Genomic DNA, 144,179 nt, shown 5'->3' with positions numbered 1-144,179 from the left:
CCCAACAACCGAGCCCCCAACCCGGGACGGTGACGGCAAGGCCCCACCACCCCTGACGACATTACATAAAAAAATTAATTATTGGAGTCCAACTGTCTTCAAAATCGATGAAATGATTTTTCTTACAGGCAGACATCCTCTCCATGGAAACATAATCCCAGAGTAGATTTTTGAACAGATTTATGTTTAAATTCTCTTTTGACTTCCAGTTCAGAAGGATTGTTTTCTTAGCAACGGTTAGTACTGTGAGAAGCATGCAAGATTTATTCGTGTCCATATTAGTGTTAGTGAGGTCCCCAAGCAGGCAGAGTGAGGGGGAGGGTGGGATGGGATGCCCTAGGTGTGTCGATAAGTCTTCACAAATCCTTTGCCAGAATTCGTTGACCGGTGTGCAATACCAGAAAGCATGCAGGTAATTATCTGGTGCATCCTTTTTACAAGTTAGGCATATGTCAGTATCTCTGATACCCATCTGGAACATCCTCTGCCCTGTGTAGTGTGTTCTGTGTAAAATTTTGTACTGTAATAGCTGCAGGTTGGAGTTCCGATTCATTCGAAAGGTATTCAAGCAAATTTGCCTCCAGAAGTTAGTGTCTGGATTGATGAGTAAATCCCTTTCCCTTTCTACACTTTGGTAGTTGACGAACGATACACCAAGGCCCCTGTCTTCTATGGCTGCCCAATCCATAATGCACCAGACTCCCACTACGCCCCCTGCAGTTGGTGGGCCGTAGGAGGAAGGGGAAGTTATTGATCTAGCTATCAATTTAATACCCTCACCTATGCCGAAGAGCTCTGAGTAGTGACCTGAAAGAATGAGATTGTGAATACAAACAGCAGAAATGAGTTTCCTTCGCTTGGTGTCTGGACTCTGCCTTAGAGATAAGGTGAGGAGCTTGGACATCCAGGGGGGCTCAAAATACAGCCACTGCTCCCCTGCATCGAAAGGAGCCAGCTGAGGTGGCTAGGATGCCTCCCTACGAGGTGATCCCAGGGCAGACCCAGGACTCACTGGAGAGATTATATCACTTAGCTGACCTGGGAACGCCTTGGTCTCCCCCTGGAGGAGCTGGAGGAGGTGGCTGGGGAGAGGGAGGTCTGGGCAGCTGTGCTTAGAATGCTGCCCCCACAACTCAAGCTCAAGTTCTTTCTTTGTTAGAAGTTGCTGTGTAGCTCCTACTCTAGTTGTACCCATGGGGATTCATTGGAAGCTGAGCCTAGCTGCTCTTATGCATAGTTGACTTCCTGACAGGACATATGTTTGCAATGTGCTGTTTTCCTAAATGCAAATAGATGAGTGACAGAAAATGGATGGATGGATGGATGGATGGAAGAACCACCTCTAACAGACATTTCAGATAAACCCCACATGAAAAACCCACATAAGCTATGGGTCAGTGCTGCAGTGGTTAACACTCACACCATTGGAGAGCAGGGATCGAGTTTTTGCACTGGCTCTCTGTGTGGAGTTTGGATGTCCTTCCCGTCATGGGGTCCCCTATGGAATTTCTGGGTTTCCCCCTCAGTACAAAAACAGCCCATCATATTTTCAGATTGTTTCCAGTAGTGTGGAATCAGGCCAGGCCAGCAGATTTCCATTTCCATGCTACTCACTTATTTCAGGCAACTGCTTCAGTTGGCAAAGTGCTTGAATCAGTCTGTTTTGAGGAGTGCAAAAGAAGAAAATTTTCATTATAATAATTTAGAAAAATGGTTTTTATTTGGATTTTCTTTATTATGACCAGGTGGTGGTACCCTGAGTAATTTGTATCTAATATCTAGGCCTTATCTGTTCTGGTAACCTAATATATGACATTATTTTATTGAAAAACAGGACTAGTTAAACTATTCTTAACTCTTTCATGCAATGATTATAAACGACAACAGAAGCTGTCCTAGGGGTCAGTTCTGATTTCCTACATTTCTGATTTTTTGGGTCTCTCTGTCATGTAAGCTGTGTTGTTTTGGTTAATTTCATTGATCAGCATTATCCAATTAGGGAGTTACGCTCTGGACCCACGGTGACCCTGAATAGGTCAAGTGGTTATAGAAAATGGATGGATGGATGTATTAGGTAGTACTTATTGCGGGTGGCTCAGTGTGTAATGCTGTTGGCAAACACCAGCTTTGTGTGAATGGAGGTAGTATTTTGTCTCTGCATTGAGCTGGTTTCTTCCCACAGTTCAAAAACATGAAACTAGTAAAAATAGTATCTCTTAATTACCCATATGCTTGAAGGATGTGTACCCTGTCATAGACTGGATATAACACTTTCCAATGTAGTTTTTCTTTTTAAAAATTCCTCTTTGGCTGGCACATTATTTCAGTTCTCTTTGACGACTAATATGTAACTGTCTGCTGCACACGGTGAAATCTGAGATCTAAGTAAAGACCACCTTGAGATCCCACTTGACTCGCTCTCCTATTTCACTTGGGCAGCAGCACATTTTCCTTTCGTAGAAGGTTGATAGGGTTTCTAAACAGGATTAGACCGGATTTATTGTCTCCATGTTTCTTTTGAGATCAGTGCATCCAAAGAACGATGCATAGTTATGCAATAATGCAGACAATAAAATACAAGGTGAGGAGTTTTCGTATAAGACGTGAATATAAGCTTCCATTACTAAACATATAATATGTCCCTTTTCCTACCAGAGTATCTATTAAGGAAAATTGCCTTGTATATTGCCCAATATCTGCTGCCTGTAAGCTTTCAGAAAGGTCTATAACGATGACCACATGACGGAATCTGGCAGAGCTACCAACACCCCTGTAGCATAATTGCTGAGATCTGACACGTCGTGTTAGGATCAGAGCTCCTTGTGCTGAGCTCGCTCGGAGCTCAGTGCATTCCTCCATCCTGCTCGTGTCCCTGCCAGCCATTATCAAAGTAGACATCCATCATCCTGTCCCCAAGGACCATGGAAAACATGTGTTTTGCTTTATTATGGGAACCTCAAACTGGGACTTAATTGGGCTGTTTGGATTTTGACTCCTGGGATGCCCTGCAGCACAGATAATGATGACACTGAAGGTGATGGTAACTATATCTGCTACTACTTTGTTAAACTATGACACTATTATTTTAAAACTGTTATCTTCACATCTGTGGAAAGCATTTACACAGCCAGCCACGTCTTCTAATGTACAAGACCCAGATGGATTTATTATCTTCCTCCAGTATATTACACAGGAAGCACATGGGCATAGAACTTATAAACCTCAAGTTCAGAACTGTCAACTTTTCTTCAACAAATCATAGATAAAGGGCATTTCTATAAAGAGCAGGATCACAATTGGTGTGCCTAACAACCGACACAAGGCTGTGGAGACTTTGTCCTTACCGTGTCCTTCTTTATATTAACCCAGTAAGGCATTTTACACCTGGACAATATCTTGGTTTTATTTCACATTCAGATTCCATAAGAAAACCTACATACAATACCATTCAAAAACAACACTATTAACTACACTGAAGCTCTGAGCTGTCGGCAAGTGGTTGTTTAGTAATACTTTCCATTATGTGTTTATATCATCAATTTCGTGGGCAGAGACAGTGGCCTGTCACAGGATCCCACGTGAGAAACACCAGACATGTTTAGATCTGGCAGATATGAAGTACTGAGAATACTTCCCATGTGAACCACTTGGCTTTTCCAGCTAATGCTATGAAGTAATGGAGTGCTATAAATAGAGACATGAATTTGTATCTCACCCAGTATCCCACCCAGTTTCAGGAGAAATGCCGTATACTGCACAATATAAAAGAAATATTCTAAATTTGCCTGTGGTTTTTCACTTCTAGCTATATATGAAGTACATTAGGAAACTTTGCTTGAGAAGTTGTTGATGGTCATTTCTGTTTAGGCAGAGAATGACAGAAGTTGCAAGAAAAGCAATGAAGCGGTGTACGTTTTAATAATTTAGCTATCTATCAGTAATCTTGCTTAGTTTTCTTTGCATTTTCAAGCACATTTGCATTAACATATTTGCATTGACATTAACATATTTGCATTAACAGTAACATATTTACATTGTGAGCGTATGGCCATTTTTTAGACAAACCTGATTATTAACACAAACATTTTGCTTCTCCTAACAAAAAATGAAGAGGATGAAGACATTCAGTTACGGTTAGACTAATGGCGGCCGTATACTCAAACAATGTCTGGACAAAATGACGCCAAACATCAGCTAGACCAATCTTTTGCATGTGTTAAATTATGCCACCATCATATTCCTTCTATGTCACGCCACAACCCTAGAGGGCGCAAATGTTTTCAGTGCAGCAGACCCATGCACAGAGTGCAAATAAGTGCATTGTTAGTAAAGGAAATAACAGCTGTTTTACAATGGAAGTTACTGTTGGTTTAATACCAGCAGCAGCACGGACAGGGAGGCCAGAAACTTTTACACAACACTCATGGTTACATGCACACATATTTCACACCAAATATGAGACTTTTCTGACATTTACTATGAACTATTTCTATTTAACTACTAACCAATATTAATTATTAATTTACTAATCAATAAAAATTATTAATCCCTATGGGGAAATTCTCTCTCTGCCTTCCCCAGCTTGCTCTCTGTAGGTGAGAGCAAGCTGGCTGTGAGGGCAGCCACCCATCACAGTGACTGGGGAGCTGGGGGAGTTGGGGCCTTGCTCAAGGACCTACAGATGTGGCTGGGTTTGAACTGAACAGAAATACACATATTAATTTACACTGTTTACAGCTATGCACAGTGCAGTGCAAAGCATGCTGGTAACTGCATAATTAATCCTAATGACCAGCACTATTGTGTTACATTTATGTCAGTCAATCATTACATTTATGTCGCTTTGGGGACCCTGCACAGGTGATGTGCCGAAACAGTGATCACTGCAATGATTACACATCATATGACATTGTATTGCCAAAATACAATGTCATATGATAAATTGATTCCATTGATTTCGTCTGAAGTATATACCCAACTTAGGCAAGACATGATTTAAGAGGTGATTTCTGAAACAGCACCACCTCCTGGGATATTCATGCACTGTAGTGTCATTACAGGGAGTGAAGTGATAAACAAAAGACATCCATTCAGTTGTAGTTCTGAGGGCACAAACCACTTGTTAAAGAGAAAGGAGAATGTCCACATATCCATAGAACAGGAGCACTACAAGTGCAAAGGTAACACACTGAATGGTGTTAAAATAGTTAAAGGAGGTCTTACTCATGATCAGGCAGATGTGCTTAATATAGTAACCGCTGAGTAAATATTTTATCCTGCTTGTGAACTGAAACCAGTTTTTTTCAGATGTGGTCTAATAAATAAAAATATATCAATATTAAAAAGATCAGGAGTGACTGTTTAAAGAGATGGTCTTTCCATACATCCATCCATCCATTAACTACCACTTGTCCGGGGTTCGGGTCACGGGGGTAGCAGCTTCAGGAGAGATACCCAGACCTCCCTCTCCCCAGCTACCTCTACTAGCTCCTCGGGGAGGATGCCAAGGCGTTCCCAGGCCAGCCAAGAGATATAATCCCTCCAATGTGTCCTGGGTCTGCCCCGGGGCCTCCTCCCTGTAGGACATGCACGGAAAACCTCTCCGGGTAGCCACCCAGGAGGCATCCACACCAGATGTCCAAACCACCTCAACTGGCTCCTTTCGACGTGGAGAAGCAGCAGTTCTACTCTGAGACCCTCCCTGATATGTCACCCTTGTCACCCTATCCCTAAGGGAGAGCCCAGATACCCTGTTAAGAAACCTCATTTCGGCCGCCTGTATCCTCGATCTCATTCTTTCGGTCATTACTCATAGCTCATGACCATAGGTGAGGGTAGGGACGAAGATGGGCCAATAGATCGAAAGCTTGGCTTTCCGGCTCAGTTCTTTCTTAGCCATGACAAACCGGTTAAGCGCCTGCAAAATTGTAGACGCCGCTCCGATTCGTCTGTCCAGCTCCCGATCTGGCCTACCCTCACTCGTGAACAAGACCCCGAGATACAGTAAAACCAGTCTAAGTCGACACTGGCGGGACCAGCTTAAAAGTGACGACTTAGAGAACTGACGAGATACACCTAAGTCAACACTTTGGCAACTTATGTCTATCTCGCTGTTTTGTCGACTAGTAAATATAACTCGCCGTTTTGCCGACATAAAGTCAACACATCGGCAACTTATGTCTATCTCGCCGTTTTGCCGACTAGTAAATATAACACCATACCTCTACTCATCACGGCCTCGGCATCCAGGGAGCGACTAGTGCGATAGGTGGGGATTCCCCGTTTCTACATCGCCGTGGTGACAAACAGGCGGTGTGAAGCAGGCGGCGGGAATGCAGCGATTGGGGTGTCGACTTACAGGTAGGAAAATCCATTCATTTGTGTTGTTCGGGATTTAGGTGACAACTAAAGAAATTTGACGACTTACAAGCGGCAATTTACACAAGGAATTTTAAAGGAAACATCATTAGGGAAAATCGGGACTTTTGCTTGAGCGTCGACTTGTGCACATTGACGAGTTAAAAGCCGGCGACTTAGACCAGTTTTACTGTACTTGAACTCCTCCACTTGAGGCAGTACCTCTTCCCTGACCTGAAGAGGGCAGTCCACCCGTTGCTGGCTGAGAACCATGGTATCGGACTTGGAGGTGCTAATCCTCATCCCTGCTGCTTCGCACTCGGTTGCGAACCGCCCCAGAGCACACTGGAGATCCCCAGCAGATGAAGCCAACAGGACGACATCGTCCGCAAAAAGCAGCGAGGCAATCCTGAGGCCACCAAACTAGACACCCTCAACACCCTGGCTGCACCTAGAAATCTTGTCCAGAAATATTATAAACAGGACCGATGACAAAGGTCAGCCCTGGTGGAGCCCAACCTGCACTGGGAACACGTCCGACTTATTACCGGCAATGCGGACCAAGCTTCTGCCCCGTTCATACAGGGACCGAATCGCCCACAACAGTGGACCCCGGACCCCATACTCCTGAAGCACCCCCCACAGTGCACCTCGGGGAACCTGGTCGTAAGCCTTTTCCAAATCCACAAAACACATGTAGACTGGATAGGCAAACTCCCAGGCCCCCTCCAGTACCCTTGCAAGGGTATAAAGCTGGTCCAGTGTTCCATGGCCAGGACGAAAACCGCATTGTTCCTCCTGAATCCGAGATTCGAATATCGATCTCAACCTCCTCTCCAGTACCCCGGAATAGACTTTCACAGGAAGGCTGAGAAGTGTGATCCCCCTGTAGTTGGAACACACTCTCCAGCCCCCCTTCTTAAATAAGGGGACCACCACCCCGGTCTGCCAATCCAGTGGCACTATCCCTGATCTCCGCGCGCTGTTGAGAAGGAGTGTCAGCCACGACAGCCCGACAACATCCAGAGCCTTTAGGTACTCTGGGCGAATATCGTCCATCCCTAGGGCTCGGCCACCACATAGCTCTTTCACCACCATGGCCACCTCAGCCCCAGTGATGGGCAAGCCCCCCCCAGCACCCTCGGGCTCTGTGCCCTCAGATGTCTCAAAGGCAGTGTGCGTAGATGTATCTGAGGCAGGGTTGAGGAGGTCCTCAAAGTATTCCTTCCACCTCCGGGTGATGTCCCCAGGTGAGGTCAACAGCACCCCCTCCCCACTATAAATAGTAGGAACCAGGAGCTGCTTCCCCCTCTTGATATTCCGGATGGTTTGCCAGAACCTTTTTGAGGCCAACTGAAAGTCACTTTCCATGGCCTCACTGAACTCCTCCCATGCCTGGGTTTTTGCTTCTGCGACTGCCCGAGCCTCGTTCTGCCTGACCTGCTGGTACCCGTCAGCTGCATCCGGAGACCCCCGGGCTAATTATTCCTGGCAAGCCCCCTTACTCAGCTTGACAGCCCCCCTCACCTCTGGTGTCCACCATCGGGTACAAGGGTTACCGCCACAACTGGCACCGACCACCCTGCAGCCACAGCTCCGTACGGCCGCTTCCACAATGGAGGTCCGGAACAGTGTCCATTCAGACTCAATGTCCCCAACCTCCCCCAGTATGCAGTTGGAATTCTGCCGGAGGTGCAAGTTAAAGCTCTGGCGAACAGGAGCCTCTGCCAGATGTTCCCAGCATACCACTAAGGGAATCCAAAAAGGCCGGGTACTCTGAACCTTCATTCGACACATAAGCGCAAATGACAGTCAGAGACCTATCCCCGACTTGAAGGCGCAGGGAGATAGCCCTCTCGTTCATCGGGGTAAACTCCGTTGTTAATGCACCGAGCTGTGGGGCCACCAGTAGCCCCACCCCAGCCCAGCGTCGCTCACCTGCCACAACTCCAGAAGGAGCAGGGTGGTGCTTAAGGTCGGCGTGGATCTTCTATTGCTGTGCTTGGGCCCGCAGTGATGGTGAACCCATGTCCAGACACCTTTACACTTTGTATACCATTATTTGATCACCAGAACGTTGCTAGGCAGTAAGTCCCATGGGAACAAGGGAGGCTGAAATCATAGCAGACACTGAAAAAGGGTAAGTTGCGTGTCATGAATACCTCAGGAGTTTTGAGCATATTCCGCCCAGGGAAGATACTGAGGCCACTCTGTGGGGCGGCTCTGGCACAGCAACCGCAGGGCTTTGGTTAGCTTCTGATTGCTTCTCTGCCGTGCCATTCGACTGGGGATGATAGCTAGATAGAGACTCAATAAAACATTCAATTTCGAACAGAAGGGTCGGAACACACACAAGACAAATTTACGTCCCTGATAAGAGACAATGTCTTCTGGGGTGCCATAAAATTGTAAATCACAAGTCACTAAAAGTTCCGCCAGTTCTCTGGCTGTAGGGAGTTTAGGAAGGGGGACCAGTCTTTGTGAAATGGTCCATGATGGTGAGTACAACTGTGTTCCCCAGGGAAGATGGAAGATTGGTAATAAAATCAAGTGCTATATGTGATCAGGAATGTGAGGGCATAGTCAAGGGTTGGAGTAGGACAGATGGGAGTTGAGTGGAGGACTTGAGTTGGGTACATTCGGGGCAGGAGGCTACTTACTCCTCAATGTCTTTCCTCCAACCAGGCCACCAGTAATGATGAGAAATCAGCTGCACATTGGTGGAGGAGCCTGAGTGACTAGTACCACGAGAGATGTGATCCCACTGGATGGTGGCAGACCTGAACCTGATTGCTGCTAATTAGTGGGGGCCCACAGAGCGGGATTCAAGGCAAGGCCCAGAGGGTCCTACTCCAAGTCCTCCGGCTGGGAGTCATCAGGATTGACCCAACCTGGGCAGGCTGCAGGCATGAAGTTGGGAGTCAGCCAGGCTGCAGCCGGAGAGTCAGGTGTTGGCCGGACTGTAGCTGGAGAGTCAGGAAGGGAGTGAAGCTGGATCCGACGGGACATCAGGAGACAAGGCCAGATCTGATGGAACACCTGGCAGCGAGTGGGGCAAAGCATGGACACCTGGAGGTGAGCGGGGCAAATCCCGGACACCTGGAGGCAGTGGGGTTGAGCCAGGACACCTGGAGGCGAGTGGGGCTGAGCCAGGACACCTGGTGGTGAGAGGGGCTGAGCCGGGACATGTGGAGGCAAACAGGACAAAGCCGGGACAACTGGAGCACCGGCAAAGTGGCCCTCTCTGCGCCAGGAGCCTGGAACATAGGCAAAGCAGGCTCTACTGGCTTGGGCGCGGCAGCAGCCTCTCCAAAGCACGGCATGGCAGCGGCCTTTCTGGGACTGGGTGTGGCACCAGCCTCTCTGGTGCTGGGCACGGCTTTTGTTGCAGTGAGAACTGGTGCAAAGTTTCTCGGAGCCAGCGGTGCCTTCGCGCTTAGTAAGTCCCCTCACCTCCATCAGAAGGTGCTGAACCTTCAACACTTCCTGGGGACCCCACGCTAGGGAGGAAAAACAAGGGTCAGGGGGCAGGACAGAAGTTCCTATTTGGAAATTTCAGCTGGATTCAGAAGTTGAAATTCCGACTCAGAATTCAAGATAGAAACGCCCTTTATCAACAGAAGTGAAAGCTGTAGTTATGTACTGTTTATTAGTACTTATGTCTTATTTGTGTTTCATCAAATCGATCGTACGCACAGTACTGTCCAAGTGATATCTGTGGACATGTTGCTGTGGTCTCTGTATGTGCATGATATTGCGTAATGCGTTATCAACTGATATTGTTGACAATAGCTTACAATGACCCTGGCTAGAACTGGGCCCTGTTCCTGAAAGCAGTCAGATATAAGGTAGTCTGAGCTCAATGTAAGTGAATGAAGATAAAGGCCATTTAAACTGGGGTGCCTAAAATCCGACAAGATATCTGGTTAAGCAAGAAATCCTGCTTGTTAGGATAGGTCCCTGGTATTGCTAAATGACTTTCTAACTTCTTGTATTGGGATTTGTTGTTAACTTGGGTGTGTTCTGGATTCATCAAAATAAAAGTATACAAAGAAAAGTTCAAGTACTGATTAGAACTAGGTCTAGCAATTTCAACCTATGGTGTTTCCACAGGAGCTCACCATGGCGTTTAGTAGTTCTAAAAAATGCTTTTAGATATTTAAATTAGTTCATTCACTGATTCTCTATATGATCACTAAATATTGCAAGTGCAGTTATATTCTATTGAGTGTTATTTTTGTTGCTGTGCAACACTGACATAATCCTGGGGGTGTTACAATCTTTACCTTAAGAAACTTAAATCTGATATTTTACATAATAAACATTTTCCCCTTCTATGTGGTGCCAAATGCAACCAGGAAAATGGGCAACCACTTTATGTATTGTATTATGCATACCATACAGAACAGATAAGACACCAAACTCATTGAATTATGGCAGAAAACAGGATGCAATTTTAGATCTTTCTTTAAATGTGCAGAATTTAAAGTGAAGGCCAGTTTTTTAAACACAGGTTTTATTTCGTTACCAATATATGGAATGAGGCTGGCATTATCTTTGAATAAATTTTCTTTAAAAAGTACTAGATGACCTATGCTTTAAGGCATCAAATGACCCAAAGGCCTACTTAGAGTTTGTGTTTGTGACATAAATAGAAGGCGACTTTGATCTTAAACCGTTTTAAAACTTTTCCAATAATATATACTAGAATGTGTTAGTCATTGTTCTCAGACTTTTGGTCATACAATCAAAGGTATACAGTATAGGATTTTAAAATCCAAGTAACCTTGACAGGATAAGAAGCATTTATTCTCCTATAATATTAACCTAAAAAGTCTTCAAATTGTGCTAGTCTGGGGATCAGTATGGTACAAGTGTATGTTCAGTGAGTTTTCCACATAGTGTATTTAATAGTTTTTAAATATGTAAATTAGTGGCAGAAAGGCTCTACAAGCATTTCCAACACAGGTATGGCTGAGGGCTCAGTCTAGCACAAGAAAATGTCAGTATGACAGAAGGTTGTTCTTTTGTTCAAACAGAATGTGTTCAGAGACTTATTTGCTTTTGTCACCAGCTATGCCTAAATACCTTAATCCATGACACTTTTCACTGAACATTCAATGAAAGGATTTCTGCAATCCTAAGAATCGGTGCCATACCAAGGTGTTTTCCCATCTCTGTTCACACATGGATGGCATAAAGGGGTGCATTTCACTGAGTTGCTGTTATAGAGGTCAGCAAGGCTGAGAGTCAGGGCAGAAGTGGATTGAGACTGACAGCTTGTTGACTTTCTGGGATGCATACATTTATTTACCAACCAAAATCCTGCCAATGGGTATCCAATGGGGAGGGTCACCCTGAATGTCAGAAAGCAAACAAAGGCTAATATTGGTTCATATATGTCTGTGACATGTACCACACATCGAGTCAAATTAGATACATTTTCTTCAAATATGCATGTTAAACTACTTCTATGCTAATTGCTTGTAGGATATGGAACTGTTCCTGTCTGACACTGCAGGTCTTACTAATGCCATCCAGTAGCTTCTCATACGCGTTTGTGCTAAATTAATATTCTGACTTGTTCTGTTTTTGGAAGTAGCAGAAGAACCCTTAAAGGCATGAAGGAGAATAAGTATACTAAGATGAAGAGAGATCTTAAAAAGTAGACAGGTGTCATTGTGCTGGTAGAAGCAGAGAGCACATATTACCCTTGACTCCTCAAGGTTAATGTCTTCTCTTTGGGGTAAATCACCTTGTTATAGTCTTTTTACTGGCACATTCAGGTTTTATTTCACCCTGCGACATCCATCCTGCCCAGCTGTAGGGCTTCATAGGCAAACTCAAGATGAGCTAGCAGCTTCCTTCTTGTGGACCTTGGATCATCTACAGTAACTGCTCATCATGGGCAGATTCATATGATTTTGAGTTACAACTTAAGTTAAATTATGTTTGATTAATTGGAAAGAAAACATTTATGCTGATCTTGGTGTGACAAGCTACATACTTGATTAATTTTGTTAAAATAAAAACTTATTTATATGAAACCACTGCAGGTACCAAAAACTACTAGTGAAAGTCTTAGTTTTTCCATTAATAACTTAATAATAAAAACAACGACTTTTTAAAAAACATCTTGTTTTCCTAAATAATAACTCCTGACAACTCACAAAGCAAAACTATTTATCCGTCCACGTTGTGGGGGGGGGGGGGGTGTAGTCAATCCCAGGCAGCACAGGGCATAAGGCTGGTGTTACACCCGGAGACAGCAGATTGAAAAGGGGATACAGTTCATTGATCTTCTAGTAAACCAATACCAACCTGCAAAAGGATAACCCTCTCTACAAAAGACAAATCCGGAAGTGCAGTGACAGCTGAAAATTGAACAAAAAGAGCAGCAGGAGTGGAAGAGATTTAGAGTGCAGTAAATGGATCCAGATGCAGAAGGGAAGGAAGCAGAATCAGGTGGTATGCTAGGTGGAGGAAGAATATTGTGATTGACAGATAAGTCCAAAAATGTCAAATTCAAAACATAATGCAGAAATCATTGTTGGGTCATATAAGGTCAAGAAAATTCCCATCTGTCTGAACAAGACATGCAAAGACAAAATAGCGGACCCATGGAAGCCAAATAAAAAACTAAGGGAAGGGGATACCAAAAAACCTGCAGAAGTGAACAATGAAGCTAGGCTGGAAAGGATCACAGTTTATGAGCAAATTTACAAGGTAACCAATCAGCAAACTCAATTAAAGTGTCTAGATGTTTCTGCCTCCTTTTTGCAGAACCAGGCTACAGTTACACCTTGGAATGGGCCTCTGGGTCAAGCCTTGGCCCAATGCAGCACAACGGCTGGCCATGGAACAACTGTCCATCTGACACAAGGTACAAAAATATATGCACACAGACAGTTAGCCTAACTGCATGTCTTTGGGCTGCAGGAGGGAACGTGCATGATCATGCAAACTCACCAGGCAGAGCCGAGGTGGGACCTGAACTCCATTTTTGGAGGTATGAAGCAACAGTGATACATACTGAATTTCAAGTTTAAAGTATTATTTGGTACATATACACTGTTCTGTCGTTCAGTGAAATGCCTCTCCATCTGTTTCCTGGATTGTGCTTGATGAAATATGTTATACAAAGAGATAAGCAAATCAGATTAACAAGATAAGTATGAATAAGAATAAAACTAATAAAATAAGAATAAATTAACAAGGTTAAATTACTGTAAAATAGACAAAAATAGAGAGCAGCATAACAACAACTGAAAAACTAAAAAAGATGTGCAAAGACAGGGGGCTGGTAAATGTGTGTAAAGTAAAGTGACCGGTTAGCGATGGAAGCCCTTGTTTAGAATACGAATGGCCTGAGGAAAGGCACTTCTACTTAGCGTTAGGTTTGGGTCTTGGCACCTCCCTGATTGCAGCAGTGAGAAGAGGCAGTGGTTGGGGTGGGCGGGGTCTTTAATTATTTTCACTGCTCTGTCCTTGCACTGCTTCCCGTGGGTGTTCTGCCGGTTCAGGAGGTCACACTCGATAGTGTGTTTAGCTGAACACACCACCCTTTGCAGGGCTGTGCTGTCCTGTTTGGTGTGGCTCCCAAACCAGCAGGATGCTCTCAATGGTATAGGAGTAGAATGCCTTCAGGATCTTGGGAGCTAGCCTGATATACTTAACAAGGCTGTTGGTTTGTGTTGTTCATGTCAGGTCCTCCATAATGTGGACACTCAGGTATTTGAAACTGGACACCCTCTTCACAGGTGCCCAGTTGATTGTGAGGGAGTTTTAGTGCCTCTCCTTTTTCCCCCTGAAGTCTACAATCATTTTGTCTTTTTTAATGGGTGCTAGTGGTCTGAAAATGGATGGATGGAATATAGTTTGAAGATTAATATTAATATTAAAGTCTATATTTATAAGAATATATTTAGGCAAAATCTGGTTTGTATGACTGGTGCTTTTTGTTAATGTGCCTTTGTTAATCTGTAGGTGAGGGAAGAGGTGATTGAAGGAGCAGGAACTGTGATCTTCATAACAACACTGAAAACCCCATAAATTGTTTATCAGGTAAGATCTATTTTCAGGATTATTGTATGTTTTATAACCAAGAGAAAGATAAAACCCAGTTCCTTTCAATGGTGCCCTTCATATAGCTTTGGAAAAAATTAAGAGACCACAGCAAGATTTTCAGTTTCACTCATTTCTCAATTTATGGGTATGTGCCTGTGCAAAATAGACATTCTTTTGCAAACTCCAGCCTGCCTCTCCCTGTTTCTCATTGGCTTCTTTATGGGACTTCAGTGCTGCTTCTAGGCTCCTGTTAACTGCACTTCACACCACTTAATGCTTCCCATTTTTTTGAAGGTCAGTTGAGGTCATCATCTGATTTATGAGGCATTGTTAGATAAGTTAATGGTCATCTCTGGCATTCGAAAGCTGCTTCTACCCTTTACCTGGCTGGTTTTTGGTTACTGCCAGTGTCTCTTGCTTCACCTTGTTCTTGTGTACTGCTGTCTTAGAAATTTTGAGCCTGGAAGCAGCCGGTCGTACAGCATAGCCTTCTGCCAGCAGAACCAGGATTAAATCAAGATTTAAAAATGCAGATTCTTAAAAATATAGAGTGGCCTCTTAATTTTTTCCAGAACTGTATATGCACATTAAAAAAAACAGACAAATAAGGTCATTACTGGCTTTTTATATATAAAAATGAATATGGTTCACCTCCCCCGGGAATTCACTTTAAACTAGGTTACAGCTTGTGTGGTCTCTTATTTTTACTGCCAGAAAAACTAGCACAGCCTCTAATTTACAATGGTCATCTGCCTAGAAATTTTCATAACAAAAATAATCATTCAAAACGTGCAAATTAATTACATATAAATGTCTGGCGCTGATCTTCATCTTAAACCAAAAGATTTGACTACTCCATAATTAATCTTTGCCCAAAAGAGTATTGAGCATTAAATACTACTAGTACCATTTTTAAATTAGCCAAAACATTAAGGGCAAAAGAGCTTTTCCACCATAGAAAGGCCTGGAATAGGTATTGTCCTTCCTGAAGGAGTCACCAGTACCCTTGCAATAGCTTTGCCAGGGAGGCTGAGAAGTAAATCCCTTTATTGTTAGAACTAACCCTCTGCCCCCCATTCCCAGAGGTACTTTACCTGCCTTTCATGCAGCACCTATGAGTAAGGTTGGGTAACATTTGGCTTTTTTCAGATGCCTGTGCTTATGCCTTACCTTTAAAATGGTGCCTGAACTAGTACTAGAAAAAAAAGCACAAAATGAAGGTGGGTAACTTTAAGTAATTACTTTTTTTTTTTTATTTCTAAGGCAAATTTGACAGATGGGCCTATATTAACATAACACCTTAAATCTATCCATTTTCTTTAGCCACTTATCCTATTCAGGGTCACGGGGGGTCTGGAATCTATGGGTGCAAGGCAGGGAACAACCCAGGATGGGGTGCCAACCCATCACAGGGCACATTGACACATGCACATCTACAGGCAATTTGCAAACTCCTATTTACTTCAGCGTGTTTTTAGACTGGGAGGAAACCCCACCATGATACAGGGAGAACATGCAATCGCCACACACATGGAGCCATGGCAGAGACACAAACCCTGATCCTAGAGGTGTGAGGCAACAGTACTAACCAATGTACCACTGTGCCCCCCAACACCTTGAAAATATAAATATAAAATGTTAACAAATTCGCATAATAAATAAAACCTAACCCAACTACAATATTTTAACACTAAATAACTTAATACCTTAAATATATAAATAAATACAAAACACTTAACAAATTTACATAACAACCTCCTGGTGTCAGAATCCTTTTTCTGAGTTTTGTTAAATTTGTTGACTGACACATATTATTTTGTTTTGAAAGATTATTATTATATTGTTATTATTATTACTGTTGCTGTTTTTATATGGTGATTATGAATGGGGCCCAATTGTTTTGTACAGTATAATGATTATTTATTTGTTATGCTTTGCTCTTATCTTAACAGAAAGTTCTGGACCTTTTCTTCTATCAGTAATTCATTTGGAAATACAGATCCAAAATATATTTCTTGTCATTTGTAATTCATTTTATTATATACACAATTATGTCTTATGTAGTTGGAAGTATATGTCTCTGCTAGAGCTACTATAATTAGTTTTATGATATAATGAGCAAATTACCAAAATTGTGTTTTCTTTGCTTCTCTGCTGTAGGGAAATATAATTTCGAAACAATGTGCTGTGAAGTAAGAGTGCCGTACGGAAGACTTGTTGGTCCAATGCATCCCACAGATGGCTGACATGCACCTGGCCATCCACATGAACACAGGAAAAGGGATTTATCAGCCTAGATGACCTTCCATTGCTCCAATGTCCCGTTCTGATGCTTCCATGCCCATTGTAAGTGCTTTTGGTGGTGGACAGGAGTTAGCATGGGCACTCTGACCAGCCTGCGGATAAGCAGCCCCATACAAAGAAGGGCTTGATGCACTCTATGTTGCGACACATTACTTCTGTAACCATCATCAAAATTACCTGCCATATATGCCCCTGTGTAAGTTCAAACCTACATTCACATCCCACACTAAAAAGTCTTAGTTGCCTAACACCTTGATGGCGGATATGGCTTTTCCCTCCTCAGATAACTCTGAGTAGGTAATCACCACAGCTGGCCATGAACACCACATAACCCTTACAGTTTCAATGATGCTCTGACCCAGTTGTCTGGCCATAATGATTTGGCCCTTGTCAGATCTTTACCCCTGGCCATTTCTTCTACAATCAACATATCTGTCTAATATACACCAGACCTAAAATGGCATTGTTTTTATAAGATAGTCAACATGATTTGCTTCACATAGGGTAGACATAATATTTTGGCTCACAGGTGTGGGGGTGTGCACATACATACAGATATATGTAATGTTTTATTGATCCTTGTGGGTAAATGATCTTTTTGCCTACCCCATGACACACATGTAGGTGAGAGCAAGCAGCAGTGCTGCCCGTGGAGCTGGGGGTCTTGCTCAAGAGCCCCCAGCCTTGTGACTATTCAGCTAAAGCTGGGCTTGAACTGGCAACTTTCCAATCACAGAAAATCCCTTCATGGTACTACTTTAGAACTACACTCTTAAGACACTCCCACATCCATTCTCAGGCACATCATCTTATACATGCTATCCAAATGGAGTCATATTATTATGTGTTATAATTTTCATGTGTCTGGTGCAGAGTCCTGCACGGGTCCACTTTTGGAGACTTGCACCCGCACAGTACAGCACCACACCCGCCCAGGCCCGTTAACATTCAGCCTGTTACCCGCCCGTACCCGTGATAAATTACACACAATTATTTTTTCTATGCACCTCTCAACGTGACAAGCGCTAGGCCTACATGAATTTTGAATTGAAACGAAAAAGTCCGTTTAACACAAAATCAAATCAGATAGATCTAAGCTATCCATACTGTGACGAGCGTGAAAGAGAGAACATGACGACACGCTTCAGCAAGGATTCAGACGTGTATATGAATGTTTGTCGAGGCGGTTATCCAATGGTGCGTTCGTTTTTCTCTCGTAGCTTAGAAATTCCGAGTTGAGTGACATCACATCCGACAATCTCCCGTTTGAGCTACCACGTCTCGAAACTAACATGGCTGCCTCCATGAACACGCTGCTGTGTGTCGTTGCTTTATATTTTAGCAGATTTGGAGTGAGATTATTTTTTCCAAGAGACAAACAAACAAGAAACACGAACTAATCAAACTACATTAAAAGCTTTACAAAATATTTTAGCACATTCATAGCAATATTCTTTTTTTGAGAGACAAACAAACTACAAACAAACCAAAGACACTAACAAGTCCGGTAAAAATCTGATATTGCATGATAGGATACTGTTTACGGTCATGATATGGTATTCTCTAAATCGAACACGTGCAGTTACATTTATAACTATTAATACATTTAACAAAATAAACATTTTTAAAGATTTATAAAATAGAATTACTGTTGAGTGTGTAAGCGGCCATGTTGAAATTACGTCACAGGGGCAACTCGGACAACAAAATCTTGTCCGACATCAACATCATAAAAGAGGCGTGTTTCTGACGGGAAGTGACGTTTTTCGTGATGTTTCGTGATGTTAGGAGTTCCGACTTGGAGAGAATTAATCGAAAGCACCATAAGGTACCCCCAACATACTGAACACACTGTGATAATGAGAGTTTGTACATGATAGTCTAATACATAGATATTTTCACTTATATGTTATTTTTGCAGGCTACAATACTGTTTTGATTGACCTGCTACCCGCCCGTAAAATTCCAGAACATTAAAATCCGCCCGTTTCAGCAACTATCTGCGGGTACCCGACCCGGTGTAGGACTCTGGTCTGGTGTGGTGCACAATGCGCTACAGATTTTGCCACTGTGTAATTTACTATCTTGCCAAGCATGTATCATGAGTCTGTGGTTCAGTGAAAATTACTCACCATCACACTGTCACTGTTACATCCTGGGCTTGTTTCTGAGTCCTGGCAAAGGATTTCCAGGTCCCTGAGTTTGGCAAAAAGGAGTTAGGTAGGTGGCACAAGTGGGCTTGTTTCATTACACTGGCTTGGTAAAGATTGAATTGAAGTATGGCTTCAACAGCTATTTTCCGTGGCTGTAATTGTGTAAAAATGGTGAGTTGCCAGCCTAATGCTGGATGACACACCTCTTAGGATGAACATATATATGCTCCAAAAAAAAAAGCTATACTTTTGTGCTAGTTACCTGTTTCCTACAGGGCATAAAGTATTGTGGATGTTTTAGAAAACCAATGTCTTGTGTCCTCAGAGACAATATTCGCTAGTTTTGCTTGCCGGAAAGCACTTTTGCCTTACATATGTTATTAAATTATTCTGGGATGCTGAAGAGAATGAGACAATGAAATAAAAAAGTATCTGCCTGAAAGTCATTTAGGCAGTAACATTTATATGGTCTCTATAACTGGATTAGATTCCAGAAGCACATCTCACTGCCTTAGGAGCTGGCTTCTCTGTGCTGCTTAACTGATGTTCCACCCTCCCTTCAGTTTTCTTAAGAGACTTAAAAATCTGATTAGACCCGAAACATTGTGACTGGAGGATGAATTACGGTATTGTTTTAAACTAGATTCAGCCTTCATTTACTTAATTTGCTGAAGGGATTCTTTTTGTTTAAGGCCGCACTGGGCACATATCTGCCTTTTGGCACACAAACAGTGACATGAGTCCAAAGTTGCACCCTTATTGTACATACTGTGGGCGTAGTATTAATACTTCAAAGGCTCACTGTTTAAAGTTTTAAAATACTCGTTTTGTGGTGAAGCACTTTCACCATAAAGGCCGGCAATAAAAGATGCCACAATGTGAGACTGCAAACAAAAAAAAAATGCATCTGCAAACAAGGTGTTCAACAGCACTGCAGTAAGGTAGAGCCCTGGTACGTTGTACCCAAACACAGGGGTGCATAATCTGCCAACCCATTGTGCTGGCTACCACTGATCTCTGTTCAATGTCAACACACACCTCACTGCACACTCTGTAGTTCCAGATTACCTTTTTTTTGGTAATTGCTGTCAGTTTAAGAACAAATGCTACTTGGGCAACTCATTAAGCGGCCCTTGAGATGCCTGTAAAATTCTCTGGCATGAGGAGCTGTATGGTACTGAGCCAATGCTCTCCAGTGCCTTGAGTGTGTTCACAAAGCTGAGGTACACCACAATGGAGGTCTGAATGCTTTCGAAGGCTAAACCTTGCCAAGGAACAGTAGAGCTTTTTTATTGCTCTGTCACAGATATGGGGAAGATGAAAGCCATGCCTTTTCTGTTGTTGAGATGTATTTTTGCATAATACTTTGCTCAGATGGTTCCCACGAACAGCATGTGCAGTCAAGAGAGAAAACTGGCTGTTGCTCAATCGCGTTAGCCTTTACTTTTGGGCTGTTATAGCTAGGATGTTTTCAACACCTCAACAACACATTTTGGAGTCATTACCTCCCAACTTGTCCTTCTTATCTTTGAGACTTTAATCACTTCAGTGATTAATCCAGAGGGGCTTCATTAATGGACAGCTTCTGTCTAGATTCATTATCACTGACTGATTCAGGGCTGTGCTCCTCAAACCAGCAGATTACTTGCTCAGAAGGCCTGCCAGTAAACTTATTTAAAGTACTTTGGATTTGTCTCTAGAGCATTTAAATAATGGGGTTATGTAATACTTTCTCCTTTCTGACGGCATTCTCTAAACTCAGACAGTTCTTGTCGGAACATTAAAAGAAAAACAATTGATACAATACCGCACTTGAAAAGTAAGGCAATATAGCCTGATGCAATTTCTTTTGTGACACATTACTTGCTTAAATTAATTTACATATTCTTGCTATGTAATCTTTATTTTTCCAAATTATGAGTGGAGAGAAAGATTGCATGCAAACTGTGATTCATCGAACTGGCAATTTTAAAAATGGGCAGAATTAAAAATCAATTTTAATTATAATTTTAAACGTAGTTTACTCTAATTATGTTGGTCATATTTGTTACTTCTAATATGATTGCCCAATCCCACATAAATCCAAATTTTGGGTAAACTTTGTATTACTACGGTCTCCTTTGAAGAATGTTGGAATGCTTTATAAAATGCAAATAAAACAGAATACAATGATTTGCAAATCATATAAACCCATATTTTATTGAAAATAGATCAAAGACAACATATCAAAGGTTGAAACTGAGCAATTTTATTGTTTTATGACAAATATATGCTCAATTTGAGTTTGATGCCAGCAACATGTTTCAAAAAAGTTGGGACAGGGACATGTTTACCACTGTCTTACACACTGTAAACGTTTGGGAACTGAGGAGACTAGTGAAATGTTGTCCCGTTCTTGCCTGATATAGCATTTCAACTGCTCAACAGTTCGGGGTCACCTTTGTTGTATTTTCTGTTTAATGATGCGCCAAATGTTTTCAATGGGTGACAGGTCTGGATTGCAGACAGGCCAGTCTAGGACCTGGACTCTTGTAATACGGAGCTATGCTGTTGTAATACATATAGAATGCAGTTTGAAATTGTCTTGCTGAAATATACATGGCATTCTCTGAAAATGATGTTGTCTGGATGGCAGAATATGTTGCTCCAAAACATGTATATATTGTTAAATAGCATTAATTGTGCCTTCCCAGATGTGCAAGCTACCCAAGCCATGGGCACTAATGCACTCTCATACTATCACGGATGCTGGCTGTCACACCATGGCAGAAAAAACTGCAAGACCCAGTTGCAGGAGACCCAAGATTTTATTGTGGGGACCGGCAACAAACAAATCAGAGTCGGCAGGCAAAAGACAGTAACCAGAATGGGATCGGGCAGTGGGTCGGAAGCTGGTGAGGTCAGTCCTATAGGTAGGCACCAGACGGAACAACACGAACACCAGGAGAAGCAGGAGCAGGTAAGGCAAGGGTGGCAGGTAGAGGCAACACAGCAGGCAGGATGGGCACGGCAGGCCGGAGATGCGAGGCAAGCAGGACGGGTGAGGCAGACAGGATGGGCGAGGCAAGCAGGATGGGCGAGGCAAGCAGGATGGGCGAGGCAAGCAGGGCAGGAAATGAGACACATAAGACAAGGAGGTTAGAACGCTCCGTATGATGCATTAGCTGCGACCATCTTTGCACCGGCCATTCCCAAATCTGCCGGTCATATAGTGCTGGCAGGTTGGAGGGATCCCTACTTAATTGGCCAGCCCCTCCTGGCAGGCCTTAACACTGGCTTTTGAACTGTGCTCTGATAACAAGCTGGATGATCCCGCTCCTCTTTAGCCCGGAGGATGCAGCGTCCGTGATTTCCAAAAAGAATTAGAAATTTGGATTCGTCAGACCACAAGGCAGTTTTCCACATTGCCTGAGTCCATCTTAAATGAGCTTTACAAAATTACATAGAGGAACATTGGGCCTCATTCAACAATATTTTCTTAAGAATTCTCTTATTGGTTCCTATGAAATTTGTTAAGAACAACTTACGTCAGATTCATGACATGTTCTTAAGTAGCAGAATTGTTCGCACCTTTGTTCTTAAGAATGGTGAATCCCACATCTTCGTAACTGAAAGCGCGTGCCAGTTTGTCCTAATTAGCATAGGGAAACGCCCTGCAATTTCCCATAAAATGGCATGAGACAGTTGGGCTGTGTGCAAAGAATGGCGAAGAGACGCGCAGGCTGTGAGCCGCTTGGCACTAAGAGGAAAAAAAACTTCAGTGATGCTGAAGTAGAAGTATTAATACAAAATCCCGTTATAGTGGGCTCGCTTATAATTGAATATCGTCTATAACGGATGAGGTCCGCTGGTCCCCACTGTGCGCCTTTAAGAACACGCAGAACAAACATCGGATATAGCGGACTCGCATATAACGGAATTTCGCTTATAACGGACAAACATCTTGGTCCCCAGGGTTTCCTTCCACAGTCCACAAACATGCTAAGGTGACCTGGAGTTACCAAATTGTGTGTGTGCGTGTGTGCGGATTAGGTTTATATTGCGTTGTGTGGACCAAATGTCCCTCACAATGTGATAAAAACCGTTTTCAGGTCCCCAAAAAAATCTGTGAACACAATCAAAAAAGTAAAAATGCCAAAAGTCTCATATTTTGTTTGGTTACTTATGCTTGAGGTTAGGGCTGGGTAAGGGTTAAGGTTCTCATGTTGGGATTAGTTTTCCCCATAAAAGTAAATGGAGAGTCCTCACAAAGATATAATTACAAACCTATGTGTGTGTGTGTGTCTGTGTGCCCTGTGATGGGTTGGCATCCCATCCTGTATTATTCCTAGGATAGGCTCTGCATGGGCTGATATTTGTGCCACTAGAAACTGAATATGAATATTGTATATTTGAATCTGCAGTTGTTGCATTAAAAAACTGAATCTGAATTTATTAGTTTGAATCTGAATTCCAATAACTTGAAACTGCATTTATCCTACTTGGAAAATGTGACGCACTATACTTACAAATTCACTTCTCCCAATTCAATTTCAGTTTGCACATTCAATTTCAATTTATTGAGACGCACAATCCGTGTCCTTGAGGAAAAGTAATCGACTGCAGGTTCACAACACAACTCATTTCCACGTTTACGACAGTTCTGCAGGTCAGGGTAAAGTGGAAGGATGTACCGGGGTGTCACAAGTGCAAATGCGGGATCATATATGCAGACATTATATAGGTAATAAGAATTACGCAGTACCGGCACTGCTATATTTGAATCTTTATCGTACCACCACTTCTCACAAATTGCGCGAGAGTGGTGGGGCACCGCACGCAGTATCGACAGTGTTGTTGAGGCACTTCTGTTGTTCTCAATACCCCCGCCGCCGTTCTCACGGTCAATACAGTAGTAACACTTTTATTTCTCCACTTTGAGCACTGCTTATACAGATCACCATATTAAACTCCAGTTCAACTGATGCTCCTGATTATTAGCACAGTACACAGAGAGCGCTGTAGATATGCAGCAGACCAAAAGCATAGCACCTCAAACCCGCTTTCACACCCCTAGATGATAAGTTTTTCAATCATCTATTTTACTGTTTGGTCGCTCAGCTGAACATGTGGTGTGTGAACCATCTCTAGCTGGTTTTTGTAAATACCCAGCCGTGAACTTTTGATGACCTCAGGCAAATCCCTTCCTTCAGTAGCAAACCTTGGTAACTTCAGCTTGTTGCACATTGTCTGGCTAGAGGGTTAATAATATATTTGTCCTTCAACAAAGTGATAAGCTGCAGCACTAATAAAGTACATATTCATACATCAAAGGCTAACAAAATAGCTAACAGATACAGAAACTTCTAAGCCAACACAAGGTGCTAATTCATACTTAGTTTTTCGCCAAATTGTGCACAGCAGTAATTGGTCTGCATTCTCTGAAGGTTACAAAGTCACTCTCTGCTCAGCTTCTTATAGAGTCCTAATGATTACATTCTCTATGCATTATGAAGTGCTAAATAATATTCCATACTCGCATATTAGAAATTAATACTGACTTCTGCCTCATATCGGCGAGATTAATATTTTAAAAGATATTTAGCATAAACACTTGTAGAAAGCCACATGAGAGCCATAACTTAAACTAAACTTGAAGTAAAATTCATATCCCTAGCTAGTTCTGCGTTAGTCTATCATATTAACATAAACTAGCAGTGCCTGAAATTGTTCATTTAACCCAGGGGTGGGCAATCTTATCCGCAAAGGGCTGGTGTGTATGCAGGTTTTTGCTGCAACTCCCTAATTAGATTACTAATTAGATGACTGATTGGCTGAAGGGTCCTCACACCTGGGTTTGAACAACTAACCTAAAGGTTATCCCAAAAACTTGCATACATACTGGCCCTTTTGCGGATAAGATTGCCCACCCCTGATTTAACCACATATACTCAGAGGTGGAAATTTCAGATCCAGAAAGTACAAATCCAGACATTGTTTCAACCATCCATTGAGTACTCTGTGACTGTGACTCTTTATGCTCAACTGATTGGTTGAAAGTAAATCATGGTCTGGATTTTTACTTTCTGGACCTGAAATTGCCACCTCTGCATATACTACCATACTAACCAGACCAATGGTTAAAGTTTATGCTATCGCTTGTGTATATAAAGCTTATTCTCATATATCATAAGGTAATGCGCTTGCGACACCCCGGCACACGCTTCCACTTTGAGGAATTACTATGACGTTTCGAGAAACAATGAAAAATTCGCTATTTGCCGTTTATGTTCCAAAGAAATCTCACATGGAGGCGCATTGTCCAAAACATTTAATACAACGAACCTCACCTAACCTAAACCTAACCCTATTTTACTTTGTTCTTACTCTAACACTGGACAATGTTTAAATATACATCATGAGTTGCATTTAACTACTCCATTTTGTTCTTTCTGTAGTTTAAAATGTTTAAATTTTTCCTCCTCTGTCTTATATTAGACTATGTTTAATTAAACTTTAGGAGTTACACCAGACTTCTCCATGTTGGAGTTTAAATATTTTGTTTTATTTTGTCCTCTCGCTAACATTGGACAATGTTTAATTAAATGTAATGAGTTGCATGAAGTTTATTTATATGAGTTTAAATGTTTTTTTGTTTGTTTGGTTTTTATTTTGTCTTGCTCAGGCTTGTATTGGACAATGTTTAAGTTCAATCAGACTTTTTAGGAGTTGAAATGATTAAACAATGATTAAATAAACCTTGTGGGTTGCATCAGACGGCTCCATTTTGTTTATTAATTTTTGTCTCATATTAAGTACCCTGATGTGCATAGTGTTATGCATAAACCCCATTGTAAAGGCACATTAAAATGTTCACTATATAATAAATACTTCTTTGTGATTATTTAGTACTCTGTTAAAACAATAGTTACATTAGATATATTACTGTAAAAATATAACAAAATGTAACAAAGGCAACATTTATAGTATTACTTTATCTGAAAAAAGGTTAATGGTAATCAGAGCGCTTACATATCAGTTATATAAACTTGAAGCATCAGAATCGGCATTGGTATCGGCCGATCACTATGACAAAAAATCGGTACTTGATATTGGTGGCAAAAATCCTGATCGGAGCATCCCTAATTGTTATGGCATCATATAGTATTATAGTGGAAATTTTTTTAGGATGCAGTCAGGATGATAAACCTGTCCACATGAAAGAGGGACCAGAGGAAAGAACAAGAAGTTTATTTGTGGTAACAGCAAACAGCAACAAGCCAATTATGGCAATATGAGGTAAAACTAAAACAAGCAGAAGGGAAACAGGAAAGCAAAACAGAATGGCTGTCGAGCTTGGGGAAGAGTGATGACATTTGGCCTGTCAGTACACAAAGACTGAACATGTGGACACGGTCAGGTGCAAGAGAACCTGAGCATTTTATTCTAGGAGTAACACTGCAGGTGAAAGGGGCACGTCACTCGTCTTCATCCCACATATTTCAAGATCCGTGCCCTTTTCTTACAGATAGCTTTTAATAGATGGTACACAGAGTATATTTGACACACCAGTATGTCCTTCTGTGGTGACTACCCAGTTATAGGTCACACAATGGATGTGCTGAGATATATACATACTAGTGCACTCCAATACTGTACACACGTGTATAAAGTATGTACTGTATCACGCTTATGCATGCTTGCAAGACAGATCTAGCTAAGCTAGCAACTCAGCTGTCACTCATTCCTCTGATCTGTTCCCCATGATTGGTTGTCTCTTATTTTTCTTTTTTTTCACATAAGCAAAATGACTGATATATAAAGATGACTTTCCTTATTGCTTGGTGATGCTTTGAAGATGTCAGATACCTTCCCCTAGCTTTAGTGGCTTTTCCAAACACCCAGAAGGACACCCATGCTTGGTGTGCTCAGATTGGCTGGCCCATTGGCTGTGGTCAACAGGAATAATTGCTCTCATTACAGCCCCCAAGGGAGATGGAGCTGTAGCCTTTTGTGACCTTAATAATACAGAGCCAGGGCGTGGAGCCCTCTTTTCACTGTCTGCCTTTGATCTTCATCCATGCCTGATAACTGATACTCTCATTCAACCTGACACTCCAACTTAGCTCTACCTGAAGTCTAGAATAAGGAGAATAGAACGGATAAGGGTGTGGGGTTCTGGAATCTTAGAAGTATCCATTCTTCTTCTTATCAGGGAAATAGAGAGCTTAGGCCAGGTAATATGCAAAGGGTCATGTCCTTTTGAAGGAAGGCAGAAAGGCAATCTGTTTTCTCTTTTTGGTGGTTTTTAACCTTTTTTTGATTCTAAGTCCAGTTTGTGCTTATTTCTTTCTGGGGTGGCTTGGAATATATTTCTCTAAGGGTTCAGATGTCATCTCTGTGTAAATGAATGTGACCAGCAAGGATAATGATGTATGGCAGTTTGGCATGAAAAGCTTGCTGCCTTTGTGAGAATCCTTCTTTCTTTTGATTTTAGTTGTGAATTTTTACCACCACTGATGGATTGAGGGTTTCATAGATATTATTGGATTTTAAGCTTATATCATGGGCAGACTGAAACCTGTTTAAATTAATAGCATTAATTACATTTCTTTTAACCATTCTGTGGTGAGAATGTGACGTTATAAATATAAAAATATAATCATTGATTGTAAAAAATTAAGGGTGTATATGTAAGGGTGAATGCATGGCTACAGAGGGTGCCTCCGCAGAGTGCATTCAGAAGCATACCTGTATATTGCATGACTTTGAGTGTGTTAACCCCCTTATGCCATGGTTACTACACATTTGCCTTACACAATTGTACCTAAAGACATGATTTTCATGCTTACAAGTCAAAAACACCTTTATTGTCAGAACTACTTTCATCTGAGATTTTATACTTAGGGAATTTTATCATAACATTGATTTACAATTAAAGATAATAACAGCACATTTATTAACTAATGTCATTCATCTGTCTGGCACTATGTGGACTGGAAATTGACCAACACCTATCTTAGAATTTCACAGCACTGTGGTATAAGCACACTAATTATGTTCAGTTGAAGCAATCAGAGATTACTAAAAGTAATTTCATAGAGGTGTGCTAAATTGCTTAGAGGATCTGTCAGTAATATCCTCTGGTCCTATCCCCGCTAAATGGGGCAATGAAATCTACAGCAGATTACCATTGCTGAATTGCTGGCTGTCTGAATTGTGCCCAGTAAATGATCTGGGCTTTATAAATATTTAGCAGACTTTTTGGGCCAGGTTTGGGCTCCATCCTTTGTGTGTGACTGCTGATCTTCTCTCTAAAAACATAACAAATAGTCTTAGGTCAAAATGCTGACTCATCAGAGACCAGTTCAAGCTGCAGGCTGCATAACACACTGACTGTTGGTTGCACAGAGTTGTCACCTTGAGTACAGAAAATCAGGACTATATCCGTTTCCCAGATAAACAAGCATAGTGGCACAGTTTGCTGTACAGTATGCTTTGAAAATTTAATAAATATTAACTTGGAACCAGTAAAACATGGCATTGGTAATATAAATCTGAAGGTCATTAGCTACTAAGGAACTGCTTATAAATGACCAGAGGTCGGCAATATGATTCTTTTAATGTGATATGTGTATATATATGCATTTAACACAAAAATAAAAGTTCAAGTACTTACAAAAACTATTATAGAAAAACTATTTTGGGGGGAGGGCATCTCCAGTTTAAATCAGTCAGATGCATAACAGTGCAAAGGTGACTAAGAGTACAACAATGATTAGTTCTGTAGGAATAGTCTTCACCCTCATCCCTCCTTTCATTTGGCTCTGTAGTCGTCTGCCCTTCACTCACCACTTCAGTATTGTAACTCTGCTGACCGAGCAGTACAAAATGTCCTCACCGCTCCAAACTCAGCTGGCTATAATATGTAAATCGGAGACCTGGGAAGGTGTGGTGACAATTTACTACAAAAAGTACAGGAAAGAATTAGGAATCCCAATAAACGTTGAAGCGTGCATCCAGGTGCTTAAGAAAACTCCGGAATTTAACCAGAGATGTAATCTCGTTTTAGAAAAAAGACTTTGAGGAAGATGTAAATTATGCAGTTAAGACGTAACAGAAGCGTGTGACGGACTGCCCCATTCACATATAGCTAAAGAAATATCTAAACGAAAAATAATAATATTAACCCATAAATAAATGATTTATCTTTACGAAAGTACTATCATAATATGTTAAGACATGAAAATGTGAATTTATCTATCGTTATGAAAAGAGCCGCAGCCACGTGATAAAAGAGCCGCAGGTTTCTGACTCTTGGTCTAGACACATTGCGCTTGATGGAAACTTGGCTTAAGCAAGATTCATGAATCTGCTCCTCCTGGGTATGCTTATAAACATAAACCCAGATTGAAATATCAAGGTGACGGTGTTGCTGTTATCTTTGATTGCTAACTAGGTACCACACAGAGATTACAGTATGTCATCAGCACCTTTTGAATTCATGTTTTTTTGTGTAACTGGTGTGGCGATAAGCAACTCTCCTACAAATGACATGATGGTCATTGTTTATAGACCTCCTGGCCCCTACAGTGACTTCATAAAGGAATTTACTGATTACTTAATAATTCAATCATTCATGTAGAAAAAGTTGTCATTGTTTTAGATTTTAATATCCATATGGAAGCGAAGTACTACGACATTGTCACTGCTAAGCACTGCTCTACACATCTGATCAGTCCTGAGCTGCCACATCTCTCGTTGATTAATTTGCATACACTTTACATGTATGAGATGTGACCACTAGTGAGGCTGAACTGGAACCTGTGTTCCAAATGGTTGAGCAGGAATTTTGTAGCAGTCTTGACTGTGTTGTTGCTCCATTAAAATGAAAACTTAGAGACAAGAAACACGCACGTTGGTACAGTATACAGACCAAACGTGGGAGCTTAAGCAAGCCACTCATAAGCTTGAAGAGAAGTGGCATATCACTAAGAGGGTTTCTGTATTGCCTGGAAAGAAAGTTTTTTTTTAACATATTGACATACTATATCTAGGGTCAGGTCCACATATCTCTCCAGGCTGATAGAAGGTAAAAAAAAAACAGTCCCAGATTCCTATTTGGCGCTGTGTCAGGTCTGACAAGGAGGCCTGCAAATCTGGACTCACAGGTTCCAGTGATAATGGAACAATGATTTTATTGTGTTTTTTAATAACAACTAATGTTAGAGAGATGACTTCAAGTGTTACATTGCTGCTCATAACATCCAGACATCTGGCTCTGTGACATTTGATAGAATAAATAGTGACATATTTTAATTATTCTCTATGATAGGTGAATCTTATCTACTAAAACTACTATCTTCAAAGAAACCTTCAACCTGTTTGTTAGCTAACATAACCTGCAAAGCTGTTTAAAGAGATTGCACCACTAATAATAGCATTGCACCATGAAATCTCGAGGTGGGGGTGTTGCCATTATCTTTGATTGCAAACTAAGTATCACAGAGAGATTACGGTATGAACTCAACATGTTTGAATTGATGGGACTATTTTGAAATTGTTTGCTAGCAAACGTCCGAGATTCAGACTCACAATTTTAAGTCAAGTCTAAAAACACTTGCTAGGGTTGTAGTGTGTGACGCAAAGTTGGTTGGGGATCAGTGTCATTGATTTTGGATGAACTGGGTGTCCAGTGCTGTCACTCTGGCTTCATGTGTTTTTTGTTATTGGAGCACTTTTGCTCAGGGATTCCTCGTGCCTGTGTTCCCTCCTATATCTCCTGCCTAGTTAAGCTGTCATAGTTAATTAGACCTGCTGCAGTCTCCTTAACTCCATATCACCCCTACAAGTTACTTAATTTAAATTCAACTATTTGTCACACAGTTTTATTAATGCACTGTTCATTTCTGTCTTGGAACTCCTGGTGAAAGCAGTTCCCTGCCTGCCCATTCAGCCAGACTATACATCTGTTGTCCTTCCCTGCTTGCTGCTGGACCACTGTTTAAATCTTAAATTTTATTAAATCAATTTAATTTTAAATAAAGTTGAATTCTGGCATAGTACATTCCACAACCTCTTTGAAAACATGTCTACTGTTCTTCTGATGACATTGTTTTCTGGCTGGTACAATCTTATCATTACTTCTATAGGGACATAATGACACAATTTCTTCCCTTCAACAGACCCTCACAGCAGTGAAAGTGCTTTTTACTGAGTCAGCTGCAGTCCCATATGTGATTTTGTGGATTTTAAAGGCCTCCATGCAGATCAGACATCACAGTATGGCATGACAAGTATCTGGAGTGCAGAAATATGAGTTTCCTTTCTCATCTCATCCATAAATCAACAGGGACTGATTTTTCAGTAGAAGTCAAATATTCACTATTGGGTCGATTCTACTTTAATTCTAGATTAACCACCTTGCTGCCTAATCTAATCATATTGTATCATACTGTATTGTAACGGTCCACAAAGACATAGAAAATCAATAACGCAGCCTTTCAAATGAAGAAAATACACGGTATTGCTTTTCTATGACAATCAACAGAGAACAAAAGAACTCAGTGAGAACCAAATGATAATCAACTCAGTGATTATTTCCACAAGGATCATTTGCTACCCTGTATATGTTAGTATTAGAAAATATTTATTTGTGCAGGATATTTATGTGAAATGTAGCGTACAGGCTTATCCAGATTCAGTAAAGATAATAAATCAATATGCTAAGGTAATTACTATTCTGCTTTATCCAGCAACATTTCAAGTCCCCTGCCAGCAGAAATTTTCTGAATAAACACACAGATTAGTTTTTGCGGCAACAACTGTTAAGACATGTTAGGATGTTGAGATATACTTACATGCTGCTTATGAATGTTCTATGAATACATCATGAAGGTGCAGTTAATGCAAAGCTTGACCCTTTATCTTTCTGGTTTCAGCAGCAAAAACACTTCACCTATTGGAAGCATAGGTTTTGGTATAGTACATGAACAATAAAATACATTTAATGCTGATAGAGACAATTTAATCCATATTTAATCCATATGAGCTTAATAACACACATTTGTGAAAGCTGTTGTTTATCTATGGTTAAAAAAAAAAACCAACCAAAAAACACAGAGTGTTAGTATATGCACGACGTACAAACGGACATGTGGTAGACATTATTCCAATACTTTACTTTTAAACCACTGTCCTTCACTGGTCCCTGGCAGCTGGTTACAGTGATCAGAAATCTGAAAGTATCGTAAAGACACTTGCCAAAACCATTTTCCCTGTTGCTTCCTGGATTAATTCTGCAACAACAAAAAAGGACATTGTATTAGTAGTTATGAATAATCCATTCAATTGCAATTTTAAGTGCTCCAGTCTTCATGTTCGGGGAGATCCTTCATAATCGTAGTTTGCACAGTGCCCTTCTAATCAATTTGCCCTCCAGGAAAAAAATTATAATAAAGACACAAGCCTCTCAAAGTTATTGTGCAGCGATTTCTATTTATTGGTATAATGTTATCACACAGAATGGCAGTGGCAATTGCAGCCCATTATTTCAATTAGACTGAATAAACTAGACTTGCTAGCAGTGTAGTGGTCTGCTATGCAGTTTTGTGGCATTAAGAACATGCCAAACTATGTGCATTAACTTTGCTTTGGCCATCAAAGGCTAGTCAGAACTAGGATGACCTGACATTTGAGTTCATACTAGAAAAGTTAGCTTTTGCACAACTGGTTCTAATCTACAGAGTAAAGAAATCTGCCCACCCCTTATATCAAATATAGGCATTTGCTAGGATAAGAACATCTGACTTACGAACGGACTGTCATGAAGTCTACTCCTTTAAAAATTTGAGTTATATACAATGTTTTGTGATAACTTACACATGCGCTACTTTGTAACGCTCCTGAAAAAATTACACTGCTTCAGCAGTTTGGCGGCTTGAGGTACAATACAGGACTGTAACTAGTTACTTTTATTATTACTTAATAATTATTACTATTATTACGTACTGTAGTATTATTTCCGACTTAAATTCAACTTAAAGAAAGACTTAGGGAATGGATCTCGTTTGCAAGCTGGGGACTGCCTGAGTAAAAATCTGGGCAGAGAGACCATCTGCAGCTATTAAAAACTGTTATTTTATTATATTAAAATGTATTTTTCCAATTTAAAAAAGTGACTAGAAGAAGTACAAAAGTGAGATATTAGAATTTCTTTCTCGACCCATTAGTCATGATCAGCACCGGAGTGATTACTTCCTTCTTGGGTCAAGACCTCATGCCCTTTGAGGAAACTTCAGGCCCATCAGCACTTTAGTTAGCTCCTATTTACTTTGCTCTAGGCACCAAATCCCTTGAGAGCACCTTCAGTGGCCCATATAGACCAGTAGTAATAGCAGCAGAACTACTACTAGGAGTAATACAGCTGAAGACTATATATAAATGTCTGCCTTTTGTGTGTAGATATCTCTAGGTTTTACTGGACCTTGTTGTGCAAAAATTTCTAAAATATGTTATACATCAAAGCAGTTGATGATTTATGGATGGCAAAGGGTTTGTTACAGGAATTTTTGAAATGGACCAAGGAACTGATCTTGTTTCTCTGAGATTGAAAGATCGGATGGCTTCACAGAAAGAAACCCAGCCCAGTGACACTTTAAGGACGTTACAACAAAATAGCTATGCAGATTTGCCTGACACAGGTGTGGAGGGTCAGCCCACTTGTCTTACTGTGAGGGCAAGATTTGAAGCAGGTGATTACTGACATTGTTGTTTCAGAAATCTGAGAATGGGTCCCCAGGGAAGAGAATTCTGGTGATGTCTTCAGTACTCACTAAGAATTTAATGCAGCCAGCTTTGCCCTTCTAAAAAACAATGTATTTACTTATTTACATACAATGTAACACTTTGCATTAACTACACCTTCATAATGCATTCATAGAACATTCATAACCATTCGTAAGCTTCAATATACTTTAATAACAAACATTACAGTATATGATTATACAATTATATATATATAATGCTTATTTTATGAAAAGTTGAACAACAAAGGTGTGTCTCCAATTAACTATTCACTATATCTTTATATATGTTTAGGTTTGGTCTGTAATGCATCTGTGCTGAACTGCATTTGATAAAAAATCATTTTATTATTGTGGACCCTGAGAGATTGAGGTGGCCTCCCTTATTTCTTAAAATTGAAAATGCCAACCTTAGTGAGGATTAATAATTTGACCAACGAAGGTGTGCATCTCCAGTTAGCTAAACACAACAATATGTGGAGGAGAAACCACGAGATTCTGAAAAGCCTGATTGATGTGATTTAATTCTTGGCATGTTTGGAGCTGGCATTTAGGGGACACAATGAGAATGAAAAGTATAGATGTGTTTTTCTGCTACAATGATGTTTTGGCTTTTGTTCTGCGTCCGTCTTGCTATGTAATGTAGAGCATAACAGCAATCTAAAGATGTATAACCTACTCATTAAAATAAAAGAAAAATTCATAGAAAACTACTTGATACTGTCATGACCCGCTCGTCCGCTCCTCCCGTGTGCCAAGCCCCCTTATCTACCTTGTGTGGAATCCCGATGTCATCAGCTGTTTCGAGTTGTTTTCATTAGTCCTGTATATTTAAGTCTGCATTACAATATGTTTCGCCAGTCCTGTCATTGACGTCTTTACCGGTTTTGCTCCGTGTGCCTTGTTGTTTTCCCTAATAAATCCCTCGTTCCCTGATCCTGCGACTCCTGCTCCTATTTCCCCGTTCCATGCCTCCCCGTGGTGCAACACAATGACAGGACTCCAAGAAAAGACATTTCCCCTGATGGAGGAGCAGTACCTAGGTCTCGTAAATGAGGCAATATATTGGCTTGATCAGCCCGGGGTCCAGGATGACCCCGTGGCTCGGGCTCTAGCCGACCGGAGCAGGGACATCCTTGCATTTTGCAGCAGCTAAGGAGAGGGGTGGCAGAGTCGAAGATGTGGCAGGTAGCCCTGGACAGCGGACTGCCCTATGCCTTTCGGTACGTGCTTGGCATTGAGATACCATCCCACGGATCCCCAAGTCCCTGAAAAAGGTGGTACCTGCTGCTAAGGCGCAAATCCCGACCCCGTGGTTCCTGTCCCTGAGGTTCCTGTGCCAGTCCCCATGGTTCCTGCTCCACCCCCCGTGGTTCCTGTCCCGGCGGTTCCTGTTTCCCTGGTTCCTGCTCCCGTGCCCCAGTCCCTGTCCCCGCACGACCCTGCCCAACACCCAGTCCAGAGTAGGAGCAAGAACACTGCCCTGCAGCTCCCGCCTTCCACCCACCAAGGTTCCCTCCAGCTCCCTAGTACCCCCTGCCCTTTGCCTCCTTGCCCCCTGGTTTTGTGCCCCCTGTGTTTGCTCCCGGTCCTTCTGTTTTGCCTTTGTTCCCTCCTGGTCCCTTTGTTCCTACTGCTGATTTGTCCCCTGGTGTTGTCCCTTTGTTGCCTCCCTCCTTGGGTTCCATGTTTCCATCGTTAGTGCCCCTGTGTCTGTCTGCACTTCCTGTAGTGTGTCAGTGTGTGTCCTGGTTACTGCCCTTGTGCCTGTTCTGTGTGTCGGTCCGGTTGCCCGTGCTTCATTGATGTTGTCACTATTTGTGATGTTGTTCCAGGTGCTGTCGTGTCCCTGGTTTTGTCTCTTCGCTCCCCTTTGGGGGGGGGGGGATGGACCTGTCATGCCCTGCTCATCCGCTTCTCCGGTGTGCCACGCCATCTACCATCTTTTCATTAGTCCTGTGTATTTAAGTCTGCGTTACAGTATGTTTCCCCAGTCCTATCATTGACATCTTTACCAGTTTTGCCCCGCGTGCCTTGTTGTTTTCCCTAATCTCTCGTTCCCCGATCCTGCGACTCCTGCTCCTGTTTCCCTGTTCCATGCCTCCTCGTGGTGCGACAGATACATAAATATGTAAATGGTAACTAAATGACCACAAAGCACAGATTTCCATTTTGTCTAGCAAAAAACATATAGAATAAATAAAAGAATCTGGAGAATTAATCTAGAATGGGAGACATGTTCTGCATTACTATAAAGATATGGATTCAGAGATGTATGCATATATTAGTTTTTACCATGCACAGTATTAAGAAACAAATGACCATAATGCCTATTTTCTGCCATAAAATTAGTTGAAGCTTTGTTTGGTTAGCAGAATGCAACCAAGGTGGATTGGGAGACATATTTTGCATTATTATAATGAATAAATTTACTACCAAGGTATTTGCACAATTCACTCCCTCACAGGATTCAAGCAAAAACACATTTATTGACTTTCAAATTTCTACTTGATTGATCCAGTACTTTAAGAAATTGTACAGGTTGGCAAGAGTGTGAGGAGTATGAATTAGTTGGGCGGAGCAGGTGACGGGTGTCACGTCACGTTTTAGGCGAGCAGGCAGACAGACGAGTCGAGCCATAAATACAGGCAAAACGGGGTTTATTCAGGGGGAAACTAAAAACACGGTATACAACATCAATGACTGATCTGGGGAAACAGACTTGAACGTGGACTAAATACACAAGACAAGCAGAAAATGACAGACAACAGGTGATCACAATCAGGAATTAACACGAGGTAATGAGGGGGGCATGGCACACAGGAGGATCGGACGAGCAGGTCATGACAGAACCCCCCCAAAGGCACGCACTCTGGGCGCTCCTCAGGGGAGGCGACGGACGAGACGAGACCAGGGACACGGGACCTGAAAAACAAGACCAAAAACATCAACGAGGGACCGGGAACAGAACAGAAAGACAGAACAAGCACAGGGACAGGAAGTAAGACAGGACCCGACATAAAATAGGGAACGCAGACAGGCAGACCAGGAAAGGAGACACAGGGGGAACAACAACAGGCGGAACGAAAGGGCCAGGAGTGAACGCGGGAGGCACAGAGGGACGAGGAGCAGAGACAGGAGGGACAAAGGGGCCAGGAGGGAATGGAGGAGACACAGAGGGACGAGGAGCAGAAACAGGAGGCAGAAAGGCGAAGGGCGGAGGAACAAGGGGAGCCTGAGGGAGCCACGGCGGGCGATGGGCGGCAGCAGGAGGGGCTGCAGGCGACCGGGAGGAGGGAGCAGGAAGGGGACCATGAAGGGGGCAAGGAGACAGGCTAAGGGACAAACGGAGGAGTTGAAGAGGAAGATGGAGGGGGCACCAGGGGAGACGAGGAGGGAGTTGGAGGGGAGCCCAACGCAGGTAATGAGGGAGGCAGAGCCGTGGCAGGCGATGGTGTAGTCACAGCCGGAGAAGGTGCAGCCAACTGACGCGTTGGAGGAGGGGGAGCCGCAGGCGACCGACGAGTCGATGTCGGGGAACGCACAGGCAACCACCAAACCGGAGCCACAGGACCTGCAGGCGTCCCCCAAGCCCCAGCTAAGGCGAGCGAGAGCGAGCCAGGGGGCAGGGCAGGCAGGACCCTGGTTCTGCGCTTGTGTCCTCTCCCCTTTCGGGACACTGAAAGGCCGGAGTCGAGGGGTCCCACTCGAGCTCCTCCTCCAAGAACATAAGAACATAAGAAATTTACAAACGAGAGGAGGCCATTCGGCCCATCAAGCCCATTTGGGGAGAACTTAACTAATAGCTCAGAGTTGTTAAAATCTTATCTAGCTCTGATTTAAAGGAACCCATGGTTTTAGCTTCCGCTACACTAGCAGGAAGACTATTCCATACTCTAACTACACGCTGTATAAAGAAGTGCTTTCTCAAATTTGTTTTAAAATGTTCTCCCGCTAATTTCCACTTATGGCCATGAGTTCTAGTATTTAGACTAATATTGAAATAGTCATTTGGCTGAACAGCATCCAGACCCGTTAGAATCTTATAGACCTGAATCATATCCCCCCTTAGTCTCCTTTGCTCAAGGCTAAACAGATTCAATTCCGCTAACCTCTCCTCATAAGACATTCCTCTAAGACCAGGAATCATTCTCGTAGCTCTTCGTTGCACCTTTTCTAAGGCAGTAATGTCCTTCTTGAGGTATGGTGACCAAACCTGCACACAGTATTCTAGGTGGGGTCTTACCAAGGAATTATATAAGTGTAACATCACCTCCCTTGACTTAAACTCCACACACCTAGAGATATAACCCAACATTCTGTTCGCCTTTTTTATTGCTTCCCCACACTGGCGAGAGTGGGACATGGAAGCATCAACATACATACCGAGATCTTTCTCGCAATCAGCGACCTTTATTTCAGTGGAACCCATAAAATATCTGTACTTTATATTTCTGCTCCCTGCATGGATTACCTTACATTTATCTGTGTTAAATTTCATCTGCCAAGTATCAGCCCATTCGCTAATTAAATCCAGATCCCGTTGAAGCCTCTCTGCTGCTAGATCAGTATCTGCTACACCGCCCACCTTGGTGTCGTCTGCAAATTTAACCAGTTTACTGTATGTATTTGTGTCAATATCATTAATGTAAATTAGGAACAATAGTGGTCTTAAAATTGAACCCTGCGGTACCCCACTATGAACGGAGGCCCACTGTGACATTGTGCCTCTAATAACTACTCGCTGCTTCATGTCAGTTAGCCAGTTTTCGATCCAATCTGCCACAGTTCCTAAAATCCCTGCAGCTTTAAGCTTTAACAAGAGCCGTTTGTGGGGGACAACATCAAAGGCCTTCTGGAAATCACATCATAGGCCTTTTTGTGATCAATTTCACTTGTAGCTTCCTCAAAGAACTCAAGTAGATTCGTTAAGCAGGATCTACCTCTCCTAAATCCAAGTTGGCTATCCTTTATAATGTTATTTGCATCTAGGTAATCTACCATTTTCACTTGAATTATAGCTTCCATTATTTTTCCAGTAATGCTAAACAGGAGAAAGGAGCGGTGGTCAAGAGGTCTGGGACCTCCTCGGGGACATGGACTGGGGTTATGGGCACCGGGGCATGAGCCACAGGGGCTGGAGTCACAGGGACCTTGGGCGCTGCAGGGAGTGGAGCAGCAGCCGGAGGTGGGGCCACGGGCGGAGCAGCAGCCGGAGCAGCCGGAGACGGGGCCGGCACAGGAGTCCCGGGCATAGCTGCAGACGGAGGGTCGGGCGGAGCAACAGGCGGCGTCAAGACCTCGGCCGCAGGCGGTGCAGCAGGGAACTCGGGCACCGCAGCGGCCGCTGACTCTGCGACAGCAGGGGGCGCTGCAGAAACCGCTGACTCTGGGCCAGCAGGGGGCGCCACAGCCAGAGCCTTGCTGGGTGGTGCGGTACCCACCGGGACGGGCAGATCAGGCTGGACAGGCGGGACGGGCAGATCAGGCACGTCGGGCAAGACGGGCAGGTCAGGCACGATGGGCAGGTCAGGAACTGGAGCTAGGAGTAATGCCTCAGCTCTGGGCATTATCCCTGTAAGGGCCTTATGAACCCGCGGAATTGCATCCCAAATGGACCTGGCCCCTTTAAGGGCCAGGCGTGCTTCCCAATAGGGGTTAGCTGTCAGCGGAGGCAGCGTAGCGACACCAATGCGGGCTTTGGGTACTTGCGTATGGTATGCGGTGGTGGTGATGTCGGCGTTGAACACCGCTGAGTTCCGGATTGGGATGGACTTCTCCCGATCTCCAGCGGGAGGAGGAATGGCTAGAGAGACGGCCCCAAGGAAGATTGTTGGTTCTTCCTTTTGTCTCTGCTCTTTTTGCCTCTTCTTTTTCTTCCGGCTTGTGGCTGACTGCAGAGGTTGGGTTGCTTCGGAAAGACCCAGCGGCTCTGGAATCTGCCTGCTGCGGAGTGACAGCGGCAGGAGCCTTCTCTAAGTCACCCTCTCTACTAATAGCCGGAGATTCGTAATGAGGTGCGCGTTGCTGGGCAGAGACTTCCTTTGCAGCAGGGTCCCGCTACATCTGGCCAGATTCAATGCCACGGGGCCCTCCCGGACCTCGGGTAGATTCAGCCAGTACAGCACCTCCTGCAGCAGACTAAGGCACTAGTCCTCGGTCTGCCGCGGTGCGTCTTGAGTGAGATCAGTCATTCTGTCACGTCGCGTTTTAAGCGAGCAGGCAGACAGGCAAAACGGGGTTTATTCAGGGGGAAACGAAAAACACGGCATACAACATCAATGACTGATCTGGGGAAACAGACTTGAACGCGGACTAAATACACAAGACAAGCAGAAAATAACAGGCAACAGGTGATCACAATCGTGAATTAACACGAGGTAATGAGGGGGGTGTGGCACACAGGAGGATCAGACAAGCAGGTCATGACAACGGGGCTGTCTGAAAAATACAATGCTGTTATTCCGACAGGTCCCCTTTCCAGTTAAAATCAGATTCAAACTGTGCCAGTTTGTTATATATCCAGTGTTACTTCAGCTAAAAACTTAATCTGATCAGAAGCTGATTGCATGGTGTACTATTGACAATTGCATAAAGTTTATGCAAAGAGTCAATATTTGCAGTGTTGGCCCTTCTTTTTCAAGACCTCCGCAATTCACTCTGGCATGCTATCAATCAACTTCTGGGTCAAATCCTGACTGATGGCAGCCCATTCTTGCATAATCAATGCTTGGAGTTTATCAGAATTTGTGGGTTTTTGTTTGTCTACCTGCCTCTTGAGGATTGACCACAAATTCTCAATGGGATTAAGGTCTGGGAAGTTTCCTGGCCATTGACCAAAAATGTCGACGTTTTGTTCCCTGAGCCACTTCGTTATCACTTTTGCCTTATAGGATGGTGTTCCATCTTGTTTAAAAAAAACACTGTCACAAAACTGTTCTTGAATGATTGGGAGAAGTTGTTGTTGGAGGATGTTTTGGTACCATTCTATATTCATGGCTGTTTTCATAGGCAAATTGTGCGTGAGCCCACTCCCTTAGCTGAGAAACAACCTCACACATGAATGGTCTCAGGATGCTTTACTGCATGACACAGTACTGATGGTAGCACTCACCTTTTCTTCTCTGGGCAATCTTTTTTCCAGATGCCCCAAACAATCGAAAGGGGGATTCATCAGAGAAAATGACTTTACCCCAGTCCTCAGCAGTCCAATCCCCACACCTATTACAGAATATTAGTCTGCCCCTGATGTTTTTCTTGGAGAGAAGTGGCTTCTTTGCTGACCTTCTTGACACCAGGCCATCCTCCAAAAGTCTTCCTTTCACTGTGCGTGCGTGTTGGGGATAGAGGCTGGTGTGCTGCTGAGGCATCATCTGCACTTGGGTCCCAGTTTGAGGTGGTCCATCCAGGTAGGCACATGGAACGTCTTGTATCTCCGGCAAGATGACCATCTTCCTCTGCTGTCAGGGGAACTTGATAAATTCCGCGTTTCGGTGGCAGCACTCTCTGAGGTTCGCAGACCGGGGAGTGGCCAGATCTCTGTAGGTGGGTATACCTACTTATGGTCCTCCAATCAGCTGTGAACCACCCAATCTCACGGCTGGGGGTAAGGAAAGCCACAGGGATCTGTGGTATTCGGGGTGAACTTCTCCAGGCTAAGGCCCAATCCCAATTCTATTTTAAACCCCTTTGCCTACCCCTCACCCCTTCCCCTTGCCCCTTGAAATGAAGTGGAAAGGGGTAGGGTTAAAAAATTTCCCCTAAGAAATGGGACACCACTACTACACTGTTATACGTCATCATCCATTGTCACTACCTCCTAACGTTACGTCAGAGGACATGCTCCGATGTTTATCACAAATTCCAAGATGTCGCCATCAGCATCGTAGCATGTAAAGATTACTCACTCCCAAAGTTTTTTTGCGCCGTATTTGGACTTTAAAAACAGATGTTCGTTTTCACCTCGAAAACGTATGAGCCTTCGGGTTTCCTCAGCTGTCCCTATACAGAATATAATTTACAAAAATGTTGTCATGTTGCAATAAGTACGAATAGTGTAAGCACCGTTCATTTACATGTACACATATGGCCGTAAGCAAAACAAAACAACGCGTTACAACATGCAGTCAGTTACCGGGTAACGTTATATGACATAAAAATATATTTCCTAATATTGTGCAATCAGTGCTATCCGCAAGCAAACTTTAGCGATTTTTTTTCAAACGTTTCTTTACAGAACATCACCGTAAACACAAACACAAGATTGATGGTAATATACATGTAATGAAAAAATGTCATAAAAATCCTTATTAATGGCAAAAATTACTTGTAGCCATGTTGTAAATTTCTCTTAGCCCTTCGTTTGAAGTGAGGTCCCGAAAAATCTTCGTTTTGAGGGCTATCTAGCCCTTCCCCTTACCCCTACCCCTCCAATCAAAAGAGAATTGAGACACCCCTACCCCTACACGTGAACGCGCCAAACGGAGGGGTAGGGGTAAGTGTAGGGGTAAGGGGTAGAATTGGGATTGGGCCTAAAGGTAAGGCTGTCCTCCTGACATTGCAGGCAATCTTTGCTTCCATTTGGGAGTCAGGAGTCATCCCTAATGACTGGAAAATGGAACTTGTAGTCCCTATCTGGAAAGGGAAGGGTGAACACTTGGATTGTGGCAACTACAGGGGGATAACACTGCTTTCAGTGCCATGTAAGGTCCTTGCTAGGGTCATCGTTAACAGGATCCGTGATCACTTGCTTGCCTTTCAGCGACCAGATCAGTCTGGTTTTATGGCTAAAAAGTCTACCATTGACTATATCCTTGCACTGTATCATCTCATCGCGCTCAAGTGCAGATATCGGCAGAGGTTCTTTGCAGCCTTTGTCGATTTTCATAAAGCGTTCGACATGTCCCTGTGGGACATTCTGAGACTTCGTGGGATCCCCCCGAAGTTGCTGGACTTCATGGCTGGCCTGTACACTGGTACTGTGAGTGCTGTGCAGAGTGGAGGGACGACCTTTGTGTTCTTCCTTTACTGATCTTGACTTTGACGATGCAGTGATCTTAGCGGAGTCAATGGAGGCTCTGGTTGGAGCTCTCAAGAGACTGAGCGAGAAGTTTGAGTAGTGTGTCTGTCTGTGGGGAGAATGTCAACCTTGTCGAGAGATTTACCTAGCTCGGCAGTGACATTCATGTCTCTGGTGACTCTTCCTATGAAGTCAGCAGACGGATTGGAAGAGTATGGGAGGTCACGAGGTCACTAGAAAGGGGTGTGTGGTGCTCCCAATATTGTTGCAAAAGGACGAAGGTCCAAGTCATTACAGTCCTGGTGCTCCCTGTCTTGCTGTATGGCTGTGAGACATGGACACTATCCAGTGAGCTGAGACGAAGACTGGACTCCTTTGGTACTGTGTCTCTTCGGAGAATCCTTAGGTACCGCTAGTTTGACTTTGTGTCAAATAAGTGGTTGCTAGAGGAGTCCCAAATGAGGCACATTACCTGCATTGTGAGGGAGCATCAGTTATGATACTACGGCCATGTGGCACGTTTCCCTCAGGGTGATCCGGCCCGCAGGATCCTCACTGATGAGGACCCAAGCGGCTAGACCAGGCCAAGGGGACACCCACATAACACCTGGCTGGAGCAGATGGATGGCTGTTTCCGGAGGGTGGGACCAGACCGTGTCTGCCTGGGAGATCACAAGCTGGGATCCCGCGGAGTTTTGCCGTGTGCTGGGTGCGGCAACATGCTGCATCAGTGCATGCTCCCCAACCTGACCTGACCTGATCAAAAAAACGGAGGCAGCAGACTTTCTGAAAATTTGTGAATATTTGCGTCATTCTCAAAACTTTTGGCCATGGCTGTACCTAATTGGTGAGGCAGTGGAGAGGGTCTTCAGCTTCAAGTACTTGGATCTGACAGTTGCTGAGGAGCTGTGCTGGAGCACCAATACCACTGTGGTATTTGGAAGTTCAACAGCGCCTCTTATATCTGATGAAATTTAACAAAGAAAACCTCCCTCCTGGTGAACATGTAACATTGCACCATTGAAAGTATGCTGACATACTGCTTGTCTGTAAGGTTCACAAGCTGCAAGGTGGACCAGCAAGCTCTGCAGGGGGTGATAAAGACCGATGGAAAAATCATTTAGGCCTAACCACCAGATATCACCAGCACCAATCCTGCTGCCTATGCTGTAATTCGTCATTAAAGACCAATCACATCCTGCCCATCAGTTTTTTGACCCTCTGCCTTCTGGAAGAAGATACTGGTTTGTCTGACCGAGAACTTCTAGAATGAAGAACAGCTTCTTCAGAACTAAACAACTAAACAAGACTTGCCCTCCCTTGCCCTCCCACCACAAACACACACAAACACAGGTTTGTAATTATATCTTTGTGGGGACTCTCCATTCACTTCTATGGAGGAAATTCTAATACCAACATGACAACTTTAACCCCTACCCAGCCCTAACCTTAACCATAAGTAACGCAACAAAACTTTTGGTTACTTTTCTGGTTGCATTCACAGATCTTTGTCGGGACCCAAAAAATGGGTTAGCAGGTTTTTACACACACTAATGTCATCTGACTAGTTTCTTAAGCATCTGGGTGAGTACAAGAAAGCCCGATTCATGGTTCCATTGATACAAAAATGCTTATATAATTTCATGACAAAACTTGAACTTTGTCATTTACTGCTGCACAAATTTTTCATATATTTCTAATGTTCTACAGCATTAAGACTACAAGTACAAAGAAAAGAATTAAATGCAGAAAAATTATATTTAATGGCATGATGAACGGTCCTGACATCATCTCCAGTATATACTTTTTGCCTTAGCTTTGAGAGTTTGAGTTTTGGTTTGGTTTTGGATGACTCATCATGAATCTATTTCTGGTATTTCTGGCAATCTGTTTATTAGCACTTGCACATGTTTTATTCAAAAGTACATTACCAACCAATGCTGTTTTCAGTTGTTCAAAAAAGACCAATCATCACTTACAGTTGATCAGCATTGCCTCACTATGTAATGCAAGCCTGGGATGAACCCCTAAAACCGAGTGTTACATCATTTTGGTGTTTGTGGGAGATATCCATATGACATCATATTTCTGTTAATCTATAGTTGCAACAAACCACTGAGATGATGGCATAAACTGATACCTTATATTAAAAAGTACATTGCTCTTGTTTTCTTTTCCCCTACAGGCATAGCTGTCACTTTTAACTGCTGTGATTTAAGAATGCATGTTATTCTTAACATGGGATGTGAGGAGGTTCAGCTCACCTTTGGTACAATAATAGCACCTTGTGCTTTGGACACTTCTTATTGGATGACAAACTTACCCTTTGTGAAAGGTGATGCCAAAACAGCCAGCATGTAAATGGACATTTATCACCATATTAATACCTTCATTAACCTATAGTGGAATATGTAAATAGCTGCAGAGCAGATAACCAACAATGCAATTCCTGCGGACTTGTAATAATGATACAGCTTTCAAGATATGTCTCTTATGGTACTTTTATCCAAAGAGGGTTTGAGGTCTGCTGAAGGGAGGAACACTTTCTGTTTGTTTAATGGAGATATGTGGACTTACCCCACTGTGCTCCCATATTGCTAAAATGCCTTTGAATGCACTGCAGCAGCAATGGACCAGCATAAGGAAAATGGCATGGTGGATGAACGTGATCTAAAATATTCATCTCAATAACTTGAAGTAACTAGTTCATAAAGTCTATATATCATAGCCAAATTTATTTGAATATCAATTCTATTTAGTATTCCTATAAACCCACTATTCTCTTTTTGCATAACAGAACATTACAAGTGCAGTGTTTTGAAACATTGATACTAGTGGTTGCTTTGCTGCAATAGCGTCTATTGTTGTCTGCAGACAGCACATACAGTATAACAGGTGTAAAGTTTCAAAGATGTTCTGCAAAATGTTTGCTTGCATATTTTGTTGAGAAAAGTTTGTCTGTTTCTGGTTCAATACCTGTGGCAGGAAAAGTAATCATATCACTATTAGGCTAGGACCCCTACCTTTGCTCTCATCTGTATATCTATGTCTCTCCTTGAAGAGAGCAAAGTGGCTCTCAAAATTGGGCTGTCAACAAAAAAACAAAAACAACTAATTAATCACAAATTTCACAATTAATTAATCATAATTAACTGCAATTAAAACTTGTTTTTCTTCTTAAGACTAAAGCTTCTTATAATGCATGTATAAATTAATGTAGAATAATCACAAAGGATGTATATTTCAAAAAGTTTCTCTTGTAATCCTTTATGTGGTTTATATGGTTCATATGGCTGTCCCATAATGCACTGTGTGATGCTGTCATTAATCTTGTTAATTGCATTATTTTAAAATATTATTTTAAACTAATCTCAATGATTAACACATTCATTTTGACACGCCTAATTAAAAATAGTTTGAACTTGCTTAATAGTGAAAAAAGTAATCAGTTAGTAATCAGGCAACTCATTTGACAAATAAAAACGCGTTGCAATGTTATAAACCCCACATATTGTAGAAACATTCACACGTATGAGACCGGCTCATTCCCACCCACTAATTACTCTACACTGTCAATGCAAATTAGCCATTTATATATAACCATGCACATCTCAGGTTTGCAATTTAATTTCAGAAATTGGAGCCACAAACAAGAAAAAGCAATTTCCCAAATGTGAAATGCAGACTTTATAGTCTCTGAAGTACACTTATTTAGTATTACATCTGCTGGAGTGACAAACAAACAAAATAAATACTTGTCAAATGGCAACATGTGGCTGCTGATGTTAATGCCTCCAGCTCAACAATCCAGATGATGACAGAAATGACAAAAAGTGATTGGATTTAAAATATGTTGAATTGGTGTTCCTCTATGTGGTTGGTGAAATTTTTTACGACACTATGGTAGTATCTGCTTTATTCTTCACGGTGGTCTGCTGGGGGTGCGGGAGCTCAGGAAGGGGCAGGATGAGACTGAACAAACTGGTCAGGAGCGCTGGCTCTGTCCTGGGCTGCTCTTTGTACTCCACTGAGGAGGTGGCTGAGAGGAGGACGCTGGCCAAATTTACATCCATTATGGTCAGTCCCTCTCACCCCCTGCATGACACAGTGAGGACATTACGAAGCTCCTTCAGCGACAGACTACTGCATCCAACATGCAAGAAGGAACGATTCCACAGGTCCTTCATTCCATCTGCCATCAGACTTTATAACACCTCAATCACCTAAAGTTCATAAATTATGTCACTATTCTGTATTTTGTGCAATATCTTAAATATATATATATAAATAATATATATTAAATATATTTATATCACTCTGTGCATGTATTTATGTGTATTTGTATGTATGTGTATTTTGGGTCTGTGCAGTATGTGTAATTCTGTGCACTAATTTTATTATTTATTGTATTTGTTATTGTATAGTATTTTTTTGTCTGTTTGTTCTATTACTTTTTATTTACTGGCTGTTGCAACAAGTACATTTCCCCAGTGTGGGATCAATAAAGTCTTATCTAATAGATCTAATCTAATCTAATGATTTTGTTATTATGGGCCATTGTATTTAATCTTAATTTTGAATATAATAGGCTTCAAGGCAGTCTGTTCGTAAGTACCAGTTGTCTGTAAGTGAGATGTTCTTAACCCAGACTACCTGTTTATAAAATCCCTGGCAAACACCTCATACAGTATGTATAACGACCTACATTGCTGTTTCTTAAAGTAAAATGCTGCTGACACAGATGAGTTGCATGTTGATGGAATGACATTGCTTTCTGTTCACAAAAGCAGCTCCAGTCTCTGATGGTGCTTTTATTGCAATGTGCGTGTGTCAACAGCACCAACAACATGATGAAAGCTGGAAACGGATGCAATTTGCATTGTAATATTTGCCTGTACATCCACCTTAGGGAACCTTTATACAGTATACTGTTTTGAGAGTTTGTTAATACCAGCCAGAACTTGATGAAGTAGTTATATCCCTGATCTGTCCGCCAGTTCCCACTGTTATGTTCCTGTTGCTAAAAGTCTAAGTGTTGCCAGTACTTAAGAGGGACAAGAACAGCATGATTTTGTGATGCAGGTTGTTCAAGAGCCAGGGTCAATTCATACAAAATTCAGTCAGAATTGGCACAAATCATCATTGGAAAAATAATAATTGTGATCTCTAAATTGTTGTCCCCTTTGTATTTGGCCACAAGCAATGTCCTCTAACAAAATTAAATATGCCATAATAACATAGTTACACACAGGCCTTATGTGTCAGCACATGTTTTGGTGCTTGCTTACTTTGACATTTCAGTGTGCACACCTCTAACTTAGATAAATGTATTGGTATGTATAATTCATTCATTCATTCAAAACAATAAAGTATAAGTATAATAATGTATCAGTTCCCAAACTTGTGAAAACCAAAAACTAACAAACAAACAGAAATGTTATATTAGCATTCTAACTTTGGAAATAAACATATATTTATTAGAAAATTAAGTGGCTGAGGTTCCCTTCTTTTGCCATCATTATGCAGTGCTGCTTCAGGTTTGGGATGCTCTGTCTAATAAAGCACTATAAACATGTCTATAAATATTTATCAAAAGGCAGAACACATTCTAGCCATGTGTTTTATGCATTATGATTGCCTTATACTGTTTTATGAGTGCTTTATATTGCTTTATGAATACATTATAATGCATTATGAATGTGTTTATAAATTACTAAAAACATGGCCTTAAGTAAAACGTTACCAATGATACTTTTTGAGTTATACAGAAATGGAGGAAAAAATAGTGCATGTTTTTTGTTGACATAAAGTACACCACCCCCGGCATGCAATTTGATTTCTTATTACCTTAATTATCTTGTAAGTTAAACTGTTTGAGTGTTCTTTGCTTTGAAAACTTACTATGTTCAATTGATCCTCAGTATTCTTGCACTTAGTTACTACTACATAAACTCCCCTGAAAACTCCATCCTCAGAAAACACATGTGTACTGTAACCGATCTCTTTAGAAATATTATTAGCCAGATATTAGGGTATTTATTATCTTACCCCAGGGTCTTGTAAGTCTGAAGTGCACATATGAGTGTCTTAAATTATTACAGATCCAATAAAAAATTTTTGGTGCGCACATGTTAGTTAAACAGAAAGATAAGCCTAATGTCCTGGCAGTAGTCTGATTTAATTGCTAACATATATGATGTGGAACTAGTGTGTCATGTGCATTTCAAAGGCACAAAAAGAGACATTTTTGAATATGAGTCGTATTAAACAATGCATGGTCACATTTGACATCACTTCCCTAAGCCTGCCATAAATCAAACCAAGAATCACAGTTTGTTTGCATTTACAATATTGGTCACACTTTTCCTGTTTTGCTTTTGTTCTGCTATTTCATAAATGTTGTTCAGTTCATAGGCTCTCTCTTTCTAAATTTCTCATTTGTTTGAGTTCAAGGTCCACAGAGGTGTGGTTTCGTTGCAGTTCTGAGAGATTAGCACTTAACATTTTACAAAGCTAATAATGCCACATGTGCAAGAGCACAAACCATAAATACATTTTTCATAGAGGTCTGTATCTAAACTGTACTTTTGTCTCCAAGTCCCTCTGGAAACTCAGGGACGTGATCCCAAGCTCAGTTGACTTTGGTAGCTGAACCATAAGGAAAGGATTAAGGAGCCAGAAAGACACTGTCTGCTGCTGCTGTGGTTTAGAAATGTGACATGATGAAGAGAGCAGCAGCTATAATTGCTGGTGTCACAGCATAAGAACATAAGAACATAAGAACTATACAAACGAGAGGAGGCCATTCGGCCCATCGAGCTCGCTTGGGGAGAACTTAACTAATAGCTCAGAGTTGTTAAAATCTTATCTAGCTCTGATTTAAAGGAACCCAAGGATTCAGCTTGCACTACGTTATCAGGAAGACTATTCCATACTCTGACTACACGCTGTGTAAAGAAGTGCTTCCTTAAATCCAGTTTGAAATGTTCTCCCGCTAATTTCCACCTATGGCCACGAGTTCTTGTATTTGAACTAATGCTGAAGTAACTATTCGGTTGAACAGCATCCAAACCTGTTAGAATCTTATAGACCTGGATCATGTCCCCCCTCAGTCTCCTTTGCTTGAGGCTGAACAGATTTAGCTCAAATAACCTTTCCTCGTATGACATTCCTCTAAGACCAGGAATCATTCTTGTGGCCCTACGCTGCACCTTTTCTAAGGCCGCTATGTCCTTTTTAAGATATGGTGACCAAACCTGTACACAATATTCTAGGTGAGGTCTCACCAAGGAATTGTATAATCTTAGCATTACCTCCCTTGACTTAAACTCCACACACCTGGAGATGTACCCCAACATCCTATTGGCCTTTTTTATTGCTTCCCCACACTGGCGAGAATGAGACATGGAAGCATCAACATACACACCAAGGTCTTTCTCATAATCAGCTACCTTTATTTCAGTAGGTCCCATAAAATACCTGTACTTTATATTTCTGCTCCCTACATGGAGTACCTTACATTTGTCTATGTTAAATTTCATCTGCCAGGTGTCAGCCCAGTCACTAATTAAATTAAGATCCCGCTGTAGCTGCTGAGCCGCTAGTTCAGTATCTGCTACACCACCCACCTTGGTGTCATCTGCAAATTTCACCAGTTTACTGTATATATTGGTGTCTATATCATTTATGTAAATTAGGAACAAAAGTGGTCCTAAAATTGAACCCTGCGGTACCCCACTATGAACGCAGGCCCACTGTGACATCGAGCCTCTTATAACTACTCGCTGCTTCCTATCCGTTAACCAGTTATCAATCCAAGTCGCTACAGTTCCTAAAATACCTGTCGCTTTGAGTTTAAGTGAGAGCCTCTTGTGGGGAACAACATCAAAAGCCTTTTGGAAATCTAAATAGATGACATCATAGGCCTTCTTATCATCAACTTCCTGAGTAGCTTCCTCAAAAAACTCCAACAGATTTGTTAAACAGGATCTACCTCTCCTAAATCCATGCTGGCTATCCCTCAAAATGTTATTTGAGTCCAGGTAATCTACCATTTTCTCTTTGATTATAGCCTCCATAACTTTACCAGTTATACAAGTTAGACTGATTGGCCTATAGTTTGACAAATTACTTCTATCCCCTTTTTTGAAAATGGGCGTTATGTTGGCATGCTTCCAATCAGAAGGTACCACACCTTCAGATAAGGATTTTTGAAACAGTAATGTTAAGGGTCGGCAAATAATATCCCTCATCTCTTTTAACACTATAGGTAAGATGCCATCAGGGCCCTGTGATTTATTTATTTTGAGCTTAGCTAGGCTTTGCAAAACATCAGCTTCAGTTATATATATATTAGTTATAGACGATGTTGAATTAGTAATAAGAACTGGTAAGTTACTAGTGTCCTCGACAGTGAATACCCGTGCAAAACTATCATTGAACTCATTTACTATGTCAATGTCGTTTTCAATTATAAGACCCTTACTATCCTGCAGATTAGTAATTTCAGCTTTTAGAGCTCTTTTAGAGTTAAAATACTGGAAGAAACTTTTAACGTCATCCTTAGCCTCCAATGCGATCTTCCTTTCGACATTCCTTTTAGCTCGTCTAATGTCATTTTTTAATTCAGCCTGTAGATTTAGATACTCTTGCTTTATTATGTCATCATCAGTTATTTTCCATCTCTGGAACAAAGCCCTTTTCCTCCTTACTTTATACTTTATGTCCCTATTAAACCACCTAGGTTGCAATTTCCTAGATTTATTCTTGCTAGAAACAGGTATGAAGTCCTCTTGTACTTGCAATAATGTGCTTTTAAAAAATTCCCATGTCTCTTCAACAGTTTTGTTATTTAACTCCATCCAGTTCACGGTTTCTAGTTTTAATCTCATACAATTGAAGTTAGCCTTCCTAACATTATATATTTTTGATTTGGACTTTGCTCTTCGGGCACTAAACTTAACCTCAAATTTAACCATGTTATGATCGCTACTGTCAAGTGGTTCTAAAACATCTAATTTACCAATCCTGTCCTGGTTATTAGACAAAACAAGATCAAGAATGGCATCTCCCCTGGTAGGGGTGTTAACAAACTGAGTAAAAAAACAATCCTGTACTAATTCCACCATCTCAAGTTCATTTTCAGAAGAGCCAGCAACAATGTCCCACTGTATCCCCGGTAGATTAAAATCACCCATAACTACCACATCATTTTTATTGCTCATAATCCTAATATCACTGTATAACAATCTGCTTTCCTCAGCAGCTACATTGGGTGCTCTGTAACAAACACCGACAATTAGGCTATTTGAGTTTGTAGCATCTAATTTTACCCATATAGCTTCCGTACTTTTACTTATATCAGTAAGCTCCCTTGCCTGCAAGATTTCCTTTACATATACTGCAACACCACCTCCCTTCTTACCTATACGGTCTTTACGGAACAATGTGTAACCATCCATATTATATTCTTGTCCATCCTTATCACTCAACCACGTTTCAGTTATTGCTATAATATCATAAGAGTCCGATGAGATAAGAGCCTCTAAATCATGAATTTTATTCCTAATACTCCTGGCGTTTAAATACAGACAACAAAGGGTAGGCTTATTACAGTGCCTACTTATAATATGATTTTTTTGGGCTTTCCGTTTCCCCCCAGTTACATACTTAACTAACCTCCCTGCCCCCCCAGTCCCTAGTTTAAACATTCCTCAACTACTCTACAAATACGCCTTCCCAGTACACTGGTTCCCCTCCGGTTCAGATGCAACCCATCCGGCTTGAACAGGTCCCACCTGTTCCAGAAGGTCCTCCAGTGCCCCATAAACCTAAACCCCTCTTTCCTACACCATCCTTTTAGCCACGCATTTAATCTCCTTATCTCAGCTAACTTAGCCTCACTTGCGCGTGGCACGGGGAGTATTTCGGAAAATACCACCATGGACGTTCTGCTTCTAAGCTTATTGGCGACTTCTATAAATTTATCCTGCAGAACAGCCCTTCTACCCTTGCCTATGTCGTTGGTGCCAACATGCACCACGACAACTGGATCCACCCCAGCTGGGGCCAAAAGCTTGTCCACACGATCTGGAAGGTCTCCTACCTGGGCACCAGGCAGGCAAGACACCGTACGGGACCCTCTATCACGCGTGCACACATAACTGTCTACTCCCCTAATAATTGAATCCCCCACTACCACAACCTCCCTCTTTCTGGGGGGAGGGGGCTCCTCAGTGCCCAAGGGCCCACCTGCTTCCCCAGTCCCTTCCGGCTCTAAAGCTGGAAGCACCTGAAACCTGTTAGACACAGACACCTCAGGTGATGCCGCCTCTGTAACTATGATGATCTATGATGATCGTGCTCCTCCTGCAGTTCTGCTTGTTGAATGCGATGCTACTGTGTTCTAAGGAGTGTATATGCATTTGGATAATAAATTCAAATAGATCTTAATATTGACATGATTATTAGAAAAAAATGTTTGGTGCTCTGCTCAAATGCAGTCTATATCTCACCAACCATATTCTTGCATTCACAGAATTTCTCTGTTTATTGAGTAATGATTTCTATATACATTTATTCAAAGATTAGTTATTCTGGAGGGTTTTGTAGCTAAACTGGTATGGTTGCAAGTTTTTTCATATAGGTTTTACAACAAGCTTTAAAAGGATCTCTAATGGTTTCTACCAAATTCAAGAGAATTTTAAGTGTCATTTTATACACTCTTCCCAACATTGCACCTAAAACAAATACTTATAACCAACATGACTGATTTCTGCAGGACTCGACATGACCCATAAATATGTGGATTTGCCAAAAATGAAAAAAGCACATAATTGTATTATTTTTTCAAGGTACTGTATATAAAATAAATCATATTTTCTATTACTTTTGTCATTCGATAAGACAGGTAAATCATCCTGTTTTTATAAAAATTAGTTTATTGCAGCTGAAAAAGTTATGCAGGTATACTGTATATATTCTACTCTGTATATGCTCTACTCAGGCTGGGTAAATCTAAAACTTCCATGCTTGTGTCATCGGGGTTGAGGAATGACTGTTCATACTTCTTACTGTCTGACAACATTTGAAGTATTGTAAATGAGTTCTAGATAAGAAGATATCCCATATAAATGAGATTAACCATCATAACAATGGTCTATTAAATAAACAAGCAGCAGAGAACTTTGAACTGTTACAAAATAACTCAAACAGCATACCGTTACCACAGTTTAGTGGACACAGCAGGGTTTGCCTCCCTCAAAAATAAACTTTCACCCCTCTTTTGACCTAATCCTGATACCATCAGGTCACAAGTACAATTTATCATCTGCAATGCTACTTTCTGCACCAAGAAATATCATAATCTGTTAAATGCAATTATAGTAGAAGCATGGGAATGATGACACTGAAGTCAGAAGAGGACACAGATGTTTCCATGTAGAAAAAATGTAATAAGAATTCAAACCAGTCCTGCCTCACCCTCTCACAGAAATTTGTTAGCTGTGTTCTTTCATTATAATCTGAGGAATTGGGGGACAAACGAAGGCTGGGGTTATGTGTCAGATTTAGAAAGCTGTGAGAAAAGGGTGTATATAAAAATATGAGAGATGAACTAAATCTCTCCCTGTATTGTAAATAAAGTGACTTCATACTTGTGAACCTTCAGCTCACTATATACTTTATTTTTTGGCCTGTTAGTGAAATGCAGTGAAATATACCCTGTGCTGTCACTATTAAAGAAGTGCATCAGCAGCAGTAGACTGACTGGCTGCCATTTCAAGATTTTAAACTGTCAATTGCTAACTTATTAACTGGACTAGATGATTCACTATAAGCACTGCAATTTAGCAACCTTCTTCCTATTCGTTTATTTCTTGCATCAGGGTATTTAGCACCATTTGACGCTTGGTGTTAAAATTGCCTCAACTGGCTCCTGCACCTATTTCAGAATCTGGTGAAACCATTTCAGTGAGACAAGCAGTTATCAAGTTCCTCGTGTGTGAGAATGGTGTGTGTGTGTGTGAGTGTATGTATATTTGTGTATGCGGATTATGTTTATATTATATTGTGAGAAGCAAATGTCCCCCAAAATGTGATAAAAACCTATTATTTTGACATTTGACATCCCCACAAAGATATATTTACAAACCTGTGTGTGTGTGTGTGTGTGTGTGTGTGTGTGTGCATATGTGTGTGAGAGAGTATTTTAGTAGGTCCTGGATGTTTTAGAAGACCTAGTTCAGTGATTTATCTACAATACTTTCTGGAAAAAATCTGGAAGCAATTGACACAAGTTTATGAAGAGAATTTATGTATCTTTAAGATTAGGTAACATTTTAAGATATGATTTATTTCACAGTGATCTTACTCTTGGTTATACTTCCATGTGTGCACATGGGCTATATTCTCACATTGTCATTAAAAAGATCACTTGGCTAAAATATGAACTATACTAATGAGACTCTCATTGATTCAGACCCAGGGAACTTCTTTATCAAAGTGACTAATTAGGTTTAACTCACTTTATTTTCTGAAATTCTCCAGAGCAAAGATGGGATTGCACAGATATATTCCTTAAAGGGCATGCTCAATTTAATCAACACCATATCCATTTGTTCTGTTTTAATAGCTACTTACCCAATCAGCCCATCCCAGGATGCACAGAGCTGCAGGTACTGTATAACCAGCTCAGCACAGAACAGCATCAAAATTACAAAACAGTATCTTATGTCTCTCTTCAACGTGGGTTCACATTTATATATGGAGAAATGTCTCTTGAAATGGCTTTGTAAACAATAACAATAAAAAAAGCAAATTTCCAAAACTAACAGTCCATGGATAAGGGTTTACAGACCTAGATTTGGAAATGTAACGAAAGTCCTTTGTTGGACTGTATGACAGCCGAATGAACCCTAACATTAGGTCACTGGCGGTCTCATCTCAAAAACAACAAAAAAAATCAAGTGAGTCAGTTTTGAAATTTACTCTTCAATTTTCTTTGAAAATGATCAATTACAGCTCCTTTCTGCATTTAGCAAATTGAACCTATTCCATACCTTCTGATGTTTTTATGTTATAAGCAATCGAACATAGACTCTTCGAGTTTCATGAACCACTAACCCCAACCACCACTCCATCAAACCAACATTTTCTTCAGGTTTCTGGATAGCCTTACCTAAGCGATAGCACTGATATGTCAGCACATACTCCACCTAACAGGACTGCCTGTCCAGCCTGTAATGTTTTCCATAGATCTTATTTCAAATTACAGTTCTTTCATCTGCTCGTTCATATCACAGAACAGCTTCTTGTGTGGGATATATGTTGAGTAATTCTGTTGTTCCCTTCCTTGTCTTGGACTAGATGGAATGAAGCAATAAAAAAAGGAAATCTGACAAACTGACAGTGATAAGTACATTATTACATTTTAATGGTACATGGTCTACATGATTGTAGGCTGTAGAACAGCGGGATGGAATGACCTGCTTCACTAGGAATGGAACCGGGCAGGGCCCTTTAACAGAATGCCTGCAACAATATGCTTCACATCACAAGGGTGTAAATCAGCAGCACCTGGCTTTAATAAGGACTTGACGACTTGTGCAGCAAGCTATGCTGATATGTATTACCATATTGTGGCTAGCTGCCTGTGAACTGATATGTCTACTACAATAGACAACTTAATTCCTTACAGCTTCTTATAGATTACTAGGTGTTGGTAAGCTGAAAATGTGCCTTCTGAAAAAAGGACCAGACTTTGTGTTAACTTGCTTATAAAGTCTGTAATGTAATGTTCTCCTCTGAAGAAAATATAATGAAGACTGAAGCAATTCGTCACTGAGTAAGAATTGGGAAAGTATGTTGTGAATGTTTCCTCATCAAACTGGCAGTTTGTGGTTCCATTGTGATTTACCAGACAATGTTGTATCCAGCCATGTGACAATTTTATTCAAGTTACACAGCCTGCTTTTTTCTACACAAAATACATTTGACTTGGGACTACTGTGGAGATGATTACTTTTGGACGAAAGGGCCTTATTCCTCTCTTTAGTCAGTCTTTTCCTTCTTTCTCCTTTCCCCTAGCCCTGATTTGAGTCTTTATTTCCTTTTTCTCTCTCCTTCATTCCGTAGGCCCAGACAGGTTGAGTATCTTTTTCAGTCAGTACAATAAAGGACAGGATCTCCCCACACTCCTATTCGGAAGAAGAAAGGCACCCCTGTGGGACAGCAAACCCCCTCCTCAAGCAGCTGCTGAATGGATTGGGTTTTTTCCCAGGGGAGACAAGCTGGGATCTGGCTCGCATTTTGTATGTGTGTGCAAGTGCAATACTCTGCTATTCTCTGTTTCTCCCTGTTCAAACGTAGCCCCTTCTGTAAGAGAACCCATAAATCCATATTTAATCGCTTGCATCACAACTACACAGGACTAAGAAACATGGATATAGTAAAGAGGGAATCTGACATCAGAAAAGTCACATCTATGCAGCTACATGCTCTCATGGTTTGCTGAATGTGTGTGTATCTCAACCATTATAAAATGGTGTTTTTTTAATCTTTTTGTATAATATTTGCCAGGTAGTAAAATGATCTGAAGCAGTTGTAAGAAAAAGAGAAACTATGCCCATGTGTCAAGGCACGTCATAGGTTACTACAGAGCTTCAAGAGTATGAGTTAGATGAAAAGAAAATGACAGATTGACAGTTTTATTAACAACTCAAATGCTTAACAATTTTAATAAAGGACAGTGTCCCCATATTCCCACTGACATGGACACAAGGAAAAAAATATATATCTATAGAAATAAACCTGTTAGCTTCTTGAACATGTTATCTTGATACATTAGTTCATTTATAGTATTATATCTATGTTAATGAACTTCACTGGTAGCAGCAGAAAGATCCCTACTTTTGTAACCAAACTATTACTTTTGCTCAGACAAAAACAATGAAATGCCAAGGTATCCATCTATGTTCAACCTATTTGCCATGCACACAGTGCTTTCACACCTAAACAGCAACTATGAGAACAACTATGTTAGACTGCTAATACTGTATTTAGATTGCTGAAATATTACTGAGGCATTTTATGATGCCCAAAAATTAGTAATCAGTATAAATTTGGCCAGTCCTTATGTTTAATAAATTTTGGACTTCAAATTGCAAATACCACCACATCACTGACGTATTTTTACCTTGTTTATTCACAATATCTCCTCTTTGTAAAGATGTCATGGCTACTGAGCTGCTCCTTAACAGCCCCTTCAGTGAAGTATACCAAACCATTCTATACCAAAACAGTATTATATGGTGTGCTCCGCTAACCGAATTGAATAAACATAAGGTTTATACTGATTACTAACTTTTGGGTGCCACAAAACACATATCATTAATATTTTAGCAGTACTACTAATCTGCTTACCAAATTGTGGGCTTAAATAAATGTCTTTATAGAACTGAAAAGCTGGCGTCCGACCAAATGTTTTGCCCGTCATCTGAAACCCTGGGGCCTCATGTATAACGACGCGCCTAGAATACACACTAAAACATGGCGTGCGGACAAAACTAGAAATGTAAGTACGCAAGAAAAACTCCAGATGCACAAAACTGTGCGTAAGCATATTCCCTTTCTAAATCCCAATTAGCATCAAATTTTATGCACGTGAAGGAGCCCACAGCCACCCCCCCACCCCCCGACCCACCCATAATTTTGTATATTTGCATATGTAAATCTGTATAAATACCTGTTTTGTTCTGTGTTTTTCCTAAACAACAATGGATAAACCACGTGGGAAAAAGAACGATTTTGTGCCAGATTATGCAACATGCTACATGCATGTACAATGTGACACACTTTTTGTGGACTGTATAGCAGCACCCCACCGGTCTTGTCCAGGCAGTGCCAACAGCCTTTATGTTGACTTATAGTGCGCTCTACCATCGCCCGAGAATGGGCGTCATTATGATGCCACTCTTGTTCATTCTGTGGAATTGCGAGCGGCGTGACAAGCCACGACTTCAGTGGGTACCAACTGTCCCCTAAGTTGTGAAATGGTTAAACCAAACAAAGCTTACAGTATTGGGCCAAATTATAAAATGGGAAAAATCTTCTTACCGAGCAGCCAGCCATCACGTACCACCCCATTTTCAAGTTTGTTTCCAACACTACTGTTTCTGAGAATGAACGAATCATGGGTTGAGCCAGGCCATCTAGCCACAACATTAATGCAGGGACATCAGAAGCATTTTGAATGTGGGGGGAGGGCAGACTGGCATAAAACTAATGTTTTATGTTAAATGTGGGGTGATCCAAACAAATAATTATGAAAGGTGAGGGAGACACGTCCCCCTCAGATTTAATGGTGGCGCCACCCATGCATTAATGAGACGCATGTTCGAATCACACATAATTTGTACATTAATAGAGTGAAAGTGCTTTCTATTTACATAAGCAAATTCATTCTCTTAAGGTGCCTTTATAGCAATGTGTGAGCAGTCGATGGCTCTGATTACATTGGGAAAACCGGACATCGATGCAAATTGCGCTTTAATGTTTGCCTGTTCAACCACAGTGTAAGGAAATTTTATATATCTGGGTGACAAGCAGATTATGCCGTCCCATACAGCCGGCATGGCGCGACTCAAAGTTGACTGAGAAATACCCGATCGGTCTGCAGGTTCTCGATGAAAAGCACCTGTGGCTAAGAACCCGAGAGTGGACAGAACTTGTAAAGGAACAGGTACAGTATAACGCAATTCCTCGTTGTCTGCCTTTGTAATGCTGGCCCCAGTTCAGCATACAGCTCCAAAAGGATTGCTCTTGGAAATCTGAATCGACTTAGAAGCCAGTCATAATCATGGGCCAAGAAATCACTATGATCCCTGAATACGCGCTCTCTTCTAATTCTTCCATAAGCTATGTCTTCCAATAACGCAAGAGCTGCCATGGTAGTTGTAATAGTTCGGTCATTTTCTGCACAGTTTTATTGTTACAAATTGATTAAAAATCAGGTGCCGTACATTTGTAAACAACATATAATTAATGTCGGTGTATTTGGTAAAGTCAGCGTCATGATTGTGAGTTTAAAAAGGGAAACCACATGCAGTAGCAATGACTTGCCACTGAGTGCCGTCCGTTTACAAAACCGAGCAGAAACATGCGTACGCCATTTCTGGAGCTGCCGTGAGAATGTGCATAGCGGTATGCCAAATTTCATTTTTATACATCTCGACGTGAGTGTGGAAACGGATGTACGCACCATTTATACATGAGGCCCCTGGTGATTATTGACATGGTTAAGTGCTTTGAGAAAATGTAATGTGGTGAAAACACCCTATACAAATAAAATTGAATTGAATTGAATTATTATGCATGGAATACCAACATGATATCACCCAGCCTCAATTGCTGGTTGGCAGTCATTCCATCCAAACTGACTGACGCTCCAACGCAAAGCGCAGTTTGCGCCGGCTGAAGTAGGTAAAAGGTTGTCCTAAATCTCGTAATTGCTGAGAGGTGTGTTTTTGGTGTAACATGAAATGAACCAATGGGAATGGCACCTTAAAATAGCAACGGGCTGGCAATGCGCCCGGCCACGCTTCATTTAATAAACACCACTCCTACGAGCAGAAAGCAGGCAGAAAATCATTCACTGCACATTGGTGAGACAGAGGTAGAGAGAGTGAAATTTCCTGGATTGTTCACATCAGCTAAGATCTCAGGAGTAACTTTACCATCACTGAAGAACATTTATTACACTAGGGTCATCAGGAGGACCCACAGAATCATGAATGACAGGACACAGCCCCGGCACAGCCTATTCACATAGCATCAGATAAACACTACAGGAGTGTGAAATCACAGACCGCAAGAATACAGAGCAGTTTCTACCCACCATGACTCTTGCCCTAACACACATGATTCTGTTGTCACATTCTACCTCCAACCAATGAGATGCTAGTTCTGTACCACCCCTCCCACACACAAACTCAGTGGGCACATGGACTTTGCACAACAACCTGGTCATTTGCACACATCTTTGTTCATTTGCACCAAACCCGGTACATAGAGCTGATGAGTTGTCTACCTCTCATTGCACTATATGTTTATATATGTTCAAGTTATTGGTCTGTAATGCACCTCTGCTAGAAATTCATTTTATTATTAGAGATTGGGGAGGCCTCCCTTATTTCTTAAAATCGAAAATGGCAACCATAGTGAGGATTAATAATTTGATCGGCGAAGGTGGGAATCTCCAGCTAAACACAACAATGTGGTGAGATAAAAACATGATATTCTGAAAAGGCTCATTAATGAGATTTAATTCTTGGCATGTCAGGAAGCTGGCATTTAAGGGACACAATGAGTCAAAACTCTGACAGCAAAGAACATTATAAATGTGCTTTCCAGTTATGACAATGTTTTGGCTTTTGTTGTGTATTTATGCCATGTGGAAAGCACCCTGTAAACTGTATTGGATTAGGTGACCTCAGATTCCATCCTTTAATGTATCTAGTTTGTTTTTTTGTGTGTGGTGGATTTGCTTTGTGCCTTACACATTTTGAGGATTTTTTTTCAGTTGTTATGATTGTTGCATGTCGAACTGAGTAGTACCTGTTTACAAACAGCTTAGTGACTGTACCACACCCCAGCCACACCCCAGCCAGCCGGACGAGGTCCCGTGATTGTAGGGGAGGCTGTGGGATCACACAGGCACCGGCAGAGGAAGTTGTGCAGGGTTGCAGCCCATGTGGAACCTTTATGCTGGGATTGTGCTGGACTAAGTACATGCCGAATGCCTGCTGTACTTTAGTGTAAAAACTTTTGTTATTGTAACTTTTGACTTTTATCCCCAGTGCCGTCTATCTGTGTATTATCTGCTGCAGATTTGGAATAGCATGTACACTTTATTGACAACAGATTTACTTGTTTTACTGTGTGTGGTGGAACTTTTGCTGCTGGATCTGTTTTATATGACTGATATGAGTAACAGTGTGTGGGTCCTGGAAGTGCATTTTTATTTTGTTTATATTTGTATTTTATAAAATATTTGTTAAACAGCTTGACTGGCCATGATCCCTTCCTTAGCAGTGGTAGCATCACGTCGGTGGCAGGTTTGAGAAGTTTGACATTCGCTCTTTCCCTGTGGTCCTAGGTAGTAGCCTAGGATAGCGAAGCTAAGGCTAGGCTTGAATTTATGCGCACGTTTATTTAATTTAGTTCTCTCCACTCTAATGGGAAAGATTCAAAGACATGGGAGATGTAATGTTATCTTTTTGTTGTTTTGTTGTTTTCTTCTTCTATTAACCTATTTTATGCCATTTGCTTAGCAGTGAAACAAATTGTACCACTAGACTACAGTTTGAAAGCTGACTAGTGTAAAGTCTCAAAGTAGGAATAGTCCATTTCACATGGGATCAGGTGCAACTCTGTCTATCCTGAAAACTGTTGCTAAAAATGCAAATAACAGACAGGTTGTTATAATTTAAATTAGATTATCTTATACCCATAAATGTAATTTCTAGTAATTCTGTCTTCGTAGGGCCCCTGCTTTTTGGGGGCCCAAGCAGCTGCCTACACTTGAGTTATAGTACAGTAAGTCCAGGAGCCTCATGTATAAACGGTGCATACGCACAAAAATGTTGCGTACGCCCGTTTCCAAAACGAAACTTGGCGTACCGCTATGCACATTCTCACGACAGCTCCAGACACGGCGTATGCATGTTTTTGTAAACGGACGGCACTCAGTGGCAAGTCATTGCTACTGCATGTGGTTTCCCTTTTTAAACTCACAATCATGACGCTGACTTTACCAAATACACCGACATTAATTATATGTTGTTTACAAATGTACGGCAACGTTAATCAATTTGTAACAATAAAACGGTGCAGAAAATGACAGAACTATTACAACTACCATGGCAACTCTTGTGTTATTGGAAGACATAGCTTATGGAAGAATTAGAAGAGAGCGCGTATTCAGGGATCATAGTGATTTCTTGGTCCATGATGATGACTGGCTTCTAAGTCGATTCAGATTTCCAAGAGCAATGCTTTTCTAGCTATGTGCTGAACTGGGGCTGGCATTACAAAGGCAGATGACGAGGAATTGCGTTATACCTGTTCCTTTAGAGGTTCTGTCCACTCTCGGGTTCTTAGCCACAGGTGCTTTTCAGCTAGAACTTGCGGACCAGGTATTTCTCAGTCAACACTGAGTCGCGCCATGCCAGCTGTATGGGACGGCATAATCCGCTTGTCACCCAGATATATAAAATTTCCTTACACTGTGGTTGAACAGGCAAAGATTAAAGCGCAATTTGCATCGATGTCCGGTTTTCCCAATGTAATCAGAGCCATCGACTGCGCGCACATTGCTATAAAGGCACCTTCAGAGAACAAATTTGCTTATGTGCATAGAAAGCACTTTCACTCTATTAATGTACAAATTATGTGCGGTTCGAACATGCGTCTCATTAATGCATGGGTGTCGCCGGCATTAAATCTGAGGGGGACGTGTCCCCTCACCTTTCATAATTATTTGTTTGAATCACCCCACATTTAACATAAAACATTAGTTTTATGCCAGTGTGTCCTCCCACATTCAAAATTCTTCTGACGCCCCTGCATTAATGTTGTGGCTAGATGGCCTGGCTCATCCCATGATTCGTTCAATCTCAGAAACAGTAGTGTTGGAAACAAACTTGAAAATGGGGTGGTACGTGATGGCTGGCTGCTCAGTAAGAAGATTTTTCCCATTTTATAATTTGGCCCAATTCTGTAAGCTTTGTTTGATTTAACCATTTGACAACTTCTTAGGGGACAGTGGGTACCCACTGAAGTTGTGGCTTCTCACGCCGCTCGCAAACCCACAGAATGAACAGGAGCGGCGTTATAATGCTGCCCCCCATTCTCGGGCTCAGGCGGTGGTAGAGCGCACTTTAGGGCAACTTAAAGGCTGCTGGCACTGCCTGGACCAGACCGCTGGGGTGCCGCTATAAATGCAGTCCGCAAAAAGTGTGTCGCATTGTACACGCATGTAGCGTGTTGCATAATCTGGCACAAAATGGTGGTTTGCCGGTATCTGAACAGCTTAGGCAAGATGAATCTGACCCTGAGCCACCAAATTTTCCGCCAAATGGAACAGCGTTACAACTTCAGTATCACACAGCGTATCATTGAGATGTTTCAATTCATTGGCAATATGAATTTACGATTTCTTTTTGTGACTGCAGCGCAGCTTCAGTCAGCACACGGCCGGATGGTCTCCCCCCCGGTTTCTGAGGCATGGGAATGTGTGCAGCCAGCGCCCAAAGATGTGCTTGGCACAGCAGCACCATCACCGCCTGTGTCGTCCTCGGCACTGGGGGCACCTCTTGCACTATTGTCTGTAAGAATAAACAAACAGAATAAATGAAAGTAACACCGGATCTGCGCCCTACGTGTTATTCATAAACATGCAAGTAATTCAAACAAGTATGGTACGAGAAAAACTCACCTGCGCTGACATCAGCATCCCTCTCACCCGATAAAAGTGTGTCCCCAATCATCACAGCAACTCGTTGCTCAAAGGGTGTGAGATCGAGAATCCCACTACCTCCGCCTGTGCTGTTAAGACTGCTCGTTTTTTCACGTCGATTTTAATGTCCAACCACTTCTTTTTAATTTCGGCCACCATACGAATTTCGGAACCAACACTTTTAATTGACTCCGCCATGCTGTGCCACTCCGTCAACTTTCATTTATTGCTGATGCCACTACTTAAACCACCAAATAATATCACATTTATTTTCTCGATTTCTGTTAACATGACCTCCACTTCGCACTAATCTGGCACAAAATCGTTCTTTTTCCCACGTGGTTTATCCATTGTTGTTTAAGAAAAACAGAACAAAACGAGTATTTATACAGATTTACATATGCAAACATACATAATTATGGGCGGGTCGGGGGAGTGGCTGTGGGCTCGGTCACGTACATAAAATTTCACACTAATTGGGATTTATAAAGGGAATTTGCGTAGATCTGTGCCTATACACAGTTTTATGCATCTGGATTTTTTCTTGCTTATGCACATTCCTAGTTTTGTCCGTACGCCATGTTTTAGTGTGAATTCTATGCACGTCATTATACATGAGACCCCAGATATGGGCTCAGGGGGGGTCAATCCTGCAACGTGAACCCCATAGTCTGTAGTCTGTAAACAATAATAAATGTTTTCACAATTTAATCCATCATGCCCACAAAAAAAGGAAAAAAAACATCTGTGGCCTGTTTTGGGCTCCATAGATACCTTTGGTGTGTCTGTTACAATTATCTAAATAATATGAATGACATGTAAAGACATGAACATTAAGACAAAAGAAATAAAGAAATACAAGTGACCATCTGATTGGCTGGGAAACATTGTGCATTTTGCCATATAAGTGGAATGTGTAATAAGTGAACAGGCATTGTTTCAGAGTTACATGTCACAACAAGGACTCAGAGCATTTTGCCGTATCCCTACCTGTCGCTTCCTGTCATAGCCCTAACAAGCCATGCCTGTTACTCATTCACCCCTCTTGTCAGAGTCCTGCACCAGGTCGGGTACCCGCAGGTACCCGACGGGTACCTGCAGATAGTTGCTGAAACAGGCAGATTTTAATGTTCTGGAATTTTACGGGCGGGTAATTCATTACACACGGGCGGGTAGCAGGTCAATCAAAACAGTATTGTAGCCTGCAAAAATAACATATAAGCGAAAATATCTATGTATTACACTATCATGTACAAATTCTCATCATCACAGTGTGTTCAGTATGTTGGGGGTACCTTATGGTGCTTTCGATTATTTCTCTCCAAGTCGGAACTCGGATGAAAACGTCACGAAAAACGTCACTTCCCGTCGGAAACACGCCTCTTTTATGACGTTGATGTCGGACAAGATTTTGTTGTTCGAGTTGCCCCTGTGACGTAATTTCAACATGGCCGCTTACACACTCAACAGTAATTCTATTTTATAAATCTTTAAAAATGTTTATTTTGTTAAATGTATTAATAGCTATAAATGTAACTGCACGTGTTTGATTTATGACCGTAAACAGTATCCTATCATGCAATATCAGATTTTTACCAGACTTGTTAGTGTCTTTGGTTTGTTTGCCTCTTGAAAAAAGAATATTGTTATGAATGTGTTAAAATATTTTATTAAGCTTTTAATGTGGTTTGACTAGTTCGTGTTTCTTGTTTGTTTGTCTCTCGGAAAAAATTATCTCACTCCAAATCTGCTAAAATATAACGCAACAACACACAGCAGTGTGTTCATGAAGGCAGCCATGTCTGTTCCGAGATGCGGTAGCTCGAACGGGAGATTGTTGGACATGATGTCACTCAACTCGGAATTTCTGAGTTCCGAGAGAAAAACTAACGCACCATTAGAGAACCGCCTCGACAAACATTCACATACACGTCTGAATCCTTGCTGGAGCGTGTCGTCGTGTTCTCTCTTTCACGCTCGTCACAGTATGGATAGCTTAGATCTATCTGATTTGATTTTGTGTTAAACTGACTTTTTTGTTTCAATTCAAAATTCATGTAGGCCTAGCGCTTGTCACGTTGAGAGGTGCATAGAAAAAATAATTGTGTGTAATTTATCACGGGTACGGGCGGAATGTTAACGGGCCCGGGCGGGTGTGGTGCTGTACTGTGCGGGTGCAGGTCTCCAAAAGTGGACCCGTGCAGGACTCTGCCTCTTGTCTTCCTTCTTGTTCCTAACCCTTGTGTGTAAATCATTCTCAACTGCCTCTCGTTAGCCCCTTGTTAGTCTTTTTTACTTAAGTACCTGTCTGTCTCGTCATCCCCAGTCCTGTCATTGACATTGAACCTTCTTGTTGCCTGTGCCCTCCTCTGTGCCAGTCCTCCCATTTCAATCCCTCGTGATCCTGTTTATTTCCAGTCTCTGTTCATTAAGTTCAATGAGCTGCCTTTTTGTTTTGCCACAATGCCTGCCCTTGAGTCTTTAGTTCTTTCTGTCATGACACATTTGGGTAAAAGCACATTTATTAACTTTCACATTTCCTGGTGATCCATCCAGTACTTCTAGAAATTGTGCCGTTTGGTTAATGTGGGATGAGTACGGATTAGAAGCGGCGGGTCTGTCTGGGGAATACGATGCTTTTGTACCGACAGGCCCCCTTTCTAGTTTCTATTGTATTTTTAGTTTTGTGTTTATTGTACTGTGAAGTGTTTCTCCTAAGTGTCTTGTAATATTGTCTCATACTTCAGGTTTGGCACGAAACCACAACCAGTGGGGCAGGATGCAGCTCAGAGGGCTAAACATCTTTGCCTCTGATGGGAATGTTCAAACCCTGCCTTGGCAGAATAGCCACATCTGTGGACCCTTAAGCAAGGCCTTTAACTCTTAGCTCCATGGGTGCTGTTGCAGGTGGCTGCCCTTCACTGCCAAGCTTGCTCTCTCCTATGGAGAGCAAGATGGGGTAAGTGAAAAGAGAAATTCCCACAGGGATCACTGAAGTGTCATAGTTTCATTTCAGTTCTGGTGTGTTTGTGCATACTGGCAATAAAGTGTTCTGTTTACATCTCTTGAATTTCCCCAGTACAGAGGCAGCTCAGGTAGCACAGGGCCCAAGGCAGGAGGAGCAGGGGGTCACTTGGAGGAGGACAGCAGGAGGAAATTTCACACAATTTTCTCAAAAGTTCTCAATGAAATATATGACACTTTCATGCCAAAGTTCCAGAACCTGGTCCCTGGTTAGAAAGCCCTTTGGTCTGGAACTTTTGTAGCTCTTGGACCCTTTTATGTGTTGTTTTCACACCACACAACAGGAACTGAGACCTTTATGGTAAATAAGCATGGGAGATGCAAAAAGTGCATTAAACTTCACACACAACTTCATACGAAACTACACCAAAACCCCACAACAACGGAGGATAAATAAGTTGTTTTGTTAGTCACTGGAGTGATTGATCGTGATCAAAATTGGACACATCCTTTTATTTATATATTTTGCACCCTAGTTATTCTTAATGCATTAAATGTAACTAGGGTACAAAATAATTACATCTGCTGAATTTATGGTCCACTACCTCTCTTTTTCTGCACTTTGCGTAACTTCCATGTTAGCATTGGTGCATGTGGTCAACCAATCAGCAAGCTATTGCGGTATGCTCCACCCCAGTAGTTTGTGTTTGAATGAAAGCACTTAGTTTGGAGAAGGTACTAAAAAAATGGTTCTTCTACTGCCTGTGAACATGACAAAAGTCCCTGGTTCCGGAAAAATGTTCTGCTTCCATAAAAAGTTCCAGTAGTGTGAAAGCACCTAATATTTGTAATATTATCTCCATTAAATTATAAAGTCAACAAGGCACTTGCACCTATATTCCACCATTACTGCAGATGGTGTTTGACCAGCTGGTAAAATCTGCTTTGTCCCTACAGCAGTACTGTGGATTAGAAAGGAAGAGAGTCAGAGATAGAGATGCAAAAATGTGCCTGCCTATTATGGTCTGGTCTTGATCTAATAGAATTTCCTGAGACCCTAGAGAGTGGCGAATGGACTCTCTCCTCCTACCCCCTCCAACTCACTTTTCCATTTACCGGTGTCAGGGATATAATTTCATAACTCGGTGCTTAATTGTGTCCGTAGCGTCCAGAGTTGCCTTCACAAAACAGGAGCGAAAGATGATGGGGAAAGAGGGGTAGAGGGAAAATGCCAAAGCTTTTATTCACTGGCAGTTAAAAGCTCTTCTGCAAACTGCTGTGCTTTGTGAGACAGTCATCTTTGAAAGCAGCCCCCCCATTGCTGGTAACAGATATATCTTTGAAATGGAAACTTTGCATTTAATACACTCTGAACTGCTAAATGTGTTTCCACAAGTGGGAGTATGCAAGTAAAAATAAGGGGTTCTTCAATTAGTCCCATACAGAATACAGCAATTAGTTTCTCCAAACAGGTCCCCAGGGACTCCTAGACAGTCCACATTTTTGCTCCCTGGGAGAAAGCAAAAACGTGGACTTTCAGGGGGTCTCTGAGGACTGGGTTGGGAAACACTGTCGTAGAGAAGTGAAAGAGATTCAATCAAACTGTTTCAATATATGAACAAAGTATTCATATCAAGGGACAATCAAGTACTTTTTTTTTTAATTTGCATTTGACTGATTTTTATACCTCCTGTTGTAAATTAGTTGGGTCAGTGGATAGCATTGGTACTACAGACCTCCAGGGTTAGTAGTCTGAACATTGCCCCTGATTTACACATACTGTATGTAGTTTATATTTTGTGGGTTTCCTTCTGCAGTCCAAAGACATGCAGCTGCGCTAATTGGCATTTCTATATTGCCTATAGCGTATGACTGTGCATATATCATACATATGCACAGGACTGTCATCCTGCACAGGGGGTACCCCTGTCTTATGCCCTATGCTGCCCCTCCCCTGTGTGACCTCCAGGATAAGTAGTTTGAACTTGGAAGGACTTTGTATATCATCTACATTTTAATAGTGTATTTGAGGCATGGCATCAGTTCATAAAAATGTAACTATACTTCAAGCAACAATAGTATACATTGCGCAGTATGCAAGGGATTTTGCAGTGTTGTGTGCCATTACCAATAGAAAAAACTGATACCAAATCTGTATGAAAATAAATATTTTAAACAGACAAACTGCTGTCGACCATCAACCATCCAATGCCACAAATGTTTTTATCAACCTCACGATCAAAGAAGTTCTTTTGAAATGGACAACCAATTGATGGGAGTAAAACAAAAACATGCTATTCAAGACAAATGTAGAAAGCTGGTTAATTATTTGTATTCATGCTTTGATTATATGTGTCTGATCATTCTTACCTTTGATTTCATTTTGTAATTATTACAAAACAGACCTGCTTGCCTGCTAGCTCACATCCGAACTCGAGTTCATTTGTATTTGTCACTTACATTGACAAGAGGAAGACAGCTGGGCAAAAATGGGAACTGGGCTTGGCAGGGGGCTCATATAAGCCCCAGGAAGTGGGGCTTGAACCCAGGGACACAAGCTGCCCCCCCCCCCCAGGCTGTGGGAGGCCAGCAGAACCAGTTGGAGCCAAGAGGATGACGGGGCTGGGGCCGAGTGGTGCTGTAGTACAGGGAAAGGGGGGCGCTGCCAGGACCACAGCGCAGGGGGCTGAGAGTGAAGGAGAACCTGCAGGGTGAGGATAGGGAAAGGGGCAGGAACAGGAACTGGAGGGGCCCAAGGGCCCTGAGGGGCTGGCACAGCAGCTGCGAATGGAGTTGCCCCCATCTCCATCTCTGGGAGACCAAGACAGCCAGCCCTCTTCTTGGACCCCTGTTGATACCAGAGGCCACCTCAGCACAGGGGACATAGGTGGTTCAAGCTCAAGATAGGAACCAGGGTCCACGGTGCAGGACTCAGGGCCAGACCAGAGGGGTCCCACTCTAGGTCATTTGGAGGGTCCTCTCTGGGTTCACCATCTCTGAGCTGGTGGCAGAGAGAGAGTCAGGCTTGGGGCTGGTGGTCAGTGCAGGGTCAGGCTCAGGGCTGTAAGCCAGTGGGCAAGCAGCAGGCAGGAGCTGACTAAGAAATAGCTGCAGGTGAGCAGCAGGCAGCAGGGACCTCTGAAGACGAGCAGAGCACAGCCAGGATGTCGGGTGGGAAGCAGAGCTCGATCGGCACCTCTGGAGGCAGGTGGTGTTGAACTGGGACTTCCGGGATTAAGCAGAGCAGGGCACTTCCAGGAAGGCAGAGGCCCCATCGGGGCTGGGCGCTAGCAAAGCGGCAGAGGCTAGCATGATGGACACCACTGACAGCAGGCCAGGCTCAGTGGGCATCTCTGGAAACCGGTGGAGCTCATTGGGCACATCAGCGAATGGGCCAGAGCACCATGGGAGACCAGTTGAGCTCAAACACGCCTGGAATCAGGTAGAGCTCTGGACAGACTGGGATACCTTGGAAAACAGGTGGGGGGGTTCATTTGGGATCAGAACAGGTTCAGCAGGGATCTCACCAAGGACAGGTGAAGGAGCAGCAGCATCTCCTGGGCAGGGGGTTGGGGAACCTGCTAGCCTTTGCCACATTTTTTTTCCTGCGCCCAGCTACAGCAGTAAGAGCTGCAAAGAGTTGTGAGCCCCATGTAACTCAATCAGCAGACAGAGGATCTCCACCACGTCTTGGGGGTCTGAGCCAGAGATAAGCAAGAAAACCTGTCGGTCACCGGCTGGAGGAAATCCGCCGCTTTAAGAAAGGATGTTTCCCAGGGACTTTGGAACCCCCTCAGTCTCTGGGGCACTCTGCCAGATGAATAGATCCCCATTAGCCAGAGCAGGGGTGCAGGCCACCAGGAATGTTGGGGAGTCTGGTAATTATGTCACATCAAGGGCAAGGACAGAGGCGAAAACAGACATCGGGGGGGAAAAAATTCAAAAGGATACTGCAAAGCAGATAGGGCAAATGAAACAGACCACGAGGGGACAAAACAGGGAGAGGAGAAACAGGCAGGAACTCAAGGCACAGAGCACACACAAGTAGGAATGACCAGACTGGGGAGTTCACGACAGGGAAGCACTTTATACATCACTAACGAGGGCGCATAGGAGAGGCAGCTGGGGTGATCCACACGAGGTCTGTAATCAGAGGTAAGATTAAACAAGCAACAGGTGTGGATTGTTAGAACCACACGAGGGATAGAACGAGGAGGAAGGGATACGCAGCATGACAATATGCATGATATGGAACACTTGCTATTATTATTTTTATTATTATTTGGGACTGAAAGGACTGAGCATATGGGAGAAATGGGTTTGGATCAAAGCATTCGCAGAACACTCTAATGAGTACCATAGACCAAACTGGCTGAGTGGTAAAAAGATCTGTGCTGATGCAAAACTGCATTCCACAGTCTCATATGTCTTCTTGAATTACAAAATAGAACTCAACACTAGTTCTTCTATTCTGTTTTGATGTTACTTCCTCACCAGCATATGCATTGCACTTACACTTGGATGTGCTGCACAGTTACTGTATGAAACAGTGTTCCATAGCTACAAATTGTGAGCGAACAACGAAGGCAGGATTGTCTTTCTTTCAGTGTTTTCAAAGCTTTCTTTGAGAAACAGTGGAAGCAGATTGTTATCAGCAAGAACATAGGGGAAATGTGAATCAGTAAGCATCTTGCAGTACAGCCCTATTTAATCTCTATTCTCAAGCCGAAATCGAAACTTCAGTTTAAAAAATGGCCTCTGTGTATTTCTGATGGTTAAATTATATATATTTTTAAAGTTAATAATACACTCAAATGTTGTTTGTACACATCACAGAATTTGTTTTGAATTTTTGGTTTGCAATAAATTATTTGCTTGTTCAGTGAAATGATTGTAAAGCTCACATAGAATGTTATAGAGAAATACAGAGGTTGGCCACTTTAACTGAAAACCAGGCAGCCACTTTATTAAGTACACCTGCTCCTTAATTCCGACGCTCTGTTCTACCAACAGAGAATTATGCATCTGTGACTTAATACATTTATACACAGTAAGGGTCAAGAGGTTCAGTTACTGCTTAGTAAGGCCTCGTTCACACGGACGTCTGTACCAGGCGTTTTTCTGGCGTTCGTGGCGCCAGGTGAGCGCCGACCGTTTTTCTGCTCATTGGAGCAAATCAAAGCATCCACACGGGCGTTCAGCACTGGCGTTCGGCCGGCTACGCTTTCAGGTGGCGTCAAATAAACGCTGCATGCAACGTTTTCTTGGCGTAAAATCCCTGACGAACGCGAGGAAAATGACGCTATTGCGTTTACATGGCGTTCGGTTAGCGTTCTGGATGACCGAATATGTCCCATGATTCTGTACGACAACTGCGAGAAACCACATTTTACGGAAAATGTGATACTTGTAATATCGGTATTGGACCAGCAGTGAATTAATCAGCTGCTGGTACAATACCAATATTACGAGTAACCCAACCGAGTAACCCAACCCAACTGGTGCTAATATTGTCGCTTAAAATACCAATTTAAAAAGCTCAGTAGGCAACTGGAAATCTGGACATCTGTAAAGAAAAACTCACAAAATCACAAAAAAAATGAAAATGAAAGACGGAAATTATGCACGTTTTGAAAGTAATTTTTAAGTGTAAAACTAGAACTTTACAATGTGATTTCGTCATCTTGTTTAAATTTTGAAATATACATTAGAAACCTTAAGAGTAATTACTGCCCCCACAGGTAAATACACGAAACTACAGATTGGGCATCAGGCTGGTGTTAAACAGCGTCAAGCGAATGCCAGTGAAACGCCAATCGAACGCAGCTACAAAACGCAGGAAAAAATGGCGATCAGAGGGCGTTCGTTTCGAACGTCCATGTGGATGAGGCCTTAATCTTCAACATGACCCAAACAGTTTTTTCATGCAGTTTAGTATCTAGAGTTTTCAGAGGATGGTGCAATAATATAGTTTTGGATAATAAATCTAGAACCGCATTCTGAGTGTGAAATTATTCATCTTAATTTCTTATGCTTTAAGTACTGCAATGTTATTTGTTTTTGCTATATAATTTGTATAGAGTGACAATATTATATAAACAGCCCATAAATATTTGTTTGGTGTGGTTTGTGGGTTTTTTGCTTGGTTATCTCCACATTCAGTTCAAAGACATGTTTTGCATATCAAATAAAATATAAATCAGCATACAATTAGCCATATTGTAACAGTTTGCTCATTTCCTTTGATGCCATGTATGCATTATAACAATTAATGTATTGCAAAGGTTATAGTTTGTTTTCTAAGATTTGTTTTCCTTTTGACGTTTTCTTCAGTCTCACACAGTGCAGTACAGTAAGCTCAGGTCCACTTGCACAGGCCACCTGCAATCACTTTGTCATGGGGTCATTCAGCTAACACTGGAGGAAAAGAATGGCAAAACTGCAACACCAAGAATAACTTTATTTAATGAATCCCAGTGTTCTCCCTTTGGAATGCTGCAATTCTTGATTTGAACAGCTGAGCAGAGAAACTCTAAAACATGGTTTGAATTTGCAAAATGCATAGATCCTAGTTGCTAGTCCCCCCCCCCCCCTCCCCAAAAAAAAAAACAAGAAACCAAAAACTAAAAAGAGTTTCTGAAATCAAATCTCTCTGTGTCAATGGCTTCAGTAGTTCAGTTTCAAAATGACATTGCCTAAAAAATTCCCTAATAACCTGAGGGAATGTAATCAAGGGACCATTATGACCACCAGTGTCAGAGGTTGTGATCTCAACAAGACTAAGAAACAAGATATTTAACAACTGTTTTTATGTAGACCAAACAGAGGCTATTTAGAACAAATTTTATACTCAGGGATATTTAACATCGTATGAAATGGAGTGCCTATAATTTTGTTGGCTAAATGATTAAAAGAAATGTTTATTTGATATGAGTTTATATCTTTCATATTTTAGATATTTTTGTTGCAATGAAAAAGAATATTAATATTAATAAATATTATCTCATTTTATAGTTTATATACTTTGGCTGATATTAAGTGACTCGGATGTTTTAAGTGTAAATTCCTGCCATGTCATAGGAATAACATTTTTGTTTCAATGTTATGTTACTGATTGCTGTGTCATTATTTGGGAACAGGGACTGTACCTCTGCATTTCATCTTGATGTGTTTACTCCAAAAAGGAAGCCTGAGGCTTCACATTTAAAGGTTGAGCAAAAGTGTTTCCCTCTGCTAGTGAAACCAGCTTGTATGCTTAACAGTGCGGTACATTTTCAAAGAGTTTTCCTTCACATACATCCCCTCTTTTGGTGTTTCACACTGAAGGTGAGACTGACATTGTGAAAGATTTTAAATGACTTTACACTACGTTAAATATATTCCAATATATGACTCAATAACATATGACACTTCCAGCTGGTAATTTATGCATTGTGCAAATATTAAAAGCATAATAAATACTAGTGAGGTAACATAATTTCTAAATTTTAGTTGCTGCATTTATAAAGCCAGACTAACTAGGAGATTATCATTTAAATTACTGCTTTAAATTACAATTTATAAAGCCTAGAACTGGATGACAAACTAAGATTGTGAAGCTTAATTTTTCTTGTAAATTGAGGACAAGGACCAGAACTTTGTACTGTACTTATGCAAATGGAAATGTCCTATTTAAAGAATAAGGCCGTTAAGGTCAATGTAGACTGTAGCTGACTAAATTTAGACAAAAAGCTTAAATTGAAATATATGGATTCTAAGAGACTGGTTAACAGATCATACATCTGTAAACCTTAAGACCTAAAATAGAATAGAATAGAATAGAATAGAATAGAATAGATAGGCTTCGCACCCCCCGCGACCCAGAAGGATAAGCGGGTTGGAAAATGGATGGATGGATAGAATATAATAGAATCTATATTGCCATGGGGCTGATGGAATTAAAAAAAGAGTTATAGACGGTTTGTTGGCTTTAAGATATTGAATAAACTGTGAAATACCACGTACTGTGTTACTGATTTGTTTTCCTGGGGAATAACATGTGACTATTTATTTAAGAAGCAGGAATAAGAAAGTCCAAATAATCACATTTGTAACTCTAATAACAACCATGAAATTATTTTTATACTTAATATCACATCCTCAGAGAATCAAAGATAAAGAACAAATCCTAAGCACCATTCATGGGATGATGTAATACTGCATAATTTCAAATATTCTAGTAGTTCTTCAGGGATATGGTAGAGATTTGGTAACAGTACAAGGAAGCACCTGATTAAATGAATGAGACCTTTCACCATTTCTGACAGACATGGCAATAAGGATAGTCTTTCATTTTTTGTTTTTGTTCTAAACATCGCAAATCCAGAAAGTGGGAACTCCAGAGCACCCGCCCAGGAGGGTGGGAAATTAAATCTGACATGTGCTTTCAGGTAAACCGCTACATCAGCTGCCATAATGCTAACCATCACTCTTCTCTGACCTTCTGAATTAGAAGCTGTCAGAACATCCAACTCATGAAAAAACCCCATCTGGGGTTTAAAGGAATACATGGTGCAGCATGTGCCGGGCAGAATTTTTAACTAAGCTAACTCACTGGAAAGCCATAGCTACAAGAACAATAAATCGCAACTGGCATCTACTTATTCACTGGTTCTAGGGATCACAACCAACAAGCAAACATAACTGAGTTGAAATGATGGGGTTTCGGGTCATTTTAGGTGCTAGTCCCATATACAAATCCAGATAAGTTTACATGTGAAAAAAATGCACATGATTTGTTGGCAGTTTTTACTATCCAAAGTGCGGGCATCTATTCTCTTGTTATTGAAAGTATTATTTTGCCCTGAATGTGTTTTATACATATTTGTTTGTATTTTTATGTGACGAAAAGGTTCTTTTTAATGAAATTCAGACATTTATCACACTTTAAATAATACTCAGGTTTGGTGTCACACTTCTCTTTCTGCCATATGCATTTTGGGGGCAGAGCAAAACAAAAGGACACTCATAACTGATAAGACTGTAAACACTAAACAGTAATAAATTATAAACAATCGTTTAGGACTAAATGAAATTCCAAATCAGATTTGATGTTTTCAGGATGTGCAGGATGTTGTTGCAATGTGAACTTCATTAAAATCCTGAGGTCATCCAGAAAAAGAATAAAACACAAGTTAAAACACCAGTAATTTTGGCTTATGGCGATTGAAAGAACAAAGAATCTTGTCCTCAAGTACAGTAACCCACCTAACATAAGCTACAATGTGAAGTTAATTATAAACAGTGGTGCATAATTCTGATCTAGTAGGTAAAAATCCTGACCAAGAATGTTTCAACCAACTAGTTGAGTATAAAGAGTCACAGCTAGAGTACTCAAGTGGCTGGTTGAAACAATATCTTGGTCTGGATTTTTACTTTCTGAACTGAGCTGTCCACCTCTGATTATAAAAATGTGAAGGGTATCCATAGATGTATAAGTGATTCAGTATATTAACAAGAAGGACTAACTGTCATTAAAAGGTTTACAGCTAAGATTTTGACATAGAACAGTGATACTTTATTAATCCCTGTGGGGAAACACTCTTTTCACCTACCCTATGTTGTTCACCTTGAGACACGCATGTAGGTGACATCAAGCTTGGTGGGGTGGTGGGGAAGAAATCGCAGTACAGGGTCAACTAGTGTGGAGCTGGGGGGTTAAACTCCCAAGGATATCTGACTGCTCTGCCAAGATGAGGGCTCAAACCAACTGAGATTTAGCCCAGTGAGCTACATGCCACCCCACAGAGGGGTTCAGGATCTGACAAAGTAATATTATTGCATATACAAGTAACATGCATAGTATTTATGTGATTATTAAGTAACAAAATAGGACAATAATATCAATATACTGTATAATGGTATCTTCAGTATTTGAAAATGCAATTCTTCAGAGCAGATTTTTAAGTCATTGACAAAAACAGATACAAGAAGCCTGGACAGGCATACTCTTGAAAAATCTTTGTGGAAATTTCATTAGAATTAATTAGAATCAATTGCACTGTAAATCTGGGAATACTGTCCCTTCTGCCCAAGGCTGTGGAAATAAAATCCTTGTGAAATATTGTGATTATATCAGATGTTCACAGAGCTGAACATGAAATGGCTAAACCTAGTGGATGGGAAAAATTATATTCCCCCCAAGGATCTGTAACTATGCATTCTTTTCAAATCCCACATGTTTGGATAACCATCCTTTACAACAAAACCAGGATACATTTTTCAGGCTGTCAAAAAGACTTTAAGTCAAACATTTATTTTGTCTGTCTCTTGTTATCACTTGCAATTAGCAAGCATTAATGCAGACAAAAAAAGAGACTGAAGTTTTATGGCTGGGTTCAGGCTATAATAGACAGGAAATACAAACAAGATATGGTCCTGCACATTGGAGACTGGAATATCATGGAATGGCCAGGCCCCCCAGTAAATATGTGGCCACCCCAGTTGTCATCCCTCTCCAAATAATAAAAACAAAACATGAGGCATTTAATTCTGTAAGTAGCTGCCCAACCCGTCGATCAGTTGATCCAGGTAAGTCTCCAGCTCAATTGTGAGATGGTTAATAAATAATACTTGCGATCAGCAAAATGTACTTAACCCTGTGGTTGGCAAAATATTACTCCATTGCCAACCCATTGAAACCATTAGGCCTATTCTTGCCACCCCATTGTACAAGGTCTGGCTCTGCCCCTGTGTACAAAAAACACGTGGAAACAGAGAGCATCTAATCAGATTCGGCAAATCCATCACTGTTTTCATTACCAATACATTCTTCATGTGACCAAAGTAAAATATTTTCATCAGGACAACATTGTAATTGTAGGTACTATTCAGTTTGTTCATATAGCAATTGTAAGTGATGCAAGACTTTTTAAACATTTACTTTATTTATATTTAAAACAAAACATGCTTAAATAACATGAAACAAAATCATAATAGCAAAAACAATGTAGTCTTGGCCAAAGACTGTATTGCTGTCTCCCTAGAGCGCATTCTTCTCTTCTCAGAAAACAACAACATTGAAATAAACTGAAATCAGGTAACAATACAGGGGGTTTCACAGGTCCATACCATTATAATGTTGAAATAACCATATGCACAATAGAACTATTTGCATGAAGTTATTTATATAAAATAAATTCTCAGGATAAATCTTCTGTAATTTTCCTAATTACGGGTCTTACAAAAATAGACTACATTCTCAATGCCAAATAATGGAATAACTCGATGGCCTGGGACAGCTTGAGAAACAAATTAACTATTTATGTGTAGCTGAAAAAGTACAACAAGACCGACTTCCAACTAATGACCTGGGGAATATACCTATTACTTTCAAGGAAACCAATCTGAGATGCTGGACCTCCTTGATAGAGAAGCATCGCAAATGTGGACAGAATTCAAAGAAATCATTTACAAAGGTCTATACCGAGACACCCAACCAAGATATTTTTGTTAGGTCAGGTGCAAGAAAAAACATTCAATTCCTGGGATCACTACAAATGTACAAGATTGATTCAGGAAAGCCCAATGAATGAAAGACATATTTGGTAATGTACAACAGATAATTTAAAAAGAAACACCAAAAGGAGGTCAACATGTGCTTCATTGATTACAACAAGTCTTTGATGTTGTGGTGACATTTGTAACCATTTTCCCAGGAAAATGGGTGTACTAGAGCATCTTGTTGTCATTATGAAGTACATATACAATTGAAAAGAAGCCACAGTCAGGGCAGAATATGAAGAAACTGACTCGTTCCAGATTGGTAAGAGACAAGGCTACATATTATCACTAGACGCATTCAACTTGTATGTGGAACTTATAATCAGAAAAACTGGAATGGAAGAAATCAACTATGCAAAAGGGGAATAAAACATCAAAAATCAAATATGCAGATGTCACCACATCTGTAGTGGAAAGAGTTAAAGTACAGATTGAAAAGATGGCAGTTAACTTTAGTGTTGATGGTGAAGACATAGAGATTATTGACAGCTTTAATACAATCATCATCACCATCATCATCATCTTTATCCAGCAGTCAAGAAAATTATTACAGACTGGCGATTAGCACAGTTATGAAAAAGCACCTAGAAAAGCATGCATGAAAGCTGCAGATGTATGTAGAAGAGCCGGTGCATTGGAAAAGACCACGCTGTTTTGAAAGAACTGAAAGTAATTGAGATAGAGGGTAAACTGCTGTTACAGGATAGATTGGTATGTTTTAACTAAGACTTTTTTCCTAAAACCTATTCACAAAGTGGCTGAGAGCAACTTTTAGTTAGGAAAAAAAGCCAACTCCTAAACTAAGAGTAACGTCAGTTCTCATGCACAAGCTTGCCTGCAATAACCATGGGGATTGGTTGATGAGATGCCTGTATGTGCTGGTGAAAATGTACATGCAACATCCCATTAACACAGATACAGTGGAAACCGCTTATAGTGATCCTGGTTATAGTTATCAACCACTTATATGGATCAAAAAGCTTGCGACAGAATCATTCCAGTATAAATACTGTTTAAATAATTTGCTTGTAGTAATCGTTTATAATTCACTTATGGTAATCGCTTATAGGAAGTTTTTGGTCTCATAAATTTTATGTACAGTACAATATTATAACACATTTGTAATTCAGTAATTTGAAAAGCATTTGAAACAGCTGTACTGTATTTTGAAGAAGTCAATAATATTCAGTACATAGCGACACTGTCTGTTTTATTACCTTATATTCATGTAATAAATATACAGTAGTACCTCAGTTCTCAAACTCATTAGAACTCAAATTTCTTAAAAGTTGAACCAACCAGTTCGAAAAAAAATGACCTAGAACTCGATCTGAATCTCAGAAGTTGAACTGTGAATGCCAACCTTAGATAACTTGTGCGCGCGGGGAAATGAGTCAAGCGTGATGTCTCTCAGCATAAACAAAGGGTAACGCTTCAGTCTCAGCCTTGCACTCGCCGTGACAGCATCGTGCATATTTACACTAGCTGAATACATATATTTAGACAGTAAAAATATATTTAGACAATGATAGACAGTAACAGTAATTATTATTATATAATAAAATTCATTTAAAAATAAACATTTCTCATTAATTATTTTAATATCATTAATAATAATAATGCATTTAATTATAATAATATTGTCGTGCCAAGCGGGGAGGGAATGGAGACAATGGCGCAGATTGTCAGCTATTTTGCAAACAGCTATTTAGCAACAGCTATTTTGCAACTACTTTTTAGTTCTCCCAGGCTTATGTTGCTAATGCTATGGTGCTATTTTTAGCGCTAAGAGGCTTTGTGAATTACTCTTAGTAAAAAAAAATAGGAGTCCTACATTTAGGACTGGCCCGGCCATTATTTTTAGGAATTTCGGCAAGTACAGAGCTACTTTTAACCTTAAGATGCTTTGTGAATGCTATGCTATATGGTGCAGTGTTTCCTATAGGATAATAAGCGGCAGGTATATAGTGGAAACACTAGAGGGCAGGTGTACAATCTGAATGGGATGCCAGTCCATCATAGGACAGGCACACAGCAGCATGTTTTTACTCATATCTTTGTGGGGACTCTCCATTCATTTCTATGGGAAAATCCCAAATCCCTTACCTAGCCCTAACCTTCACCATAAGTAACCAAACAAAATACAGTATTTTAGCATTCCTAGTTTTTTATTGCTTTCACAGATTTTTAGAAATTGAGTTTCCCCTTGTGGGGACTGAAACAGTGGTCCCCACAACATCAAAAATAATAGCTCCTTATCACATTGTGGGGACATTTGGTCCCCGCAATGTTATATAAACCTGACCCCCCACACACACATGTTTGTATTCATATTTTTGTGTTTCCGCTATATACCTGCCGCTGCAAAATTATTGCCACCGCTGCGTCAGAATTTTATGAAATGTCATGAAGTTGCAATTACAGTACATGATTCTGCAGAGGGCATTCACATGAAGGATGCAGGAAGTAGAGACATGTGACGACATGCATCATTCATTTCTATTGGCATAACCCTAATCCCATCAATGACAACCATTACCCTACCTAGCCCTAACCTTAACCATTAGTAAGCAGGCTAAATACAAGACTTTTAGCATTTTTACTTTTTTTTTTTTTTTTTACAGCATTCACAAATGTATATAGAATTGAGGTTATCCTTGTGGGGACCTGAAAAATGTTCCCACAAGGCAAAAAGTAACAGGTTTTCATCAATTTGTGGGGAGATCTGGTTCCTGCAATGTAATAATTACAAACAAACACACACACACAAACAACAGGAAATTTAGACACACCAATATTATGTCTTTATACTGTAGAAGGAAATCCATGTGACACAGGAAGAACATGCACATCGGCAAGGCCTATAATAAGAAGCTAAGGGCTCAAGGTAAGAGACATCCGAGATGGGCTGCCAGGCCTCTGCAGCTCACACACTAAAAGCAATAAAACACATAAACTGTATTTTCGGAGTGTGAAAGGAAGTTGGAGTATCCTGATGAAACAGCAGAAGCTCAGGATGACCATGTAAATTCCAGTCACACAGAACCAGAGGCAAACTCCCCTCCCTGCTGGTGTGAGTGCCTGGAGGAATCCCCACAATGACACGGGGAGAACATGCTAACTCCACACACATGGTGCCATGTCAAGGACTTCAAGCATGGTCCCAGAGGTGTGAGGAAACAGTGCTAACCGCTGCGCCACCATGCTTCTCACAACCATTTATGCACATATCTCCATATATCGTTTAATTTATTTCATTACATCGTCACCATATCTGTGGAATCAAACTTAAGAATCATGTAGAATGTTTCAACTGTGCAAAAACACAAGGTCTACATTGATGCACTGGTACGTAAGTAGAATAAAACCATTGGTAGCCTCATTCTGTGTGCAGCTAACATACAAACTTGCATGCACAGATGCATGTGGCACAGACACGTCACAGAGAAATGTCGCAAAGCAGGTCAGCCGCACTCGACTCCTCTTCTGTTTCTGTTTCACGTGTGTTTTTATAGCCACATTTTTTCCTTTTTCTTGCTTCTCCTTCTGTTCTGTGGTCCATGCAAAACTTTTTTTTTATCTTTTTTTAATGTGAGATTCTCACATGTTTTTGAAATTGGGAAGTTCATTCACAGGACAAGTACATTTTCATTGTAGTTTGCTTTCTTGTGTGAGCTGTGAAAAAAAACTATGTTACAGACGTATCCCCATTTACCACTGGATGAAGGAAATATTTACTTTGGCTGAAGAAATATTTTTGGTGCACAAGAAAAGTAAAGCTCTGTGGGAAAGCTGGTCTTCTTGCTGTGTCCTGTGACCTGTGTGGCTGTGTAATATTAGTTATGGCTATGAGAAAAAGTGGTTTTCTTCATCATATTACAGGGATATAAAATGTTTCACACATAATTACACACATTATTATTACATGCTTGGGAACAACTCACAATAATGAAGATCAGGTCTGAATTCAGACACCTGACTTTCTTTTTATGTGACTTCCACCATAGGGGAACAACTCATATACAACTCATATTTGTTTTGAACACAACAACATTGTTGATTTTTTTTATTCATTTGTCTGTTTATTTTGGAAGCGTTCCCAAAATGGTGATGTGATTTTTCAGTGTTTTTCTTGCACATGCAGTCAGCCTTGAAGAACTTGAAAGCTGTGCTGTATATGTCTGGCATGGATCCAAAGATATTTGTTTGATTGTTCAGAATCTTAGAGTGAGTGAAACTGGAACTGCACTGTATGAGGCAACTGTAATGTTTGTTTGGGAAAGAAATATCTTTTTCTTGTACTTTACATCAATACAATGTCGACATCTGTGATCAAAAAATTTGCACATTCCGTATTTAAATACATAATTTAATATAATATATAATATAATTTCCATTAATAAAAGACATTAACTAAAACCAAATCCTCATTAATTCTGGTGTTTGAGTGATCAGAGTTTGTATTCCTTGTTTTCTGCTTTTATTTCATTTTACAGATGTTTTTATGGTTGCTTACAAATCTATCGGTATACTAATATATACAGCATGGTCCTCTGTCTCTCTGTAGCTGATGGTAGATATTAGCGCTTATAGAGTATAAGATAGCGTTTCCCACTCTGACCCTCAGAGACCTCCAGACGGTCCATGTTTTTTCTCCCTCCCAGACACTTTCCATTTTCCTTCTGGGAGGGAGCAAAAACATAGACTGTCTGGGAGGGAGCAAAAACATAGACTGTCTGGGGCTCCCTGAGGATCGGTTTCAGAATCACTGGTATAAAACAAGTTAATAAATATTACATATTACAGCTGCTCTTTGCATGGCAGATGATATAATCTTGAGTAAAGAATTGGATGTTTTATCATATAATTGCATTGTAACTTTCTAAATCAGTAGTACGGTACTTTTCTGCCATTGTGAAATGCTTTTGGTGTGGATGACTGACCATTCAAAACTGAAGGTCAATTAATATGGATCTGATTCTGCCTAGTATGTATGGGCCAATTTGCTACCTAATGGCAGGATGCTTATTTTAGAGTTTTCACTGTTCACAGTGAGAACAGTTTCATTACCTCCACTGCAAGGTGGTTAACTGGGTGTGGAAGGTGATTATGCATTTCATTGTCCTTCTGTTGATTTGTGGTATGTGTTGTGGTGCTTGGGATTAAACAGAAATATCAGCAATAAAGGTTGCTGTTGATGGAGTACAGACCTGGTTTTGATATTACCTGGGATGGGTGGAGCTAGTTTGATGTCTATGCATTTGTGTTTATACACTGATCAGCCATAACATTGGAATCACTGACAGGTGAAGTGAATAACATTGATTATCTCATTACAATGGCACCTGTCAAGGGTGCAATTATATATCAGGCATGTGAAGAGTCAGGAGTCGGGGTCATGGGTGCCCAAGACTCACTGATGCACATGAGGAGCAAAGGCTAGTCCATCAGGTCCAATCCCACAGGAGAGCTACAGTAACATAAATTGCTGGAAAAGTTAATACTGGCTATTATAGAAAGGTGTCAGAACACACAGTGCATCGCAGCTTGCTGTGTATGGGGCTGCATAGCTGCAGACTGGTCAGAGTGCCCATGCTGACCCCTGTCCACCACCAAAAGTCCCTGCAATGGGCGGGTAAGCATCAGAGCTGGACCATGGAGCAATGGAAGAAGGTGGCCTGGTTTGATGAGTCATATTTTCTGTTACATCATGTGGACGTCCAGGTGTATGTGTGTCACTCATCTGAGGAAGAGATGGCACCAGGATGCACTATGGGAAGAAGGAAAGCTGGTGGAACAAAGATCTGCTGGGACAAACGTCCGACAATGGACGTTTTGAAAAGAAGACAGATTATGGATTTAGCCAGCATTTTTTTCATGATTCTACATGAAGATTTCAGTGAGATATAAACGGAAATACACGAGAAAGATACGCAGCATCGCCGACGATGCCGTCGTCCCCGGAGGGTTAATCTCCAGTCAACATCTACATAGAATTATCCTCTATTCTGTCTCATGATTAGCAGAGTAGCAACTGGGGTGTTTGTGCCACAAAATGTTTATTTTTTATTTCAACAACATACCCACCTTCAAGTGAAGCACAAGCCTCCTCTTGTTTAGACTTTTTCTTTCTCTTGCTTGCTCCCGATTCGTATTGCCATTTGGAGGCCATCTCTCTACCTGCATGGAACTGCCTGTCGGCGCATTTGACCTCTGATTGGTCAGATGCTGCGTGCTGTCAATCATTGCGGCAAGCCGTGCAGCGTCAGATTACTCGTCTCTTTCTTTTCTCTCCTGCCTTGGGCTGACTTGGTGCCCTACATGCGCCTCACGGCGGCGATGCACATCCTTTGCGCATTCGCAGAGAATGCGTCCCCTTGCGGAAAATGGGCCCCCCCATGGATCGTGGGGCCCTCTGCACAGCGCGTGTTCTGCGTGTAGGGAGGGGCAGCGCTGATGAGAAGATCTGAGATAAGCCCTCTGATCTTGGATGCCTTAAGTAATCTTAACCACCCCTACACAATATTTAGCAGATGGTTTTAATGTTATGGCTGATTCTGGTATCTGTGCTGCATAAATCTTCCTTGAAATCTTCTAATAAATTGGATATGAAGCTCTGTTTTGTATATCTTCATTTACAAGACAAGCAGACATTATTTCAGAGACAGAGAGCCAATAAAGTCATAAATTCAAAAAGCCTTAAAAACCTAGGCTGCACACATGAAAACAGGGTGTGATATTTTTGTGCAGCAAGAATTTCTCTTCAGCTTTCTGTCAAAGGTCAGAATAATAAAAGTTTTGATGCACAACTTGTGGACTGACTTGTTTCAATTAGTGTTTTGTTGGTCATGTTGAAATGATGATACTTTATCAATCCCTGCTGGGAATATTCTCTTTCAGCCTATCCCATGACACACGTAGGTGAGATTAAACAGCAGTGCTGCCCATGGAGCTGGGGGTTAAGGGACCCACTGAAGGGCCCACAGATGTGACCACTCTGCCACGGCTGGACTTAAACCAGCGACCTTCTGATCACAGGCTCAGATGCTTAGCCCACTGAGCCACACACTGTCACTTGGCGTGACTCAGTGGTGAATTGTTACTTAGTCCGTGATCATAGGAAGTTGAAGTATAGGAATTTAGTATGGCATGGGTGTTCACTCCAAGACAACAAAAGGGTTAGGGTGTCAGAACTGATTCCTGACTGGGGGGGCTGCCTCTTCTTTGAAGGGGTTTGGTTTGTTAGGGTGGTGTTAACTGCACCTGACATCAGATTTGTCCTGTGGCATGTTGCAACAGCAATCATTTTTTCTGCTGTTGCTCTACTGTTCCGACAAACAGTGTAGTGTGTGTACTGTATGTCTCTCATTAATGGCATTGTGCTTTGAAATTGCAAGTAGATTTCACTTATACTGTGACTATCGTTGTGGTTTGTATTGGAGTCCTCTGTCTGTGTTTTAATAAAGGCCCTGTCAATATTAGCCCGATGACATTATTACCTGAACATTCTTGTAACATAATCTTAATTGTAGTCTAATATTCTTAGTCTAATACATGGAGTATATTGTAGTGTAGTATAGTGTAGTAGGGGATAACGTTCTGGGGACATCAAGAACTCTGGACATCTGGATATTTCTACGTAGTTAATACCATTGTGCAGTTACGGTTAGATTCACCCCCTCCACAATAGTATTTTGAGAAAACAAAACAAAATGAATATTAGATTTTATACTTCCCTTGTGTTTGTCATGATTATGTGTTTCTGGTGGGATTATAGGATTTCCTGAGCAAAAAAATACATATTTTGGTAAAACAACACACTTTCTGTAGCCATTAATGTCTCCATTTTTCCCCAAATTTTTTCGATTGCTTCTTGCAGGGAAGTGCTGAGCAGTAGTAAAATGCACAGCTGCACTCAACCAGCATTCATTCAGTCTCCTCCCAGTGTTCACATGAATCACGACTGGCAATCAATCTGCATAATCTGGATTAAGTTGTGTGTCACAACAATTTAGGCCTGTTCACAGGGATGATGGCCAGAGTCTGAGCAGCTGGCAGCATATAAAAGGAAACCAAGACTTTGCTGCCCTAGTTGCTAGTGTGTATGTGTCTCCAAGGGGTTGTAGATGAAGTTGATGGAGAAACAGGCTTAGTATTGAAAAGTCATTCAGCTGTCTCATGAGTGGAAGGACACTAACTTGGTTACCTTGTCCTGAGATGCCTTGAAACCTTTTTCAAATTCCTATCCAAAACATCTGTGTGTGTGCATAATTGTGCCTGTGGCCCTGTGTATTCGCACATTTAGTCCCTCCCCACTAAGGATAATTTGCCCTCCCCCCACACCTCTGCTCTTGTCATCTCCAGTCTTTTAAGTACACCACTCAAATTTCCACATGGTTTGGCCATTTGTCAGGCACGTGGAGTAAGATTTCCAGGCTGCATTAAGCTGTTTCTGAGTTTTACGGCATCTATGGCCCGTGCCTGCAAAGTGCATTCTTGCTTTACATCAGACATAAATTTGCTTCACCAGGTGACCATGTCACAGATTACATCATTAAAAAATCATATGGACCAAAAAAGCAACTGCAAGCAAGGAGTCTACTTAAAACTGAAAGAGTATTTGAATCATATATTTTTCAGCATCATCATGGCAACATTGCATTCTTTGTCAGACTACCTCCAACCCTTTCAAAGGTTATTAATCAACTACCTTTTGGGCCAAACATACTTTTGAGCCACTTGCATAAGATCGGCTTGAATGTATGGACCCAAAATGAGAAAATCATTCTAACTAGACTTTATACAGCAAGTCGATTAATTTGTCTGAGGATACACTTGGAAACTGTGTGACTGTTGCATTTTTTGATTGAATATTTGCTGTTTGAACTTCTGCTAAAAGGAGCTTGTAACTTTACGTAGGCGGAAAGTTCATGTACTTAGCTTAGAGCGACAACAGACCTCCAAACTGTACCCGAACAAGACACCTAGACCATAACCATTATACCATCTGCTAACCTATACTGTGAAGTGGAGCAGACTAAATTGACTTAGGCAGGTTTATAACTTCATTACACCCTGGCATTTATTACATGTTGAGTGATCCTTTAAATTTTAACCACATTCATATCTGAAAATTATTTATGGGACTACAAAGCCAAAGGTAATAAATTAACCCACATGTTTCTGTATGAGAGAGACACCCAACTGGTTTAGCCACTTTTTCCAAAACCCATTTTCACAGATGAGTGTTATTGCTGGAATCAATAAGTAAAATCACACTCTATCCTGGATATTATTTTGATTTCATTTTTAAATAACTTCAAGAGACCAAAGCAATGTATATGCTTTTGATTATTTTATTTGTCTGTTTTGAGAGTTGAAGAGTAACTGCTGTAAGAATTCTAACAAATTCACATTTACATAATACAGTGTACATTATTAGTAAGTACAGAGAACATTCAGCATTTTTCAGTTTTAACCATGTCTTCTCAACTGCTCATAGTCCCAGCCTGCATTGCCTCTCAGCAACTCGAAGACCTGAAGAACCAGCCTTTGCATTGCTGAAATTTTGTCCTTCAGGTCACCATGGGGTCACAGCAGAGTGAGCAGAGTGACTTTGCACCCCACCTCCTCGTTAAAGACAAAGGGCCACTTAGTTCTGGTTTTTAAGTTGCCCTTCATGCTGATCATGCTCAGCCTTCAGCAAATCAATTGTTATGATACATCTACATCAATTGTTATGATACATACATTTTTTTGGTCCCCTCAGTTGTCACATTTGTGGGAATAAAGCACACTAGTGTGCAAGTGTATCCCATTTTGTCAGTGGCAAGATACAATAAATACATGCCCTCTACAGTCTTATCAATTAAGGATGCAACAGAGACATATGATAGACTGAGGGGGGAAATTATATTAGCCAAATGCACCACTCAAATTGAGCTACAGCAGAGGTAACTCCGTTACCAAAATGTCACACATTTGGTGAAGGGTGCCACCAATTATGCAGTGTAGTTTGATAGCTGTGATACAACAGCGGAGAACTGATGGCATTTCAAGCAAAGCAAGTCAGTTTCTCTTTTTCCAAATTGTAGTGAGATTCTGTTGTAATTCCATTAACTTTACCGAAGAACTAGCTAATTGGCCAATTGGTTTTCAAGCACACCAAAGAGCTGTTAGCACTCGGCAGTGAGGGGCTGTACAGACAGCCTGACAGTGTTGTCATTCACTCCTGAGACACAGTGAGAGGGAAGCCAGTGAGTGCAGTGTCACCCTGACACGGCCTACCAGTAGGGCTATACCATCGACCTGTGCAACAGGCTACATGTGACAAAAAAAATTATAAATCATATTACAGCAAAGCAATAAAGAAGGAAAAAAAACACATCAAAGAAGACCTGCTGAAACTCCCAGGCACTTGTGATGTAGAATACATATTTACATTTGTAAGTGCTACAAGCAAGTCAAATGTCATATTTTAGAAAATAATACTTTTTCAACAAAATGATAATGACACAATATAAAATTATGGAACATAAACATTCATAAGTTGGGAACATTCACCTTCACTTAGCGGAAGTAACTTTACACCAGTTCATGAAAGTAACAAAGTGTTACTGTGAAAATTAAACCAGGACTCATGTAATAAGCTCCCCTGTGGTAGTAAGAAAAAAAGTCAAGAACAAATATTGAAGAAGAATTCATTATATTACATGGAGTGAAAAAATGTAGCACACACTCAGACACACTCTGGTGAAGGGGAGATTTTACTATATATCACAATGTCACATCATTTCACTACATGCCATCATTGTGTCCAAGATATTAAGTGTTGCTTAATAGTCTCCAATGGGGATCCTGCACATGTTACTAACTGAGCTATATAATACGGCACAATAAGGTTCGACTGATTTGCATGTAACAAAACCCTAATAGGTCTAGTAGGACTAAAAGCAGAGAAAAAATAAATAAATTCTCCCATGAACTACCAATGGCAAGGAATTAAATGCAATATCCTTACATGGGGCCAAATTAAAAAGACATCTTGTGAACAAAATTGTGATTTGGCTGAACACTCTTCATTGTGCTATGCTATATTGAGTTTCTGCAGCCTGCCATTTTAGAATCATATTTGTACAGATGCTTTAGAATCGAATGACATCATAATGACACTAGGGGCAATGGCACTCCACTATTCCGTCATAAACTATGCCTACAATGTACATGTTTAAATATGATTTGTTCTATTATCATTTGTTGAAATGAAATAATCAGGTAGCCCTCAGGTTGACCCTACTGCAGCAAATGCTGTAGCCATTTACTCATAGTTGCTGTTCAAAGTAGATTAGCCAATGAATGGTAGCAAGCACCTACATTCTAAAATGTCAAGTTATTCTCAGAAGAGAACAGTTGTGTGTGTGTGGTTGGGAGGGGGTCAGATATACATCATACACCAATTGTCGCCACAATGTTATAAAAACCTGTTGTTTTGCCATTGTGGGAACCATTTTTTTGGTCCCCACAAAGTGAAGTTCAATTTTATAAAAATCTGTGACTGCAATCAAAAACCTAAAAATTCCAAAAGGCTTGTAAATTGTTTGTTTACTTATGGTTAAGGTTAGGGCTGGGTAGGGTTTAAGATTGTCATGGTTGGGATTAGGGTTTTGTCCATAGAAATGAACAGACAGTCCCACTAAGATATGAGTACAGTTCTGTGTGTGTGTGTGTAGTCAGGGTGTGTAAATAGGTTTTAATGAGTTTTTAGAAAGTTTCTCTACCCTGAGTATAAATGTAAATTTACAATTTCATATCTGGGTATCTTCAGCCTCTCCAGCATGTGATCATTTGTTTCAAAATGCGATCACCACTGTGAATGTGAAAACCTAACACTTATTTGAACTGTGCCCTCAGATTGCAGCAACAGCATCGCCTCTCTGCTGACAATGTCAGCTTTATGTAGTCCATTCCCCGCCCAGGACTCCCCAGCCAGCTTCCCCAAGCAAAAAAGTCAAAAAAGCCTAAAGTTACCAGAGCAAGTTTTTCAACCATAGCGCACATATTAAATTTTTGTTTCTGTCTTCTATTTTTGTGACCTTCTGTCTGAAATGAAAAATTCAATTAAATTATGCTGGGGTGCACTAATCACACTGCTGCAGTCTGTGTGCATCTTCAGTCACTCTGGACACCTCTGACAGAGACAGCTCTTTCCTTTAAATAATACCTCTTTCACACTAAATTCTTTTACTCACTATTCTGTATATAATTGAGAATGTTCATACTTTAACCATCAATACAATAGGAACATAGACAATAAGCATATCAAGCAAATGTCAGGCCACGTGTGTGGGACCCTGAGGAATGATGTTCTGTTGATCCTGAAGCATTAAAATCTGTTGCAATGCATTACTAGCTATGAATTTGTTCGCTATAGTTTACGATTAATGTACATTATATAAAATACTGTCTTACATACAGATAAGGCCACAGTGTTGTTATATGCATCTCTAATTAGTTCCTGTAAACAACATATTATACTATAATGAGTTTTCACATGCCGTCTATAACACATACAAAAAGAAATTAATCTTTGCCTAGAATATATAATACGCAATATTTCATGTATGTATCTTCACTGTTACTGACACACTTTAGGGTATTGATTATACGAGTATAATCCAAGGTTGGGAAAACCCTTTGCCATCTACCATAGCCGGTCTTTCTTTTTTTCTAATTTTTTATTCAATACAATGAAACTGTAAAAATCGTTTCTTACTTCCTGCATGTGTGTTGTATTTGTATTCAAATGAACGAGTCAGGGCCTTATGTTATACAGACAAATTACTCTGTATAGATTAGCCCCACATTTTCACACTAAACTTGCCAGCAAAACCTGCCTTGTTGCATTGTTCATTATCTGATGCTGCACTGCACTTTTATTTGATAAAATAAAAATATAACGTAACCCAACTAAATTTTTGAATTTGACTCAGTCACCTATTATAACTCTTTTGTTTAAACATGTTTTTGCTATCTTTTAACACTGACAGTAAAAACCATTGTTATACCCACTCAGCTTAACATTTCTGTAGTCTGTAGCTTAACATTTGACCTTCTAATTTGTTGTTCATGTCTGGTTAATCTTTAAGGTCCATTTAAATGGTAAAAGCTGATATTCATCTGTATGGTTTAAGCCACAGACACCTAGTACATAGTCACAAACAATGGCTTACAGTACTTTACAAAATGTACATTGACGTTAACGCATCTTTCGTGTTTTTGCTTGAGGGAGAATAAAAACAGTTATAAAAAGAAGGCAGAAGAACTGGAATACCAAACTGTCAATTGATTGATATTCCCAGAAAATACTGCAAGCTACTTTCCTGAGCTGATTCAGAAGGGAGACCAAACTTTAAGGGAAGAAGGAGCGAAAGAACAGGCATTTGCTATCGCTGTAACTAAAGGAACAGCTAGACAGCATTATGGCTCGTAATCCTACTAAAGGAAGAAATGGAGAATATAATGCCATTATGGATGTGGGTGCGGTTATAACAAGATGCTAACAGCACAGAACAGGTGGCTTTTTAAGTAGGAAGAGTAATACTGGATTGTCATGGTGCATTGACTGATAGAAATGCAATGGCAGAAAGTGATACACATGAGAGAGTAAAGAAACTAAAAGAAATGGAATGGGAAGACCACACAAGACCTCAACCAGTGGTAATGTAGACACACAAGACAAAACCCCCACCTTTCCCAATGGATGTTTGTTTAAGGGAAATGGAGGGGGGTCTTCATGAAATCCTTCTTTTGAAACCATTACCCTAATAAGTTTAGTTACACCTGCTTTTTTCCAGGTCTCTCCTTCACTTTTCCCTGTACCTCCAAAACCTTTCCTGATGTTATCTAGCCCTCTTACCCACTTAACCAACTAACTGCATGAAAGATGAGGGTTAACGTAATTGGGTTGGGATTATTTTGAGAGAAATGACAGGGTAAGCCAGGGTATCACACCGCTGAGGTGGCTGTGATGAGACTTTGAGCAACGTCATCCCTGTTGATCTTGCGGAGGGCTGAGCATAGTGCATCTAAACTGGCACAGTCCTTGCTGGCCCAGTCAGAAAGCAAGGCTCGGACTGGGTGTTCCTCTTGGCGAAAAGAGTTGATGTGCTTGTCTTCGTATCCCAGGAGCCCCGCCAGGTTGCACCAGTCTGTGTCATCCTCTGCCCCTGTACCCTCACCTCCACAGCCTTGGTTGAGCAGTTTTTCTACTTCTTCACACTTGTGGGGCGGTATTGTAAGGTTGCTCTCTCCATCTATCTTCACCACTGTCAAAAGAGGACCACAGAGGCACATTAGCATACAGCGGCTAATTGTTGCTCTCCGATGAAAACCATTTTTTGACGATGGTGACTTTTTACATGAAATATGCCTATTCTCCTTCATCTGCTGAATACATTTGTATTCATGATAGGGATTTTTATGCATAACTTTATACCACTAATTTTAACAGTCTGGCGTTGATAACTAGATAGCTAGCTAACTAACATCATTGTTACTTATAAATATACAGCGATATTTATTTTGTATCTAGTTGACATTGACATATTTGCCACATAAGTCAATTTAAAACGTTAAACTGTTCACAAATTAATGTGTAAAAACAGGTTTCTATTTGTGGTGCTAAGGTCTCATTATGTTGTTTTAGTTTTATTTTGTAAAGGAGATAATGCATTTTTACACGCTTCTAAAATAATGGATTTATGGAAATATGTGTTCTTCATTGGACAGCGACAAAATGTCATGTCCCAGATTCATTTGCTGTGGGTAGCTATGTTGGAAATCATTTTTTGCAATTACACACGGAACTATACATAAACAGGATCGCTGAGTATTAAAAGAAAGGGCTAGGGAACAGAAGACAGGATAACATGACTTCAGTGACGGTACTGGGGATCACAAGCCTGAGAAGCACTTCAATACTGGACTAACGAGGGAGAACAACAAGAGGCAGCTGGAGCGAATCACATAAGGGCTGGAACAAGAGGTAACACAAACACATAACAGGTATGGCTTGTTAGAGCCCTTCCTGGGGGGAGACAGGAGGGTCAGGCAAGGCAAGGCATGGCAGGACATGATATGACAATTAAGCACTACAGTTCTTTTAATATGCTATATATATTATTTTCAAAGAAGATGCAAAATTATATATTGTGGTAAAATGGTGTCAAAGAAAGTCTTTACTTCATTTTAAGTAAATTCAACAGCAATTTAACTCAATCTGACTTAGAAAACTACACAGCTGCAAATAACAAAAATTTCCTAGGGTCCAATTACTTAGATGTAAACTCAGTACTGGCTTTGACTTAGCTTATGTGAAAACATTTTTGGGACAGACGAGCAAGTGATACTGGAAATCCAGGAGGGATGACATAACAAATAAGCTGGTTTCAAGAGTTACCGAGGCCCAAAGAAAAAAATCAAAACATGTGTAATTAAATCAATATTGAGAGCTAAGACAAGGGAAAAGAATCACCAGCTGATTCCCCCTACCAAGAAGTTTTTTTTTTTTTTGTCGGAAGACAAAAAAAAAGGCACTTTTCTGTGCCTTCCAATAACTTCCCCTTGGTATTTATTGCTGAATTGTTGTCTGCTATTCAGTACAAAATTATGGAATTACACAATGTAATTTTATGTTTGTTAAGACTGCAAAGTGTGTGGAGCACTGACATGCTACTGTGGAGCAGTGAGGGTGGTGTCATTTAATCAATGATCTAACGATTATCCCCACCTAGGGGTGGTCTATTTAAGGCCTGTGCCTCCAGTTCCAATTGCTACATAGTGAGCAGCTCTCTGCCAAGTGGAAGATCATTATTCAAGCTGTGGCTCAGTGGTCCTTGCTGTCAAAAGTACTTACTAAAGGGTTTCTACATAATTAACCCTTGGAACAACCTCATTCTGGCTGCTTCTTCCCTGTGCTTGAGTCTGTAACCAAAACATGTGTAACAATCACAATTTTCTCATTTTTTTTATTGCAAAAGACAGAAATGAGTCAACTTACATTGTGGCTTGATCAGCTTATTTTAAAGTAGTTTTATCTGGCATTTTCCTTACCTTACTATTTTTTAAGAAACTAAGAAATATGCATTAAGAAATCCAAATGTCCCAAAGATCTTCAAACCACTTCATCAAGGTTAAAAATGAACCATATTCACTTTAACCCTTTAAAATTCCTGCCTCCTGAAAGTTTTGGGATACTGTTATTTTTGTGATAAGTTATTTTGAGATGAATTTCATGATTATCCATTTCAGTACAGTTACAACAGATTAGATTTATAATGGCACCATTTCATTATCTGCACCTTTTAATTATGATGCCAGGAATTCATTCATTTATTTATTCATTCATTCATTTCTAACAACAAATGTGCATGAAAATTTTTGAGACAAAGTAGCAGAAATAATCGGTGTTCAACTACGGTATTCTCCTCTCATTTTTTTTTACTATGACTATATCTGCAAAATACAATTTGCAGTTTATATCTCACTGAAAAAAACACCACTCGTGTTGCTTTTCTGTTTTCCTTTTCCTCAACTGACTCAAATTCCAAAACCCTACATTTAACACATAGTTTGGTTCATTTGATAACTGATGATATGATTTATATACACTACACCAGTATATAGAATATTTAAACAACAATAATCTACATATGATATATATAACATATATGACCTGACCTGACTTGAATGTATATAACTACTACTAATGATTTAATCTGCTACTAAAAATCACATGTTGTATTCTTTAATAGCTGTATTAAATGTTGTCACACTGTGTGTGTAAGTTGTGGAAAATTATTAGTTTTGGGTGTTATTTATACATCTTTACTTGCATAGTCATATATTTCAAAATGGAAAACGGTGAACTTAGCCTTTTGTATAATTGTATGCAGATTTCAGGAATGTTTGTGGTTTCATTTGATTTCCTACAGTGGTTTCTGGTTTTGATATCCTCTTGCCAGTTCTGAGGGTATTTTCTTTTTGAAGTAGTGTGCATCTGATTTTAGAGACCCACAGGAATTATAAGAAGGAGGAATGTAACATCCAGTTTTTAATCGTAAGATTCTGTGATTAAAACTATTGTGGCATGTGCTTAGTGGTTGGACTAGGCAAGCATCGTAATCATTAATGCTTCCCAAAATATCTACTGTTATTCCACAATGCTCTGTCAGCATTTAAAACATTCCAAGGCTGAATTTTTTTCCACCTGTGTTAATTATTATTTTATATGCTATTTGTTGTGTTTGCACTACTATCTAGCCAAAATTGTACCTATTTTGTTTTCTTAAGTAAAAAAATATTTTCTTCTTTTAAATGTCATTCCTCTCCACAAGATATTAATAACACAAAATCAAGATTTCAAAAGATTATTGTAAAAAATTAATACAATACTACGTTAATATTAAACTCAAGTTGGCTGATTCTTAATTCCTCCCTGAATAATGACTAACATAATGTGCTTAACAGGATAGAATTTTCCTCAAAACAAAATTGGTGACGCAACATAACATTGACCTTTAGGTCCTTTTTTTGTGATTTGATTAAAGAATTTAACATATTACCAATATATTAGGAAAATATTTGACAGGGACAGAAAAAGGTATTGCATAGTAGGAATGACCCTAACTAGTTTCATAAATTATCTCTTGGTGATTCTTGGTGTGCAAATACTTAGTGTTTCATAGCACCAGGCATTCACAAGAAATTAAGGATTAGAAACCAAAGGAGGCATAGGCAAACTGTCTTTTAATATAAATACTGCATATTTATTGTTGGCTATATAAAAATGAAATTGTAAGGCATTGGAGGTCATAACAAATCATGTTACCTAACCCACAAAAAACTGCAAGTACAGTTATCATCATAAGCATCATCATCAACATCATTATCCTCATATTCATGAAACATTTTGGTTAATCACATGTTTCTTGTCCAACAATGACAAAGTCACACACCTCTTTCGCACTTGCCTCAGACACAGCCTGATACTATTCACGAGCAAATCCTCTCCATTTTAAAGCAATCATGTTATAGTTCACAGTCAAGGTTGATGTCTGGAATGAGTGCCATTTTCTTTTTTGCAATTTTTGGGCATAATTCTTGAGTAATGTTCAAAGCCAACTTGAAATGACCTAGGCGTTTGTCCCAGGAGAGGCAGCATACTTCTTTGATTTAAGGCCCTGCAGGCATGTAAGCCTTTCCACAAGCCACAAGAAGGATTTCTTGCAATGGGATCAATGTGAATTATTAATAACAAGTGACCCTTTATGCCAAAAGCCACCATATCGGCATAGATCCAAATGGCAAAGGGATAAACTGACAGGAAGCAGGGAGGACTGTGAGCTGAAATGGCTCTCGGAAAGCCCATCATGCTCTGATATATTGATATGTTGTCTTAATAGAGAATAAATACACTAGGCTATGTGCAGTGAAGAAGTCACTGTTATTCAACATCACATTGATGGTGTGCTTTCACTGTATCGTTGGCTAGATGACTGAAATATGAAATAATCACATTAATTACTGAAAACATGGAGAGTGTATTTGAGGACAAAATCAGCAATGTGATACCTTATCTTTAAACAAAATAAACCCTGATTCTTGAACTTTGGATAGCTATGATCCAAATATGACTCAGCTCATTGCATTCTAATAAAGGTCTGTAACTGTAGATGAGCAAGCTTTCAGAGGACTACAACTCATTAACTATTTTTTATTTACATCTCCCATCGTTATATGCATGTTATGAGTATGTTTTTTTATGATACCATATTATATTATTTCTGCAGGAAAATGGCAGCATTTTGGATGGCTAATGGGAGCATTTTGGAAGCTCACTGGGGGTTTACTTACACTAAAATATTCTGCAGGCAGATGGAAAAATGATTGGTTCAGAGAAATAATCAATCAGATTGTAGAGAAGGTGGTCCAAGCAACTAGAGGAGGTGATACCAGCCAATCTAGTACTACCTCCACTGGGTACTTGGACTCACCTCCTTTGTAACCTGATTGGTTATTTCTTTGAACCAATATTTTCTTCTGCCCTCAGAAGATTTATGTGGAAGTAAAACTCCCACTAGCATTTTGGAAACACTCCATAGTTCATCACCCATGTTGGGCCTAATTATTGATGCCTGGCTGACAATTCTGATGCTAATTAGCAATTATAAAACACTTATTTATATATGAATCATTCCCAGTCTAGAACAGGTGACTGCATGAACTTAGGCCGGATGAAACCACCATCATAAACAACACTTCAATGTGTCACAAATATTCAGATATTTACTGTCAGAGGTGCCTTAAGGAGGAGGTGGGGGGGCGGGAATTATAATGATTCCAAGGCTCCCTGAGTGACGAGGCACAAAAAAATTTGAAATATAATTGGATTGCTCAGGGCTGGGGGCCCAATATCATGTGCTTCCATGGGGCCCAAAATGTCTAGTGGTGTCCCTATTTACGGTCACCATGATAGGACCATCAGTTAAACACAAGGATAGTGAACAAGCAGTGGAAGGAACAAATGGAAGCTAGTAAGTTGTTAGCATTTTAGCAAAATAATGCTTTCAATAAAAAAAAAAAACAAAGATTGCATCCACTGGCTTTACTCGCAATGTTCTGCACAAAGTTTTGAGTCTAGGACATCAATCATCCAGACATGCCAAGACATTCCTTTTGACTCCTTGCAACATACAGTATACTTTCTCCATTACCCATAATCCTGTTCTGCTTTGTTGCTATTCCTTACTAATAACTTAGCAATAAATGGACACCCAGCAGGGAGCAATTCCCAAAAACAGGTTGCACTGTTAAAATACTGTAACCCCAAAAGGCTACTGAACAATGCATCTGCTATATAAATAAATGCAAATGTAAATATTTGCTGAGCATGGCGTGTGCATGTTTGGAGGTTGTTACAAGGTGTAGGACAGAGTTACACCCACTTTAAATGCACACCTGTTTGCGCCTGCATCTGCTGCTGCTGCTGCTGCTCCTGCAGGCTCTGACTGTCCACCGAGATGCCACTGTCACTGTGCAGCTTTTCCCCCTCAGGTGACGGGGTCTGGCTCACTGCACAGTTGTTTGACCCTTGCTTGTTCTGCTTACAGCTGTTCCACCTACGACATGCAAATAGGGCAGAAGAAAGTGGAACATTCTTACTTTCCTTTCTGGGAAAAAATAATCACAAAAAATCCCTTTTGGGGAATTCTAGATGGTTTCATTTTTTTACACCGTAAAACATCACCAAGCAATACCTGAGTCCAGTGTGGTGCAATTGTTTTGTCATGTGTAGAGATATATTTTTGTAGTGAGGTTGTTTTGTTAAAATTGGTTAATGTGTGACTGTCAGGTGACTAAATATTTAAGCCTCAGTTCACTATCCCCATGACTGTAGACCAAGTTATTTGTCCAGCCATCTGCAGGATTGTTTGTTTCAGTTTGATTACCACAAGTAAACTTTGGGTTGAGTGAAGATTTTGTAAACAAGGAAAGACAAAACAATCTGTCAATATTATGCATGAGCCAATGGGATTACGTAGAATTTTTCAACATGCTTTTTTAAATGAGCCAAACAGAGACAACAAAAGGCATTCAAATAAAAGAGAAACAGATGACTTGATTAACTATATAACTGCAACATTATGACTCTTGAAACAATCCAGTTTCTGTTTTCAGAATCATTCAGTATTTTTTTCTTTTCAGTGAAACACTGTCACCCCCTTAGAAGAAAAGTATCAATTTTTATGCCTGCTTAGCTAATTATACAATATCTTTTGTCCAAAGCAATGACTCCACATAAGACCTTAACTTTCATTGCTTGCCTGCACTGTCATTCATTTAAATGTCATCCTTCAAATTCAGAAGCCATTAGCCACATATGGGCTACTTTGCTTACTTCTTGAAGACGATGAAGGCCACCAGACCCACTACCACCGCGGCCAGGATGGAGCAGTAGATGGGGATGAGCTTTTTGTTCAGCCCCTGACCAAAGGGCATCAGGGGACTAGGCCTGGCTGTGGTGGCACCATCAGGGGGGGACACTGACAGAGGGTTCTCAGAGAAGAAGGGGACCATCGATGACTCAGGTGAGGCTGACGGATCGAAGGGATTTATGGCTGTGGAAGAGACATCACAAAATAAATACATATCAATATAAACCTCAAGTTTACATGTGGTTATAGAAATGTTGACATTTATGCCTTAGTCTACTCATGCCTCATGCCTTAGAGGTTTATTGTATCTAATTGTAACTATGGTATTTAATGGTCTCCCTGTGACAGAGAAGTCAGATCATTACAGAAAGGTGTTAATTACAGTAAAAAGAGTGATTGGTGTACACAAGTTCAACATAGTTTTCCACGCAAAAAATTTCATTAAGGAATCGTATGGCCATGTTGGACATAAGTTCACTGGCAGCAGCCTTCAAGACATGCAGGGTGTAACAGCAACAGTGATAGCAGATGGAGGAGCATGTTGCTTATCTGCAGAACTTTCTGCCTGTGGCTCCACAAGAGGGAAAGTACCCCATCCCCCTGACTGCAGGGGGCAGTTTGCTGGAGGCACGCTCAGAGGATGGCAGATGATTATGTGGGTTTATAGGGGATCTGCACGGGCACACTGGGAGCAAGGGTGAAAACTAGAGCGGGCACAAGTGGCCAACATAGCAGGCATGGTATTTATTAATACGGAGACGGCTTGCTCATTTTTCCACCACATCTTTCAAACATATCATTTGGGTGTATTTAAAAGCTTTTGAAAAAAGACCATAGTTCTGGATCTTATTGGGAGGTTTTATTCTATTGACTAAGGATGTGGTCAACACCATGCCTAAATCAAAGAAACACACTCACAATTTGCGAAAAACAAAAAATGTACAATAGATACAGCTGACCATAGTATGTGCTTATGGAAAGGAGTTATATGTACATATGTTTACTAGATTGGAATACAAAGTCATGGTATTAAGCGTGTATTATAAGCAGAATATCACCAACTTCTGCCCTTCATTAAAAGTGCCAGAGTTTCAGCAAGACATGTAATTGGCTTTAAGTACCTTCCTCTGCCTCTGTCCTATCCGCACAGATGGCATTTCTTATTCTTTCATATTCGCTATTTCTCAATACATTTCAGGCAAAGATGTTTCCTTCCCAAATGCTGAATATGCATTTTAAACAGTTTACATTTTTACACAAATAAAAATCCATTGGCTCCTTTTGATGTTTAGCCATACAATGCTAATATAACAGTTGGGAGGATATGTCTGTAATTGCAGTTGTATGACTGGGATGTGTGTTACTTTGCACAATGAGGAACACACAACAAAAGCAGAGAATACAGTGGGAAATGTATTATCAGATAGGAGAAGATGTTCCTGGAAAAGTGGTTAATGGTGAAGTTAGCCTATCAAACTGTTGCCCTCTGTGTCATGTCTGCTTTTTGTGAAATTGTTATATGTGTTTGTGCACATGGGTATAGTTGTAATAGCATGATAAACTTCACCAAGATACGCTGATATAGGAACAAACTTTTTTTTACAAGTTTCTTACAGCCTGATATAACTACTAGACTTCAAAAATAATCAGTAGATCATGCAATGAAAATCAACAATGCATTTAAATGTACGTAAATCTTTCCTGCACAGACTTCAAAAATACAAGAAAACATCAAAAGCCTAATCTCTGCCTGATGGAAACAATCAGTGTTTTACATTATTAATATGTTCCTGGGAAGGTGACTTTTTCCATTGATTAATAGCTAACACTGGCTAAAAACCACCTCAAATGTAACCAAACTGTCCCTTCCATTTTCTCCAATTTTGACTAATTTCCGTATATTAAGAATGCATGCTGCAATTCCATAGTGAAGCCAACCATGAAATGTGTTTCAGATCTAAAGGTCCTTGCAGGTCCATTTAATTGTTTGTTTTGATAACATCCAGATAAATGTACACATGAGTTTGCACTTAACCTTCATGTACAGTACATGTACAGCCGCTTCCCTTGGTTACTGCACGCTTCGTGACCCAGTCCTCAAACCATACGGCCAGAGCAGCTCATAGCCCAGGGCCCTTTCTGCCACTCAACAAGAGATTGGTGTGGGGTTACTACCAGATGCTCATTAGTGACAGAGAGTTTCTTTGTCGTGAATAGAGGCCCTTCCTCTGTTGCTCTCTCTCAGTGCTACTCTCATGGTCAACTTCCTCAGCGTATAACTCATCATTTCTCTTTCATTCGGCCCCAGCTTTCATAGATATCTTTAGATCTCTTCATCGGACTCCTTCTTTGCATCTCTGTCTCTTATCTGGTCTTTCTGGTTCTGCCACCCAGTTCTCCCATACTTTCATCATTGGATGACTAAACTAGAGGCAGAGGCACTGTGATCTGGGAACACTGAGAGAGAATGAGCGGAGTGCTCACATTAACGGGAGTGGCTGTGATGCGGTAAAAGAACTGGGCGAATGTACATGAGGGAGCTAGCTGCTGAGAAGCTCCAGGGAGAGCCAGCTGGTTTTCTCTCATTTGGGTTTTTAGTGTCCTGTTTTGTATTTTACTTCTCTGCTGTGAAATATACGGACAATGGATTTCTGGACTAGGTTTGCCCTATACATATGGGACTTTCATCTCCTTCAAAAAGTCCTCTTCTAAGATAAATAGGTATAACTAGATATGAAAACGTGCCATAATCTGTATTGTTGTTAAAACTGCATTTGACAATGTGTAGATCTGCTGGCTATAATCATTCAGTTGTACTAAATAGATAGGACATTGAAAGCAGGTTCTAACAGACAGAAAAATGTCCCACTGGAATCAGGCACATACAAGCACAGTAACCAGGTCAGTATCTTTTGCATAGTAACCAGGTCAGTATTTTTTGCAGCATATGAGTGACTTGCCTTTATGTGCTTATATTTATCAGCTGGGGGAGACAGTGGCCCAGTATGCATGTTCTCCCTGTGTCATGCAGATTTCACCCCACAGTGTAAAGACACACAGTCAGGCTACCTGGTATCTCTAAATCGCTATACATCCCATGCAGGTGCACCCCTGACTTGTACCTTGTGCTACCTGAGTAGGGCTTGAAATGCTGGCGCGACCCTGAATGGGCCAGACAGTTGGAAGAATGGATTTATCATATTATTAATATGGCTTGTCATAATTCATAAGAAAAAATAGTGTTTGGTGCTAACACGGAGTACCTGCAGGGTGTTTCCACAATCAAGATATAATATGCCATTTAAAATGGGTGGTTTTTCTGTGGCACATCAGCCCCAGATGCTCTTCATTCTAAGCGTGCCTTGTACATCACAGAAAGATTAGGCTTATAATTATAAAGAGGAAGGATCTGAGTGTGTGATGTGGAGAGGAGAGCCAGTCCACACAAATGGATGGTCATAACAAACATCTCTGGCCTTTGAGTTTGCTGGTTGAACCTAAATGAATCCAGCTGGTATACACCTTAACGTAACCAGTACACCTCAATGTAACCAGGACACCTTAACGCAACCAGTACACCTCAATGTAACCAGTACACCTCAATGTAACCAGTACACCTTAACGTAACCAGTACACCTCAATGTAGCCAGTACACCTTAATGTAACCAGTACACCTCAATGTAACCAGTACACCTCAATGTAACCAGTACACCTCAATGTAATCAGTACACCTTAATGTAACCAGTACACCTCAATGTGACCAGTACACCTTAATGTAACCAGTACACCTTAATGTAACCAGTACACCTCAATGTAACCAGTACACCTTAATGTAACTCAGCAGCTGCATGGTTGCATGCACTGTTCCTTTTTTACTGCAAGCTATTTGCTAAGCCCAACAGCTGACTTTTTCACAGCAGTATGCTGATACACACCTTTAAAGGCTCATTTTCGATCCTCGTAATACAATAAAATACAGCTGCAACATATTGCTTAGCAAGCACTTTGCTAGCAGGCTCATAAAAAACTCTCCAGGCTAATTGTGGCACATTTCAGTCAATGATTTTTACACCTGAGAGTTTAAAGACACATAAACTGAGCAGCTCTCTGACAATGAGGTCACAGTTAATGATGTTCTCACATTTTACTTAATGCTAACCCATTAAAAATTGCTAAATATGTCATTAATTGTTTCAAAGAGTACATGACCAGGGGAGAATTAAAAAATATCAGTTATTTGTTGGCAAGTATGCAACATTACTTTTTTCATTTGTTCAACTGTTGTGTTTGTTAGTTATTACTCAAACACATCTAAATCATCTAATTACCAAGTTTAGTAGGTGTGTCTGAGCAGGGAAATCTGCAAGCTGTGTTGTAAACTGGCCCTCCAGGACCGGAATTGGGCATCCTTGCGTTATTGAAACACATTAATGTGCAACATGCTTACAGCAGATGATTTTTTTTTCCTTTTCAGGGCTCCTTATGTGATCCTTATCTGCGATGTTGCAAAACAAAACTCTTAATCTCATATTAATGACTAATGTTTAAAGGCCTGTAAAACCATAAAATAAAATTTTCTATAATGATCCACTAAATTGGTTCCCTTTTCATATGATTAGCATCAGGACGTACGCTCATTGACATTAAGATAAAATTTTACGCTACCCACACGTCATGCTAGATTCAGTGAAATGGGTGATTAAAAAAAAAACCTGCAAGATTTGATGAAGATCCCCCACAATACAAATTTGGTGCATGATAATGTTCAAAATAGACTAAACAGGGTAAAAAAAAAAAAGCAAAAAAAGAAACGGTGGCTATTGCTGCCTAAAGACCAGCAGAGAAGCGCTGAGGATGCGCTTTCTTCTCTTGGCGATTCTGCTTTCCTGAATGAGCACAGCGCCTACGACCTGTGCGCATTACAGCAGCCTACTCAGCATATACATGCACAGCTTACATGTGTAAGTACTGAGTTATTTATTCCTTAGGCCCTTAACACTACCACCTGCCGCTTTACTGCTAACTGCACACTATGGATATTTATAATAATTTTTTAATATTTATTATCTAACATTTGATCCTTTTATATTATGTTCCCTTGGAGGCAAATAAGCATTTCACCACCCACTGTTCTCCGTATATCTGTTTATGTGACTAAATTTTCATTTCATTTGATTTGAATTTGAAAAAGCTTGCATAATTCGCACTTGCTGTAACAGAAGGATGGTGTGGTGAACCCCCCAACATGGACAGCTGACCAGCTGCGTACTGCAGAACGGGCTGGGCATAGATACTGGGAGGACAGGATGAGCTTGGGGGTGGGGGGTGCAACTGGGACCCTTATCAAGCAGACAGAGCTCTGCAGCAAAATATAATCAGCGCTTGCAGGGGTCACCCAGAGATGAAGCAGAGAAACCTGAGCAGAGCAAGGAGAAACTTCATCGCTCATATTGATCGGAAACACTTCTCAGCAGCTGCTGTCTCCCCCTGTGGTCCCACCATTTTCTTCCTCTCTCCTCTATTACTAATCCCCCCGTCTGTCACTCCTCCATGTTCGCTTCGACCTTCTTTCCCCTTCTTTTCTTCCCCTTCTGAAAGCGAAAACCTCTCCACTGACACTCTAAAGACCAGCCTGAAACTGGACTCCTAAAATATCCTTATATATTTGGTGTGTGTGATGAATGGAAGTGAATTATTGGGCAGCATTAATACTGAGCCCCTTGAAGCCAGTGAGGTATGTATTACAGCATTTATAAGATCTCACAGGGATACTGATATGTGGAATCTTCGCTATGTGGGCTATCTTCATTATATTTACAATAATAGTCCCATCTCAGTGTAGGTGGTGCTCATTCTATCACTGTCACTGTTAAACAGATCAACTGAAAAGGGACATTCAAATGCAAATACAACCAGAACGATACATGTGGAGATATAAATAAATAATTGCCACATGGTTTTATGGTATCCTTTACATATCTAATGTTGAAATGTTAACACAAATGTAACAGTACATAAGTGCAAGGATCAGAGTCGTAGTTATGCAGTTCCTGCTGGATAAAAGTGTCTGCCAACCAGGTATCCAGAAAGTATTAATCTTGCAGCTCCCACAGAAGTGATGCCGTTTTTATACATGCAGGGAGAGAAGTTTGCCAGGGTTCACATAGCTTGGAATAATAGTCTCTTTGCTTCATGGTGTCCTATGCTTCCCAGGATAAGCTCCTGGCTCCTTCAGACCCTTTACTGCACAGTTGGAAGAAGGATGGATGGGTAGATGGAATAGCCACCCCCCCCCCCACCACCACCCCAAAACACAATACCCCCATACACAATGATAACCTCAAAGAATTTAAAATGTAGAAAATCAATTGTGAATAGTGGACACGCGTGCTGGCATAAGAGTTAATGTCAACCTTTAGTCACAGTGTGGAATGGTTTGCATGGAATTCCATTGGAATGCTGGGAATAAAGGAGGGCAGATTCCAGTTGACTTCCGGCTCTTACAGACACTGCTTGCCTGACACAAGGACACGATTCTTCGTCTGACTATGGATTCTAGGCAAAGATGCTAAATGGTAACAAAATGCCATTTGTCCCTTCACACATCCAAACTTATGCTCTGTCAAACAACAGATCACAAGGCCGACATTGTGACACAGGGGGAGCTGGGGGGTCAAATATAAGGTCAGGACTCACACTGGGTAGACCTTTGGTTCCAGAGGGCTGCGCTCTACAAAGTAATACAATGATGCACTATACACACAGATGGACACAAAAAGAACAGTCAGTTTGCTGGGGTCAAACTAGATAAGTGCTCCACGTGACTGCTGAGTATCGTATCAAAATTTCAATATGCATATGGACATACTCTGACACATTAAAAGGCTATAAACTGCTTATAAATTGCATGCCATTGAAAAACAATGACTGCACTGAAGTCTGAACAGCTAAGGGTGCATGAACTTCATATAAACATGAAAAGGGGACTCTGGGCTCCATAGTTGGACTAAGTAAATATCCTGGACATCACCCACAAGTCGTCACCACCCTCACTGCCCATCACACCTGAGAACAATGGAGGTCTGCATGCGCTCTCATCAAGGGACAAACCACAATATGTGCCTTCTGACCGCCAGAATCCATCCAGCAGGCACTAAACTGTGACCCAAAGACTTTCAGTCACACTTAACGCAGACTTTCACACAGCAGGGTATGCAAGAACCTGTGGGCTCATCACCTGAAAGAGCGCACCAGCCCAAAGGATAGAGCACTACTTCTGGCAGCTCTGCAATCAGTTGGCACTGCCTTTCTTTAACCATTATTTCCCAAGAACCATTACAAGCAAATTACATTTATAGTGATAAATCCAGTAAAAGGTCAAACTGCTACTGTTATATGAGCAGCAGTGAGTGGTTGATGCAGTCATGCTCATTTAGAAAAAATAGAAGTAGTCTACAATTGCTGTACTCTGGCTCAGTACTGTACGGCACTAACAGGGCTGGAGTGGTTCATACTGCTACCTTTGGTTTTAGGCCATTATGCTGAGGCATGTCATTTACAATTATTATGACATCCAGGGTTTTATTCACTAATAATATTCTGAGGATTCCAGCCCAACGCTGCCCTGTCCAACTGTCCTAATGCAGATACTGTCCCTCAAAATATCTCCACATCAGATTTTTTCATTTAGATGCATTTTAGGCGAGAGTCTTTAATAACTTTAGTTTTGTAAGTAAATGTATTATTATTTTTGTATTTTGGATCTCTTTTCTAGGGGCTTTGCAGATGCCTACCAAGGTTTGCTTATGTTGACATTTGCTGACCTTATTCTGATCAGTGTGCTGGAGCAGTGTGGAATTTTCCAGACTTTTGTGGTCACTGGTGGTCTTTTAAGGATGGACAACCTATGCCCAACAAACACACAGCAAAGCTGACTGAGGAGCACGCCACATGCTACTGTCATTGTAATATCATAGAATAGATAAGCACTTCCTTAGAAGATACATCGAAAGTCGGTGAAGAAAGCGACAGTCAAGTAGCCATCTTTTGAAAAGGAGACATGGAGATATTCGTCAGTGCTGTGGCAGTACTTCAACAATGTAATGTCTGATGCTCAGCAGACTGGAGTTGTGTACTGCAGTCATAGAGAGTGGTGGAAGAATGAAGATGCAACTATTTTACTAGGTGGTAACAAAGCAAATTGTGACAGTTGTCAAGATACTGTCCAAAAGTACTGTACTTTGTACAATGTTATTTAGGTATTTTCAAATATATTTGGGGTATACCGCAGTATTTTGAGATCTTATCTTGGCGATAAAATTAGCCAAGCGGGGGAGGGGTTCACCACGATAAATTTAGCTGAAATTGTAGCATGATTCTAGCAACCCAAAATACAGCAGTTTACAATACCACCAAAGCCTATCAAAGTGCATTTTGAAATTAAGCAAGTCATATTGACTACAAAATAATCAGCTGGGTTGAGACCACCAATAAATTACCAATAAATATGTTCTAGTCTGTCTTAGGAAACAAAACTTAGCTTTGCAGTTTTAATGATTATGTAGTATATGTTAAAAAAATTAGCCTCAAGCTGCTTTTGCATAAGCTCTGCCTGCACTTTCTGAGCCATGCATAATACATTTTATCCTTGCTGTCGGATATAACCCATAGTGAGGTTACTGTTGGATATAACCCATAGTGAAGTTACTGTTGGATATAACCCATAGTGAGGTTACTGTTGGATATAACCCATAGTGAAGTTACTGTTGGATATAACCCATAGTGAGGTTACTGTTGGATATAACCCATAGTACAGTTACTGTTGGATATAACCCATAGTGAAGTTACTGTTGGATATAACCCATAGTGAAGTTACTCTTGGATATAACCCATAGTACAGTTACTGTTGGATATAACCCATAGTGAAGTTACTGTTGGATATAACTAATATACGGTGTGGTGAGTTTGTGAAAAATTTAATGAAAGTGAGTGAGGAAGAGAAAAATGAACAAGAACTGGTCACCAAATGACTCCGCAAAGGAGAAAAACAACAGACTCACAGCAACACCACCCACTTATGTGACAGACTCTATTGGTATATAAGGTCTGTTTGGTTATAGTTTATTTTGGGTAAATTTCTCAGCTCACTTTTTGTTTTATTCAATTTCAATCACTGGCTTGTGTTTTTTTTTCTAGTGTTACACACTAAAACAATAATGTTTATTTTAGTAGGCTATGACTTCTTTATTAGAAATAGACGTCAGTATGCAGGAAGTCTTTAAGTGAAGAAATAAAGGCTTGAAATATATCGTGATAATTATTAATATCGATAAGAAAAAAATGTCTTGAGAAAATATTTTGACCCCGAACCCCATTACAATTCATGCGCTGAATTTTATTGATTAAGATTTTTCAGTTTGCAATGGTCTTGGTGATGCTAATAATTTTCATCTTAAATATATATGGTCAGAATTATGTCTGAGTAAAGCAGCATATTATTCCACAGTGTTTTAATTTAGTCACACACATTACCAATATATTGTGCCCTTTTTAAACTTTCGCAAAGTGATTGTTAAGTATGTAATTCTTTGGGTGTTTAGTTAAGCACCAGGTGATCACATTGACTGTATTTTTGACTATGTATTCATAAACATTCCTACCCATAGTGGAAACAGCCTACATGCAGAAGGTGCAATATCTTTATCTTACAGAGTGGTGTTCCTACAACAACCTGGTCCTTAACACTGCAAAAACAAAGGAGACTGTTTTTGACTTCTGGAGGTCTAGGAAAAAGCAAGCATTCTGTCCTCTACACACAAGGGGGGGGGGGGGGGGGGTAGAGAGAGTTAAAAGCTTTAAATTCCTAGTTGTTTACGTCACAGTGCATCTCAAGTGGTTGGTGAATGCTTCTCACCAAGAGATGAAAGACCAACAAAGACTGTCCTTCCTCAGAAAGCTAAAATAACATCTCCTCCCTCAGCAGTTAATGGTAAATTTCTATTGTGCCACCACTGAGAGCATCCAGTGTGGTATGTTGGTTTACTTACATCGCGTGGTAAAGACAGCTCAGCAAGTCATTGGAACTACATTCCTAACACTAGAAGATTTCCAAAACATTAAAACCACTGACAGGTGAAGTGAATAACATTGATTAACTTGTATCAAATGACACCTGTCAAGGGTGCCATTATATATTAGGCAAGTGAACAGTCAGTTCTTGAAGTTGATGTGTTCGAAGCAGGAAAATGGGCAAGCATAAGGATCTAAATGACTCTGACAAGGGTCAAATTGTGATGGCTAGACGACTGAATCAGAACATCTCCAAAATGACAGGTCTTGTGGGTGTTCCTGGTATATAGCAGTCAGTATCTACCAAAAATGGTCCAAGGATGGCCATCCAGGGAACCAGCAATGGGGGCATGGGCCAACAACGGAATGCAAAGACTAGCCCATCTGATCCGATCCCACAGGAGAGCTACTGTAGCACAGATTTCTGAAAAAGTTAACGCTGGCTATGATAGAAAGGTGTCAGAACACACAGTGTGTCACAGCTTGCTTCGTATAGAGCTGTGTAGCCACAGACGAGTCAGAGTACACATGCTGATCCCTGTCTACCATGCACAGCACCTACAATGGGTAGGTGAGGGTCAGAGCTGGACCATGGAGCAAAGAAACAAGGTGCCCCGCTCTGATAAGTCATGTTTTCTGGTACATCATGTGGGTGGCCAGATATGTGTGCATCATTTACCTGGGGAAGAGGTGACACCAGGATGCACTACAGGAAAATAGCAAGCCAGCAGATGTAGTGTGATGCTCTGCGCAATGTTCTTTTGGAAAACCTTGGGTCCTGGCATTCATGTGGATGTTACTTTGACACATACCACTTACCCAAACATTGTTGCAGACTAAATACACCCCTTTATGGCAACAGTATTCCCTGATAGCAGAGATGATATGCCCTGCCACACTGCAAAAATTGCTCAGAAATAGTGTGAGGAACATTAAATAGAGGTCAAGGTGTTGACTTAGCCTCCAAAATCCCCAGATTTCAATCTGATTGAGCATCTGTGGGATGTGTTGCATAAACAAGTCCAATCCATGGAGGACCCACCTCACAACTTACTAGATTTAAAGGATCTGCTGCTAATGTCTTGGTGTCAGATACCACAGGACACCTTCAGAAGTCTTGTGGAATCGATGCTTCAATGGGTCAGAGCTGTTTTGGAAGGACGCGGGGGACCTACACAATGTTAGACAGGTGGTTTCAATGTTATAACTGGTTGGTGTACAATGGCCAACTCCAAAAGAAGGCCAGTGGCATTAACAACGACTCAACACGCTCTGGACACCAGTTTGCTGCCCTTCCCTCTAGAAAACAAAACAGGACAGTCAAAACCAAAACAAACAGACTCAAGAGCAGTTTCTTCCCAAGAGCTGTTATTTCTGTAATCCCTCCATTACACAAGACTGATGAAAAAGACTTAGTATTGCAAACATCACTGACTGGTTTTGACTCAAGAGTAATTTATTGACATATATTTTGTATATTATGCCACCTTGGAGAATAAGCCAAACAAAATGTCTGGCAGTGTCTGTGGCTTCTTTGTTCGATGTTTTTAGTGTATCCTGTGTATTGCTTAATAAAATTCCTGTAATCACATTTGGATTGCAGGCATCCTTCGCCCATGTCTGGCTCTTTCTGAAAAACTGAAACTACCAAAATTCTAAATAGTGTAATGTGAATGTCAACCGCACACATACATATATATTATGTAAGTACAAGGGTGTTGTTAGGGCTGTTTTACGGGGCTTTAGCCAAAATGTTCTGCACCCCCCATATAAATGTACCCCAATTAGTTTAGATGGTGTTCTCATTGATCTTCATTAAAATCACACTGCACTTGTAAAGCCCCCCCTTTCCATAAATTTCTAATGATACTTCCAGAACTTAATGATTCAAAATGAGATGTGTATTTATGAAAAATAAGCTAAATATATCATAAAATCAAATGTAAATCTTAAGCAGGTTAGGTGGAAATGCACCCTAGTAATCAAATAAATCAGCAATCAGTAATTACATTACTGCTACAAGTTGGGAGTAAATTATAAAAAATAAGCCATTGCTCAGAACACTGATAAATAGAGTGATGTCAGATCTCCTAGAAAAGTCTATTTATAATCCTGTCATTACCATGTCAAAATGGATGGGACATTATAGTGGCCTTGAAATTGAAAGGGGGCATGTGTTCAAAAGTGTAGCCTGCAAAAATGTGTGATTTTTTTAAAAAGATTTTTTTAAGAATGAGAGGTAAACTTTTTTTCTCGATTCCAGTAAGCAAACCATTTTGGATGCTTGCTTAAAAAAGTGTGTATAAATCATTGCAAACATGCACTGGAAACTCCATTTACTACATTACAATATGAACCAACAGGCAAGTCAAGTCAAGGCCCTTATCTATTACATCCTGTTAGACCCTTTGCTGCAATTTAGTGGTCCTGAACATTTTAATTAAGAGCAAAGGATGTGTAAAAACAGTGTTTTCATTAATATATGTAATATTATTATGCTGATAAACCATGCATTATACATTTTGAAATGCACGACTTGCCAATAACGTAGCTTTTTTTTAAAGACATTACTTTCATGTTTATGAAAATTTCCAAATAGGCTTGGGTGGTATTACAGTAATGCAGCAAACCACTGTATTTTATGAGAAACTGTATCATGGGGTTTGCTTAAATAAGTCCCAAGCCACCACTATTAATAAAAAAAAAAATAGCCCACTGCTAGTTATTATTTATGTACAAACATGAAAGCCAAATGTGTAGTAAGCATGGCACAGCAGATTATTGCGGTCCAAGCCATGCATTATATGTTATTATTTATTGGACATGTTTGCACAGCACATCCCACAGATGCTCGATCAGATCTGGGGGATTTTAAGGCTAAGTCAATACCTTTAACTCTACTTCATGTTTCTCAAAACATTCCTGAACAATTTTTGCAGTGTGGCAGGGGCACATTATCCTGCTGAAAGAGGCCACTTTCAATTTCAATTATCGTTGCGTTATGAAGTGGTATACTTGGTCTGCAGCAATGCTTGACTAGGTGGTACATGTCAAAGTAACACCCACATGAATGCCAGAACCCAAGGTTTCCCAGCAGAATATCATCCTGCCTATATCAGCTTGCCATATTCCCATGGTGCATCCTGGTGCCATCTCCTCCCCAGGTAAAGGATAAACACACACACCCAGCTGTCCATGTGATGTAACAGAAAAGGCGATTTTTAAGATCACGCCACCCTCTTCCATTGCCCATTGGTGGTGGACACGGGTCAGCGTGGGCAATCTGATCAGTCTGAGGATACACAGCAAACTGCAATGCATTGTGTTCGGATACAAAAAGCAAGTTGAGGGAGGTGTAAAAAAGTAATTTCTCCACGGGGACAATAAAGGATCGATGATTATTATTATTAGTAGTAGTAGTAGTAGTAGTAGTAGTAGTAGTAGTAGTAGTATTATAGCCCACATTAATTTTCAGCAATTTATGCTATAGTTGGACCAGACAAGCTAGCCTTCACTCCCCATGTGCATAAATGAGCCTTGGGCGTCCATGCCCGAATCAGTGGTTCACCGGTTGGCCTTCCTTGGACCATTTTTGGTAGATAATGTCCACTGCTAGATACAGTGAACACCCCACAAGACCTGCCATTTTATATATGGTCACCCATTGTTTTAGACAGCATGCAGAATGCCTACGTATGTATCCTCTTCAGCACAATTGATAATAAAAAAATATAAAAGAATATCTATATCTAGTTATTTCTCCTCTTGTAGTATTTCCCAACCCAAAAATACTTAGCCATGTGCATGCCTTTTTCAAACTGACTGCCACTATTTAGGAGTATGAAATCAAAATGATTTCATTATGAATTTGGGTGCAAGTTCCTAACAATGTCACCCCTGCTCTGTTACCATGTACAACATGTCTATCATTCTCCGCTCCATCAACACAAAACAAAAGTCATTCCCTTTCCTGCCCAGGGGCTGAAACGTTGAATCCAGGGCCTATTTGTACAGCGCGTTGGTGTGAGCATGCACGAGTGAACAGAGACACATGCGTTGACAAGTACAAAACCTGCTCTGTCGTGTGCATCGGCGCCCATATGCAAAATCTATCCAGTGCATTCTTCTTTCTGCCAGACGGATACATGCCCTCTAATGACTGCACTGCCCTCCACGCCCAAGGGCATGATGCACTGGTGAGTCGAAGAGGAAGACAAAAGTCTCTTTTACTTCTAAACCTCTTTTCTTCTTTCTCCTACTTGACTGGGACCTCGGCCTGTCATACACAATTCAATAGAGCGGCTATCCTAGTAATGCATATACATTCTGAGCAATGGGCAAAGAAATCTACAATGACCACATAGTTTGGAGGGTCATTCTGTTGACCTTGCAAGCTGCCAACACAGAACCTCTCTTGATCAATTGAAATATAAATGCCTTGGACATTCATCTTCTGTTCTGATGATGATACCAGGGGCTGACAAACAGGTAACTGCTAAATGTCATGCTCTGTCATGGGCAGTGAAAAGGTAGCCCATTAAGCTAGTGTCTGTGAAATCACGAGCATTGGCACAAAGGCGACAGCATGGACTCGTGGACTGACTCGGCCTCACCTTGGCACACAGTGTCTTTAACTTTGCTGCAGGGTTGCAACTCTACATCCAGGATGCTGTCACAGATGGAGCAGGGCAGGCAGGGATCCAGAGAGCTTTCCTGGTCTGAGTAGGTCTCATCGATACATTCCTCGCAAATCGTGTCACGATCATGCTCACATCGCAGCAGCACGCCCATGCCCACAGGGCACAGCGTGCAGGGCTCACATTTTCCTGTCATCTCACTCATGAAGTAGCCATAGTCGCACGCGCAGATGGCGTCATTGGAGTCGGTGCATGGCGTAAGCATTCGCATTAGGCCCGTGCACTTGGTGCAGGGCTGGCAGACCTCCGTATGACTGTAGTTCTCGGAGAAGGTCTCGCCTGGGGAGAGAAAAACACTGCGTGAGACAGGGAGCCTGGTCACCGGCCGCAAATAAGCCATATTTTTGCCTGCGCTAATCTGTTATTCTCTGAGGTGGGTCGGGAGGAGGGGTTAAATAATGGAAAATATGTAATCAATATTTCATGTTTGCAGGGAGTTATGTTTGGGTATAATAGGAAATGCTAAATTATGCAGCAGGCCTCTTTCTCCGAGCAGTGGCAAGTAGAGAGCTGGGTCTGCAGGGAGTTATCGCTTAGGGTACCAGAGCATATGTGGCCCCGCAGTACTCAGCCAGAAACTAGGCCACTTCCACTCTTTTAGGCTCGACAGCCACAGCTTATACTGCACATATGCTTATACTTTTTTCAAAAGATGCTTTTCCCAACTTTAATATGACCATAAGGATTATTAGTTTTTATGTCTTTCAGCAAGAACAAGCTGTGTAGAGTTAAATTTCATTGTATATTGCTTTTATATTTATTATATGCTGTAAAGATGCATACAGCAACACACATCACATACAACACAAGTCCTAAATATTATTTCCAGCATGCGCTACATAGTATAACCAATAGAACAGTGTGGTCTTCACTTCCCATAGCTGTCATTAGTCACCCACTCTTTCTTATTATTTCTCTACACTCAACCACTCCTGGAATCATTTAGTCATGATTGCAGACTGTAGAAAACATTCAGTTATTTGCCCATAAGTCATGCTTTTTGCTATTGTCCCTCAATGAAAAACTAATTCATATCAGTAAAAAACACAGACTTCTCTAGATAATGGCTCCGGTATTTTGGCTTGTAAATCATGAAAGGGGAGCGATCAGACCCCAGTGTTGCCGGGTATAAAAATGACTTGTGCAGACAAGCGTGTGCAATGTAGAAGATGAGGAATACATAACTGCTCCCCGTGCTGCAACAACACAGCTGTAAGCGGGCAAAAACTGTGGCTAAAAGGAAGTTCAGATTAAGCAGCTCATGAGGATGTGCTGACATGTTGGCAGACTGGGCATAAACTGATGAAAACATTTAAAAAGATATTTTTATAAAGGATTTACTCAGATTAAGCTACTCACTCATCCCACTTTCACAGTAGGGTTTTATAAGTATTCATATCAACTGAAATCTAAAAAGTCACGTGTCCCCCACCACCCACCCGTCAGTACATCTAATCCATGAAATTTGTCATATACAGCATTACTATTCAAAATAATTAACAACGCACAGATGATATATTATTTTCATCCTATTTTAATGGCCCTGTCTGTTAACAAGGATTTTATGAGTCTCTACAAGCCTGTATTTGGACGTCGCAATGTGATAAACATCTCAGTACCATCGTGAGCATGACCAGTGTTCTTCTTCCTAGATGTTCATGGAGAACTGAAGATGGGATACTATGGGAAAGGGATGCATTCCTTTCCAAATAAGTCCATTTGCTGGTTTAATGGAGCCACCCACATGTCAGGAATAGCTTTGGGGGAGGGCTGTGACTGGGGGAGCATGCATTTGCTGCAGTGGAAATGTACCCACTTAGCCTTTTTGTCCCCTCCTTACCTTGACCCCCACTCTTTAAACGTCCACCCCACAGCATTTATCTTTGGGCCATTACCATAATTTTGCCCATTAATAATGCATATCAATACATCAATAAAGTCCATACTGAGCTGTTAATGGCCTCTTTTATGACCACTGCTGCAGACTTCTTTAGGCGAGGTATAAGATGTGAGCTTACTGCTGTTTCTTCTCTAAATTTACCAGAAAGTGCTACTTTCTACACACTGCAGAATAGTTTGGAATACACTACAAAGGTGAGGCTTGGGTTTCCGGTCATTTCGCCTGGCTCCATTTTGTCCAAAGTGACTGTCTCTTATTTTCCTCCCAGCTACAAAGTTGGCTAATTTCTCCATCCCGTTAATGTTTCAAATGTGCCTTATTTATTTCTCATTGTCAGATCACCGGACAGAAGACACTTTCTCAGGAAGCTTTTCTTTGCCTCTCTGCGCTTCTACTTCTGAAGTGTATGTGAGTCATTCCACCAGCATACTGGCCTCTGCAGCTTTCTTCAGGCTTGATCTCTGAGCTGGTTGACACAGCAGATTTGGCCTCTGTTTTGAATGGGATCTTTGACGGGATCTAAGCTATAGTCTACAATGTTCAACACCTTGCACAAGACACACCATTACAGACTGTAAAGAACAGCTCTTCCTTGTGCCTGCCAGCAAGCTTTTTTGCATTTCTTTGAAGATGTTTGTTTGCCATTAAAAACATTCATACAGATGCCTTTCAGACTGTAGTTCAGTACGATATAACAATAGTACTACATACTAATTGTATTTGCATTCTCTAGGGTCTATGGAAAAGCTAATTTCATAAAGTCACACAAATACCCGTTCTGAATTTTGTTGGTAGCTACAGGAAATATTTTCAATTATGTATTTACACAGAACAAGTATTTCTCTTCTGAGTCACGTCAACCTTTTCATATACAGTAGCCTTTGGCAAACTAAGAAGCAGCACATTTTGCCATAAACATACTTGTTTTTGGCAGATGACTGGTTTGTCTTGTTTTGCGTAAAGAGTGATTTATGACAAATAAAAAATATGTCAAAGTAAAAGCAAAACAAATCGATGACTTCTCTGTTGTTTGTTTACATTTCTCATGCTGATTTTGACTGTCGACATACTACAGTAGATTTTTCCTAATAGCAAATATTAAAATGATCAATGAGTCAATCTACAATTAATCATATTATGTGCTTTTGTGCCAATTTTGGTTTGGATCTATAAAGCATGCCTTAGGTATGGCATTCAGGTAAGCAAGGCTTATCTATCTGACCTGTCAGCAGGACAAAATGGCCAAGGATCTCTCAAGGAATGCAATCCCTTTAATTCCAGATAATCACTTTCAATTAAGATAAGAATCCTCATTGTCTGCCCATGTCAAAATCTCAGAGAGAATGCCAGAGGTAACTATCAGCACTGGATACAACTATGCATATTAATGAATGTTTAATTAAATTTAATTAAATTAAGCATAAGTCATATTTTAGTAAAAAAAAAAAAAAAACAGTGAAGACTATTCTTTAATTTGTGAATAAAGTAGCAGTGGAAGAAAAAACATGAAATATTATTAGTACAATATGACAAACTTGTATTTATGAATAGCATGGATGAAAACTTGTTTGCATTGCAAGGAGGCAGACAACCGCACAGTAAAATTCTGGGTTTGAACCCCCCCACCCCCCAACCAGGCATGTAGCCAGGTAGTAAAATAACGAGTTTGTACCCTACTCGAAAACTGCCGGACCCCCCTTGAAATTTATTTCTGGCTATGGGCCAATAGGCCAGACTGCAATTAATAAGCTTGTTCTGCTAAAAAATACAATATCTATCCAGAATAAATGAATTGACTAAAAGTTCCACATTACAGCATAAAATACAAACAGCTGGACATACACTTATGCGATAATAACAACTTAAAGTAGCAAATATTACTTATCCATTGATTTAATTTGGCTATTATTCTACGCCAATACACATACACATATGCATATGTGCTTCCCCCAGCAGAAAATAGTCTCCCACAGTGCTGTACACACCCGACATTCTGACAGAAAATATCTTATTGGTCTGACAGGAAACAGCTTTTTTGCCTAAAATCCAGCACTGCCAGCTTCTTGTGGGAGATCTGCTGATGTCAGTCTGAATTAACCGCAAAGGTGCATATGTGCAGGAAGCGCCGCTGCGTCACTGGGTGACTGTCCGCTCACATGGTGCCGGTGGCAGGAACGGCGCAGCGAAAAGCCGCAGCCTCCCACGAATGTGCATTTTTCACCTCTGATGATTTAGCGAGATACAGTTTACTGCTGAAATAGACTGAGCTGTACAACACACTTACAAAGCAGTCAGAGAGTGGGAAAGCAGATAGGAATTGTCCAGGGATCAGCCTCTATATCGAGAGACAAGGAGGAGTGCCAAGCTCAGCTAAAGACAATTCCAGCTGAAATACTGTAATTCAGCCCTTTATATCTCTGAAAATGAAGGCGAACTTTCACTTCCTGTCTGTGCTAAAATTCCTGCATTTGTATAAAATTACGGGTATCATCTGTTTGCTTATCTGTTTTGAATCATAACTAATACCATTCTTGTCAGCCTCCAACCATAGCCCCGATAGCCATTGGAAAGCCTATTGCAAAATCTTCCAGAGCTGACAATGAAGTTAAAACCCTGTTCCCTAAAAAGAGAGTTTTTCTGTTACTTTAGGACATGCTACTGAAGTAGTTAAAAAGGTTGGTAACCATCTTGGGCATTTTATAAGTTTTCTGGTGATTGCCTATAATTGTGTTTAATTGGTGGTTTTGGTGGGGTACACTGTGGCCACCGAAGATGTGTGGTTTAGGTACTATGGTGACTCGAAATTGCCCAATTTGTGGGCAGCACTGTGGTCTCACACCTCTAAAGTTTCAGGCTTGATGCTGACCCCAGTACTTTGTATGTGCGGAGTCTGCATGTCCTCCTCAACTTCACATGGGTTTGCTTCCACAGTCCAAGACATGTAACTTGATGTGATGTCTCTAAATTGCCCATATTGTGCGAGCATGTGCCCTATGATCGCATCCAGGATATCCATAGCTTCATGTCCAGCGATACATTGGATAGGTTCCAGGCTCATCAAGGTATCAAATGGAATAACTGGTTATGAGCCATGGGTGGAGTTTATGGATAAAACTCTTTTCGCAAAGAATTTGTGAGTCACCTTAAATTATGGCCAGAAAACACACTTTGAATATTTTTATTTTCAAAATGAAGTGCACTTATACTGTCTTATTCAAACTAGCCTTTGCAAAAGCACAATACAGGCAGTAATGCTAGTACGCAGGTTTCCAAAAAACAAATTTGTTAAATGCGATTATTGAGTATAACGTGAATCTCCACTAGCTTTTACATAACTTCATCACCAGTATGTTTAGATTTTGCATAGTGGAGAGTCACACCTGAATGTGCCCTCTCTCCGGAGAGGGATATTCAGTTAGCCCACATGCTTTGTTTTGGAAGTGCTCATTTTTAGGGATGTAACAAAAAACTGTTACAAACTGGAAATCCGGTCTACAGAATGGCTGCATTGATTCAAGACCCCCAATCCGGCTCAAATTTAGAAGGAAATCGGACAAAAACCGATAAAGCTGTCACAAATCGATTCAACAGTCGCGTCAGTATTACTAAATATTACAGTAATGTTTTTTCATTCTGAGATCAACATCACTTACCAAGAGCCTCAGACCATTTTTGTAGTGCCAAATAAACAGTGACATGTTTTGAAAAAACATTCTGAATATGATTTTACTTCAGAAGTAGGACACATAAAGACAATATATCAAAATCATATCCAGAGCAGAATCAAGTCAATTTGAATCTTTACATGGTTAACTGGATGTGTTTTTATATTATATTATCTGAGGGAGAGATGCACACGTTCTCTATGCATCCAGGCATCCATCCATCCATCCACCTTCTAACAGCTTATCTTGGTCAGTGTCATAGCATGGGCTCGTACCCATTTTCACAAAATCCATTTCAGTGTCATTAAAAAAGAAGAAAAATGGTAACATTCAAAGATGTTAACATTATATGTAATGGTCAGGTTGAGTTTTCATGTTCCCAAGTGTATTTTTCCCATGTCCTGTTATTTTTATTGAGAGATTTTGTGTAACTCGAGGTTTTTCGGGAATGCACAACAAAAATGCCTATATGTGTTTTGTATTAGCTGCAAATAGTTATTCTGTGAGATTTTTTCTTCTGTTTTTACACTTGCTTGTGGTTTTCATAAGAACAAAGAAGAGAGAGACTAAACCAAAACCGCCCCAGTTTCATGATCGAATAATAAAAATACCAACTGCCTAGTAGCAAGGGCTAACTTTGTTTACCTGAGAACGTCAAATAATCTTCTAACTTCTTTCCATATTTCCTAATCATTAGCCAGTGAGTGAAGGTTCCAAAAATGGGTCTTTTTGATGACCATACACCTGGACCTAAGCCAAATGCGGCCTAGAATAGTGAAGTCAAAATAACAACACTAGTCAAAATGAGAAGATTTGTCTGATTTCCATCCACACTTTGCAATCATGATTTAGTATTACAGAGGGAAAAGTATGAAGGTCCAGTTTTTTTTCTCTATGACTTGCACTTCAGCATTTTGTTGGCATTTACTGGTGCCTTATACTAAACAACTTTAGTAAACATGGATATGTACTCAAGCTTTGCAGGAAAGGATCCCCATGAGTTGGCAGTACTGTGGAGGAAATGTAGGCAAGGAAGTGATGATTCTGAGTGTGATGCTTACAATGGGAGCCCATATACAAAACTCGGATGATGAAAGGTGGAATACTTACTGTCCAGACACTGCGAACAGACAGTCTGCTGTCGTCCACATGGCTTCACCATGCCCTCACCGGGCTGACACTGACGACAACACTCCCCACTGCTGGTGTACTGCCTTGAATTACAGGTTTGGGCGTGAGCGTTGGGCTCGATCGTCACTGCCTGTAAGAGAGGAGACGGTGACAGGGATATGAGGACTCGCAGAGCTAGTGGCAGACTGTGACACGCACCAGAACACACAGAAAGCCATAGTGGCCACAGACAAAAGAAGGGAGAGATACATAAGCAGGCGTCTGGGGGCTGTTCAGAAAACTGGGTCTGGTTCTTCCCCTTGGTTGTCTCATCTTGAACCCCCACCCTGAGCACCACGCCTTAACACTCTCAAGGCCTGGCAGGTGCTGAGAGGCGAGCATACTGCTTCGGGGTGCTGCCGTCTCACTCTCTAATGCTCTCTAAAAGCGTTTTAAACACCACCGCACCCAGTTCACTGCCACAGTGCCACCACAGACCCTGCGGAAACACTGTACTATGCTACTGTCTATGCCAAACCTGGGCATTTTATGGCCCGCGGGCCACATCCGGCCCGCTGACTTCCTTTGACCAGCCCGCGTAAGTTTGTAGTAAAAGTCTAGCGACAACTACTACTTTGTGATAGGTTCACGAAATACAAATACACGGCTTTTATTTTGAAGACAACTAAGTGACGTGACGTGGAGCGAGACCTGCCGGCGGCTGCAGCACCGGTTTAATGTCAGACAAAAAAAACTTACCATGATGCATTGCGTCAGGACCAGAATGCATTGCTGCAAGCGGCTACAAGAAGTTGAACGCAGCCGCTGTTTTTCTTAATTGAACAGCTTCCAAGAAATTAGCTCGTACTTCTTAAATATGTCAGCTAACAAGAAAAGAAAAATTGACGCAGAATGTAGAGTTTCTTTGTTGAAATCAAAGGTCAAGCAGTGTGCTTAGTGTGCTTAGTGTGGAGAACATATAGATAAAATCCTTGTTTAAGGAATATAATTTGAACACGGACAAAAATTCAAGAATTTCACTGATGCAGAGCGGGCTCGAGCATCGGAAGATTTGCTAGCTAAACTGCAAAAGCAACAAGGATTTTTTACAAAGCTCCACTCATCCAGGGATGCAGTCGTCAGGACCAGCTTTATGATATCCCACAAAATTGCAAGATACAGTAAGCCATTCTCTGATGGGGAGTTCATCAAAGATTGTTTGGTGGAGTGTTCAGCGCTAATATGCCCTGAGAAAAAAGACGCGTTTGCAAATGTGTCTCTCTCGAGGCGCACTGTAAAGAGGCGGGTCGAGAACATCACAGGGAATTTGGCGTTTCAAGTACAAAAAAACTGACAATTTTGTCTTGTTTTCCTTGGCTCTGGATGAGAGCTGTGACGTGCGTGATACAGCCCAATTACTTATCTTTGTTCGTGGATTGACGAAAGACTTTGAGATGACGGAGGAGCTGGCGGCTATGCGGCCAATGAAAGGGACTACAACGGGGAGTGATTTGTTCACAGAGGTAAATGCAGCCATGGACACACTGGGACTAAAATGAGACAAACTGGTAGGTGTTACAACCGATGGCTGTCCAAATCTAACGGGGAAAAATGTTGGACTTTTGAGGCGGATGCAAGATAAAGTGACTGAAATTAACCCAGAACAGAAATTGATATTTTTGCATTGTATAATTCATCAGGAGATGTTGTGCAAGTCAGTGCTAAAAATTAGCCATGTTGTTGATGTTGTAACTAAAATAGTTCATTTCATCAGGGCAAGAGCACTGAATCACAGACAGTTTGTTTCACTGTTAGAGGAGCATGAAAGTGAACATAGTGACATAGGCTACCAGACAGCTGTGAGATGGCTCAGCCTTGGCAAGGTGCTTAAAAGAGTATGGGACCTGAGAGCAGAGATTCAGGAGTTTTGTATAAAGAAAGACAAGTACATTCCAGAGTTCTCAGATACACACTGGATGGCAGATCTGGCCTTTGCTGTTGATGTGACTGCACTAATGAATGCACTAAATACCAAGCTGCAAGGCAAGGGCCTCTTTGCACACGAAATGTACAGCTTGGTGACAGCTTTCATGAGAAAGTTGAAGTTTCTTTCAAGTCAATTAGAGGGCAACATTCTCACTCACATGCCAACACTGAAAGAAGTCGTACTATCAGCTGATCACCTCCACAAGTATTCATCCATGTTAGGGGCATTGCATGGTGAGTTTTCAAGAAGATTTGAAGACTTCAAAACAGCTGAGAGTGAAATGCACATGATTTCTTCTCCCTTTACTTATAGTGTGGATAATGCACCCAGTGATGTCCAGCTTGAACTCATTGATCTGCAGTCTGATAATCTACTGGCAGAGCATTTTAAGTCAGTATCACTGGTAGAGTTTTATTCCTCTCTTAAAGAGGAAATCTTCCCACACTTGAGGAGGCATGCTCAGAGGATGTTGGTTCTCTTTGGATCTACCTACATCTGTGAACAAACATTCTCAGTGATGAAGTTTAACAAATCCAGATATACACTCACCTAAAGGATTTTTAGGAACACCATACTAATACGGTGTTTGACCCCCTTTCGCCTTCAGAACTGCCTTAATTCTATGTGGCATTGATTCAACAAGGTGCTGAAAGCATTCTTTAGAAATGTTGGCCCATATTGATAGATAGCATCTTGCAGTTGATGGAGATTTGTGGGATGCACATTCAGGGCACGAAGCTCCCATTCCACCACATCCCAAAGATGCTCTATTGGGTTGAGATCTGGTGACTGTGGGGGCCATTGTAGTACAGTGAACTCATTATCATGTTCAAGAAACCAATTTGAAATGATTCAAGCTTTGTGACATGGTGCATTATCCTGCTGGAAGTAGCCATCAGAGGATGGGTACATGGTGGTCATAAAGGGATGGACATGGTCAGAAACAATGCTCAGGTAGGCTGTGGCATTTAAACGATGCCCAGTTGGCACTAAGGGGCCTAAAGTGTGCCAAGAAAACATCCCCCACACCATTACACCACCACCACCAGCCTGCACAGCTTTGGTGTCTCCTCTGTCTCCTCTGACCTCTAGCATCAACAAGGCATTTTCGCCCACAGGACTGCCGCATACTGGATGTTTTTCCCTTTGCACACCATTCTTTGTAAACCCTAGAAATGGTTGTGCGTGAAAATCCCAGTAACTGAGCAGATTGTGAAATACTCAGACCGGCCCGTCTGGCACCAACAACCCTGCCACGCTCAAAATTGCTTAAATCACCTTTCTTTCCCATTCTGACATTCAGTTTGGAGTTCTGGAGATTGTCTTGACCAGGACCACACCCCTAAATGCATTGAAGCAACTGCCATGTGATTGGTTGATTAGATAATTGCATTAATGAGACATTGAACAGGTGTTCCTAATAATCCTTTAGGTGAGTGTATATATATATATATATATATATATATATATATATATATATATATATATATATATATATATATATATATTCCGGCCCTCTAAAACCATTCCAATTTCTCATGTGGCCCCTTTGGAAAAATAATTGCCCATCCCTGGTCTATGCAGCACCCTTACCATTCCACACGGGTCGCAAAAATGTCTGAAAGGGGCAGCAGGTGACAATTTAAAAAAGAATTATGGGTCTAAGGGGCTATTTTTGTAACCTCAAGCCAATTAATTAGTCATTTAAACATTCAGCACACAAAATCAACAATCTATGATACATATTTGCACTTTGAGCTAATATAAACCTGCTGTGCTAATTAAATAACAGCAGATAAAAACAGGTGATATAATGCAGATATTTTTTATTGCAGTAGCTTTTATCATACAGGATGTTTTTTACTGCATTCTGCTTTGGCAATGTTGATCTGGCTACTGTGTTCCATCTCCAACTCACCGCCCAAACCATCTTCATCCTAAATCTGCTGATGCCTTTTCTTTGGTATAATGGAACAAAGTCACAGGAAATAATGGCCATGCCAACACAGCAGCACCAGCACAGTCTGCAGTGCGCAGTAGGCAGAGTCATCGGGAGCCCAGGCTAGTGTCAGATGCAAACAAGTTCTTCATTTGACTCAAGTCCTTGGAATGCTGTTAGCGGAAGGTGACTCTGCTCAGGAGACAGCTGCCGTCCCCCTAGGCACCCCTGAGCACGCAGTCAGGTGGAATCAGCAATACTTCCTCTCTCTGCCCCCCTTAATTAACATAGCCAGCATTCCACTAATGCTGCTGCCATTGGAGATTAATTCTTCCATACCATGTCTTCAGATCAGGGACTAATGTTTTACAGACCCCAAGAATATCCAATGAGCTCTGAGACAGTCTCGGTACACTGTCATTGGGAAGCTTCAGCTATTTTACATTCCTCTTTCTTGGTTTGAATTTTGTGTGGCACTAATTCCTTGAATTAGTCTGGAGGCCACCTGGATTTCAATTAAAATCATAATCGGATTCAGCTGTGCTTTTTCCATGGAATAGACACTTAGTGATTTGTCTTGCTAAAACTTGCCGCACTTGGCTCCCTAACATGGTCCAATGCATTCATGCCTGTTGCAATGTGTTAAATGGTGCCACAGTATGATTAAGAAACTTACTATTCCAGGGGCTGGACTGAGAGGCAGAATGGGGCACCTGCTATTGTACTGCACTGTTTCCTGCTATGCTCCAGTCTAATCCATCCCATATTCCTATGTTTAACTCATCATGTAATGGGTTCTGGGGGGCTGTGGCATTGCAGTGGTTTGCACCATGGGCTGGCACCTCTGGGACCAGCGTTCAAGTCTCCACCCTGGCAAATGTACGCTAACAGGAACTGGAGTTGCCAAGTTGTCCATAGGTATGACCATGTGTGCAAATGGTGCGTGTGCCCTGAGGTTGGTTGGCACCCCATCCTGTGTTTCCCAAAAACACAGTTGCATACATTGTTGGAATCATGCAACTGAATAGGTGTAAGTTGCTAATAGGAGGCTTTGGGAAATGCACCCCTGGGTTGTTCCCTGCCTTATGCCTGTAGCGTCCGGGATGGACTCCCGTGACCCTGCATAGGACAAGCAGATACAGAGGATAGATGGATTCACTTTTTGTTTACATCTCTCTTTTCTTTCATTCATGTATTATATAATTCTACCTGAAAAGTCCTCCCTGTTTAGAAATGAAATGCTCTCTTTCTCTCTGTGCAAAACTCCTGCTGCACTCTTGTTCCCATCATCAAAGTATGAGCACATGAGGAACATCTGCCCCCAAATCACCATGAACACTGCCAAGTGGCAGAAATTTCCCCTACCCAGTTTTTCAGCTGTTTGTTTGGATCTTAGTCAGCCTCAGGCTGGAGTTAATGCTATATTTTGTAAATACTTTTCTTGACTTTTAAGAAACCATCACACCCTGTAGCAATGGAATTTTTAACACATTCTTATCACGAGGTTGTAAAATCAGCTTGTTGAACTCATGCCTACTTTGCTCTCCCAACGCTGAGGTGCCTGATTATCACCAAACGGATGATCTTAACACTTTCTGATTCACATGATGGTATCTGAGTGCTTAGTTTGTCAGCACTGGTTATTTCTTACCAATGACAAGAAGGTCAGTGCCTGTTTCTGCACTGAACTGCACAAGTTTGTTTTTAGAACAGTGTGATCAGGGCTAAACCTTATGTGCACAGTCATGGATTTCCCATTTTAAGTATTTTGTTGAAGCTTTCAGTCACACACATGGTGTTGTTCTGCATAATCATGGTAATCATTTTCAATATTGTTATCAAGTAAGCAGGTATCTAAAAATATTTGCAAAACACTACCAATTTACTCAATCTAAACCTGAGTACATCACTTAAGTAAAAATGTATTGTCATTTAAAGTACAATGAATAACTACTGCAAATGTACACTGGCTTAGTGTTAATCGTCGCCTATTTGCAGGCATTAAGTAGCGATCTGTGCATCGCCTTGCACTTCTCCTCACTCCATACCACATTTTCAGCCTCTTAATTGTTTCAAAGCGAAAGTTCACCAGCTAGATTTTGCAATAAAAGAGAGGAGCATAAGCAATTTGAAAGTAAATCATTTCGTCCAAAGGAGTTAAGAAGTTACTCATCATAAATGAATTTTCTTCATTAAGTTAGAGACTCAATACAATGCTTTTTCGATTTACACCTATTATATGCAGGAAATACATCGTCTAAGGTGAGTTTAATAGTGAGACGAAATTTGATTAACGTGCTTAATTTGTATAATTTTACATATCCGTAACGGTGAATGTGTGGTGAAACTCAAGTTATTAAGAATAATACCAATAATACATAGCAATTTGCATGTCTGCAATAATAAAAATAATAATGATAATAATAATAATAATAATATAACAAGAAGGAAAACCGCATACATCATATGTCCAGAAAAGCAGCTGGAAGATTTAGATGAATGGATAGGCCTATGTATTTACAGTAGTCTAATTAGACCATAATATAGACGTGCTAAATTGATGTATGCTGATAAACACATTTTTAAGGCAGGGATACAGATTACTTCCTGCGACCAGTCCCTGCAGTGAAGGCGGGCAGACGAACACGCCCTCGTAATATGCAGCAGTGTCATTATAGGAGTGAAATTAAGAAGACGCTTTCTAGATTAAGAACACACCCAGCTCATATCCTGCACACATTTTCCCTTTTGCCAATTCTCGTTAGTTATGCTGCATCTAAATTTTTGAAGCATTTGGTCCATGCTACCTGTCAAAAACCCAACTGGCCATAAACTTGAGCGTACACACGGGGGTCTGAAAGCATGGTTTTGTGGGAGTGACTATTCCATTAAACGATAAATATCCGATGTTGTATGGCTAGGAGTTTGAGTAAACTTAATTTTAATGCATTTATATAATTACATTACAACAATCTTATATATGATATTGTGTAAAGAAGATTAAGTGTGTTTCCATGTGTTGCATTTGATGTTATTCTAATTATGATTAGTAATGCAAGTTGTCTGAGTCCTCTTGAAACACCTGGTAGTTCAAACTTTTCGGGTGGAAAAATTTGAATTAAAGTAGATCATACAGCAGATCACACTGTCCGGGTCGTAATGACTCCCTTAATAATGTAGGCTAGCGTTTGAATCTTGCGCGCATTTCCAACCCGGGGAGCGCTGCGTTTGGAAAAACATTTCCTATCAAAGTAACCAGTTACAGTGCTTATGTGTGAGCCACGCAGAACTGCTGTCTCTTTAGCACATTTGGCGTCAAGTCTAATAAGGTTGCAAATCACGGAAAACTTACCGCTAGTAGCAGAAGCATTAAAATCGAGGATCCCATAATGAATGCGTAACTTCGCTAATTACTGATGTTTTTAATAGTCTCGATGGGCGAACAGAAATATTAAAAATGATTCATATATTACAATAAATAAATAAACATATTCAGGTGGTCTATCCAATACGTCTTAGGCTTCTGTTTCAGCTGGTCCTCAGAAGAATGAGATGTAGTCCCTGAACTTGGGTCGAGTTGCTTAGGACGCTTCTAGGAATGATATCGACCGTGGCAGGTTGTTGTACCAAGTTCTTCCGTCCGTGCGGATAACGAAAGGCGAAGACCAGAGATACAGATAGCAAGCCTTGCTCGTGTCTCATTAACACACGAACAGTCACCCCCCCTCTTTCGTGCTTTTCATACTTCGTCTACTAAGATACTCGTCTCTCTCTCTCTCTCTCTCTCTCTCTCTCTCTCTCTCTCTCTCTCGCTCCTCACTCACTCACTCACATATACACAAGCACACTCTCAGTATCCGATGAAAGTAAGAAGGCAAATTATTTCATTATAATAAATCATGCAATTCAAGCAAAATAATTCGGATCTTTTCTGAGTCTTTCTATCTACAGTTGCCATCTGTATGTCTACAGCTTATCTGCTAATAAATCATTTTGTTTATTTAAACAATTGAAACCTATAGTACAGCATGAATCTTGAAATTTCAGTGCTATCTCAGATGCAGAACAACGGGTATTGCCATTCATAGGGGCCAATTACAATGTGTCACAAGAGGGCGACAATCTGCGTTAAAATGCCCGAACACCTCGAAATGACTTTCAGGTTTCTGTATCATGTTTTGTGCCGAGTCTCCCTCAGATGCACTACCGTTTCAGTCTTTATCTAAACATATATAAATTTTCGAAATTCAGCTCGAATGGAACTGCTTTATTTATTTTTTACTTATCTATAAATATAGAGATTTTGAGGTTATTTGTTTATAATCTATACCCTCTAAACTTTTTCAGTATAAATACTGCAAAAATGGACGGATGTTTTAATCTAAAGTAAAAGGAAAGTGATATGAAGCAATAATGATTTGCAACATATGTGCAAAAACTGAGCTCCACCATGACTGACTGGTATGATTGTGCTGGAGCTTTTCTTTGTTTATTATACATTTTATTACTGAACAAGAATCTGCAAGTGTAAGAGAAGTGAGACAATGTTCAAAATAAACATTAAAAGATTAAAATAAAGTCTGAGAGAATACTACTAATGAGAGAAGAAAAAAGCGCAACAAGACCTGCATGTTTGATTGCGGTCTCCTAAAGGCTGATTAATTAATATTTTGATCATGGGACTGCAGCAGCAGATTCATAAATGCTGTTATGCCAAATGTAAGTGTTGAAGTCCAGCAGCATAAACAAATCATTTTGGGTGCTGAGAGAGTTAATTCAGATAAACGGTCTGTTAATATAAAATACACAAAAATAGTTAAGGAGTTCTTAAGCTTCTACCACTGGGTTATGTTCCAGTTCTTATGTAATAAACTTGTCCTTATATTAAATGACTTGGTGGGTCCCGTAATCAGTGAAGAAACCCTTGCAGGATTGGGGGATGATAAAGTATTTATGCCCCCCCCCCCCCCCCCCACACACACACACACACACACACACACAAGTTGCTCATACCTCACTTAAAAAAATGGGACAGAGATAATTGATCACTGACAGCTGGTGAGAGATTCAATCCCTTTACATAAGGGCCCCTTCTGCCCATACCTGCTCCAATCCCCATAGACACACTACGGCTCTGGTGAGACCCTGCTTTCAGAGAGTCTGCCTCAGTAAAAGGCCTCCTCTAGGATCAGGAGCAAGCTGCTTTTAGCATGGGGCTTGGGTTTCACTGGGCGGTGCTAACGTAAATGTTCAAATGATATCCTGTATTGATCTCCGGCTCAGTCAATTTGCCTATGCTGAAAATCCCACAGCAGGATCCGCAGTAATAAATGCATCGTTATTAGATAACCGAATATTCATTTCAACTAGATAACCCAATGGAAACCCCAGTGCTTCATTTTGTCTTTTATCACAGTTTCTTCACTATTCTGCTGCTATAGTTCCTACAGGCTTTTGTCCTTGATGTTTTTTGAGATATTTAGATATGAGTTTGGGGTGTAACAGCAGCTGCTAAATGATCAGCTTGCCTGGGAGCTGATTGTAAAAGCCAAAGTTGGGGGAAGCGTGCTGAATGGAGAGCACCATAGCTCTTAATGTCTGGCAGCAGTACAAAAGAGACTGAGCACCGTGTGTGTGAGGGACCAGCAAACCTGGGAGATGAGAAGAACCTGCAAACTGTCATCAAAAACCCAAGACAGAAGAGAAGATGTGGTGCTTGAGAAAACAACAGCAAACAAGGGAAACGGTGGCAAACACTTCTTACGAATCTCCCATTACGGCTTGCAGCCGATCTTTAAGTACGAGTCGTTTTCTGCCAAGATTCGAGAGGATTCTTTTTCTGTTTTACATTGCCTTTCTTATTATTTGAATCTGCTGTGAAACTGCACACTTTGAGTTCATTGAAAGTGTACAAACAGTACCAGTCAATGGCCAGACTGAGATGATAATAAGCTAAAAATCTCGCCTGTCTCGGCCTGATGTACATCCGCTAGAACGTTTGAGCCATAGATCAAATGATTGATCTGACTGGTGCACCAAGCAGCCAGTGAGAAGCAGACAGTTTAAAGCCAGAAGTGCAGCATCCTGTGCCCACAAAATCATGTAATCCTAGATGGCCTTTGCTCCTGGGTTGTTTCTGATTTCCGGGTAGGAGCTGACAATTGATTGTAATATGATAACTGACTCTGAATTTACCACTTTGTCTTCGGGGGCTGCTGTACCATGAGGCATGAAGTGACATTTTTTTTTTTTACATTTGCAAGCTTGACGTCAAGTACCGACTTAAAACACTACTTTGATTTTGCCTCCAAATTAAGCTTGAGGTGTTTTTAAGGACACATTGTTTGTTAGTGTCATCCATCCATCCATTGTAACCACTTGTCCCGTTCAGGGTCACTGGGGGTCCAGAGCTAACAGGCGCAAGGTGGAAACAACCCAGGTTGGGGAGCCAACCCATCGCAGGGCACACTCACTCACACACACACCTACGGCCAAGTTGGTGACTCCAGTCAGCCTTGGCATTTTTTTGGAGTGAGGAGGGAAAGCGGAGTTACCCAGAGGAAACCCCACAACGACACAGGAGAACATGCAAACTCCACACATGGAACCTGGGTGGAGGCTCAAACCCAGAGGCGTGAGGTAACAGTGCTAAGCACTTCAGCACCGTGCTGCCCCCTTGTTAGTGTTATTAAAACGTTTTGCTAGAATTATTGCTGTTATGCAGTAAGGAAACACAATATGCTATAACACTTCAATTCAACATAATATAATCAAAATGCTTAGGGTCACATTTTATATGATAATAACAAGCATTTTAGCACATAATCATATAATGTTTGTTATTAATGTATATTAAAGCTGTTGTGGTACAGTAGGTTTGGATGTTAAGGTATACTTACATGCTGCTTATGAATGTTATATGAATGCATTATGAAGTTGCAGTTAATGAACAACAAAAGAGAAGTACTGGGACACGGCTTTCAATCACTGAATTCAGGTGTTTCATTCGGACCTATTGCCACAGGTATATACTGTACAATCAAGCACCTAGCCATGCAGTCAGGTTTAGAAACATTTGTGAAAGAATGGGTTGTTCTGAAGAGCCCAGTGAATTATAGTGTGGTACTGTCATAAGATGTCACCTTTGCAATAAATCAGTTCGTGAAATTTCCTCCCTGTTAGGTATTGCACAGTCAATTGTAAGTGGTTATAATGCAAAGTGGAAGCATTTAGGAACAACAGAAGCTCAGCCAGAAAGTGACAAACCACATACTGTAAAGTAACAGAGCGGGTTGCCGAGGACTGAGGAGCATAGTGGGAATAAGTCTCCAATGCTCTTTGACTCAATAACTGCAGAGTTTCAAACTTCCTCTGACATTAACTCCTGCACAAAAACTGTGCACCGGGAGCTTCATGGAATGGGATTCCATGGCTGGGCAGCTGCACGCAAGCCTCACTTCTCCAAGAGTGATGCCAAGCATCAGATAGAGTGGTATAAAGCAAACTGCCACTGGAATCTGGAGCTGTAGAAACATGTTCTGTGCAGTGACAAATTATTCTTCTCTGTCTGGTAGTCTGATGGACAAGTTTGGGTTTGGCAGATGCCAGGAGAATGTTACCTGCCTAACTGCACTGGTGGAGGAGGGATAATTGTATGGGGTTGTCTTTCCCGGTTTGGGCTTGGCCCCTTAATTTCAGTGAAGGGAATTCTTTATGATTCAGCAAACCAAGACAACTTTGGACAATTCTATGCTTCCAACTTTGTGGGAACTATTTGGGGAAGGCCATTTTCTGTTCCAGCATGTTCCAGTGCTCTTAGCAAGGTCCATAAAGACAAGGCTGGGTGAGTTTGGTGTGGAAGAACTTGACTGGCCCATACAGAGCCCTGACCTCAACCCCAACTAGAATGGCGATTGCGAACTTGGCCTTCACATCCAACATCAGTACCTGGCCTCACAAATGCTCTTCTGGATGAATGGGCAAAAGTTCCCAAAGACACACACAGACACACTCCAAAATCTTGTGGAAAACCTTCCCAGAAGAGGGGGGGGGGCAACTCCATATTCATGTCTATGGATTTAGAATGGGATGTCATAAAAGTTCCTCAGAATGTAAAGGCCAGGTGTCCCAATACTTTTTTCCATATATTGTATATTTAGGTGAAGAGGCACTATAAGAAACTGCTGTATGTTTGTGTGAATAGACTCCCCTCTCCCCTTTTGTGTGGTTTGCCAGCACAGAGCATTTGTGGTGTGTTAATTACCTCTCATACTAATGGATCTGATGATTAATTAATTAATGATTAATGCACTGCATCATGTTAGTTTGAAAATGGTGAGTGTCCTGTGTTTAGACTTCCTTTGTTTCTTTTGCTCTATATCCACTTCCCAAAAGTACTGTTACTGTAAATCATGTTTGGTTTGTTTCCATAAATTTACAGGCATTTAATTTCCATTATTATGTTTTTCACTGTTCTACAGAATTCTTAAATTATATAAAAGTACAAATTAAGACAATTGGAACCTGAACAGGTAAAAATATATTCAGTAGTTTATTTAAAATATTTTTTATGATAATACTTATAAATAAACTCCATCCAACTTCTATACCCACTTGTCCTATGCAGGGTTGCAGCCTATCATGGAAGCTACTGTACAGACACAAAACAGGCAATAACTCAGGTTGGGGCACCAACCATTCACAGAGCACACGCTAATGAACAATTTCATTGTCAAATTAACCTTAGCATGTTTTTGGAGGGTGACATGGTGGGGGAGTGGTTGGCACTGTTGCCTCACTCCTCTGGGACCAGGGTTGTGTGCATATTGTGTGCTGCTGTATTCCATCCATCTATCAGTCTATGATCTATATCGACTCAACCAATCCAGGGTTCTGGGTAGCCTGGAGCCAAATGCAGGAAGCACAAGTCGGGGTGGAATGTCAGACTCACTGTTACACACAGTCAGTTTTGGGAACATGTTGCAAACTCCATGCACACATAGCCAGGGGCATAACTTAACTATCCCCTTTTAGCAAGGGTGATAATGGAGTATGGGTGTTGAAAAAAATTTAGGTTATAGCCAATGCTATACAATAGATATACAGCATAATTGCATATATAATGTTATATGTGTATACATGCATATATAATAGTCTAAAATGGGTTATGTACAATCTTGAAGACCATTTTGATGTTGCCTATGGATGTCACATTAGCTACTTGTGAAAGCTGGGTCGGAGGTCTACTATAGAGAGATTTTAATAGTACTGACCCTTGTTTAGATGTCATGCCATAATAAATGATGTCCTTCAAACAGGCCACTGGAGTGCAAAATGCCTGTTTTGCCAAAAGGGGCAATATAAAACAGTTCATTTGCAGTTGGAATTCATGACTGAAGTGTGTGCAGCATTTAAGTTTGGTGAAGTAACACCATTTGACCAAAGAGTTGCATTTCATACAGCAAGACAGTTCAAAGAATGGAGGTAGAGATGGTGCATCAATAAACATGCTTTATACCAGTTTAATGCTCTTTATTACAATGGGAGCAAATACAACTTATAATGAGATTATATGCAGGCAGTGCCCAGGTTATGCACGAGACCCTTCCGTAAGTCTGTCTTTAAGCTGAATTTGTAGGTTTGTAGAAACAATAATAAAACAGAACATAATAATAATCATAATTATTCAGTAATAATAAAAGTAACTACTTATGGTGCTGTACTGTACCTCGAGTCCATGAACCGCTGAAGCCGTGCAACTTTATTACGAACACACATATATTTAATGCAAATTCTTAATATAATAGGCTTTATGGCAGTCCATTCAAAAGTACAAGTGGTCTATAATTCGGATGTTCTTAATCAGGGGACTGCCTATATACTCTACCCAAAACATTTTCATTCCTCAGATGTCACTAAAATGTCAATGCACCCCTTACTGGGAGAAGGTGTGTATGCTCCCAGCAGCCAAATGGGCTGGGATTATGAATGGCTGCTGTATTACCAATGCTGACAGACCCTTTGTAAAGGTGGGCCGGCCATCGAGGGTAACCTATCCTGCGGCACTTCATCACCCACAGACACCCAGATACACAACCAAGCAGCACCTCACTATATTTAACTATTTACATCTGATATGGTCCATTTTGGTATCACATGTTACAACGAGCTGCTATATTCATCATATCAGATGATAATGACCCATTAGTGTCATTCGATATGATTTTCATGCATTCACCCATCTAGCCGCAGGGTCATGGGGTCATAAGGTATCACTGAATGCATAGGGCAAGGGAAATGGATGGATGGATGGATAGATGGATGGGTGGATTTCAGACCGACAAAATCATATACTATAATGTACTGAAGTGTTCATTTTCAAATGCTGCAAATCCTAATAAGTTAGAAGTGGTTGAGGCAATGCTGGCAAAGTTACTTAGATGTTCACTGAAATTAGCCGAATTCAACTGAGACTTAAACTGAGATATAAAAAACAATTTATGCATTTTAAAACATCAAGACTACTCCAGTTTTAATGTACACTCACCTAAAGGATTATTAGGAACACCTGTTCAATTTCTCATTAATGCAATTATCTAATCAACCAATCACATGGCAGTTGCTTCAATGCATTTAGGGGTGTGGCCCTGGTCAAGACAATCTCCTGAACTCCAAACTGAATGTCAGAATGGGAAAGTAAGGTGATTTAAGCAATTTTGAGCGTGGCATGGTTGTTGGTGCCAGACGGGCCGGTCTGAGTATTTCACAATCTGCTCAGTTACTGGGATTTTCACGCACAACCATTTCTAGGGTTTACAAAGAATGGTGTGCAAAGGGGAAAAACATCCAGTATGCGGCAGTCCTGTGGGCGAAAATGCCTTGTTGATGCTAGAGGTCAGAGGAGAATGGGCCGACTGATTCAAGCTGATAGAAGAGCAACTTTGACTGAAATAACCACTCGTTACAACCGAGGTATGCAGCAAAGCATTTGTGAAGCCACAACACGCACAACCTTGAGGCGGATGGGCTACAACAGCAGAAGACGCCACCGGGTACCACTCATCTCCACTGCAAATAGGAAAAAGAGGCTACAATTTGCATGAGCTCACCAAAATTGGACAGTTGAAGACTGGAAAAATGTTGCCTGGTCTGATGAGTCTCGATTTCTGAGACATTCAAATGGTAGAGTCAGAATTTGGCGTAAACAGAATGACACCATGGATCCATCATGCCTTGTTACCACTGTGCAGGCTGGTGGTGGTGGTGTAATGGTGTGGGGGATGTTTTCTTGGCACACTTTAGGCCATGTAGAATCAATGCCATGTAGAATTAAGGCAGTTCTGAAGGCGAAAGGGGGTCAAACACCGTATTAGTATGGTGTTCCTAATAATCCTTTAGGTGAGTGTATAATTCAATTATAAATGAATATAAAAATAAACAAGGCCCTTGAATGACAGATTTGCATATGCAAGCATTAAATAAAACTGATCAAATTCTTATAATTTTCATCATTTTTTATTGAATGTGCGCATGCTGGCATTTAATTTCACCTGTATGTGTGTGTCTTTTGTATCCTAAATGCAATTTTGCCTTCAGTCTGGAAAGTTCTCATAGCCAATATGCAACTCTCCTTTGCTGTGCAAGGTGATAACTTGTGTTATACATTCTTAAGGGTGGATCTATTGCAACCTTCCTGATTCTGCTGAGTGATCTGTTCTTGACCTGAATGGACAAGCATGCAAACTGAACAGGAGTGAATAGTGATAGGGGTAACCTAGATATGTCCTTCCTCTTTAATAATTATCTCCAGATGACTAAAACTTCATAGGAACTCCCACGAAGAAAAGTGGTGTGTGTTTGCTTGGCAGAGGAGTGTGGGCTTTAACAAAGAGGCCACAAAGATAAATATTGATTGATACTGACTGAGGCAGAGATTGCAGCAGATGTGACCTAGAGTGGTCAGAATGAACCTGATCTTCCCATTACCCTCCTAAAAATGCCTTTCTAAACTGATTATTGGTATCACAATATATATCTTAGCAGAAGAGCTGATCCATAGGAAGGTCCTTTCACTGATTAATCAGTCATCTCTTTATACTGCACAAGGTACCTCTTGGTAGGAGCCTGTCATGGACTCGGGAGTTTCTGGCATAAGGACGGGGCATGGTGCAGGCAGACAAGGAGGTGGACAATCCACTGGCAGCTTACAGGAACACAACAGGGGTTTATTAACAGAACTGAAAGCACTGGGAACACTACAAAAACAGACCACGAGAGGTCACAAAGCAAAATAGGAAAAACAAAGACTAACTACAAAAGTCAAGGCAACAAGGAGCAGGCAGGCAACCAAAAATCAAACACAGTCACAGTCAGCAACAACAGGATCAGAAACCTAAATACAAAAAGCTAACAAGAGAATGCAGGACAGGTGAAAACAATTAACAAGGGCTGGTAACAGACAACAGGTGAAACTAATAAAACTAAAATCATGAAATCCAAACTAGGAAACAGAATCTAGCACTAGGGGAATAACAGACAGGTAAAACACAACCACGGGCACAAAGCATAAAACCAAAACTGAATACAAAACACAGGAACTAGAAAGCTGATACAAATGAAACACTAGGGAACAATATCTACAAAAATACAAAAACAGAGGAGGCAAGAATTGAACACACAACAGAGGAGATTACAGGTAGCCACAAGCTCAGCTCATTGAGGTATGCAACCATCTGGGGAGCAAGGGAAACACTAAAGTCTGACAAAGGGGAGGACAGGATGGCCAGCGACACCTGCTGGCCAAACGGGGAGAAGACACGAAAGACTCGGACAGATGGGTGCAGACCCTGACAGGAGCCCACTTACTGTATACACCATATTCTCTTATGCAAGCATCCAGAACTGTGAAGTTTTACTGCAATAAAAACACTGATTCACAAAGTTATGATCACAATTTCATTAAATTCCTGAATAAATTAAATCACAATAATCTGCAAAATGTCTGCATAATGACTTGCCCTAATTTTAAGGGTGCAGCATTAAATACACACATGTTAAAACCAGATTTTAGAGATTTCAACTCCTTGGCAAGGGTAACAGGGATAATTGTTAAAAAGTCGAACATTAAAGTGCAAGAAAACTGTCTATGAAAGCAGAAAAAGGCCAGACATTTCACTTTCCCATTCTCTTGAGTTTACTTGGATGTTTGGTCGTATTTTTATATCTTCACATGCACCAATCTTGTGCTGGAAAGTGTTTAACAGTACACCTCTATTACTCGTTGCTAAGAGGGACTGTCTTATGGCTCACGCGGCAGTGATTTAACCTTGAACTTCATTCGTGATATGAATAGCTCAAGTTCCCCCAGAAAAAGGGATACATGCATCGCCAGATTTACTACTGGACAAAATACCTTGCTGCATGTTGCTATTCTTCATCTGTCTTGCACACTATATGAATGGGATCTCTCATTCAGATGAGGATCTATCCACAATTTAGGGAGACTCAGAATTGAGTTACCATAAGACTCCTTTTTTTCTGTGGCACCACTTCACAACCAGCATTAATTGGCTAAAGGCTGACGTACCTCTTATCTAAGACAATATGGACTTTCTGTCTTTAATGAGTTTTATGAAGGAGGCTGTCTAAATTACTGTCTCCTCTGTGAGGCCCCTAGCTTGTGACCAGGCAAGAGTCAAAAATCCAGTTCCATGTTGTTATTAGTATCTATCCATCACTCATCTCCTGACAGGCTACCTGAAAAAAATACTTGCAGTTGAAAGGATCTGAGATGCAATCCAAGAGCGGTGAGCATCTCTGTTGTTTTAAAGGTTTCTGGAAACAGATGTGCTCTGGTAGCTAGTTTGTAATGAGCGGCCATTAAACATATCCATTTCCTTTCACTTCCTGTGAGTCGTGTCTCTGTTTATTTCCCAGAGCCCGTCCATGAGGGTCATTCTATCATATAAACTCCTCTCTATCTCCTTGCATCTACACTGTTCTATCTCTTTATGTATGCTGCTCCATTAATTGAGTCTGTGAATGCGTAATACTCAGAAAAATGAGACAGGAAACATATAGCTTTTGTTTTTGCTTGTTGCTGTCCAGTTTACCACCTGCATGACTCTGACCTTCCTGCCAATTAGGGGAGTTTCATCTGCAAAGTCTGGTGTCTACAGCTGTCAGTGGCAGTGCAGTTTCTCCATGACAGAACGCAGACGGGAGTGAGCCTCTGTACATAGAGAATTCAGGCAATATCACTGCCAGTTCTCAACATTATCAGAACATACTGCTGATTCTTACCAAATGTTTGCAGGAGAAGCATCTTGTTTTCTTGAAGACTTTTATTTTAATGCTTCACCGTGTTTCCAGTGTTTCCATTTAAATCTGTAGATGTTTGTACAGTGGTTGCTGTGTTTTTTTTTATATGCTAATAAGTAAAATGTTAAGTAAAAGAACATCAGCATCATTGTCAGTGTCAGTATATGTAAAAAGTGCTGAATTGTGTGTCTCAGGGGGTTTGGACACCGTGCCTGTGATTGGAGGGTCACAGGTTCAAATGGCAGGTTCAGCTGGTTGATTTCGCCATTGGGCCCCTGAGCAAGGCCTTTAACCCCAATTACCCCAGGGACTGTCTGACCCAGCTTCCTCAGAAAAGCATGCTGCTTTGGATATATGTGTCTGGTAAACAAATATCAGAATCAGATTTATTGGCCAAGTTCGTTAAAGTCACACAAGGAATTTGTTTCCAGTTGATGGTGTCTCAAGTTAGACAGACAATATACAGACAACAAGCATATAATTTAAAGACAATACACAATATACAAGTTACATAAAGATTAAAACCATCTATAAATTATAACAAAATATAATAGGAAACAAAGGTTTTAAAATAATTCTGCCCCCAAAACAAGGCTTCACACTTCTTTTCAAAAATAATCAATATGTTTATTAGAAAATTTTCCAGTGATACATTGGAAACATGGGGCAAGTATAATGAAATTCTAAAGAAAATAACTCATGCAGCAGGATGAGAAGAAAGCAAAAATGTATTTACTTTGGGGATAGAGAAGGAACAAAACAGATAGCTGGCAGTTACACACTTTGGGATCTTGGCATCAACAAGTTGGTCTATTACTGATTGCAAGAAGCGAAACATAATAACAAATACTTCATTGATCCCTGTGGGGAAATGTTCTTTTTGCTTCCCCTGGCTTGCTCTCTCGAGGTGAGATCAACCACCTGTCAGGGCACCCAGGGAGCTGGCAGCCTTACTTAAGGACCCACCAGCATAGTGAGGCCAGGCTTAAACCAGCAACCTCACTACCACAGAGGCTTAGTCCACTCAGCCACACGCTGCATTACTACAGCACAGTGCATACTCATTTATACAAAATAAGAATATATACAGAATATTTATATAGAATAAATCAATACCAATAACCTCCCTCATCCAGGGTGGGGTGTGGCCACAACACCCCCTCCCATCACCATACTGTATGGATATTTAAAAAAATAGTTTTTCCATTAGAAATACACTCACCTAAAGGATTATTAGGAACACCATACTCATACGGTGTTTGACCCCCTTTCGCCTTCAGAACTGCCTTAATTCTACGTGGCATTGATTCAACAAGGTGCTGAAAGCATTCTTTAGAAATGTTGGCCCATATTGATAGGATAGCATCTTGCAGTTGATGGAGATTTGTGGGATGCACATCCAGGGCACGAAGCTCCCGTTCCACCACATCCCAAAGATGCTCTATTGGGTTGAGATCTGGTGACTGTGGGGGCCATTTTAGTACAGTGAACTCATTGTCATGTTCAAGAAACCAATTTGAAATGATTCGAGCTTTGTGACATGGTGCATTATCCTGCGGGAAGTAGCCATCAGAGGATGGGTACATGGTGGTCATAAAGGGATGGACATGGTCAGAAACAATGCTCAGGTAGGCCGTGGCATTTAAACGATGCCCAATTGGCACTAAGGGGCCTAGAAAACATCCCCCACACCATTACACCACCACCACCAGCCTGCACAGTGGTAACAAGGCATGATGGATCCATGTTCTCATTCTGTTTACGCCAAATTCTGACTCTACCATTTGAATGTCTCAACAGAAATCGAGACTCATCAGACCAGGCAACATTTTTACAGTCTTCAACTGTCCAATTTTGGTGAGCTCGTGCAAATTGTAGCCTCTTTTTCCTATTTGTAGTGGAGATGAGTGGTACCCGATGGGGTCTTCTGCTGTTGTAGCCCATCCGCCTCAAGGTTGCGTGTTGTGGCTTCACAAATGCTTTGCTGCATACCTCGGTTGTAACGAGTGGTTATTTCAGTCAAAGTTGCTCTTCTGTCAGCTTGAATCAGTCGGCCCATTCTCCTCTGACCTCTAGCATCAACAAGGCATTTTCGCCCACAGGACTGCCACATACTGGATGTTTTTCCCTTTGCACACCATTCTTTGTAAACCCTAAAAATGGTTGTGCGTGAAAATCCCAGTAACTGAGCAGATTGTGAAATACTCAGACCGGCCCGTCTGGCACCAACAACCATGCCACGCTCAAAATTGCTTAAATCACCTTTCTTTCCCATTCTGACATTCAGTTTGGAGTTCAGGAGATTGTCTTGACCAGGACCACACCCCTAAATGCATTGAAGCAACTGTCATGTGATTGGTTGATTAGATAATTGCATTAATGAGAAATTGAACAGGTGTTCCTAATAATCCTTTAAGTGAGTGTATATCCAGCTTTATTGTTATTTTGGCTAATGATAGGCAAAAGCTATAAAACCTAATAATTGGGCAAATAATCCAAGCTGCTGTATAGTAATGTATAGGCTTTAAGACACCTGTGAAGTTGACTTAAAAAATTATAAGAGTAGTGGTTTGAACTGTGGTCTGGTCCAGTGGTTCTCAATCTTTTTTGCACCGCGACCCTTTTTTTTTTTTACCACGCCAGCTCAGTCGCGACCCTATATTAAGCATAGGCTTAAATTAACGCTATGATCAAGTGCGCAGTGCACTCTGCGATTTAAGCCAATCAATGCCTATCGCACAAGTCCGATTGGATGTGCCAGTGAATTTTAAATTCACCATCTGTGGTTTGGCATCTCAGATTGGTTGGGTGTTCGCTAGTTTTGCGCGAAGCATTTACAGAACCAAGACCTGTGTACACTGGCGTGCACAGATAGAGACGAGGTGGTGCTGAAGCACTTGCCCTTTTGCCCTCAGTCCAAAAAAGTGCCCTTTTGAAAGACGTGATTTTTTTTTTTTTTTTAAAGCTGCGCGATTTAAAAAGGTGTGAAAATAATGGCTTGATTTGTGCCCCTTCTTCAAAGACACCCGAACCCTGTCGCTTTTTCACTGTCACCGTGTCACGTGAACACGCTTGCAGTTCATTTGTTGTGAGGCGTGTAGCAGCGGCATGACATAGGACTACTTGGAGTAGGCATAGTAGGCTAACTATAGCGACTGGGAGCCACGGCGGACAACACGGCAGCTCTTTCCCTTCCCAACCAGTCAGGTAACCCATGAATCGAGTGAAATTATTCTGTTTGCCCTCTAAGACCAACCTGCAATTGTTTTGTTGTGAAGTAGCCTGTCAGAAACTGCACATGACAAACTTTGCCAGCTTGCCCCCTCCATCCATCCATATGGATAAACAAAAAAACGACACATTTAAAATGTAACCTAAACCATTTAGGCAACCCCACTCTCCATCAATTCCGACCTTTTTGCATACACTATTGAAAATATCACGTTATGCTATAGGCTACATGCCGTTAGGCAGAGGGCTCTTTTGAGCCCATTTTTCGTTACAAATTTTAGGATGATCTCACGGAAATCTGTGAATAAATACAAAGTTTTCAAACTGAAGTCAGTGACGGGAAGACATCACACTTTTTAGAGATGGAACTGCAGAAAAACCTAAAACCTTGACATGATTATGAATAATAGAATTATGGACGTTTCTCCGTTTTTGTGGATTAGCCTTTCCATAACTAACGTCAACTACTGTCCTACTTTGGTAAGATTGAAATTAATGTCTTTGACTGTCTTTAGTAGGTGTGATTTTTGATTTTTAGAGAATGTTTTGAAATAAAAGTCAAATTGCATTTAACCTGTGTGTTTTTTTTATTATAAAAAGAAAAGGTTTTCCACATATGCAAAAAGTGCCCTTTTTTCCCCCTGGAGCACTTGCCCCCCAAAATGTCTGTGCACGCCACTGCCTGTGTATATAGGTTAATTCTAGGATTGGGGCTGGGAAATCTGGTAGTGTATCAGCATAAGAGCTTGCCTTGGGGTATTTCAGTGCTGATGGTCAGTACAGTAAGCTGGGCCACTCTGTACAAGTGAATGTGTCTTAGGGTGCTGCATCACACGCCTGTTCAGCAGGATGGAGAGCCTGCCCTCTATCCCACTCTTTTCCCCGTCTGAACACAACAGGACATGTGTAGCTTTGTGCGTCTGAACTCTGTACGGTTCTGGGCTGCCAGAGATTGGGGCTCTTGAGTCAGACACTGGTAATAAAAGAGCATATTTAGGGCACACAGGGAACAATTGTCCACACTGAGCAGCAGCGCAAGACGAGGGAAAGAGCAGGAACTATGGGAAACAATCAGCATGTGGTAAAGCACACAGAGACACGTACATAAACACAAAAATGCAAATGCAGGCACACATGTACAGCACTGGGCAAAAGTCTCAGTCAACAAAATGGTTTAAAGTTATTTATCTGGGCAGTAAGTATGTATTTCTTCAGAACAACAATAACATTAGAACATATGCAAATTAACATCAAGACAATAAAAATAACATGAATTTCTTCCAATCTCCAAAAAGTTAGTTGGATGGCTAGATGAACACCACTCCAGGTCCCAGATCTCTCCTCATGGGCGGCCCAGTCATGCCATGTGTTTGTTAAATTTCACCACTAGCACACAAAATAAGATCAGCTAAACATAATTTTCTTTGACTGCATAATTCTTTTGCACAGTACTGTATAAACAAAACAAGCACAACATTTATTTAGTGTTTTTCTGCATTTAGACAATAAGTTTGAAAAATGCTTCTGTTTCTTCAAGTAATTATATGTACATATTGCTAATGAGCATA

General features: G+C 40.9%; 2 protein-coding genes and 1 long non-coding RNA gene across 4 annotated transcripts; 2 read left to right on the top strand and 1 right to left on the bottom strand.

Moving 5' to 3' along the window:
• Positions 1-60,733: 60,733 nt before the first annotated feature.
• Positions 60,734-73,754, top strand: LOC140590929 (uncharacterized). Its single transcript, XR_011991833.1, has 3 exons — positions 60,734-60,957; positions 66,945-67,156; positions 67,277-73,754. It is a non-coding gene; the product is annotated as an uncharacterized lncRNA (long non-coding RNA).
• Positions 73,755-88,042: 14,288 nt separating this feature from the next.
• ngfrb (nerve growth factor receptor b) lies at positions 88,043-128,807 on the bottom strand. 2 transcript variants are annotated; one of them, XM_023791224.2, is made up of 6 exons: positions 128,414-128,807; positions 121,136-121,286; positions 114,377-114,739; positions 99,659-99,878; positions 98,719-98,879; positions 88,043-93,026 (listed from the first exon to the last, which is right to left on the bottom strand). In XM_023791224.2, the coding sequence occupies exons 1-6, from the start codon at positions 128,447-128,449 to the stop codon at positions 92,707-92,709; spliced, it is 1,251 nt and encodes a 416-aa protein (XP_023646992.2). In that variant the 5' UTR covers positions 128,450-128,807; the 3' UTR covers positions 88,043-92,706. The 2 variants fall into 2 exon arrangements, with proteins under 2 accessions (XP_023646992.2, XP_023646993.2); XM_023791225.2 differs by having other exon boundaries at positions 92,841-93,026; positions 98,706-98,879.
• On the top strand, positions 122,590-123,675 carry LOC140590956 (general transcription factor II-I repeat domain-containing protein 2B-like). Its single transcript, XM_072712778.1, has 2 exons — positions 122,590-122,641; positions 122,708-123,675. The coding sequence occupies exons 1-2, from the start codon at positions 122,590-122,592 to the stop codon at positions 123,673-123,675; spliced, it is 1,020 nt and encodes a 339-aa protein (XP_072568879.1).
• Positions 128,808-144,179: the final 15,372 nt, after the last annotated feature.

This window comes from Paramormyrops kingsleyae, chromosome 5, assembly GCF_048594095.1.
Source record: "Paramormyrops kingsleyae isolate MSU_618 chromosome 5, PKINGS_0.4, whole genome shotgun sequence".
NCBI classification, from domain to species: Eukaryota; Metazoa; Chordata; class Actinopteri; order Osteoglossiformes; family Mormyridae; genus Paramormyrops; species Paramormyrops kingsleyae.
This window is presented reverse-complemented; position numbering and strand designations above follow the sequence as displayed.

Bases quoted from the DNA above. Each gene is read 5' to 3' on its own strand.
- LOC140590956 (XM_072712778.1), top strand. From the start codon at position 122,590: ATGACGGAGGAGCTGGCGGCTATGCGGCCAATGAAAGGGACTACAACG. The intron at 122,642-122,707 runs GTGATTTGTTCA...ACAAACTGGTAG, and splicing joins GAAAGGGACTACAACGGGGA to GTGTTACAACCGATGGCTGT.
- ngfrb (XM_023791224.2), bottom strand. From the start codon at position 128,449: ATGGGATCCTCGATTTTAATGCTTCTGCTACTAGCG. The intron at 121,287-128,413 runs GTAAGTTTTCCG...CCTCTCTTACAG, and splicing joins TAATGCTTCTGCTACTAGCG to GCAGTGACGATCGAGCCCAA. The intron at 99,879-114,376 runs GTGAGGCCGAGT...TCTCTTCCACAG, and splicing joins TAAAGACACTGTGTGCCAAG to CCATAAATCCCTTCGATCCG.